General features: G+C 33.4%; 14 protein-coding genes, 1 long non-coding RNA gene and 1 pseudogene across 28 annotated transcripts; 10 read left to right on the top strand and 6 right to left on the bottom strand.

Annotated features, from left to right (window-relative positions):
* Nucleotides 1–427: 427 nt before the first annotated feature.
* LOC123209507 (ABC transporter G family member 3-like) lies at nt 428–8,669 on the bottom strand. 4 transcript variants are annotated; one of them, XM_044627588.1, is made up of 12 exons: nt 8,542–8,669; nt 7,050–7,721; nt 6,840–6,919; nt 5,178–5,467; nt 4,332–4,503; nt 3,991–4,104; nt 3,564–3,692; nt 3,221–3,412; nt 2,311–2,397; nt 1,373–1,645; nt 1,013–1,120; nt 428–816 (listed from the first exon to the last, which is right to left on the bottom strand). In XM_044627588.1, the coding sequence occupies exons 2-12, from the start codon at nt 7,516–7,518 to the stop codon at nt 559–561; spliced, it is 2,172 nt and encodes a 723-aa protein (XP_044483523.1). In that variant the 5' UTR covers nt 7,519–7,721; nt 8,542–8,669; the 3' UTR covers nt 428–558. The 4 variants fall into 4 exon arrangements, with proteins under 4 accessions (XP_044483523.1, XP_044483524.1, XP_044483521.1 ...); XM_044627589.1 differs by lacking the exon at nt 8,542–8,669 and adding an exon at nt 8,339–8,527; XM_044627586.1 differs by lacking the exon at nt 8,542–8,669 and adding an exon at nt 8,344–8,527.
* A 2,522-nt stretch (nt 8,670–11,191) lies between these two features.
* Nucleotides 11,192–15,656, top strand: LOC123209064 (cell division cycle protein 48 homolog). The gene is made up of 9 exons (XM_044626801.1): nt 11,192–11,350; nt 11,440–11,605; nt 11,912–12,140; nt 12,235–13,001; nt 13,251–13,472; nt 13,606–13,677; nt 14,117–14,398; nt 14,644–15,003; nt 15,109–15,656. Exons 1-9 carry the CDS (start codon nt 11,322–11,324, stop codon nt 15,403–15,405), a joined length of 2,424 nt encoding a protein of 807 aa, XP_044482736.1. The 5' UTR covers nt 11,192–11,321; the 3' UTR covers nt 15,406–15,656.
* Nucleotides 15,657–19,539: 3,883 nt separating this feature from the next.
* LOC123209063 lies at nt 19,540–23,025 on the top strand. The gene is made up of 4 exons (XM_044626800.1): nt 19,540–19,641; nt 21,695–21,906; nt 22,481–22,629; nt 22,710–23,025. The coding sequence occupies exons 1-4, from the start codon at nt 19,560–19,562 to the stop codon at nt 22,795–22,797; spliced, it is 531 nt and encodes a 176-aa protein (XP_044482735.1). The 5' UTR covers nt 19,540–19,559; the 3' UTR covers nt 22,798–23,025.
* Nucleotides 23,026–23,582: 557 nt separating this feature from the next.
* On the bottom strand, nt 23,583–25,483 carry LOC123209062 (high-affinity nitrate transporter 2.1-like). The gene is made up of 3 exons (XM_044626799.1): nt 24,674–25,483; nt 24,488–24,603; nt 23,583–24,395 (listed from the first exon to the last, which is right to left on the bottom strand). Exons 1-3 carry the CDS (start codon nt 25,481–25,483, stop codon nt 23,729–23,731), a joined length of 1,593 nt encoding a protein of 530 aa, XP_044482734.1. The 3' UTR covers nt 23,583–23,728.
* Nucleotides 25,484–26,617: 1,134 nt separating this feature from the next.
* Nucleotides 26,618–27,650, bottom strand: LOC123209061 (annotated as a pseudogene).
* Nucleotides 27,651–28,754: 1,104 nt separating this feature from the next.
* On the top strand, nt 28,755–35,393 carry LOC123209060 (ruBisCO large subunit-binding protein subunit alpha). 5 transcript variants are annotated; one of them, XM_044626798.1, is made up of 9 exons: nt 28,755–28,943; nt 29,022–29,187; nt 29,544–29,665; nt 29,750–29,957; nt 30,066–30,211; nt 30,329–30,635; nt 31,010–31,461; nt 31,614–31,928; nt 32,477–32,544. In XM_044626798.1, the coding sequence occupies exons 1-8, from the start codon at nt 28,890–28,892 to the stop codon at nt 31,899–31,901; spliced, it is 1,743 nt and encodes a 580-aa protein (XP_044482733.1). In that variant the 5' UTR covers nt 28,755–28,889; the 3' UTR covers nt 31,902–31,928; nt 32,477–32,544. The 5 variants fall into 5 exon arrangements, with proteins under 5 accessions (XP_044482733.1, XP_044482732.1, XP_044482731.1 ...); XM_044626797.1 differs by having other exon boundaries at nt 32,471–32,544; XM_044626796.1 differs by lacking the exon at nt 32,477–32,544 and having other exon boundaries at nt 28,756–28,943; nt 31,614–32,106.
* Nucleotides 35,394–41,162: 5,769 nt separating this feature from the next.
* On the top strand, nt 41,163–46,412 carry LOC123209605 (P-loop NTPase domain-containing protein LPA1 homolog 1). The gene is given in 9 exon segments (XM_044627718.1): nt 41,163–41,424; nt 41,516–41,671; nt 42,773–43,062; nt 43,588–43,669; nt 43,823–44,245; nt 44,321–45,058; nt 45,214–45,324; nt 45,694–46,011; nt 46,014–46,412. Coding segments are annotated over 8 exon segments (2,178 nt in total). The 5' UTR covers nt 41,163–41,424; nt 41,516–41,521; the 3' UTR covers nt 46,080–46,412.
* Nucleotides 46,413–47,713: 1,301 nt separating this feature from the next.
* LOC123206293 lies at nt 47,714–52,612 on the bottom strand. Its single transcript, XR_006499985.1, has 3 exons — nt 51,676–52,612; nt 51,382–51,562; nt 47,714–51,246 (listed from the first exon to the last, which is right to left on the bottom strand). It is a non-coding gene; the product is annotated as an uncharacterized LOC123206293 (long non-coding RNA).
* Nucleotides 52,613–62,106: 9,494 nt separating this feature from the next.
* On the top strand, nt 62,107–68,496 carry LOC123208869 (phosphatidylinositol N-acetylglucosaminyltransferase subunit A). Of its 3 annotated transcripts, XM_044626482.1 has the most exons (10): nt 62,114–62,399; nt 62,647–62,705; nt 64,739–64,873; nt 65,060–65,632; nt 66,608–66,762; nt 66,966–67,056; nt 67,181–67,297; nt 67,385–67,488; nt 68,072–68,162; nt 68,266–68,496. In XM_044626482.1, exons 3-10 carry the CDS (start codon nt 64,757–64,759, stop codon nt 68,350–68,352), a joined length of 1,335 nt encoding a protein of 444 aa, XP_044482417.1. In that variant the 5' UTR covers nt 62,114–62,399; nt 62,647–62,705; nt 64,739–64,756; the 3' UTR covers nt 68,353–68,496. The 3 variants fall into 3 exon arrangements, with proteins under 3 accessions (XP_044482416.1, XP_044482415.1, XP_044482417.1); XM_044626481.1 differs by having other exon boundaries at nt 62,107–62,399; nt 62,650–62,705; nt 67,181–67,488; XM_044626480.1 differs by having other exon boundaries at nt 62,107–62,399; nt 67,181–67,488.
* A 290-nt stretch (nt 68,497–68,786) lies between these two features.
* LOC123208871 (OVARIAN TUMOR DOMAIN-containing deubiquitinating enzyme 12-like) lies at nt 68,787–75,942 on the bottom strand. Of its 2 annotated transcripts, XM_044626483.1 has the most exons (12): nt 75,642–75,942; nt 74,150–74,636; nt 73,910–74,082; nt 73,404–73,477; nt 73,191–73,245; nt 73,018–73,095; nt 72,347–72,421; nt 72,147–72,220; nt 72,010–72,058; nt 70,839–70,923; nt 69,759–69,815; nt 68,787–69,120 (listed from the first exon to the last, which is right to left on the bottom strand). In XM_044626483.1, exons 2-12 carry the CDS (start codon nt 74,472–74,474, stop codon nt 69,095–69,097), a joined length of 1,071 nt encoding a protein of 356 aa, XP_044482418.1. In that variant the 5' UTR covers nt 74,475–74,636; nt 75,642–75,942; the 3' UTR covers nt 68,787–69,094. The 2 variants fall into 2 exon arrangements, with proteins under 2 accessions (XP_044482418.1, XP_044482419.1); XM_044626484.1 differs by lacking the exon at nt 73,018–73,095 and having other exon boundaries at nt 75,642–75,933.
* A 2,708-nt stretch (nt 75,943–78,650) lies between these two features.
* Nucleotides 78,651–85,457, top strand: LOC123207304 (ABC transporter G family member 28). The gene is given in 15 exon segments (XM_044624669.1): nt 78,651–79,072; nt 79,162–79,238; nt 79,469–79,753; nt 80,342–80,405; nt 80,494–80,640; nt 80,834–80,868; nt 81,082–81,155; nt 81,596–82,497; nt 82,876–83,172; nt 83,390–83,784; nt 83,787–83,874; nt 84,175–84,323; nt 84,575–84,864; nt 84,939–85,072; nt 85,158–85,457. Coding segments are annotated over 15 exon segments (3,312 nt in total). The 5' UTR covers nt 78,651–78,854; the 3' UTR covers nt 85,315–85,457.
* Nucleotides 85,458–86,946: 1,489 nt separating this feature from the next.
* LOC123206316 lies at nt 86,947–90,048 on the top strand. Of its 2 annotated transcripts, none has more exons than XM_044623487.1 (10): nt 86,947–87,194; nt 87,281–87,331; nt 87,614–87,727; nt 87,852–88,289; nt 88,381–88,823; nt 88,904–89,003; nt 89,096–89,155; nt 89,251–89,340; nt 89,431–89,550; nt 89,647–90,048. In XM_044623487.1, the coding sequence occupies exons 1-10, from the start codon at nt 87,147–87,149 to the stop codon at nt 89,956–89,958; spliced, it is 1,776 nt and encodes a 591-aa protein (XP_044479422.1). In that variant the 5' UTR covers nt 86,947–87,146; the 3' UTR covers nt 89,959–90,048. The 2 variants fall into 2 exon arrangements, with proteins under 2 accessions (XP_044479422.1, XP_044479427.1); XM_044623492.1 differs by having other exon boundaries at nt 87,602–87,727.
* Nucleotides 90,049–91,799: 1,751 nt separating this feature from the next.
* LOC123203832 (lysM domain receptor-like kinase 3) lies at nt 91,800–93,475 on the bottom strand. Its single transcript, XM_044620280.1, has one exon. The coding sequence runs from the start codon at nt 93,211–93,213 to the stop codon at nt 91,921–91,923; it is 1,293 nt and encodes a 430-aa protein (XP_044476215.1). The 5' UTR covers nt 93,214–93,475; the 3' UTR covers nt 91,800–91,920.
* Nucleotides 93,476–98,102: 4,627 nt separating this feature from the next.
* On the top strand, nt 98,103–98,885 carry LOC123209461 (kiwellin-like). The gene has a single exon (XM_044627532.1). The coding sequence runs from the start codon at nt 98,141–98,143 to the stop codon at nt 98,825–98,827; it is 687 nt and encodes a 228-aa protein (XP_044483467.1). The 5' UTR covers nt 98,103–98,140; the 3' UTR covers nt 98,828–98,885.
* A 4,420-nt stretch (nt 98,886–103,305) lies between these two features.
* Nucleotides 103,306–104,046, top strand: LOC123209748 (kiwellin-like). The gene has a single exon (XM_044627882.1). The coding sequence runs from the start codon at nt 103,318–103,320 to the stop codon at nt 103,996–103,998; it is 681 nt and encodes a 226-aa protein (XP_044483817.1). The 5' UTR covers nt 103,306–103,317; the 3' UTR covers nt 103,999–104,046.
* Nucleotides 104,047–112,554: 8,508 nt separating this feature from the next.
* Nucleotides 112,555–119,191, top strand: LOC123209326 (BEL1-like homeodomain protein 4). 3 transcript variants are annotated; one of them, XM_044627309.1, is made up of 5 exons: nt 112,555–112,728; nt 113,600–115,355; nt 117,422–117,825; nt 117,918–117,978; nt 118,374–119,191. In XM_044627309.1, exons 2-5 carry the CDS (start codon nt 113,730–113,732, stop codon nt 118,875–118,877), a joined length of 2,595 nt encoding a protein of 864 aa, XP_044483244.1. In that variant the 5' UTR covers nt 112,555–112,728; nt 113,600–113,729; the 3' UTR covers nt 118,878–119,191. The 3 variants fall into 3 exon arrangements, with proteins under 3 accessions (XP_044483244.1, XP_044483245.1, XP_044483246.1); XM_044627310.1 differs by lacking the exon at nt 112,555–112,728 and adding an exon at nt 113,008–113,326; XM_044627311.1 differs by lacking the exon at nt 112,555–112,728 and adding an exon at nt 113,364–113,480.
* The last annotated feature ends 2,705 nt before the right edge of the window (nt 119,192–121,896 follow it).

Raw genomic sequence — 121,896 nt, 5'->3', positions numbered from 1 at the left:
TGTCATCGAAGATCTGTCACGCAATGAATCATTTGAAAGTAACGTCTAACACCAACGATTTCCGACCAAAATTTATGGTTTGAAACCAGGAAAAAAAAAGTAAAAAAGGAGAGATAATGCAACCGAAGACGTTGAACTCTGTTATCTTTGATGATAGTTTCAAAACCCTAGAAGAAAAAAATGATTTTTCAAACTTTCACGAAAGAAAATCAGATTTATAAACTTAGGAGGAAATAAATTATTTTTTATTTGTTATGATATGACAATTTTACCCCTATCATAATAGTAAATAAGTGGGTATCTAAGTTTTTTAAAAATTAATGGGTAAAAATTTGTCCCTTTAATAAACCTTGGGTGGGAAATTGCCTTTGGCCCTTATTCATATATATATATATATACACACACACACACACAATGGAGGCTCATCTGGTCAAAAATGATGCAATCCTCTATTTGATTGCTGAGATATAGTAGTGTTGATATTAATTTGCAAGAGGGAACAAAACAAAAAAATTTTACAGTTAGATGAGCAAACAAAAACTGACACCAGCAGTATATTCATCTAGTGTTGTTCGTATCACGATCACACCAGAGCAGTTTCTGTATGAACGTATTTTTCTTTACACGAAAATATAGCAAAACGAACAAGATGATGCGATATGCAAGGGCCATAATAAACAACACCAGCAAATTCTCCCACTTAGAGTTACTGTTAACAGAGATGTCATATGCACTTCTGAGAGCCTGAAACCCAGATATGGTCCTCACCTGCCCAACAGCATATGTGGTCCCGAGATACTCGTTTTCCAATAGCCCCTATAAGGAATAGACATTAATGAAAACCTTTAAGATCCACTCTGCAGAAAATGCTAGAAAAACAAAAATGACTCTAAAAATGTTTTCACCAAAAAGGGGTTCTGAAGTTCTTATTGACATCGCATGGGAAGCAAATCCTAGCAGATATAGTTTGATGTATAAAGTAGGGTAACTTGATTAATCTAATAGTACATGCCTGTATAGAGTAAGAGTGGAAAGCGATATAGGATATAGGATAGGTCCACACAGGTCTAGGTAAAGCATTGCGGATTCGGAAATAGCCAGCTGATAACATCATTACCACCTGCAATACCATACATGTGGACCATTAGATTAGCAAAGGCTGGGTCATCAACTAAAATGAAAAAGATCTAACATCAATCACAAAGGTGAAACATGAATTTTAGCTAGTTTTCACATTAGTAATATACATCCTATCATCACCAAACATTGTAATTATACCATGCTAGTTATTACTATAGTTATGGCATATTTGGCTTGCATAAGATGCACCTGAATTGCTGCAAACCATTTGTTTCTAAGTTCTGTAACTTACATGTATGCACACAAGTGTCAAGATGCTCCAGAAAACATCTTGCCAAAGAGCAGCAATAATTAGCATAAGTCCTTCATTAACTAAGAGGCATGTGAAAAAGTTCAGTACAAAATACATCAACAAGCTGAATTCATCTCGCAGCCCAACAAGGAAATAGAAGACAAGACTTGATGATATGGAGATGAGAAATAAGAATGGGATGCTGGAGAGGAGTTGCCCAAGAATGAAGACAAATGTTCCTGAATGCCAGTTTGATTCCTCACTAGCATATATCTGCAAAATGAGATAGACATTTATAAGATTATAGGATAAAAAATTGCTAACTGGTCTCACTTTTCAGAAAAAAGGAGAAAATATGTAAACCATTTCAATTGATTGATATCTCCTAATTTCTTTTAGTCTAAAGATGATATTCCATGCATGACCAAAAGTCACAAAGCAACTTTCATATAGCTTCTAGCTTGAGTTCTGAAGATAAAACTATAAAGCATATCGAAGACTCATATATTTTATGTATCTTGCTTCTAGAAATAGTGGTTCCAACAGATCACTTCCACATGAAATCCCAAAACCAACATCCATTTCCGTACTGCATATAGAAATGTAAACTTGGATTTGATAGTGCAGTAGAATGTTAAATGCATTTCCAGAAGGACTTTAATACTACAAAGGGAGTCCCATTAGCCCATTTTTCCCCCTGTAGGACAATTACTGATACCATATATAACTTTTGCATATTGCGGTAACTGTCATCATCATCAATAAAAAAGTTCAAGCTGATGAAAGTTCTTTAAGATAGTTTCAAATGTTATGAGAGGAACTAAGTTACTATAGCCATTAGATTGTCAAGACTAACCACCAAAAAATATAAAAATTAATAAACTCTAATATTGATAATATAACTGCTTGGTCAGCATCAAAGGAGGTCATTAAATTACCTTGATTTCTTTCATAAGTGCAGGTACACCAGCAATGCTCAAAAGTGAAGTAAATGAAATAAAGACAAACACTGCTGCAACTCGTGTCTGCAATAGATAAGGCAGAGATAAGACACAACTAAGGCAGAGATAAGACAAGACTTGCATGTCATGAATACAACATATATTTTGGATGCATAAAAATGGGGAAAAAAAAGCAGCATTTTTGTTGAGTTTCATATTAAAATCCAATTGAAGCAAAGAACAAAGTTCATAAATAGAACTGCAACAAGATTATACTGGTTCCTAGGAACGGCATCTGAGAGATTTTCCCTGAAGCCACAATGCATACATATTGTTAGTTTTATTGTCAGAGAATATGGTTGAAGAAAATTTTTCAGAAGCCTTTAGTAATTCCACTAAATACATGACAGAGAAAAGAACAGCAGACTACTTCAAGACAGTCAAGACCAGTTTCATAAAGATGTTTTCATGTCAGTTAAGAAGTTAGATGTGAATGTAGGATCAAAATCAGAATTACAATATCAAATATTAATTTTCATTTTATATTGGCACAGTAGAACATCGATTCAGATATATTCTACCAAATGAAGAAACACTTATGATACATTTGAAATTAACAGATTACCATTTTCCCAACCTTTAGAATCATCAATACAAGGCCAAACTGTTTTTTTTACAAGAGACAAGGCATGTATCTCGACTCAAAATATATGAACAAACATAGCCAATATACCATAAGCCAAAAAATTAAGAATACGCTCCCTTCTGAAACCATTGAAGGCCAGCCGACTTACAGTCTTCCTCTAATGGACATGGAATACATGTATGAAAATTCTTGAAAATGTATTCATGTTTGATGATTATTGCTCTAACACTACCAGGAAAAAAATGGCCGTAAGAAACTCACCACAACTGAAGACAAGGAATGCCCTAAATTGGAAAAGACAGTTCCAATACAAAGCGGGAGAAGCATGCAAAGGATAAGACGAAGCCAGTAGTATTTCCATTCCCTTGACATAATCAACAGTGATCTCCAAGTGAGTACAGCAATTTGTGTAGCACTGCTAACCTTTCCCTTGCTTTTGAGAAGTGGACCTTCCTGTAGAATGTGAGGAATGATGACTATATAAACTTACGTACAACTACAATGGACCGAAAAACATGCATAACAATGAAAGCTCCATACATGCTTCACTCAAGAAGTTGTAATTAGCACAATCAAATACTAGTAATAATTAGAACAATTATACCTTCTCAGTGAGCCGTAGGATCATAGTTTCAACAGTAGCAGCATCAGCTGACGTTTTATAAGTTGCTTCAAGAGTGCGTATAGCAACAGCAGTATCCATATTCACCGATGAAAAATCGCCATGGTCATCCTGTTATAAGTGTTCTCAATCCATGTACAATAAATGTGTAAAGTAGTTGGAAAACGAAGTGTTCTGCTATAATTGACGGTAAACATTGCTTGCATCAGAGAGGCCAACATGTAAAATAAACTAAAAAAGATCATTAAAGAAATACTCCACATCATCATCACTGGACCTCTAACTTAGGCATAATAACAAAAAAATTGAACATGTAATTGTAATTCAAATTGTGTTGATTGTTAACTTTATAATTGCTCTCCAATTTAGGCCTTGGAAAAAGAGACAATGGCAATTTAGAGTTAAGTACCTGCCAATTTTTGCACATTGCTATGATCCTGTCAAAATCTGTATTTATTGCTCGTAGAAAATGATCAGAAGGACTTTGCATAATTGGGCAAGGAAAGCCGGCATTTGAGAAATGCTTCATCAAAATAGAATATAATTAGAAACAATGCAAAATGATCAATAATATTGCAAAAGTTTACAGAAGAATAGAAAGTAAATGCTTATAGTATCATTAAATGACATTTTAAATTATGTTACCAAACCGTAAACAAGTGTAATGATGAATTCATATGTGGAACTTCACTCATTTCAAATAATTCAATAATGTGATAAACAATGGTACAAAATTGCAGGATTATTTACCTGCAAACAAGCTAATGTTTCCCCAAAAAAAAGGGTGTTTCCATTTGAAAGCAGACAAATCCGGTCAAAAAGGCCAAATACCTCAGTGCTGCTTTGATAAATGGTAAAAATAAGAGTGCATCCCATACTTGCAAGTTTCTTCAATGTAACCATCATCAGAAGGGCAGAGACACTGAATGGAATAAGGTTTTTAAACATTAGCTCTAACATCACAGTGTAACAAATGTTTCCCACAAAAAGATGTAAATCAACATGCAGGGACTGCTGCAGCAAACATACATGAATCATAGAGGTGATCCCCAACATAAATAAAACAGTCAGATCAATAATAACATTGGATCACAAGGTGAAATGATATTAGTGAGTTGACTGCATGCTAAAAGAATATCTTACAGAGGCAAAACCACTGATTTTAATCAAACACCTAGAGAATGTTTCAGAACACAACTTACTGCCAACATATATTCTAAAATCTACTTTTATCACCTTTAAAATCTTTTGAAAGCCAATATAGACTTCTATTTTGATGGATCAATAATAAAAAAAAGACTTAGACTTTTTCTTGCCATGTCTCCATTCTTATCTTTTTGGTTAATTTCAACTTCATCTGATATTAGGAAAAAACAATTTTTCCAACTTATTAATCCATCAAATTCCCCATATGATTCTGTTGTAAATGTTCCACAGATAATACTTTTGAATTTACACTCTCGACACCTTAATGAGTTCTCCAAGTCAACACACAGGCATGGAAGACTATTATACAGAAATGCACCATAGGATATCTAGAACACAGATAAAAAAAATTCTTTACAAAACCATCAAAATCCAAGGGAATGAACAAACCTGTCAAGATGATAAAGAGGCTCATCTATAAATAAAATATGTGGTCTCATGACAAGCTCCCGGGCAATGCTAACTCGCCTTCTCTCACCTCTAGGAAGGCCCTTCATATAACAGTGGCCACCTATCAGTTTGTTAGCATAATCACTCAAGGACATGGCATGGATAGCATCCTCTACCACACCCTTCCTGTGACAGAAAAATCCAGGAAGTTGAAGCAGTGCTGAATAATAAAGGAACTCTCTGACAGTGAGTGAACCAATTAAAGCGGTTTCCCTCTCAACAAATCCCTGCTTTTCAAAACAAAATTCCTGGTCAAATCTCACAACCAAACAGAATGCAATTTTTTTTACTCATCGTCACAGCTTAGACTAACCTTACTTCAAAAGTATATTTACAATAATAAAAAAATTTATCAAGTTTGAAAGTGACGAGATAGTATAGAAGCACGATGCAAAGAGACGGCCCCACATTTAGGTTCACAAAATGAAGTTTGTAAAATTTCAATTCACATATCACAAATTTGAACCCCTAGATTGCACCAATGAAATCATCATATTATCATATGGAACTGCCACAACAAAGGGATCAATATTAAGGAGGGTATAAACATTATAACAGCATATCACTTAACTGGGGTCTTCCCAAGTCTTTTCAAATTTTATAGTCGTAATTGTACTAAAAATAACTCAATACCCATCATCTGAACTCTTTGGAGAATAACAAAAAAAGCCAGAGACAATATGCCAACTGCAAAACATCAATAGGGCTTAATTATAGTTTCACGATTAGTCTCACTGACATACAAATTCAGTCTTGCGTTGGTTAGGGGTTGTAAATTGATTCTAATTTTTAGAATCTGTTCAAGCTACAGTAATCTTTGTGTTGTGTTTCGTTCTTTCTGCAAAGGCTACACAGGTTAATAGTAGTCTAGTTAGACGGATTCTATATGTAGTAGTGGATACCTGATCCACTATCTAAGTGTTCTTTTTATGCAATGTTATACAACTCTATAATTCCTATCAAAAACCGAAAAAGAAATAAAGGATAACTAAATCCATCCCGACTTACACAAAACACATCAGTGCAGACTTCTGTTTTGACCAACGTACCAAAATAAAGAATGTATATTTATCACTATCTCACTTCATATTCAATCTAATTGATCGTGTAAGTGCCCTGACTATTGTTCTGAAGAACATAAACAATTTATTTGTTGATACAAACACATGATAAACAAATGAAGGTAGTGGTGAGAGGATTCCCTTAAGTAAAGAAAAAATATTATAACAACATTAACTACCACATGCATAGCAAGAAACAGAACCTGTTAACCTAGTACACGCAATACTATGAATATGTTCAGGGCAAAATTTATCACTGTTGAGCACAAAATATAAACATAAGCAATGTTAACACATATGCACATACATCAAGTAAATTCTTTAGATGCAACAGTAAACATTTATATTCATTCATTCACTATGATGAATGCAAAGTGAATAAGATATGCTAAAGAGAAAGCAGAAAATAAATTTTCTAATAGAAATACTGATAGAAAAGAGGTAATGGTAAGGCAAAACATTGACACAACAGTACAAGCAGCAATTTGCACAAACAATTAAGACCAAAATAACTGAACAAGTGATGTAACATGGAACTCACATACGACCCATAAGGCATGCGTGATTTTGCCCCATTGACAAATACTTCACCATACATTCTGGCTGAATGAGGTAATCTGCCTAAAAGTCAAGAGAAGCAGCATTTTAGTCTCCCAACTTACAAACATGCTAAAACGTAAAGTAAAAGACAAATATATAAATAAATACTCAAATGCTATAAAATTAATCACAATAAATATGCTAAAGAAACCTGAGATAGCCCTCAGTAGGGTGGATTTCCCTGATTTGGCAGGACCCATGATTACAGTCATTGTCCCTGGCAATGCATAGCCATTTGAACTCTTCACAACCTTATCAGAGTACTTCCTCTTCCCCTTAATGGTTACAGTCAAGTCTTTCCACACAATTGAAGCCCCTGCTATCTTCCTTGTAACAACTGCACCCTCTGGCAATGGTGGTGACAGTAAGGACCCACTATTGATCTTTGACAGAGAGGGAGAGACTAGTGTATTTGCAGCATTGATAGAGTCACCTCCTTCCACCCTAACTTCAGTATCTGTATCCTCCCACTCCGGCGAATCCTCAAATGAGATAGGTTGCCTAAGAGAACCTGGTTTCCGCAAGTAGAAAAAGTTACTTGAGGGAACTCTACTTGCAGGACTACTTGCCGAAGACGATGAAGACCTATAATTATCAGATTGACACTGTATTTCTTCCATTTACCACACTCTGATTTTCAGAACCTCAAATTTTAGAAAAATTCAATTCTACTGAGACCAGGATACTTGTCTTTTTTACTCCACTTAAATAAGTAAATTATCTGGTGAATCTGATAATTAAATAAATGCATATTCCCAATCACACAATGATATAAGTTGTAATCCCGCATTACAATACCACGTCATGCCTGAAATTGCCAGTCCTGCATCAATTTTTTTAAGAAGAGAAATTAACATATGTTTTACACATCAAACTGAGAATTTCATAAGACTAAATGTTATAGCAACTGTTTCCAACTGAAGAAAGGTAAATCACATTGGTGGAAGTTATCCAATGAGCTAAAAATAAGTTTGATGTGTGATTACTAATTATTGTTAAGACAATAGCCACAAAAAAAAAAAAAAAAAAGGAGTAACAATTTTCAAAATGAAGTCAGACAGAAACAGAAAAAATAACCAAAAACGAAAAACAATTGTAGATCAGAAATGCAAAACATATGATAAGAAGCATTCAGTTGATATAACTCCAACTCTAATTTTCATTAAAATCAAGAAAACATAAGGCAATATATAATATCTCAAGTTCAATAGTCATTTTGCTTTGACGTTTGAACCCATCAACCTTTTCCAGCTGTCTGCCAAACACATATAATCAATATCAAATTGATAACCAAAACATAAATCCATTAAGCCTCCGCCCTTAACACAAACATAGCCATATTACTCACTGTGACAATTCGAAACGACCACAAATTCTTTGGGCAACAAGATTCAAAAAATCTAAACGACAGCCAAAAGAGAAAAATAAATAAATAAAAACCTCACTCTCAATTGAACCAAATCCCCAACTTAGTTCACCAGACCAAACCCTTTTCCTAAAAACAGAAGAAACAAATACTAAGCTCAACACATAAAACTTCTCTTCTTAGTTATCTTTCCTGAGCAACCAAAGAGAAAACACAGGCTGAAAACGTAAGAGAACTGGCTTCAAGAAAAAGGTAAAGAGAAGAGACAAAGACAAACCTGGATCTGAGTTTTTGAGTCATGCTGTCTGAGAAAAAGATGTGAGTGTGACTGTCAAGCAAGTGAAGCCGAGTGAAGTGAATTGTAATAAGATTAGAGGAGGCGTAAACGTTAATAAACAAATCAATGAAAATTAATGAAAGCGGAAGATTTGACCCGAATTTACCGGGTTTTTGTATGTGATCGAATCACTGTTTCCCACCGGAACTTTGATGAATCACATTCTTTACCCTTTAAGTTTGAGAAGTCATTTTGCCCCCCTATCATCTATTTTCGTTAATGAAAATATTTGGTTCACAATTAACTTTGTCCTTTTGAATAGTTAATAAAACATTTATCTTTTTTATTAAAATTATAAAAATACTTTAAATCAATTTTTAGCTTTAATAATATAAATTTTATAATCTTTTATCTATATTAATATAAATATTTTTTTTTTGTTTCGCTCTCACCTACAGCACCAGACCACCTATGATTTGGTTGGATCTCCCTAAATTTATCAAGCTAAGATGATTTATCTTCTCATCGTGTGGGGATGTGCCGCCCCCCCCCCCCCCCCCCTTTGCCTATGTAAGAATTTTGTGAGGATAATGGTGATGCTTCTTTCATATATATATATATATTGTGCATAATAAAATAGAGTTTTATTTTTACTAGCTTAATTGAAGAATTTGTTAAATTAAGTCTTATTATCTTTGATAGAGTGTTTCATCTTATTCTTATTTGTGAAAGTCTCAATGATTAGAGCTACAACATTGACCTATAATGGCTCATGTTAAGAGATATTTAATTGTTCTTACCTTACAATTGAAAACACATTTCTTTATTTAGAAGTCCTTTTACTTCTTTTATAGAATATCATTTTTATTGCTTTTGTTGGTATTAGTAAATTTTTTGTCTTTGTTAATATATTTTTGATCTCTTTAATGCATTTCCTAAAGAATGATAATAAGTAGTAGTTACTCTCTTCACAATAGAAGTTTTTCTTAATTGTACTCAAGTAAAAAAGAAAATATGTTTTGCTATATATTAGTTCTCTTGTTCGGATAGAATTTCTCAATAAACAAATTTCATTATCTAGCTAAAATGTATTGAAAATTAAAAAAAGACAAAAAAAAAAATCTTTTTAACATTTTATTTAATAATTTTTATTATCAAAATGGATAAAGAAATGTATAAAAAAAAATTTCAAATTTAGGAGTGGAAAATAGATATTTCATCAAAGTTTGGAGGGGCAATAATAACTCGGACTTTATATATTTATGTAGTTATCACCATCTTTATCTTTTCTTAGATCTTTTCCTTTAGGACCTGTCTTATGATTCTGCTCTCTGCCCCTTTTTACGGTTAAGTACTTGATGCTTATAATTCATCTTTGTTTCTTGGATTAAAACTTGACACAAATTATGTGATTATTTGGATTTTATTGCATGTTGAATAAATTTAAAAAAAAAAAAAATCATATTCAGTTTTCAAACGTGAGGAACTTATTGGCAGTAAAAACTTTTATTTAAATATTTTATTTTATTATTAAGTTACAAGAATTTGATTTAATTAATCATATTATAAATATATTTTAAAAATTATACTCATATTATAATTATATTTTACATATTTATAGTATGAATTTAAAATATTGTATATAATTGTATATTTATATAATTATAATTATTTATAATATTTTTTATTTTTATTTGAATATTTTATTTTATTATCAAGTAGTAAAATTCTGACTTAGTTAGTTAGATTATTGACGTATCGTAAAAATCTTAGTATATGTATTTTTAGATAATTGGTTTAAAAAACAAAATGTTATAATGTGTATTTTATTAATAATAGATTGAGATAATTTGATGAAGAAATTAAAATGATAAAAACACTTTAGAGAATAAAAATAATAGGTAATTTTAAGACAATTCAAATAAAAAAATTAGATTAAAGTTAAAAAATTTGATACGATTTTAATTTAAATCAAATTAGAACTGATATAAAATTCAAATTGACACGATGACATGAAGTACCATAGTAGTCTTTTTCACATGTTTATATCTAAGTTGGGTAGTCTTTTTCACATGTTTATATCTAAGTTTTTGTTCCATTAGATGATGGAGTAAATATTCTTAAACTTGTCCACATGCCAAGTTAAATTTTCCGAAAAATTACTGTTGGGAAAGTTACCATGCCTGTCCCTATCTTAGTGAAAGGACATTTACTTCCAAATGTTTTAGAACTAATAATTACCTAAGTTTTGGAAGAGTAACAAAATATTTTTCATATTTATTTATTTTTCTAATAAAAAGAGAAAATTACATAACTATGATGAAATAACTAAATTCCATTCAATTACAATAAATGCCTTTTTGCAGGTCCCATTAGTTTTTAAGAACGCCTAATCCTCGCTTATGAGGGTTGATTTTATTAGATATTTAGATGTATAGGGCTTTTTCATAAATATAAATATTTTCACCTTAAAATTCAAATTAAATATTATAAAAATAAAATAAATTTTGAAGATAGATAATGCGAAAAGGTTAAGGAAGTCTAATCCTTACATAGTAACATAAACAAAAATCCGAAGGGAGTAGGTTTCCTATTCCCCAATTGGCATTAGAAATTGAGCGGACCAATCATAGTAAAGAAAATTGTTTTCTTGAGAAACAAGAAGACAATTAAAGACAGGTATAAAACCCCAACCTCAGCTCTATTGCTTTGCCTATTTGCTACTTGTTTTTTTCTAAAGCACCTCGCCCGATCTAGCCTCTCACATTCTCTCAACAGCCATGACTCATCCGGCCGAATCCTCCAACGCGTGAGTCCACTCTCCTTCTCACTACTCTTTATGTTTCGTTTTGGCGTGAATCTAATTGATTTATTGATTTTTCTGATGGATTGGTTCAGGAGTTCGGGGAAGAAGGACTTCTCCACGGCGATTTTGGAGAGGAAAAAATCGCCTAATCGGCTGATCGTTGACGAGGCGGTTAACGATGATAACTCCGTCGTCGCTTTGCACCCTGATACCATGGAAAAGCTCCAGCTTTTCCGCGGGGACACCATTCTCATCAAAGTACGATCTCTCTCCACATTTTTTTTTTTTGTGTATTTATTAGGCTAGGATTCGCTTTTTTGTTTAGATGTAGGTTTTAATTAGGTTGTTTTTTTTTTTTGTTGTTTAGTGGAATCGTTAATACTAATTTTTATGATTAGGTTTTTTTTTATTATGTATTTTGTTTAAAATTTGTAAGTTTATGTTAGAATGACTAGCTGACTTGGCTCTCATGCTAAGTGTTATGACAGGAACTTAAGGGCTTTGTCTTGCATTGTATTTGATTTTGTTGATTACTTTATTTACATTCTGTGATTTCGCTTTTAGGGAAAGAAACGAAAAGATACAATCTGCATTGCTCTTGCTGACGATACATGTGAGCAGCCAAAAATCAGGATGAACAAGGTTGTTAGATCAAATCTTAGGGTTCGACTTGGGGATGTTGTCTCCGTGCACCAGTGCCCAGATGTTAAGTATGGCAAGCGTGTTCACATTCTTCCTATTGATGATACCATCGAAGGTGTTACTGGGAATCTGTTTGATGCATACTTGAAACGTAAGTTTCTACTCTCTATTGTAGTTAAGTTTTACATTCATTTGATTAAAAAGTAAAGAATCTGGTTAATCTTGTTTTTTATGGCTTTTTGCAGCTTACTTCTTGGAGTCTTATCGCCCTGTGAGGAAAGGAGATTTGTTCCTTGTAAGAGGAGGAATGAGGAGTGTTGAGTTCAAGGTCATTGAAACTGATCCTGGGGAATACTGTGTTGTTGCTCCAGACACTGAAATTTTCTGTGAGGGTGAGCCTGTGAAGAGGGAAGATGAGGATAGGTTGGATGAAGTTGGTTATGATGATGTTGGTGGCGTTCGTAAGCAGATGGCTCAAATTCGGGAGTTAGTGGAGCTGCCATTAAGGCATCCACAGCTCTTTAAATCAATTGGTGTGAAGCCACCAAAGGGGATCTTACTTTACGGACCCCCAGGTTCAGGAAAGACTTTGATAGCTAGAGCTGTTGCAAATGAAACTGGTGCTTTCTTTTTTTGTATTAATGGGCCAGAAATTATGTCCAAGTTGGCTGGAGAAAGTGAAAGTAATCTGAGGAAGGCATTTGAAGAAGCTGAGAAGAATGCTCCATCTATAATCTTTATTGATGAGATTGATTCCATTGCCCCCAAGCGTGAGAAGACAAATGGTGAAGTTGAAAGACGTATTGTTTCTCAGCTTTTAACTCTTATGGATGGGCTTAAATCACGTGCCCATGTTATTGTTATTGGGGCTACTAATCGCCCAAACAGTATTGACCCTGCTTTGAGGAGGTTTGGTAGATTTGATAGGGAGATAGACATTGGTGTTCCAGATGAAGTTGGGCGCCTTGAAGTTCTCCGCATCCATACCAAGAACATGAAGCTTTCTGATGAAGTAAGTTGCATTTGTTCTCTTTTAGAAATTAAGCCGTATGCAGTTTCTCTAAACTAGTAAGCCAGTGAACTATATGAAGAACTGATTGGTTATGTGGTGATTCCAAATACTGTTTGGACACAGTAATGGTGTAAAACTGAGTAGCAGTTGTTAAGTCATTATATGAACTCAGCACTGTCTTTTTGTCAGTCAAAGTTTCATCACATTATCTAGTTCTTTCTTTCTGAAACTGGGTTCTTCCGTTTACAGGTTGATCTTGAAAGGATTTCTAAAGATACTCATGGGTATGTTGGTGCTGACCTTGCTGCTTTGTGTACTGAAGCTGCATTGCAATGCATCAGAGAGAAAATGGACGTGATTGATTTGGAGGATGAAACTATTGATGCAGAGATACTTAATTCTATGGCTGTTACAAATGAGCACTTCCAAACTGCACTTGGAACTAGCAATCCCTCTGCTTTGCGTGAAACTGTGAGTGACTTTCTTGGGAAGCTTCTCATGATTTGGCTTAGTATTGTTTCTTTGTTGATGTAAACAAGTTCTGATATTTGTCTTGTGAAAAATATTTGCCACAGTGATTTAATTTTTTGTTTTTGGTTGACAGGTTGTTGAAGTTCCCAATGTCAGCTGGGAGGATATTGGAGGTCTTGAAAATGTTAAGCGTGAGCTTCAAGAGGTAATAATTATTACTCAGTGGTGGATTAAGACATGTTTGAGGACTTTTTAGTTTTCTATGCTCCAGAATATGTTTTCAAGCATGAGATGCAATATAAATTTTTCATACTTTTCTTAAAATCACTACAAGTACAGATTTTGAGGTTGTATTATAGCTGGTGAATACTGAGATCATGGTTTTTAGCTTAATTCAAGCAATTGAGATTTTCTCAAGCCTTAGAAATCTTGTGATTTTATATGATTTTTCTAAAATTTTTAATTTATAGCGATATATAAAATACAAATTGTTTTTTTAAAATAAAATTATATCGGGTACTCTGTCCTTAAGAATTCTTGAGTCATAAAACTATAATAGAAAAAATAATTTTGAATTTTAGCTTTGCTTGTGAGAGATTTTTCCCAACTTGTAGCTAAGAGTTTAATTATTAATTGCTTTGCAGACTGTTCAATATCCTGTGGAGCATCCAGAGAAGTTTGAGAAATTTGGCATGTCACCCTCCAAAGGGGTCCTTTTCTATGGTCCCCCAGGATGTGGGAAAACTCTACTTGCAAAGGCAATTGCAAACGAATGCCAAGCAAATTTCATCAGCATTAAAGGCCCTGAACTGCTCACTATGTGGTTTGGCGAGAGTGAGGCTAATGTTCGGGAAATATTTGACAAGGCTAGACAATCTGCACCTTGTGTTCTTTTCTTTGATGAGCTTGATTCTATTGCAACTCAGGTGAAATCTTTGTTTCATCATTATTTTACTTTTCAGTTTTAGATGTGTGTCTATTTTAATAATTTTGAAATTTATAGTTTAGATCTATATAGTTGGAAGAAATCACAACCAGCAAAGTATTTTTTTGTTTAGCAAAATACTTGGATTAATTTGAATGAACTGTTGGAATGCAGTAACCCTAATTTGCATGTCTTCCCATTTTTTTTTTTCAATTTTGATTAAAATTTATCTTTCAATGTTTCCAGAGGGGAAGCAGTGTTGGGGATGCTGGTGGTGCCGCTGATCGAGTTTTGAATCAACTCCTTACTGAAATGGATGGCATGTCAGCTAAGAAGACAGTTTTCATTATTGGGGCCACAAATAGACCTGACATCATTGACCCAGCACTTCTGCGTCCAGGTCGCCTTGACCAGTTAATTTATATTCCTCTACCAGATGAGGATTCACGCCATCAGATTTTCAAAGCCTGTTTGAGAAAGTCACCAGTCTCGAAAGATGTAGATGTTAGAGCATTAGCAAAGTATACACAAGGCTTCAGTGGGGCAGATATTACCGAGATATGTCAGCGAGCTTGCAAGTATGCCATTAGAGAGAACATAGAGAAGGTATGCATGTGCACTTGTTTTCTTTATAAAAAAGTTATGGAACATGGTGTGTAGGTTTAATATTTCATTGCAAAATGATTTACAAAATATTTAATTTTTTTAAAGGATATTGAGAAGGAGAGAAGAAGAAGGGACAATCCTGAAGCTATGGATGAGGATGTTGAGGATGAAGTGTCGGAGATTAAGGCTGCTCATTTTGAAGAGTCCATGAAGTTTGCTCGCAGGAGTGTAAGCGATGCTGACATCCGCAAATATCAGGCATTTGCTCAAACCTTGCAGCAGTCAAGGGGTTTTGGAAGTGAATTTCGGTTTCCTGAGTCCGGAACTGGGGCTACAACTGGATCCGATCCATTTTCAACTTCTGTTGGTGGTGCAGATGATGATGATGATTTGTATAATTAGGTTTTATTCTCTCTTTCCAAGTGTCCTTCCAAAAAATTTTCCTTATTTATGTTGCATTTGTCTTAAACCCTTTTATTTACCACAAGATATGGAACTTGTAGGTCCATTCAATGTGGGACTAGGTTTACCGGTTAGTGTTTATTTCATTTGCTACATTTAAGATTCAGTTTCCAGTTATCAATTGTTGTTTGTTTTTATTTATGGATTAAACTGACAATGAAAATTAGTTCTTAACGCTTTCCCTTCGGCCATCTGTATGAGCCCCCGTTTTAGCTGTTGATTTCTTGTCCCTTCAGCTATTCTCAAGATCCAAGGCTTTGACACTAAAATAATGCAGCCTGCGAAAATATTTTTAAGAAGCAAATCAGAAGAATTTTAGCGAAGGAAAGTGGACAATTCCACCCGAGAGAAGAAATTCATTCGGTTAACATGCATGTATTACAAGAGGGTGGACCTTCCAATTACATCCAACTATTTCACTCTATTTTCTACACCTGGCAATCTCTCCAATAGCCAACACTATAAACAACTGTTTCTAGTTTCTATAACATTCCCCTACGGCGACGTGGTCTGAGTCTACTCTGAAAGTTAATTGAAACTAATAGTTGTCAAACGTTCGTCCTCACCTTGAAACTAATAGCATTTGAGTTTTCAATAGCTATGAGATACCAATTTAACAGTACAATGAACTTTAGGTGGGAATAAATAAGACTTTCGGCACAAAATTAAACTTAATCTAATTACTCAACTCTTAATTGACTTGTTACTCCACCTTGTTTTTTGCCCAATTTTGAGCCACTAGAACAAGATTTTTGGATCACAGTTAATCAAAAGGCGCAAAATTAAACTTAATCTTAATTATTAAAATGAATTTACCTAGGGGTAGAAAATCCTTTAAATATGAATTTTCCAACAGCCGTGAGACGGGAAATTGGGTTTGTGCTTAATTTTATGGAATAATCTCTTTGCTCCTGACATAAGCGGTAGGTTTATGAAGTTCAAAATGATGATTTCAATTTTAACCAAGTTACTCTGTTTTCTTCATTAACTGAATCGCAATTGAATTGGGTGAAATTGTAAGCAATGAGGCCACTATCAGTTTAGTTCACATGCTTTTCATGACCGAGAGGGCCTATTTATGAGACTTCTTGTCAGAGGACATCACCTCTGAGTTTGGGGTTTTTATAATTTTCAAAAAGTATAAGTTTTTTTTTTTAATTTAATGTGATCTCAATAATTTTAAAAAAATGTTCATTACCCCTAAAGATGTGAATAGAGATGTAAGTGTTGCTTATTTTCAAAATATACAGGATGATTATGATAACATTTTCTTGTAATTAAAAAAAAAAAAAAGACATTTACACTCTCACCTTATCATATAGATATTATTATAATATTTTAAATCTTGAAACAAAATGATAGTAGTGACATAGATACTTTTTTACTGTTAAAAGTAATGATTGATATTAACAAATGACAGGAAAAATGGTTTTTTCAAACTTAAAAGGGGTTTATGGTATTTTATCAAACCTTGGGTGGAACATTTTGGCCCTTATATGATTAAGAACTAGCTCTCTCGGCATACAATAATATTTGTTTGGCTGCCTCACATAATTCATATCAAGTGTACAACTAATGACTTAACTCCTAACAAAATCTGATTAATTTGTTCTTCACTCAAAAAAACATAACAGGCTGTTATAATATATATATAATAGAACCCTAAGAGAAATTTTAATTTCCATCATCAACTTGGAAACCATATACAAAATTTTAGCTTAAAATTTTGCCTTCAATGTTTCCTGGAGCTTGATTCGTTAGGACATCCACCAAAAACTCGAGAATTGACATAGCGGCTTGGAGCAGATGCATGCCTAAACCCTTTTGGCAGGCAATCTTTCACTTCTTTCCCATTAAAAACCCGGTGCTTGGTCGTTGACAGAGGCTTCATCTTCACGTAATCTTCTGACAAAGGCCTCATCGTGCTTGGAACACTCGACGGAATGCTACGTCCAGCCATGGTCACTTGCCAGGAACTCAATAATAAAAGGACATAGAATACTATCATAACGTAAAAGCTGCTTCTGATCGACATATTTTTTGGAAGCTGTAATATGTTTTTGAGTTTGAGTTTGAGAAGGGACTGGCGGGGGTTTTATGGGAGAGTTTGAGCTGAGGAGAATTCAAAAGGGGACTTAAATAAGCTCGTGAGTAGCTGAACAGAATTGCAGATATGAATCTGACAACAGCTCACAGCAAAAGAGCATTATATCTTTGCAGGTGTGGTGGTGACCGGTGAGTTGGTGAGGTGGGTGCTCTTTTCTGAGTACTACGAAACAAGTGACGATGCCCGTGAGTTGCACTAAATCTCTTCCATTTATGCTTCAAGTTTCTGCCTATTAATATCTGTTGCTTGTTATATATTTTTACCTATTGATTTTGTTCATGTCTTTGTCAGAAGTTGGTCATATTCATCTTCCAGTTGCCCCTCTTTATAGCAGTTGGCTCGAAATTGCCTTCAAATTGAAAGTGAATCCGCTCACCAAAAGCCATTTAAGGGCTAGCATAGATAATTTCCCCATTAATGTGAGTTAAGATGGTAGAGACATATGTTGCTAATAGCTTAAAACCATTAATATTCCATTAATAGAATTATAATGAATAAGCTACCGTTTACCAGCATTGCAATGAAGATAATTAAAAGCTTGCCAACAAATTTTTGTTGAAGTATACATTATAAAATTGAGCAAGTTTGAGGTGGAGAGAGGGCATATTTATATCAATTAAACTATACATACCCACTTTTAGTGCACAAACCATCTATAAAAACTTACCCAGTGTGCCTTATTCATTCATTAATTATACATATTTCTCATTTTCTGAAAGTAATAAATTTCTTCTGTTCCACCTATATATCCATCATTTTAGTTCTTCTGCCTTAATTTTCATAAAATAATTTGCAAAAAGTAACATTATTAGTGTATTATAGCATTTTAATTTGCATGTGGAAACTTATAGAAGTGGTGCAATATTCTATTCCATACTGATATTTCAAGTGCAGTAGAAAAGATGACTGTGGAGGCGGCATGGCCTTAAATGAATTTAGAGGCTTGGTATAATATTATTGTTATTGTAGCATTTATTTTTACATCAAAACCTCATGCAACACCTTACCTACGGACTTCATTTAATAAACAAAAACTAGATTCATATCAGATTGAAGAGGGAGAAGTAGGGCTGGATTCGAGCCAACATTTACGAGCTTGAGCTCGCTCGTCAAATTTGTGGATTAAAAATTTTAATACAAAACGATAACGTTTTAATAACGAGTTAGTTAAAAGCTCAAATTCAAAATGAGCAGAGTTGAATTCGAGTTTAGTTGTAATGAGTTTGATGAACTCGAACTTTATTATATGCAAACCGAGTTCAGTTCGAGTTTGACTAGATTCGAATCCAATCTTGGAGAGGAGTGAAGAGTAAAAGGTATTGCCGACTGATTTCACCAATAATTTCCAACTTAATCGTGTTAAACTGTTTTGCAGGAACAGAACTCTATAATGAGCCTCAACAAATTGCATAACTTCGGCTAGGTATGAGAATAAAGAGTGCAAAAAGAACATAACAGAGGCAGGCCCCAAAATGACAATGTCTAAGTGTAAAATAAATTGAGCAGCCTAAGATTTTGATTGTCAATAATGAAAATAAATGAGGAAGAGGTTTTCATAAAGGCTACAAGCACATGAATATTGCAGCTTGTCATCTTGTAGGTTGAATCGGCTGGTGAAAACTTATGTCAACACTATTAATTTTGCCATGTCAACATTGATTGCGCCCCAATAGTTTTTTCATTTATTGTATTGTATACACGGATGTTGCCTGTAAATTGAGCAGATCTCAACGTGTGCTTCTGGGCTATATCATAAATTTGGCATATCTCAGAAAAAGAAAGCAACAAAATCTTGTTAAATTTTGTATTCTTCATGTAATAATTTTAAGTTATAATAAAGTAAAATTAAATACAAAAGTGACCATCAATTTTAACTGCATGAGCTTGGTGGCAATTTTGAAATTGGTTACACCAATGAGGGCTAATTTGGGAATTTAGGAGAACCAAAGATAAGAGAACTTGGATGTCGTGCTGGAGCTCAGTGTACATGTTTCTAAAAGCCGGGAGAAAGAATCCTCGAATGGAACTCTTATTGCTGCAATCTCTTTCTTCTGCTTCCTTCTCTAATTGTAAGCTAGCAAGACTCTAACAGCAATTTTTTTTATAAATAGCTTTTAAGGAAATTTAAATTTCTGAATATCTTAATTATGAATGTAATTATTTGTATTGGGAGGGCAGTTGATGCAAGTGTAATAAAGTTATGAAAAAATTGGGCATTAATGGAAAAAGGCTGATTAAAGGTCGGGGCAGTTGGACTTTATGGGTTGGGGTGGTGGTTTATATGAGTATGTGTATTTTCCAGGGTCATTTAGAGATGGGGTTTTAGTGTTTTGGTTAAACTACCATACACCATTCATTATAATCTTTATGATGAAAGGTCTGTGCTATTATGGTGCTGTTAATTAAGATGAAGATGGTTTCTTGTTTTTTTTGGTTTTGTGAAACTAATTAGGGTGGTTGTGGGTGGTGAGGAAACAATTGAATTAGTGTTAATTGAAGACGAGTGCTTCATTGAGCTTTTAATAATTTTTATGAGTTACATAAATGCTTTGATTATTATTTTTTTATATGTTTAACTGGGAAGACAATGGTTTTCTTGAAATCAATGAAGTGTTTTGATTCACAGCTTATACAAGTTTGTAGTTTTCTTCTTAGGCCTCTGTTTTTATTTACTATTGTTCAGGAAAATGAATAGAAAGATCCTTTATTACGTGTGGTAAAATTATAAATTTCACCCATTTTTCGCTGAATGTCTTAATTGGATTTGTAACTGGCAATATGTAAGCAGTTACGCATATTAGTTTAAAGGATGACCTTAAGTATTGGGGGTTTGTGTTGGAGTCGGAGAAAGTATACATATCTGGAACGAGGATTCCCTCATTGAAAAAATTATGATTGTGCTTGTGTATGCCTTTGTTCCTATTTCAAGCTATATCGTTTTACCCAGTGTTGGAATTCCTAAGCTTTGCGTAATTTTGGGCCAAACATGTTCTTGATGTTCTAACTGGCCTCAAAGGTGCATTGCTGTCAACTGATTTTATACCAATTATAACTGAAGCCTATATAAATTATAACAGTTACCTTGAAGTATGAACGAGTAATAAAATATGATTATTGAAAGCAAACCTGAATTATATCAGATAAATCTTTAATGATTGCTCTTGTTGTTCACATTTTTTTCGTTCAATTTTTTTCTTATGTTTCTTCGCCTTGTTTATGGATGTAATGCTTACCTTCTTTATATGAGCTGCTGGGCTAATAGGTATCCAGTCTTTGTGTCTGCTTACTGAGCTTTAATTCCTTCTGCTTGTAGTTGTCACTACACCTTCACCATCCCCTATATATTTTGGTGCTCTATTGGCTAATAACCTTTTGCCTTAACATTTTCAATCCTGGAGCTTACTAGCAGTAGCATGTTGAGGAGTCATAAGCATTGCTGGGTTTTCTAACCTGACCCCAGCTTTCAGTCCCCAGTTGTAACACACAATTCAACTTTGATGCATAAAATTCTTATGCATGCTCTACCAGTTTGGACACACAGTTTAACCCAAAAGACATGCAAATATTTAATATTTGGTGTATTTGGATTTAGTGAGCTTTGTGCAAAAGACATTTCTTTGTTATATATGAAGGGCTTCCACAGACAAAGGTTAATTGGTAAACCATGGGTTAATTGTTTATTCATATACTTTATTGAGAAAATTTAATATGATATCATGTATGATTATGGTTTTTATTATATCTTTCTTATTTAATTTATCTTAATTCATACAAGGTGGTTTTCTTTCCATTTTCTTCTTGTGTTTTCACTCTTATAGTTGTTTGCTATATTTGTCTTAAAAGTCCTTCCAAAGTTAAAAGTTCTGACTATAACCTGCTTCATCTTCCAAGAACCAATAATGACATTTCATTTTTGGCTTGATGCCTATTTTATGATGGACTATATTTTGCCAATTGGTTGATTTCAACTCGAGCTCCTTATCTGGACATATTTTTGTCCTAAAATCAGTTGGGACCTGGGACATGCGGTTTTAATTAAATGGATTAAACTGCCTGTAAGATTTTCCAATAGAAGATAACTGATGGGAGCTATAACTGACCTTTTCTTTTGGGTTGTTGCAGTTGCTAGGGATGTGAAGCTGAAAGTTGATAGAGGTTTGCATAGTAAATCCTTTTATTTAACTGATACTAAACCTCAAGAACAAGGAAGAAAGATATCTACAGTGTTTTCTGCTCTACCAGAAACAGCTGCTTCTGTGGCAATTGCTGCCACAGTAGTCGGTGCTGCAGCTACTCTTCTTGTGAGAAAAACAAAAGGCTCTGAGGCAACTGAGGTGTGTCATTCATTTATGCATGTTCTAATCTACAATGTGCCTTTGGATAGGTAATATCACTTGTTACATGCATCAGTTTCAATTCTCTATGATTAGTGATTCTCTTTATTTTTAATCATCTTTGAAAAATTAGCCTAATTGTTGAAGAAAGTCTTTGATTTCACTTGCTGCAAAATGATAAAGAATGTTGTGGTACTCTATCAAAAACATAAGTACTGTTTGCTCTTTCATTAATGCTTATTTTAACACGATCTTGTTCACCACTCCACAATCACACATGTAAGCCATGTTACAAACCTCAATGAAGTTTTTGGTTTACTATTTTCAAAATAGGAAGCGAACTAACACTACTTTCTTAACTATTAACTTGCTTTATTAGTGAGAATAAGGAAGACCGGAAAGGATTGTCCAGATGGGCTAGTTTTATTGTTTTTGGTTGACCTGTAGAAAATCATTTCTGAATAATACACGCACTGAGAAGAATATTTAAGTTGATTATCAAAAAATTTGATTCTAAACTGTTTCATCTAAAAAGAATTTGCATCAATTAGGTATTTTTTCCTGCAAAATGCAGATTCCTGTGAAAACATGTGAAGATTGTGGTGGCTCAGGTATATGTCCTCAATGCAATGGTGAAGGATTTGTCCTCAAGAAATTATCTGATGAAAGTGCTGAGCGGGCGAGAATGATGGCAAAGAATGCTGCCACTCGATACACAGCAGGGTACATTTTTCTGCTAATTTCTCTTATTTTCTAGTCCCATAGTCTTAATTTTCAGCTGATGATGATATGAATCATCTCAGGCTCCCCAAGAAATGGAGTTACTGTACAAAATGTTCTTCTTCAAGATCATGTACTACCTGCAACGGCCGGGGGAAGTTAAGCTTCTAGTTTTTCTTATTTCTGTGCTTTCAATGGAGATTGGTGCTTCTTTATCCGTCATTGTCCTAATATATAGAAGACCATAATCCGGTTTCAATGAAGAAAGTAAAAAGCAAGTAGATTTTCTTTAAACACCCCAAAAATTATGTGATGTATATATATTTGTTGTAAAAGTCGCATTCAATTAATATTTTCTTATTCATGTCATTGCCTTTTGAGCGGGCTTTATTTCTTTCACCCTTTGAGAAATAGTTAAATCTTAAATTGTTTGAAAGTTTTACGGTATTTTGTATGATCTTTGAATAAACTCATTTTTTTGTGAAAATTACTGAATGTGTTTAAGACTTAATTATCATCACTACAAGACCGAATTAAATTAAATGAAGCACAGGAGCCTCAAACTTAGAGCAATGACTATTTTTTATATGTTGTTTCGGGTTTTTAACCTCCATCTTGTAAAAACAAAATTTAGGATATAATTAATTATTTTTTTATTTTTTAAATTTAAAATTTACAATAACATTTTTACCTAATTGAATTATAAATAAGTAATATTATTTATTTAAATAATATATAAAATTTTATATATAAATAATAATATATTATTATATGATTGAATGATTTTAAATTAAAAATAAATAATATTAATTCATATGATGATATATTATTATTTGTATATAAAATTATTTATATTATTTATCTTATAATTTTATCAAAATAATATTAGAGTGTGAATATTATATTTTAAAAACATATCAGGATAAAATATCATATGAAAATTTACAGAGGAATTCATTACAATTTACTTATGTATTACCATAAATGGCAAATTTATTTCATGGAATGAAAGGACAACACGAGCAGAAGCATGAGTAAGGCTACATGTCTGGTTTTTCTACTTGAACCATATATTATTTTGATCTCGCTTGTGCATGGTGAACTAATCACGGGCAGGGGTTGTGTTTGGGGGCGTTGGTGCGGAGGCAACACGTCTGCCACGCTCGGAGCGGCTGTTCTCGGCGAACCTGAGACTACCTTGATGCAAACCATTCTGTTTTTCTTCCTCGTTCCACTCGGAGGCATAATAATGTTCTTCTGTAGATTTCACCACATCTTTTGAGGGCGGCAAGAACATGCTTCCCCACTGGGGGAAATGTACAAGTGCAACAGGAAGAGTGCAAGCAACAGTCATAACTCCCATCCATGTTAGACCTTCAGCAGTGGTGAATCTCGTAGTAGAGAAGAACATCAACTGAGTCAACCCGGATCCAAAGTTGCCACCTGCACCTGTTAATCCTGATATAATTCCTAGAGAACGTCGAGAAATGAAGGGGATGATGCCGAAGGTTGCACCACAAGCGGCTTGAGCTCCAATTGAGAAGAGGATCATTGCCAAAACAGCTATGGGAAGTGTATTGGCTCGGCCAAGCCAAATACAGAAGGCCCCTCCCATGGTTTGAAGGATCCAAAGCACCCAGAGTCTACCCCTCATGCCAAAGTAAACCGCAGCTTTGTCTGAAGCAAATCCACCAAAGGGACGAGAAACGAGATTCGACATTCCGAAGCTAGCGGCAATGATTCCAGCTGTGTGAAGTTTAAGGTTAAACCTGCCACATATTTAATGAATGTTGTGATCATTCCTAATTAAGATTTATGAGGCTGGTAAATTTTTAGGAGCTAGGATATGCAATTTCATTACCTATCGAAAAAGTATTCTGCGATGACGTTGTCAATAGACAATTCAACACCCATGGAATAGCCATAGAGGAGGACAAAGATCCATGTTCTATAGTTAATGATGGCATAAAACACCACCTGCCGGCAAAATAGAACAAGAGTTAAGATTAAAGTGAACTTTCAGAGGTAAGTTAAACAAAAGAATCACCTTTGAGAATTTATCTTTTGCAACGTCACCCTTCTTATGCAAGCTGCTTAGATTCCCATCAGGCAAGTCTTGGCCGAGGGTTAAGACCAAAATTCCCATTATCACATTAAGCCACCCGGGGATGAAGAAGGCTATTCTCCATGCTGTGAAAGGAGTTGCTCCAGCGCGTCGAATGATATCATAAACGATAGGCATCAATAGTTGAGTTGCCCCTCCTCCCATGTTACCCCATCCAGCCGCAGTTCCATTGGCGAGCCCAATAATCTTACTGTTAAACATAGTGCTCATCCAGTATTGGCACGACACAAAGGTTGCTAAAGAAAACCCAATCATAAAACGAACTGCAATATACCCTCCAGCAGATGAGATAAATGACATACAGAATACTGTAGGAGCTGAAAGCATGATTAAAAATGCACAGCCATATCTAGGCCCCAAAAGGTCACAGACTGCACCCATTACAAGCCTGGAGAATATACTCCCAGAAACAGAAGCAACCCCAGCATTACCAATATCTACCTTCGTTAAATTAAGGTTATCACGAATGATAGGAATGAGTGGAGCTGCAGCGAAAGTGGAGACAAAGCAAGTGAAGAAGGAAATCCAGGATAAGTGAAATGTTCTCATGTGGGGTGCAGCGAAGGAGAAAAGTTTTAACACTTTGGCCTTGTGTTCAGAATCAACAGGTAAAGCAAATTTTGCAGAGGTATCAGTTGGAACGACGGTTGAAGTAACAGCGAAAGCAAAGGCTGGTTCTCTTCCTGTGACTCCATGCATGGAGCTTCCGGGGAATCCCTCAATATCTGCCATAACTCTCACTCTGACTCCGTCTTTCACAAATTATGACTTTTTAAGGAATGAAAATGTGTGTTGGCCGAAGAGGGTTCAGAATAATGGATATTTATAAAAGATTTGGAGGTTGACATTTGTAAAAGCTTGCAAGGAGCCAGAGTTATTCCAATTCATTTGATATTTAATTAATTAAAGGAACTCCAAAAAAACACATCACCGCATATTTGGAATGACGCCGGGGAGCCTCGTCGTATATCCCAAAAGATCACTTTGCCCCTTGAGCGAGGTCCATTTGTGAATAAATTATTGAAATCAACCTTATTAGTGCTACTTAATTATTAATTTATTTCTTAATGCAACTGAGTTTTGAAACGTTGTTGCAGGTAGGTGATGGGAAAGGTTATGTTGACTACCGTTCCGCACTCCGCTAAAGCCAGGATTCTATTACGAGTAATCACATAGTTGATCAAATTGCAGAACTCCATGATAATCATGATTAATTAAGAGACACTTTGATTTTATATTCGTGAAAGCCGACTTACTTTTAATCTAATTGGAAATAACACTGTTCGTAAACAAAAGGCTAGCATTGAAAAAATGGCCCAGTCACTAGTGACAAGACAACTGTCCCACCCAAGTTTAATTCCATTTCCAGACACCACTCACCAGGTTTTAAAAATTCCAATGCCTATTTATTATCTAATTTTTATTAAATTTTATAGTTAATTATAAAAATAAAAGTATAATTTTATCTTAAATATTAAAATAAATAAAATTACTTTTCATTTTTTCTTTTTAATTTAAAAAATTAACAATTTTTCTTACTAAAGATTTAAAAACTTATATTTTTCCTTTTAAGATTTGATTTTTTCAAATTCAACAATCATTACAGGAAGACTATTAGCCAACTTTTCCGTCAACTTCCTCCCCCGTGGTTTTCTAATATGAAAACCATTGAAAATCAGATTAAAAAAGTTAGATGATATTACATAGATCTGTATGTACCAACAATAAGAATGGACAAATATGTATCTATACCAAAAATCTACTATCACATAATGGGTGTTTTAAGTTGGTAAAATAAATCTTCCGTGAAATAATAAATCTTCTGTGAAATAATATGTTTTAAGTTAGTAAGATCAAAAGCTACAGTGAAATAATAAATATTCTTTGCAACTAATTCGTATTTGGTTTATCTTTTACTGATTTCATTGTGGAGGGGCAAAACAAACCTAATAAGGATATTTTTCATTTTTCTATATCCATTTAGGTGCTGTTACTCCCCCGTCTTGGAACCAGTTTGTATAGAATAACAGTAACAAATTTGGATCGGAATCGATGAGTAAACCCAAGGACCACTGTAGATCTTGGGGACTCTCGATTCTGAATGTAAAGATGTTTAAATTCACAATTTCAGGCAAAGGGAGAATTTCATAAGTGTCCTGACTAGGTGCATGGCTACGCAAGGTATGTCGCAGGTGTGGAGGGACAAGCGGTGGATCACGAGCCTCGTCTTCAATTCCAGGGTGCAAGTTATTGTAACTAGAATCAGGTGAGTTTGGAACTTCAAATCCAGCCACAGTTACTTCATCCTGCACAAGGATTGTCCAAATTATCACAAAATTGCATTGCTTACATGATCTTGACCATATTGTTTGTTCATGTTGGAGAGGAACCCTTAATGATGCAAAATCATCAACAAAAGAAGATTGCAACACAAATGACCCTGAAAAGATTCAGCAATATTTTGTCAGCAAATGTAACAGCAATGATATGTGACATGAACATTGCACTGTATAATAAAAACCAGTATTTAAGAGTCAATCTAATGAATTCTCATCTCAAATTCAATATAGCAGTACGTCCCAGAAAAAAAGGAAAGTGGTAATATTAAAAACTTAATTCACAGCGTCAACTCAACAAGACAGAATCAGCTACCGAGACACTGTGTGCCCCCTGGCATCTGTGCTCATAACAGCTCATAATAGGTTTTACGTTGATAATCTGCCCGAAAAACTTCTTTGGGCTACTGCAAAACTCTAGCTCTTAATGGCATGAACATAATGGCAGTGCATTCCACTAAGACACTACTGGGCAGTCAAGGGTATAGCCCTCTCATCTCCAGATTATTTGGTGTAAAGTATTGTGTATTGTCACCACAGAAGCTCTATTCTAAATTATTATTCATAACAAAATATATACACGAGTGAGTACTTCTATAGATCTATGACAATTTAATTTATTCATACATATAATCAATTCATACTCAGTTAACCAACACAGCTGAAATTTGATTACAACTTGAGTGAATCAAAATTAAACACAAGTTTGGTAGCACTTACCAAGGTGGCATTTATGTGTTCAAGGTCAGGTTGATATAAAGTCCACTTGGGTTTAAGACAAGCATGATTCACCCACATAAATTTGTTTTTGCCTTATCAAGCAACCATTCTTTACCCAAAACACAACTACTTCACTGAAAAGACTCAAAGCTTTTAAATAACACTTATAGACTTGATCACCTGACAATGCGGTTTAAGACATGCATTCTCAAGAAATTCAAGCACTCCAAACCATTAAGTTACAAGCACATTTTGATCAATAATAACAATCTGCTCCCATGCAAAATGATATTCTAACTCAAGCAAGTTGTGTTTTTGCATACAACCCAAAAATCTCTAATACATTTCAAAATTGAAATTGATAGTTAAAATATGAGTTTTTAAAATTATATTTTTTTTAATATTATTAATAAAATAACAATTTTGTCTTCAATTCAAATAAAAAATTTTAATTATAATTGATTTATAGATAGATATATAAAATTTTAAAATCTTACCTAATGTGTTTGTCTTTATATGAAAACTTGGGAGGTAAATCATCCTTTGGCCTTTTAATTAAATGAAGAAGTAGCCGTGACAAAGAAACCTAACCCAGGTCTTGTTAGCTTCGATGAATCTTACCGTTAATTAAAAGGTTCTAGACGGACTGCTCCATCTCCAACGGGAATTGCTGTAGGTTGCAAAAGCCGTTATTCGAAACACAGGTCGACAAGAGATAGAATCAGCCCAGCGAGACACTGAGCTACACAAGTAATTTTAAATTCCGTCGGGCTTCCGATAGTTTCTCAAGGTGCTGAGCCACACAAGCAATTTTAATTCTGTTGGGTTCCGATAGTTTCTCCAGGTGTCAATTCCGCGGTAATAAAATAAACGAAAATACATAAATTTCAACCGTACCTTTACCCAAAACAAAAAACAAATACCTTAAAGCAAAATTTGGTTGGGCCGGGTGCGGGAAAGGTTCCACCGCTTGAAAGAATCTTCTGGAACCTCCGTACTCTTACGATAAAAATCAAGCAAACTAAGCCCTCACCAAAACTCCTACTGGCTTTCTTGTAGTTTCCTCAGCCACACAAAAGAAAATGGCTTCCGCTAATGCTCTTTCGTCGGCTTCTATTTTCTGTTCTCCCAGAAAGGTGTTAGTCGGGACATTATTTTCATTATTTGATATTCATTTCAATTTTATTTAAAGAAATGTAATGTTTTTTTTGCAGGGGAGTTTGAGAAGTCGGCAGAGTAATAACCAGAGAGTAAATATTAAAGGGTTTTCTGTTCGAGCTGCTGCAAAAGAGATTTTCTTTGATCAGAACTCAAGAACTGCACTGCAGACCGGGATTGATAAGCTTTCAGATGCTGTGGGTTTGACTCTCGGTCCCAGAGGTATTAAATTCCTTTCAAATACCAGTTTCAGTGAAACCTTGGGGCAGGTTGTTCTCATGGAGTTTTTAGAATTTTGTAATAAGTGAGGGTTCTGTTTATTTTTTTAAGCTTAATGTTATGCATTTGAATGGTTCAACAGGAAATTACTGAAATATAACCGTTTAAATGGTTTAGCGATTTCCATGTGATATTCAACTGCAAACTGTCTTCCAAACGAGGAATGTGTTTTCTTTATTGTCCTTTTAGCTCAATTTTCATGAGTTTATTTTTGTCGTTTATTATACCGGTGGATTGCAATACGTGGATGGAATGAACTGCAAATGTGCTCATTTCGGCATATGTTGTGTATTTTGAAGGAAGGAATGTTGTTCTGGATGAGTTTGGGAGTCCTAAGGTAGTTAATGATGGAGTAACAATTGCCCGAGCAATTGAGTTAGCCGATCCCATGGAAAATGCTGGAGCTGCTCTTATCAGGGAGGTTGGTTTCAATCTTTGAAGTATTTTCCCATATAGATATCCGCCCGTTATTACGCGAGAGATGACATGTTGCTCTGTGTTTAAGGTTGCAAGTAAAACAAATGATTCTGCTGGTGATGGGACAACAACTGCCGCAGTACTTGCACGAGAAATTATTAAACTGGGACTTTTAAGTGTCACATCTGGTGCAAATCCAGTGTCAGTGAAGAGAGGCATTGATAAAACAGTACAAGGGTTGGTTGAAGAGCTTGAGAGGAAGGCTAGGCCTGTAAAAGGTCGTGAAGATGTTAAAGGTATTTTGCTGGCATTTGTCTTGGTTTCATTGTTAATTTAGGCTTATATCTCTAAACATTACTTTTATTTCAGTATTGACAGCATTTGCTTGTTATTCTTCTTTATAGCTGTTGCTTCCATTTCTGCTGGGAATGATGACTTCATTGGGACAATGATTGCTGATGCAATTGACAAGGTTGGGCCTGACGGTGTCTTGTCTATCGAATCATCATCCTCATTTGAGACTACTGTGGAAGTTGAGGAAGGAATGGAGGTTTGTTGCTTCCTTTCTTTTTAGATTTTGGAGATCAGGGTGGTGTTATTTTATTTCTGGTCTTGATTCTAATATATGTGCTCCTCACTTGTTCCTCCTATTTCTCTTGATATGCAGATTGACAGAGGTTACATTTCCCCCCAGTTTGTCACCAACCCAGAGAAATTAATTGTTGAATTTGAAAATGCTAGAGTGTTGGTCACGGATCAAAAAATTTCTGCTATAAAGGATATTATTCCCTTGTTAGAGAAGACCACACAAATAAGAGCTCCTTTGCTCATAATTGCTGAGGACGTCACTGGTGAGGCCTTGGCCACACTAGTTGTGAACAAGCTACGAGGTATTCTTAATGTTGCTGCCATTAAAGCTCCAGGTTTCGGTGAGCGAAGAAAAGCTCTTCTTCAAGATATTGCCATTTTGACTGGTAAGCAGATTTACACAAGTGAAAGATAATCCTTTTTTTCCCTTGAAGCTCTGTCTCTCTCCTTCTGGTTTCCTACATGAGGTCAGAGCTCATCTGTGTTGTTTAGTAGATCTGGTTCGATTGCAATTTTCTGATTACAAAAATCATGCATAACTGGATAACAGTAACTTGGTCATTGACAGTTAAAAATGGAACTTATTTTGCGGATGCCGGTGTGATGTTATGTGATGAGTTGTAAAGCGATGCTTGCTAGGTCAACAGTTCATGTATTGGGTTGATGGAATTTTTCCTATAACAAGTCTCTTTCTGTTTTATGTTATGTAATGCCAGAGACTTACATGATCAACTAATTCTGCATTTCTCTGTATGTTTAGGAGCTGAATTTCAAGCTAGTGATTTGGGCTTGCTAATTGAAAACACCTCAGTTGAGCAGCTAGGTCTAGCTAGAAAGGTGACCATTACTAAAGACTCAACCACCATTATGGCTGATGCTGCATCAAAGGATGAGTTACAAGCCAGAATTTCTCAGCTGAAGAAAGAGTTGGCTGAGACAGATTCTGTATATGACTCAGAGAAACTAGCTGAGAGAATTGCCAAATTGTCTGGTGGAGTTGCTGTTGTTAAAGTGGGAGCTGCAACAGAAACTGAGCTTGAGGACCGTAAGCTCCGTATTGAAGATGCTAAGAATGCAACTTTTGCTGCTATAGAGGAAGGGATCATGCCTGGTGGTGGTGCTGCACTGGTTCACCTCTCTTCTCATGTTCCTGCAATTAAGGATAAGCTTGAGGATGCTGATGAGCGGTTAGGAGCTGACATTGTGCAGAAGGTAAACATTGTTACTATTTGACATATAACAGATGTGGCTTTCTAAACTTATGTTATTCCTTATCGAGCAATTGAACCTGTTCACATATTGATGAGCAAGCATTCTGAGATTTTGGCCTATAGTTTTGCTGATGCAATATGTTTGTATGTTAGGCACTGGTAGCACCTGCATCATTGATAGCACAGAATGCCGGAGTTGAGGGTGAGGTTGTAGTGGAGAAGTTGAAAAGCAGAGAATGGGAGATTGGCTACAATGCCATGACAGACAAGTATGAGAACCTGCTTGAAGCTGGAATTATTGACCCGGCAAAGGTGACAAGATGTGCCTTACAGAATGCAGCCTCGGTGGCAGGAATGGTCCTCACTACCCAGGCTATTGTTGTGGAAAAGCCAAAGCCCAAAGCTCCAGCGGCAGCTCCCCCACAAGGCCTTGCCATATGATCTCATCGCCAGGACCACCAGCCGGAGGTAGGGTTTTATACATAAAGAGTTGTTTTTGTTGTGGTCATTGAGTGTTTTCCTTATTGATATGAAGACACCCCTTTTTGTACACTATAATGAGATTGCTCTTGCAAATTTAGTCTCCATTACTTCTTGTGGCATCATAAATTTACCTTATCCGTGTCAATTCACTGGATTTTCGCAATCTTGAATCTTAAGTTTCATTAACTTTTTACCTGAAAATCTATAAGCTCTAACATTTATAGAGGGGTAATGCCTTTCCTATCCAAAGTTTGTTATCAAGACTGATAGTGAATTGTTATGCAACTTATTCTTGGACAGCCAGTACCTTGAACTAACGAAGGCTTCAAATCCTTTCACAAAAACCTAATAATAAAATAGGAAGTAGTTGGACTATGAGAGGTAGAAATGGAGGAAAGATTTCTTATTTCCAAAAATAGTAGGCAAAAATATATATTTATACACTGTAACTACAGCAACAGTTTAACTGCAAAGACAACGGATAGCCCTCAATTTGTATTAACAAACTTTGTAAACTTATCTTCAAGGTATAGATGTACACCAATGTATATATACATGCTCTCAATGGAAGCATAATCAATTAAGCAGCCAGAGAAAGGAAGAGAGGAAGAGGAAGAGCAAAATGAAGCCAAAAACTGTAGCCGAAAGTTTTACCATGGGAAAATACAACATTACAAACCACTCGGAATTGGAAATAAATGTTTGCTTTATGAGAAATGTTACCAGTGACTCCTTTTGGCAAATCAGCAATCCATTCAATCTATATCTGCCCGCCATAGCCATTCAAATAAGTCTGATGATATTGACCACCTGCATTCTCATGTTCATCCTCAAACCCCTTCGCCAGCCGCGTTTCGTTGCCGAAATGATTGTAAGTAGTTCATAAATAACTATGATTATCTTATCAGTCTTAATATTAACATACGTCCATTTATATCGTAAACAGGCTGGAATTATAATCGGTTCACCGATAACGGGTAACTTACAACTCTCCCAGATTTTCACTTTTGAAGACAACTACGTAGCCGAGCATTTCTGCGGTTTGGGATTGACTTATTACATGTTCTTAATGGGGTTAGAGATGGATGTATCGGCGTTAAGACAGATCAGAAAGAGGACATTAAGTATTTCGGTTGTCGGAATTTTGGTTCCACTTATTGTCGGAGGTGGCTTATATTTTGTACCCTTACGTGGTGTCGGAGACGGAGCCGGAAAATTGATTCCTATGGGTGCCATGTTTTCGGCTATATCATTGAGCAACTCGAGCTTCCCTGATCTAGCAAGAATCCTATCAAATGTGAAGCTTTTACATACAGATCTTGGGAGACTGGCTTTAACTTGTGCCTTTATCAGTGACATCAGTGCGTGGGTTTTTCTTGTGATGACTATAAACTTCTATGATCTCCGTCGGTTCTACATGGCAGCAATACCAACGAGTATTTTTCTGTTGGGATGCTGGTTCTTGTTACGTCCAGGGATCAGATGGATGATAAATGAGAACAAAAAGAAAGGGAGAAAATGTTTGAATGAAACACAAAAAAGTTTCATCCTAGCGGCGGTGGCTGTATGTGGGTGCATTGCAGATGCCTGTGGGTCGCATTCCATGATAGGCGGCTTTATGTTGGGATTTCTCATCCCACAGGGAGAGATTGCCATTGATATTACAGAAAGCATTCAAGGATTTGTGAACCAAATCATGTTGCCCATGTATTTTTTGCTTAATGGCCGTCGAACAAATTTGCTTACTTTAACATACAGCACTAGATGGGTCAATGTGTTAGTCGTTATAATTGTGGCTTCTTCCTCCAAAGTTGTCAGCACTCTGCTCGTCTGTTTATTCCATGGCATGTCACTGAGGGAAGCCTTGGCTTTAGGAGGCCTTCTCAACACCAAAGGTGTTTTGTCTCTCATTGTTCTTAATGAAGGCCGGGCCATGAAAGTAAGCTTTCAATTCCTTCTATTTCACTGATGAATTTAGTTCATTTCATAAACATCGATCATCGTTGACAAAAATATTGCAGGCTATGGATAATACAACATTCGTTGTAATGGGGATTACAACATTGGTAATGTCTTCTACGGTGGCACCAATATTCTTCTTAGTCGAAAAATCAACGAAACGTTTCAGCAACTACAAGCAGAGGACCATAGAAACAAGTAATCCAAACGCAGAACTTCGAATTCTCACATGCATTCATTCAATCCGAAACGTCTCGGGCATCATCAATCTTCTCCAACTTTCTAACGCCACCAGGAGATCCCCTCTGTTTGTCTTCGCCGTGCACCTCGTGCAGCTCACTGGTACCGGCCGTGCCTCCGCCATGCTTATTGTTCAAGACTCGAGAAAAACTAGTCCTTTAATTGGTAACGCAAAAGACACCGACGACGTCACCCCTCAAAGGGCAGAGTCGGATCAAATCATCAACGCCTTTGGAAACTTTGAGCGGACAAACCAAACGGCGGTGACAGTGCATTCGCTGACGGCTGTGTCGCCTTACACCACCATGCACGAGGACATCTCCCACCTTGCACAGGACAAGCATGTTGCCTTCATTTTGGTGCCATATCACAAGCTACCAAGAACCGACGGTCGGTTACATGGGTATAATATTTCTATATGCGAATTTAACCAAAAATTACTCAATAATGCACCATGTTCAGTCGGCATTCTAGTTGACCGTGGAGTGGGAACTTCCGTACAATGTAATTCAACAGATTTCGATAAATCGGAATTCCATATCGCCATGCTCTTCATCGGCGGACCTGACGATCATGAGGCATTAAGTTATGCAACTAGAATGGCTGAAAAACCAGGTGTCACTTTAACCGTGGTGCGATTTCTTCAAGCTAAAGAGGAAAATACAAAAAACGAGAGTAATCTGGAAGAGATGACGGAGAGTGATGAAGGGAAGGAGATGGATGACGACTTCATAAACGAGTTCAGGTTCAAGATAATGTTCGAAGAACACGTAAGTTATCAAGAGAAAACGGTGAATAACGGGGATGAATTAATGGAATGTGTAAGTTCAAATTACAGTGACTCTGATTTGTATATAGTTGGACGTAGAGATGGAGTAAAATCAAAATTAACAAGGGAGCTTTCAGAATGGAGCGATAGTCCAGAGCTGGGAGCCATTGGCGAGACATTGATAACAACTCAAGCTACAGAACATGCGTCAGTTCTGGTGGTGCAACAACCTGCCATCGGTCAATTAGGAAGTGGGCCGCGGCGTCGAAAGGCCAACTATGGAAAAAAGACATGGGCTTCACCGGTTCTAAATCCTGATTATGAAGCCTATGCACGCAGATACAATTCGTGAAGAACGTGTAAAATGGAGCATTTTTGGCAACATTTTACATTATAAAACTTAAAAAAATAGCTGTGCTGTCTTCCAATGGTTGGTAGAATATGTAAAAAATAATAATATATATTTATTTTAGATATACAAAGACATAATTATATATGCCATTAGATAATTGAAAGCAAAATAAGTGGATGTACATATAAGGTTGTGCCCTTTGGACCTCCAAGAGTCTAATTAGAAAATTGGGCTACCAAGATTGAATGAGAAAAATGAACAAGTATAAACTTTCCTTAGTATATGATATACTTGCGTATAAATTCATCCATCATTTGATTAAGGGAGAAAAATAATTTCACAATAAATTAATATATTTTTATTAAATGAAAAAAATAGATTAATTGAAGCAGAAAATGAATTGGAGTCCACCTGGGATGTGACATAAAATAATATGAAATCTGATGATGAAAAACGGAACATATATTTTATTGAAGTTGCGAATTGAAACTTCCGTAGATATGAAAACAAAGAATTTTTTTTATCAAGTCGATATCAGAAAAGATTTCACATCGTTGAATAAAATTGTGATTACGATAATGATGTAGTGATAATTACCCAATTGAAGGCGTATGATAGCAGTCGTGGTTGATCATGCAGACGATCTTTTAATTCAACGCCCAATTTCCCAGCTTTCCACCGTTCACACGTTCAAAAATTTCCTTAACTCTCGCCAAGGTCAAAGTTGACTGTTTCCACCATGTTTTCTATTCAAATTACGCTTCTGCCGTCACTCTTGATATTCTTTCTTTTAATATTTCATACAAATGAAAACCTTTAAGTTTATTTCTTTTAAAATCAACTTAGATTAAAAAGTTGAACATGATTTTTGCCTCCCTATTCAAAAGCAACACGATTATTTAATTATAATGGTTATAAACTCATACAATAAATTATATATATATTTATTTTAGATATATAAATATATACATATTTATATATATTATCATATAATTAAGTGATTTTAAATTAAAATAAAATAATATTTAATTGTATAATAATATATATAATATTATTCTAATTTATAATTAATATAAAAAAGTTATATAGTTTAAAGTTTAAACCCTTTTTCACACTAATTATAATTTGAATACCGCGTATAATTTTTTTAATATTTAATATTGGCTAAAACACATACCCTTTTAATATTTAATACTTGGCTAAAACACATAACCCTTTTATTTAATTAAAGATCTTCCTCCTCTTTTCTTCCCATCTTCTTATACCTTTACCTTTTTCACTTACCCACAAACTATTCTTATGGAAGCAAGTTATAAAGAAGTAACATTGGATTCTAATCTTTAAAAAAAAAAACAGGAACAAAAACATTGGACTCTGAAAATATATATAAAGAAAATGGGTATATTTTTTATTTTTAATGTCTTAATAATTAAGAGTACATACTAAGGGAACCCAAAGAAAAAATTTATATTGAGTATGAAAAATATATGAGTAATGTTATATATATTTAGTTTTGTATATTCAATTGAGTATCTAAATGATATGTGATTGAATATTATTTTACATGTAATTCAAAATAACCTAATTATATAGTAATATATTATCTAATTAATTAAAATTGGATATATATAATTTTATTGAAAATATAAATATCAAAGTTGATTGGTAAGGTGAGGAAGAATACTAGTGTAAATATATCCAAATCAATTTGGAAAATTTTCATACTAGAGTCCAAAAAAGTTGTTAGTTTTCAATTCAATTAGCCTTAACCAGATTGTTTGAGCATTCCCCTGCTTATTATAAAATCGTTATATTTATAAGTTCATATAAAAGATATCTTTTTCTATGTATATATTAGGCCAAAAGCCTTACTCCCGCCCAAGGTATAGTGTAATCTCTAATTGATATCTACTAATTTTTAGAAACTCAAAATCTCACTCAAAAGTCAATTTCTGTTAAACTTTTCAATTAGGGTTGGAGGTAAAATTATTATTTTAAGAATAATATTAAAAATATATATAAATCATTAATTTTCATCACTAAGTTTTAAAAACTAACAATTTCACTTCTGGTTAAATTTTTTAGTTTTGAAAAATCGCATCCCCCCCCGCCAAAAAAAAAACTTAGGCTTTTCTTTTTTTTCCTCTTCAGTAACATCTCCGACCATCAGTGACCTCCACAAAACTCTCTAACCCATCTTCGGGCACCACCTTTGTCTAGATTTATCTAGAGTTGGCTAGAAAATCTTCATCTAGCCAATGTTTTGTCTAAACAATGTCTTTATCATCTAGACCATATGGATTTGTATAATCCAGTTGAATTCCAACAAAGGTGGTGGCTGAAGATGGGTTAGAGAGTTTTATAGAGGTTTTCGATGGTTAGAGATATCATCAGAGATGAGTGAAAAGAAAACCCTAGATTTTGAAATAGGAAAATATGATTTTTTAAAACTAAAAAACTTTAATCAAAGATAAAATTGTTATTTTTTAACACTTAGAGGTAAAAAATAATGAATTATATTTTTTTAATATTATTCTCAAAATGATGATTTTATCTGTAGTCTTAATTAAAAAGTTTAAGAGAAATTGATTTATAGATGAGATTTTAAATTTTAAAAAATTAATAGTTATCAATTTGAGATTACACTATACTATAGGTGGGAATTACTTGTTTGACCTAGATATTTTATAATTCCTTTGATCCAAAGGAGAGTACCGACCAACCAGCCATTGATGTGACCAATAAAAGGATATTATATTATGACCACTCCTTAATGGCAACACGCTTATTAATTATTATATTTATTTAATAAACTAAATTTTAAAAATAATTTTAGATTAAAAATAAAATAATATTTAATTATATAATAATATATATAAATATATATATTTATATATTTAAAATAGGTATATAAAAAATTTTTTTTTAAAATATTGAATTTTCTTTTCTTAATATTTTTTAACGATAAAAAGCCAATTTGTTGACTGGATATCTTATCATAAAAATCTAATGGCACGGCAACCTTAGCAAAATCAAGTTCCACTCAACGCTTCCTATTTCAACAACCAATGGATGTTTAAAAAATTATTATTGTTGTGTGTTGCAATAACAATAATTATCCAAGTTCATCCACAATTTGTTTTAATCCAGTAATATACCTTCAAAATTAAAAATAATAATATTATATGTATAATTTTACACATAAATAATAATATTTTATTATATAATTATGTATTATTTTATCTTTAATTTTTAATTCTTTAATAATATAATAATATATTATTATTTGTATATAAAATTAAGTATATATAACTACTCAATTAAAAATATCTAGTATCTTTTACTCGGTCATGGGCTGAAAAAATTCAAAATTTGACCTAAATGGCATATCTATAAAATTAAAACGACTTGTTTGAAAATACTACCAAAATAATACTTTATTATCATCATTTATATTTTTTGTTATCAAGTTTAGTTTGATTTAGATTGCAACAGTGATTTAATAATTTTGAAAAACATTCAAGCACTATTATAACATTATAATAAATAAATTATATAATTATTTTTGTCATTACATATCAATCACATGATGAATCAATATAAGATGATGGATGATCTCAATGTATTTAATTTATCCGACATGGGTTGTAGTGCAAGTGTTGTGGTTGTTGATTTTGTTCACTAATTATTCAAGTCATTTAACAATGCTTTTGCCATTGTCATTAGCTTGAAATCCCTTGTTCCAAACTGGCATTACAACAAAACAAAATCAGTGATGCTCTCCAACAATCTATTCCACTCAGAGGGTTGCTCTATAGAGTTAATAATTGATATACAACAATATAGCGAAGCACTTTAATGATATGTTTAATGTGAAAATTTGGGTGGTTGGAATGACTGTGGGTGAACTATTTTCCCCAGCTTATGTCATTTTTATTTTAATTTTTTTAATGACATGATATGACATTTTTCGTTATTTTTCTTAATTTTCACTTAATAATTGGTTATATTTTCAATGATTAGGATTCTTCAAACCAAGGTGGTTGGGGTGTCTGGTAGCTGAAAATTTCAAAGTCTAAAACATAGTATTAAATTGGATAGGTCCCAAGTTTGAACTAAAGGAATGGACCCATTCCGATGGGATACTTCGTGTGTACAATCCAAAAACCCTTGTATTATTATCATTAGGTCAATCAACCAGTTTCAAATTCACACTAGTGGTATAAACTCTTAGCTTAAGACTTTAAATGATCAGATTGCGGTCAACTTATTATTAAAGAGTGATGTGGATTTTAATTCTGTTAATTACCTTATATTATAAATAGAATAATTTTCTAATCAAGATATAATTATGTTATGACTATATTTGAACTCACTTATTAGATTTAAACAATATTATAAAATTCCATAATAATTAAAACTATATATAATATAATAAAAATTATTTAACAATATGAAATTGATTTCCAAATCGGATATTAAGAGGAAAAGACTATTTTTTATCCAAGTTTTAGTTAAAATTTAAAATTATATTCGTGATAGTTGAAAAACTTAAACTCTCACCTATGATCCAACTTATATTAACTTTTTCTATTAAAAATAAAGGTAAAATGATTATTTTACTGTTTATATTAAAAAAATATAAAAATTGTTACTTTCCCCTTAAGTTTTAGAAATTAACATTTCATCTTTATTTAAAGTTTTCAAATTTTAAAAAGTAACATTTTCACCCCTAAACCTAGGATTTCCATATTTTTCAAACTCAGCGTCCCCCAGAACTTTCAAAAACAATAGTTTTACTCCCATTCTTTACTTTCAACGTTTGACATCCCCTCCGACATTATCTTTGATGTCGTCTCCAATTTTCTCTTTCTCTTAATGCGACGACAGGTGGTTTAAGGTAAAGATCTTTGTCTCTTCGTCATATAGAAGAGATGTTTCACAACGTACAACGAAGAGACAAAGATTTCTACCCTAAATCACCTACTGTCACACCAGGAGAAGAAGAAGATCAGAGACGAAGTTAAAAGCTGAAGGGAAAGAGTGAACGTAAAACTGCTATTTTTGAAAGTTTTAGGGGTGGCTAAGTTTAAAAAATATGAAAACCCTAAGTTTAGGGTAAAAATATTATTTTTTAAAGTTTAAAATTTTTAGGTAAGGATGAAATGTTAGTTTCTAAAACTTGGAGGGAGTAACAAATTTTATATATTTTTTAATATAAATTATAAAAATGGTCATTTTACCTTACTTTTAGCTTAAAAAGTAAATAAAAATTGAGTCATTGGTGAAAATTTGGATTTTTCAACTGTGACGAGTGTAGGGTTGGATTCGAATCGAATTAAACTCGGCTCGACTTAATAATAATATAGCTTGAGCTCGGGCTCGTCGAACTCGTTATGCTTGAGTTCGAACTTGACTCGAGTAGACTTGGCTCGTTTCAAATTTGAATATTTGTTATTAAAACTACACCGTTTTAATTATATTAGTCAAAACGATATCATTTTGTATCAAAAATTTTAATTTATAAACTTTGATAATTAAGCTCAAGTTTGGTTTGAGCTTGAAAACATTGACTCAAACTCGAACTAACTTAAAACTGACTCATTTTGAGTTTATTCAAACTGAGCTTGGATAGGCTCAGTTCGAATTCAGTCGTAGACGAGTGTTTCATTTAAAACTTTGGTAGAAATGGCCCCTTTCCCCCGATACTAATAAGCTCCGTAATTTTACCCTAAGTTATCCAAGTAATTACCTTCTCTACCCTTCCTCGACCACGGTCCTTGGACCCCACACACACTCTCTTTAAAAATATGCTTCTCGCACACGGCAATTCAGACTCAAAGGCAGGGCGAAATCAGTAATTTCAGCACATTGAGAGAGAAATCAAATCAGTTACTCATTGTTTGCCTTTTGGGTAGACCGAAAAACTGTATAAGAGCGAGACTCGTGGAAGCTTCTGTTGTGTTGGTGCTACGCTTTGATGACAGGCGACAACAATGGCGAGATCGTGTCCTTTTTCTTCTCCCGCGTTTTTTAGGGGGCCGATCTTCTCGTCGTCTTATAAACGAACTCACCTTGCCTCACTTATATTCGTTACTTTTACTTTAAGTCGCTGATACCTTGGACCTAATCTCGTTTTTTCTTCTCTTTCACTTTACAAGGTACGATTTATTAACATTTCTCTCACATTGTAATCATTCTCAGCATTTTCCTGAAATTTAATCGATTCATTCATTTATATAAATGTTTTAGGGGAATATGGCGGAGGTGGTGAAAGTCTTGTACATAGTGGTGGTGGATGATGAGGAAAAGGGAGACGAAGGTAAGACGGTGTCGTTTCGATATACGCGTCCCGTTTTGCAGAGCACTCTTCAGCTCATGGGCTGCAAACCGCGACATGCTTTTAAGGTATAAATTTTGTGTCAATTCAGCTCAAATTTTGGGTTTAGATCTCTGAAGTTTGGAATATGTGGTGTGATTTTGGTTTTTTGTTTGATTTTGTGATCCAATTTTCCAGTGTTGGATCTGACCTACATTTAATAAATTCATAAAATTTTATTTTGTATCCCTATAATTATTTACTTTACCGAGTCAACAGAAATATTGTATGATTTTTGTTGATTTTTTTTTTTATCGTAATTCATATGGTGTTGATACCGGTCGGTTTATGCCAAAGGATGTCTGTTTATTTTTGGTCTCAATGGCCAGAAATCTTGCTAAATCATTGAGCCTAATGTCGTTTTCACATTATTGGTCATATTTTTATATATTTTTAAATCTTTTTAATGTTAAGTAGCTTGTTTTTCCAACTTTGATTTGGTTGGTTGTTAATTTTTTATTTGAGTTTCAAACTTTGTTTGGTCAAAACACAGTTTGTCAGCCTATATCTTTTATGGGTTTGGACATTTAGGTTTTGAACACATATGCTTGGGTCTTTGGCTCTTTGCTGCGTAAGAATAAGATGCTTAATTGTGGATGTAGTTGGCATGTCCTACGTGTGTGCGCACGTTGTGATTTGCAGTTCTATTGATTCTATGAATGTGAATACCTAAAAGTTACTGGACATATAATTTAATCTCTCTTTAGGGTTTTTCCCTTTATTTCATATAAAGTTGAAAGTGATTTATTCAACTAAATTTATGAAACAACGAAGGAATTTTTGAAGGCAGATTACATTTAACATTGCTTCATCATTCTGCTTTTCAACTATGGTTTACGGTTGTTTTTCTTCCACACTGTCTCTCTATACTAACAGAGCAGACATCTGTCACTAGTGTTTATTTAACCAGTTTTGGAAATTTCATTTTCACTCTAAAGTAATTATTTGAGAGCAACCCCTATATTAAAAATTCATGGTTAAGTTAATTTCTTAGATTTAAAAGGATTGTGGTGTCTTTTGACATTATTTACTCTTCATTTTAGCAGTTGGTGCCAAAATATTATTACGTTCTTTGTGTTATTGGAGAACATCAAAGCTGTTGCTGATTAATTAAATTTCACTTTCGTCAGATTAGTCGAAGGGTTTTTGAATTGATAAGAAGTGGAAACCCTAGTTGCACTCTACTCGAAGCAGAAGAAATATCAGGATTAAATCCTTTGGAAAGAAAACATGAAGTGGAAGATGCAGGGTTTGTTTCAAAGACAGAAGATAGAAGTAAGAGTGTGCCATTTGAATTATACAAAAGGCGCACTACAGTCGTTGTTAGAAGAGAAACATTCTTAGATATTGTCTGTGGTGCTCTGACTGAATATAAGTATGTGGGTCATAATCAGAGGGCAGACTTGGTTTTAGCATGCAGGTATTGTTTAACATATATAAATCTGTGTTAATTTAAAGGATATCTTGAACATAAGTACTGTTAATTCTTTTAAATGTGGATAGAATCTTGTTTTCTTTTATCGTGTTCCTTCATGTTAAATTTGAGGGTTTAGGTTTACTCTAGTCTAAACATCCAGCTCAATATTGCTATGTTGATTGAAGTTTAAAAGAAGTTTGGGAGGTTCTAGAGAAGCGTCCTTTCTAAAGTTCTGGAACTGCTAACAACATTAGAGCCTGAGCTTTCTGTGTTCTGTTTTTCTTCACGTGATGCAGATGTGGTGCCATGCGTATCGTTAACTTGTCTTGTTGCATTTGTACCATTGATTCAGCTATCATTTTTTCAAGCTGAATTTAGATAAATGCTTTTTTATCTATGGAACAATGATTAAATCTCAGTGCTTGTCATGCCATAAGAAATTCATTCCCTGTAATTTTTTTTTTTTTTTTAAATATTGTTGCATCTTCTCTATTTTTATATTGGTGTCATATTATCTTCTTGTTGCAGGATCCGAGAAAGAAAGGAATCTGTAACTGTGCTGATGTGTGGCACTAGTGGCTGTGGCAAATCTACTTTGTCTGCATTGCTGGTATTTGTTTGTTGTGTACCCTATTTAGTTTATCATTTCTATTTGTAGAACTTATTTTTATTTGTAAGTGGTAATGCGGATAATTCATGTTTATGGATTGAATAGAATATCTATTACCCAGGTAATATCTTAGTCTCTCCACTTATCATGCAGGCTGGCAGGTTGGGAATTACAACTGTTATATCCACTGATTCTATTCGACACATGATGAGGAGTTTTGTTGATGAGAAACAAAACCCTTTACTTTGGGCTTCAACCTACCATGCAGGTGAGTTCTTGGACCCTGTGGCGGTTGCAGAAGCAAAGGCTAGAAAGAAGGCCAAAAAATTGGCTGGAGGTTTGCTTTCACTTCCAAAGGATGAAGTGTCCAATAATTCTACGACTGGGAAATCTGATTCTCGTCTAGAGGTTGGTTCCAGTGTGCCAGAATTGATCAGTCCAAAACAGATGGCTATCGAAGGGTTCAAGGCCCAAAGTGAGATGGTGATTGATAGTCTTGATCGGCTGATTACTGCATGGGAAGAAAGGAAAGAATCAGTTGTTGTTGAGGGTGTTCACCTGAGTCTTAATTTTGTGGTATGTAGTAGTTTGGTTTATGTTCCATTGGATAGTTTCTAGTTATTTCTTTCTCAATTTTAATCTATTCTGCAGATGGGGCTTATGAAGAAACACCCTTCAATTATACCATTTATGATATACATTACAAACGAAGACAAACACTTGGAACGGTTTGCTGTACGTGCAAAGTACATGGCCCTAGATCCAGCCAAAAATAAATATGTGAAGTTTATAAGAAACATTAGAACTATTCAAGAATATCTCTGCCAAAGGGCTGACAAGCATTTAGTCCCCAAAATAAACAACACAAATGTTGACAAGAGTGTGGCAGCTATCCATGCGACAGTCTTCAGCTGCCTTCGCAGGCGTGAGGCAGGAGAGCAGCTTTATGATCCGACCATGAACACAGTTTCAGTGATTGAAGAGGAGTATCGGAACCAGTGTGCTGCTCATTCCTTGAACTCGAAGGGGATGTTTCAGCTGATCCAGAGGAAAGGTTCTTCTAGGCACCTGATGGCTCTTCTTAACACTGATGGATCTGTGGCTAAGGCTTGGCCTGTTAGTTCAGTAGATGGTAATGGGAAGCCTATATTGGTCCCTGGTACTGACAATGGAATGAGAAACCCAATGTATGGACCTTTGAAAATTGGAAAAGCTGAACCAGTAAATCTTCAATTTGGTCACTTTGGGATCAGTGCTTGGCTCAGTGATGGTGGCACAAGTCATGCTGGAAGTGTGGATGAGTCAAGAGATGAATGGACTGATACTGGTAGTAGAAACCAGTCTTCCTGCTGTAGCTCACCGAGGGCATCTGATAGACATTACAAGGAGGTATATTCTATAGCTGAATTTTGTATTTTTTTCCTGAAAAGTATAATAGTCTGTTGGTGTATGTGGTTATAGACTCTAGGAATCTGGTTGAGCTGTTGCAATTGCCTTTGATGGGATAAATAGTCTGGCTACTGATGTTTTTATTGTCCTTTCAGCTCAAGGAGGAACATTCGGTACATGGTAGTGATGAAGATGTTGATGATCCACTTGAGGCCGATAGTGATGAGGATCTCAGTGATAATACTGTTGAGCAGGTCCTAGAAGAGGTATTTGGCTGAATATATATTCTGGCTTTATTTCTGTTCCTTACCATAACGTTAGGGATAAGTTAAAAAAGAAAACCTGTATGATTAGTCCTATTCTTAATCCAGTAAACCTCCCAGAGTGTTAAAATTACATATAAAAAAAAAAAAACTGCTGTTTAAGAACAATTCAGGCAGTTGGTTGTAAAAAATCAGAGGGTTTATAGTGCACTATAGGGGTAGTATTAAAAAATGCAAGGGATTTATTGAATTTCGGCTAAGCATGGTTTAATGTAGTTAATAGTTATACTGGAATCTAACTAGAATTATTTGCAATATTCCAAACCTCAGCACTAATAATCTGGAATCGGCTTTGATGTTTTTGTTGAACAGATAGGATCAGTTGATGAGGAGTTCACGAAATCAGATGAAGAGTATGATGATCTGACTATGCAGGAGAATGGCTATTTGAGTGATGGCGAGGAGTTGAAGAATGAAATAATTTCAGTCCCTGGTGTCCAATCGACTCACATGAGAGGGGACAAATATCGCCGGAATCTAGACCACTTCCTTAAAAGTCGAAGTGAGCAGTCGCCTGAGCCATTGCGCTCCTACTCTTCTCTACTTACCGAGAAAAATGAAAAGAGATCACCAACTTCTGGAAATTTCAGAATGAGAAAACGCTCTCTTAGTATTTCAGCCTTCCCAGTCTTTCAGCTTTGAGCAAGCAAGGCTCTATAGCCACTGATCCCATTCTTTCTAGTGCTCCTCGGAGGTAGCGGTACAATTTTGCCCCACTTCTTTTTTTCTTTTTTTTTTTTTTTTTTGGTATTATCTTGAATTTTATGTTTTAACATTTCTCCCGCTTTCCTTCCCGCCTAACCTTTCCCATTTTCCTCTTTTAGATAAGGAGAATATAGTTGAGTGCCAAGCTGGTTTTTGACGAAATCTTTTGTATATAACAATGCCTAGTACCTAAGATTTGAAATGGTGTTTCTCTTGTGTTTTTCAATTCCCACTGTACCATTTAGGCAAATAAAATTAACGAAATCTTGTGTATATGACAATGCTTAGTACCTAACATTTGAAATGGTGTTATTTTTGTTTTTCAATTCCCTAAGAACTCATTTAGGTTAATAAAATTATAAATTTTTTAATATAATAATATATCACATAATCAATTAGGCCTCACGGGGCATTCGTATTTTGCGGTCAATAAGAGTGTCAACTTCCTTGGTTAATGTATATATAGTGCCAACGTTGGGTTAACTCAGAAAGAGTATACAGATTATAATATCAATAAAATTATGTCTTTATTTTAGATACATAAATATATACATATTTATATATATTATTATATGATTGAATAATTTTAAATTTTAAATAATATATATATAAAATTATATAACTAAAATAAGTAGGTATGATAACCTAAGGTAGTTGCAGATATTATTTAATCTACCCAAATTTTGATTAAGCGATAATTTGAACTTTTCTTATCCGCTCATTAAATTTCTTAATTGGAAGGGTTATTTTACTTATAATTGTCTAAAAGAATATAATGGTAATTTAACTTTATTTGAGAATTTTCTTTATTTCCCTCTTCATTCATTATCTTCGGTTTTATATATGAGTAATGTTATATATACTTATTTTTGATACACAATTTATATATACAATGATGTATCATCATGTAATTAGATGATTTTAAAATATGTATCATCATATGATAAAGAAACATCCAATTACATGATAACATCTCATCTATGTACATAAATTATGTATAAAAAATAAATACACATAATTTTATTGTTTATATATACGGGTTAGACTTAGTTATGAAAAGGTAACCTGCCGTAGCTAGGCAATTTGTTTTTGAGATAGATCGACTTACAAGTCAAACAAAAAACCTGGTGATTATCACATCATGTACATATGACACTAAAAGAAATTAATTTCATGCATCCCACAAATTAAAAGATTTGCGCCAACTTTCCCAATCCCTTTTGGCCTCAAATAAACAACAAACCTAATAGAAAACAGGTATTATCGTTTTGATAGAAAAGTAAAGATAAATAAAGAAGAAGAAGATAGAAAAACTACCGGTCAGTTTTTTCAAATTCATACCCAAAATAGTGTCATTTTATGTGATTTCACGAGATGCAAAAGGAAAAAAAAAAGAAGACGAAGAAGAGGGTAGGTGGTTAATATTAATAAAGACAGAAGTGCACAGAGTGTGGCAGAAAGAGTAGGGTGATGGAAGAATACGAAATGGTCCTCTCACTTGCATGTCGACCACGTGAATCCGCTCCTTATGGGCACATGGGGACCAATGACCATTCCTTTTCCTTTTTAACTATTTTTGCTACCTTTTCTTTCTCTTTAACACTTCATCTTTCCTCCCACACAAGGAAATATAAGACTTGCTTTATTATTAACAAAAAATTGATTAATCCAACTACATTTTCTTTGAATAAACGTTTCAAAAATTGAATTAGGACTTTAATTCCAACGACCAGACTCAGCAGCATCAAAATCGGAATGAGTTCATTATAGTTTCGAAGAAATTTCCTGGAATCTACGATGAAAACATTCTGAGTTTATTGGTACCTACCATTAAACATCCATACACAAAGACGGAATGAAAAGAGATAAGAAAATTGCTGAAATCAGTATCTTCTATAGTATTTGCAGTTACCCCTCCTCAATCCTCAGCAGCTGAATGATTCACGCTCAAATTTTTTGTGATTACAGGAAAAGGAAATGCAAACATATATAAGCAAGAGATGCAGCTAATTTTTCATAAGTCCAGTTCTGCAAATTTAGGATACCCGTTTGCTCCACTGCTGTAATTATGAGCGTATGAATCACCATACAAAACGAGATGAAGAAATAATATAATTGTTAAAGAAAAATAGTACTATATATGTGTGTATGTATATGCATGTATGGCAAACAAAAAACTATACGGAGGACTAAATAAATTTTGTAAAACAGCCATCAAACCATATTCAGAAGCCAGTTGTAGATCCTCGTCATGCATTCATACAAGTAATTTATATATGGATTTAGAGTAAGAAGAGAAGTCATACCTGCATTAGTGGTTCATTCTCTTTAACAATGTGGAAAACAAGTTCAAACTCGCTTATGTTTGTATAGGATAACACTTCAGTATCCACAAGTTTTGAGGCAACAACAAACGCTCTTTGTGGTTGGGATATTGGGTGAATGGATGTGAGCAGGGGAAATTGGTCAAAAACTTCTAAAAGGTTGAAAATCATCTATTTATATAGGAGACAATACATGACCATTCATCTTGATATACTTTCATGCACCTGATCTTTATTATATCTCACACAATCCCTAATTATCCAGATAACTAATACTGTAATAAGATCTATGGACAAGATGCATAACTATGCATGACCATGCACAAATGTGCATGAGACCTAACAATTATCCATTTTCAACTTTATCTTTATCTGATTTGGATAAAGTTAACTGCATGTTATTTCATTCACATGCTTTCACTCTTAGACTATCTCATTTTGGTCCTCAAAGCATAATAGCTTATACTTGAGTCCAATCACTATATAAGACTCGAAACAGATTATCTGGATTCCAAACCTGATTTATCTCAAATAATTTAATACCTTTAAAGTTTGATCAACTTCTATTTTGTGTAATCCATAGGCTCTTTATCAAGTTAATAGTTTATAGAATCATATTAAATCAACAATTCAATAACCATCTATACACATATCAATATTAGTCTCTAACAAGACATTATAAGTACACAATTGGGGAAGTGTTAAAGATTGACTTTCAACTATTAACAATACAATTATTGTACAATTCAATCACTTCATCATACAATATATCTTCAAGACTGAAACATAAAATGAATGTTTACCTCAAGGGACTTTTGATATGCATAGACGAACGTTCATATCAATGATCAAATGATATAAGACTAAGAAATAACTCAATCCTATTGTAACCACATATTTAAGTGGTTATTGATATTCACCAGAAAGTCTATTAGAAATATCAACTCCTATATTTGAGAGAGATAAATCCTTTATTGGTTCACTATAGTTTTTGTACATTTCTCAATATAATCAATCATTACTATTTTGCCAACCCTTTGTCAAAAAATATATTAGACTAGTGTCAAATCATATTAATCTTTAAATAAAATAATTCAATAACCTCAAGTCAAATGATTACATATATCACTATTTATTAAAATTATGTTTCATAGACACTAAAACACTCATCCATATAAAATCCTCTTAATGGGTTGGTCTGATAGACACGTTTATATAATATGCACTCATATGTTATAGTAAGTTGTCTTTAAACAACTTTAACACGTGAAATCTGTTACTATCTTTTAGTAAAGTTGTTTAACACATATTACCTATGCGAATAATACCGAGACTACAAACATTTCTAGAATAACTATCTAATGTAAATATAGAGTTCTCATGGTCAATCGGCATACACTAATGCCTTTGCTCCGATTCTATTATTCTAAGAATATTAATCTATTTATAAGAATTGATAAAGAAATAATGTAACTTTTTAATTTAAAATATGATTACAATGGATTACATAACTGTGACGAGTAACTTAAGAATATTTACTCTAAATAAAATTCAATAGCTTTGTTGTGGAGGTGTAAAACAATATAAGATGCCGAAATTGGTCAAGAATCACAAAAAACAGACGTCTTAAACCTAAAGACAATGGTGCTATAATTATTTGTCGATGCTTATCTAACGAAATAGAGATTATGGAAGACATATATAGATGTATAAATTAGCCACAAACTAAAGTCGATGAATAGATGAAACTTTAACACAAAAACTATTACAACTTTAAAATTAATTACTACAATAATGAAAGAATTAATAGAGAAATTTGATGAACAAAAGTTCGATAAGCCACCAAAAAGGAAAAAAAAAAAAAAAACTGTATAGATGCATGCAACTATATTTAAATCCTACACGTCTCAGGTTTATTCTTGATCAAAACATATAAAAGTAATTGTTTATTCTCACAATAGTCAAAGAAGAAATTGATTCTGGCATTAGCTTTGCTTCTTTAATTCAAGATGAATTGGGTCAACATATCAATGCGATTATAGAAGAGTTCAATATAGCGACAATACTTGTAAAATCTTTAAGTTCTTAAGAGAGACTCAAGAATTCCAAATAAATAAAAGACCTACTTGCATGTTGCCACAATATATGCCTGCCTAATCAAACAAACTAAAATGACTTCATCGAGAACTGTTTTGGCATTGAGGAGAACAGTGGATAGTGATAGGGGGCACATAGATCTCCATAGTCTTAAAATGGGTAGTGAATGAGCTGTCTGGTGAATGCATAAGAAGTTATTTTGGGAAAGCGTTGGGGCTTCTATTATAGTTGTGGTGAAAAATATGTGCACAGAAAATTTTCCTGCAAGAGAGAGAAGAGCAACAGAGAGAGTACATATAAGGGGTCCAAGCTACAAGAGGGTGACTGGAGGCTCGGTCCACAGAGGATAGTTGATTAATGGTAAAGCCAACATTAATGGCTGTGACAATGACATGCTTCCCCCACAATCTTTGCATATAGTCTTAAAGTTCTCAGAGCAGTTTCAACTTTCAAATATCTACTCTATTTACAGACGAAGAATGTCCATAAAATAATCAATTTTTATTTTGGATCATTTCTGCTGAAGACAAAGGTGGTGGGAACCCAAACACCAATGAGTTTTCAAAACCAGTTTCTAGCTGATATCATCAAACCCCATAAAGAAAAACCAAAAACCTGAAACACAAAACAGAAAAAGAAAAATTGATTAACCGTTTATCTCACCTCTTGTTATGAATTTCTTCTGCACTTCAGAGAATCTTGTAATCAGAAAATTGTCCTTCTAACCTTTTAGGCACTCCTGAGAGAGCATTGAAAACCGAAAAAAAAATCACCAATAATTAATAATAATAATCAAAATCGAAGATCCGTACGGTTTGAGATGGATCTGAAATTAGCATCCATTGAACAAATTTGAGGGATGAAATTAACTCACCTTTTGAATATGCTTTAATATGCAGCTTCCTCAAGTATCTTTTATCTCTCTGGTTGTTAATAAAGTCCCTTCTATTTCCACGAGTTTAGTGTGTTCAGAAGAAAATGATAGATCTGCAACGTCAACTCATGAAGGAGTTGGCTGTATATCTTCGATAGCCCTTGCAAGATCTTATAGTTCCCTGCAAAGTGGAAAAGGAGCTTATATATAAAAAAATATACTGGAAACCCATATAATGGATAAGCCTATTAATGGGAAGGTAAAGGAAATAGAAATAGGAGATAAGCCGCCCACCTGAAAGCAACAGAAAAGAAAGTAGATGGAATCATCTTGATGAATACAGAAGTGCAAAGTGGCACAGTGAATTAATACTGTTTAACAGTCCTTTATATTTTGTAAAGTCGTTTATTGCCGATGCAGCATCATCAAGATTCTCACTTTCAAAGAACTTTGGCGGAGATTATTACATCACTACCCTCTGCATTTGCATGTGAATCTTGATGATGCTACATCCGCAAACAACGACTGTCAATCTATCCATGCACTAAACCTTTACATTGAAAACCAAATGAAGAAGAAATATCATCTCATCAAAAACAAAAACAAGAAAAGATATATATATATATATATATATATCATTCAATATATATATATATATATATATACAAAACTTTGTGCATAGCTTAGCAACAAGAGCTCGAGCAGGAGATGACGTGGCCGGTTTCTAGTGGTTTAAACATAAAGTGATAATTGTGTAACGGCATCAAAGAAAGAATCTACCAAGTTAGAACTCCGGAACCAATCAAATGAAAACCAAAACCCTATTTTTATTTTTTTAAGAGGAAAATTTAAAAACAAAGAAAATAGAATCAAAAGATAAAAAGTAGCATCAAAATCTATAGTTTCTGGCATCTGGGTAAGATTTCTCGGATTAGATTCTGGCAAGAATACACTTTGCAGCAATACCCTTGTCAGATTCCGGCAAAAATCACCCTTGAGAGGAAGAATTAATTATCAAACAAATTTTCAGATAAAAAGAACATAGACAAACTAATCAAAAGAAATGATAAATTCGAGGAGTAAATGAGTGAGGAGACATTAGATAGATCTACAAAAGAGAGAGCATTAAAGACGGTCATTTTGAGACTGAGAAGAATGATAGCAGTAGTATTGTATAAGGAAGGAAGTCTGAACTCTAAAGGATATATATACATAGATGGCTGGTAATATTATTGGCTTCAAATGTATTGGCTGCTATCCATTGGTGCTTGTTCCTCTTTCTAATTTTCTCATTGGCTCATGCTTAGCTGTACAGTGAAGAAAGCTTTATTGCATACTAGATTGTTCTTAATCAAGATTTAAGCAATTATTTCTGCATTTATTGGATAGGCTGCAAATAGAAGTCAGAAGTCAATGTTATTTTTATAGCCATTTATCATCAACTGCTTTGAATTTAAGAAATGGTACCAAAACTTTCTAGACGTTAGTCATCCATGGTAACTTCTCTACAGCTCAAAAACTAATAATAATGATAAGAAAATGACATCAGTTTTTATAGCCAATATTTGACAGAATATTTATGAGTCCATAAGAAGGTGGTGAGGATGGCCGTTTGAGAGTATTTCCCTAATTCAAACTCAGTGCCTCTCTTTGCTCTGCTGCTTAAAATTTAACTTTCTCTTTTTATGAGCCCTCGAGGTTGGTGGCTGCCTACCACTTGCCCACCTGCCATTCACGTCTCTCCTTTTTTTTTTTTTTTGTTTTAACCTTTTATTTATTTTTTCTTTCTTTCTTTATTTTAGCTCTTCTTATATTTTACTAGGTTAACGGAAAACTTAAGAATTTTCCACAAAATAAGTTGCAATTGATATTATCTTTAAGTAGTTAGTATACATAATTTGTTCTTCAGATAAATTTTTTAGATCAAATTTGGCACCTTAGAAAGCCAGTTTTTGTAGCTTTTGACTTTAATATTTACAAGTATATTTAAAATTATTTAATTAAATACTTAATACACAGGCATTCACGGCCATAATAATTATCTTAAATTTACAATTATGAGTAAATGATTTAGTGGAAGAGAAATGTTACGAAAAATATTTTTAAAATCAAATCAGTAATTAAATTAGTTATTTTACTAGTTTATGATTCGATTAATTCAATCAGATAACCAATCAATTTAATCTAGTGTCAAATTGTTATGTATTTCTAAATAGTATTGTATTTTTTAAATATAAAACATATAAAATATAATTTCAAATATACCTTTTAAAATAATAAGACACAAATAATTTACAATTAGAACCTACTAGATCAAATGCAGGTTCTAATCCATCAATAGTAAAATCGATGAAGTCATCCTCAGAAATATTCTACCGACTAGAAACTAAGGCATCATAAATCTTCTCATAAGTCCTCATATTATATATTCATGTATACTTAGTGTTCCCTTTTTCAATGTTTGCAAAATATTGCTCAGCTTCTTAATTCTAACCTTAAGTAATTTTGTAACACACTCCTTATCTCATTAGAATTTTCACAATTTGAGATATGGCTAAACATGGACTCAAAGACTGAGTCTAACAACCAACTCATTTGTAGTTTATCATAACATTTCCAATTTTGATAACAAGGTTTTGACTGTTTCGCATTTCCCAAATTACTCTTATCTAAGGTAAAAGGAGATGGACAAGTAATTAACCTAGCCTGTGAGCTGGTCTCCCAATTCTTGAGTCCTCTAATATCTATAGTTATCCTTTGTAAGCTTTAGATTGATAGTTTGTATTGTTAAGACATTCTTGGAAATGATAATCTTTTATTATTTGTAAAACCAAATGAATCATTCTTGCTAGGAGTATCAAGAAAACTTAGCTAAAGATCGATGAAAATCTAAAAACTTATACTAGTTATAATGAGTTTATATTATAATAAAAAGAGCAATATTATATATATCTATTTTTTGATACATAAATTATATGAATAAATATTTTATTATTATTAATTTAAAATTAATTAATCATATAATGATATATTTATATATATATATAATCTCTACATATAAATTTCTTTATAATAAAAATATAACCCACCAAGAAAACCAGAACAAACACGAAGTAAAAACATATTAGAACAGAAAATAAAGAAACTTCTGGTATCTTTTATACGAAAAGAGGATCCAATCCAAGTCGATCTCTAGTTTTGTGAAATATCTTATCGCCATCACTTGATATATAAATATATATAATATTTAAACTGTATAATTTATGTACTATTCGTCTCTTTATAATTATTTGTTTTATGGAAATGCGAGCACCTTTTGCTTTTTAAGGCCACACCACACGACTGTTGTGAATATGTGATGGTTGACCGACTTAATCAAAAAAATTAAAATAAAAATAAAAATTATAAAAAAAGCAAAACACAGATATGATGTTTTACAAATGAGTTGTTAGATTCTTTCCATCAGTGCCTGCTTGCTTCCCTTACTTCACCTCAACGTGGACCCTTATCCGTACAATAAATGACTTGGCTGGTGCAGATTTTGAGATTTTCTTTTTATTGTTCCGAAATATCTGGTCAAACACATCATTTTTTATTTAGAAAATATGAACGAAGAAATAGATATAGACTACCATAGTTAGTATTAAAGCGATTCAGCAATACAACTATGTAATTTTAATTTCACTAAAATAAATAAAAGATAATTATAAAATTAGAGATCTCTTGTTATCATTCTATTTAAATATATATATATCCATAACCTCGGGTTGGTTAGGCTATAGAAGGTCCCAAATAAATCATATAATTCTAATAGTTAGGCCTTTAGTAGGAGAAAGGACAAAGGGCTATTTTCTACCCACGTTTTGATATATTTTGAAAATTATATTTATAAAATTTAAAAATATAAAATTATACCTATAGATCAATTGTTATTAAATTTTTTTATTAGAGATATGAGTAAAATTATTATTTTATTAATAATATTAAAAAATATAAATTTATTATATTTTTTATCCTAAATTTACGTGAAAAAAATTCCTACTAAAATATATTCATGTTCCATTAAGAAATCTGTGATTGGTTAATAAAAATGAAAGACCGAATATTGTACACGTTGCATATAATAATGAAAGACATAAAATCAACAGACAATAGGTTAAATGCTTTCTACATATATGGTACCAATTCTGGCCAAGAATGGGGATCCCACACTCAAAAAATCAATTGGCGTGCACGGCAAATTAATTTTACAAATTTATATCTTGAAAACGAAATGCCCATAATATGTATCATTGCTTGGTTGTGGTGGGTGGAAATTCATTTCAAATGTGTTGAGATAGATTTGGTTTTCCTGATGAAAGATGCTTTCCCACTTGAGTTTAGTCATGACGTTTATGTAAATTAACAAGCACAAGCCTCCGATTAATGGTGAAGTTGCCTTTGAATTTAATGTAGTTTAGCCGACACAGAGGTCTTTTCTGCGGATATTAGAGATATTTTTTTTCATAATTAATTAGAAAGATGACTAATGAAGAGAGTTGGCGTTGTCGTTATGAAAAAATCAAAGCAAGTAGAAAGTGACATTGATGGAAACATGAGTTTAAGTTATAAAAAGTATAATATATGTATGTTATAAATCTTCTATTTGTGACCACAGAACCCAATATATACGAGTGAAATGATAGCTTGTAGGTGCAATATTTATGTAAGAGGTTAGAGGGGGATGGTGCGTCACGTGGGAAGAAGGGTGTTTTGGTTGAAAGATGTGAGCAAGATGGAAGGGAAGTGTACGGAAGGGGCCACCAAGCCACGTGACTACTGTCGTGTACAAGTATATCTACTGCATTTTCACGAGACAGCAGAGCCAGAAATATAGAAATGTAAACGTTTTGGCAAATACAGACGGTATTTGTGATTCTGATTTAGGAGTTGTTGTGATGAAGCTCCAATTGGGGTCCTCTAATAAATTTTAAGTTAATTTCGCTACACCAAGCTGAGCCCTGGTGGGGATCGATTTTGACAACGCACGCCAGCTAGCTATCTTCAACTCGCTCTCAGCCTCTCCATCACAAATAGAAGTTACGTAAGAATGACTTTTTTTTTTTTTTTCTGCATGCATAAACAGATTCAACTATTTTTAAACATGTATTTCTTATTTTCAAAACTAAAATTCTAAATTATTTTTTCTTCTGTTTCTGTTTTTATTTTATTGTCACCCATTGTCGTCTAGTCGAAACATCATATCTTTTGTGCTTACGGATGACGAATCAATACTCAAAAATACTATTTTTGTATAGTATCATTGAAAAATATTATGTAATTTTATTTCATCATAATATTCACCTTTCACATCGTCTTCGTTCAATTTAATTCAAATTGCACTATCATGGAAAAATATTAACCATGATTCAAATTTTTCCTTTTAGGAGAGAAATATTTAATATTTGAGTATTCAATATGGACAACCATACTGGTTTAGGTTTTTGGAGAGCTCAATAACAAAACTACTATTTAATTTTAGTTCCCCTCATATCATGTTTAAAATAAAATTTGTTATAATTGTTGATTTTCATATATAATCAATATCTATATTATATTGATTTAGTATATAAATTTTATAACATATTAATCTTATATTATACGGGTGGTAACTCTATTATCAAAGTAATCTTATTTTTGTAACATTTTTATTGTTATTATTTTTTAGATTAAATTTACCTTTATATTTAATTAAAATAAAAAGTGATAGTAATTTAAAAATATATATATTTACAATAAGATAAAACTTAAAAAAATAATTTCATTAATTGATTTCATAACTTGACAATATAGAAATAACATAATATATTACAATGATGGAAAATATTTTAGAAAATATATAAAATAAATATTTAATATAAGATTATGTTTATTTAAATAATCACAATATTAATATATATCTAATAATCTTTCAAGGTTATTTAAGTAAAATAATATGATAATATTCTTTTAATAATACTAATTAAATACAATAATTATTTATACATATCAAAATTTATCAAATATAATAATAATAATAATAATAATAATTTATACTTAATAATCTTACAAGTAAATTATCTTTGTGAAATATTTAATTTTTTTGTAATTAGAGATTACTCAAACCAAATATACTCTAAGTAAATAGAAATAATTCTTATATTATATTTAATGCAATTTTGAAACTTAACACCTTTGTTTGCTTAATTTATAAAATATTTATTAATTGACATAACAAAAAAAGTCTAAGAATATATCTTTTAATTATATATATTATTTAAAAATATTTTCTTTATTTTAACATTCTGAAAGATTGACTCCGCAGGAAAAAAAAAAAAAGCTCCCTGCGCTTAACCTAATCTTTACCAAAAATGGGGCAGAGGGTACCTCCTTAGTCAGTCCAAATTAGGTGACACAATGGGATGAAGGCTTATCTAGACCGGTTGATTAATTTTTTATTTTTCTTTTTCTCTTGCCAACTTGCTATGGCCGTCCAAACAGTTTCTTAAAGAGTCGGTCCAGTCCAGATCCTGAGCTAAATTAATTAATGGGGATACACATATGACAATACTGAAAAGCAGTCTCACATGGCCAACAAATGCCATGTTCCTTTTCACTGGAGCTATCACCTTTTCTTCATGCCCAAAAATAAACCTAGTACTGCATCTTAGTGTCTCCATAATCATCCACCATATATTAAACACCATATATTATCTGAAGATTCATGTCCTTATGCATATAATTATATATTAAATTTATACCTTGGTGTCTTGAGAATATATTCTTTTTATTAGTATATATATTGCTTCTTGATTAACTGGTCACCACCTTCACCAGTTTTGCTTGCCACCGACAATTTCCATTAAATCATATAATATTATGTACTTCATTGAACAACCACTTAAAAAATATATATATATTGTCTTAAATTAGTCTAATAGTTAGTCAATAAAATTATATGTATTTATTTTGAATATAGAAATATATACATATTTTATATGTATTATCATGGGGCCAAAGACTATTTTCCACCCAAGTTTACATGTTATCTCAAAGTTACACCTATGAGATTTGAAAAACCCGATGTCTTACCCATGACGTAATTTTCGTTAAAATTTTCTGTTAAAGTTAGGAATAAAATCGTTATTTTACTAATAATATTAAAAATGAAAAATGACTATTTCCCATCAATTTTTTAGGCCAATCTCAAACCTATACCCATGAGAGATCAAAAACTCTTTTTTCCACTCATGACCAAACTGTCGTCCAATTTTTCAGTTAGGGACAGGGGCAAAATCAGTATTTTATTGTTTTAAACCTTAAAACTTTAAAATTTCACCATTTTCCCCGCTAGGTTTTAAAAACTAACAATAACACATCCTCAAAGTTTGAAAAGTTTATATTTCACCCCTAGGGTTTGCTTCCTTCTTTGGCCACCACTGACAGTCGACGCATTCGATTGATCTCTCATCTCCGATTACAAAGGATGACGAAGGACGACCCTTCTTTACCCAGATCTAGACGACGGAGAATTGTCCAGATCTGGAAGAAACGATGAAACATCCATCTCTTCGTCGCACAGTGCGATAAGAAGATGAGGATCTCTTCACCGCACCACCGTCATCACACCAGGAGAAGGAGGAGGTTGATGATGACGTCAAAAGATGAAGTTGAAGAATTGGAGTGAAACTGCTAGTTTTGAAAGTTATGGGGGGCGGTCGCATTTTGAAAAATATGGAAACCCTAGGTTTGGGGGTGAAAATGTTAGTTTTCAAAGTTTAAAAACTTTAGGTAAAGGTAAAATGTTAGTTTCTAAAACCTAAAGGGGGTGAAAAGTAATAAACTTTATAACTTTTTAATATAAACAGTAAAATAACGATTTTGCCTTTGTCCCAAACTGAAAAATTGAATGACAGTTTGGTCATGGGTGGGAAAAAAGTTTTTTGATCTCTCGTAGGTATAGATTTAAGAATGGTCTAAAAAATGGGTGGGAAATAGTCATTTTTCCTTTTAAAAAATTATAACATTAATTATATTTTATTCCCTAACTTTTAAAAACTAACAATTCACTAATATTAGTGTCCACATTAGTCACTAAAATATAATTTTTTTAAGCGCACTCCAAATTAGTTTTATAAATTAAATATAAAAATTAATTTAACCCAACAAATACATTAATTAATTGTGTTTTATTTATAAAAATTAAAAAAATGAGATATATTGAGCGATTTTAAATTTAAAAATAAAAAGTTGGTTACAAAAATATAAACGGATTCTCGAATTGACAGAGTCCATTCTTTTCCCCATCGTGTGTGAATTTTTTGGGCCAAGCTAACGTGTTGTCTTCGTCGGCCCAATGCATAATCCAAATCCATTTTTCATGGGCCACAATGATGATTATATTCTACTTAGTATAATCGATACGCAACAACCAAACCTTTTGAACTGTTTTAGATTTATTTATTAATCTAATAAAATTATATATATAAATAATAAATAATTTTAAAATAATAATTTTATTATTTATATATCTTTTTTTTTTTAATTAGTAAGTGCATTATAAATAAAATAAATAAAAATCTCAAACAAAGCGATATCACAAGGAGACAAACTCAACCCATTAAGTACAAACACTTAAACATGTCTTCTCCTAAAAGTCTCTACCTAAATTATTACAGAGACTGAATTCAAGAAAAGAATACAACAAACTGTCCAAAATCCAACCCCCAAAAGACAACCTTGAGAGCTTTTGAAAAATAGCAAGTGGATACCAGGTTGCACTAATCAAAATAAAACCAAACTAAGCACAAAAAAGCCAATTATTCTAACTTAAAGGCTCATCGAAGAGAAGGTGGCAGACTGCCTATATCATATACGGAAGCATGAAAAACACTTTTGGACTGTCCAAACAGAGTGCACGTCTTGTTCTTCTTTATTCTAGCCACAATTTATGCTCTCTTCAAAAAGACAATAACCATGAAGGATGAACACCACCTGGAGGAAGGCTTCTCGGCAAGCAGAGGAAGAAATAGATTACATTTCTTCATCTTTGTTCCAGCCACACTATTTCCTTTTTTCATAAAGACAAAACCCATGGAGGATGAACAACACCTGGAGGAAGGCTTCTCGGCAAGTAAAAGAGGAATCAGAGTATGGTTCTTCTTCTTTGTTCCAGCCAGCATTTTTGCTCTCATCATAAAGTCAAGAACCCTGAAGGACAAGCACCGCCTGGAGGAAGGCTTCTTGACAAGCAGAACAGGAAGAAGGTAGCAGCACCAGAAAGTAACATGCAGTCCATCCCAAAAATCAGCGCCTCCAGCATTTTTTCTGTCACTCTTGATCAGAACGTCTTCAATGAACTTCTTGGGAATCCAGCGAATTTTTATCCAGCACAGGAAATGCACTAACTCAAGGAAAGGACACCGGCCATTAACCTTTAGGGCAGGATTGAAAAGACCTGCAAAACCGAAAGCCATGTTAGGAGATAAACTCCAGCCGAGCACCAAGCAACCTCCCTCAGCTTCTATCAAAAATGCATTGCGGCAGCCCCCAATTTTGGACAACAGTATCATCTCCATTGATTTGTTGAATTTTTTTGAATTCTCCAGCTGTCTCCCTTACATAATATTAATCTTGTAAACGAGGTCAAACGGGGTAACTGTGTCTTTATGAAGAAACTAGGGCCTATATGTGATAAAAGATTGTTGTGGACTCCAAAGTATAGTTCAAACCTCAGGGACTACAAGGTTATTTTCCCGAGTCGGCATGTATCTCCGTATCTTGCCCTTGCTCCTTTAAAGGCCTCCTCGCCTGCAATTTTGCTCCTTCTCGGCTGCTGCTCTGGTCTGCTTATTAATGTTTTCTCTTTGAATAACGCCAAATCTTACCTAAACTATGTTGAATTATCAAAGTTTTTTAATTAATTATGAAAATACTATTTACCCATCCATAAACAATTAAAATTAATGATAGTGAAAGTAAAATCGTTATTTTATATTTAATATTAAAAATAAACTTAAATATGATTTCATATCCCCCTCTAAATTTAAAAAAACTAACTTTTCTCCTTTAAATCAAGTTTGAAAAGATCACATTTCCCTCCTAGGTTTAGTTTTCAAACCCTTTCATTTTTTTCGATGTCATCACTGATCGTCTCTCCCTCCCAACAGTTTCTCTTCCACTTACGACCCTCCTCAACTCCACCCCAACCCATCCAGAGTAAAGAGACGTCGTCTGAGAAAAGAAATTATCTTTCCAAACAAAGACAAAACCACTCGTCATCTTCTGGGAAGACGAGATCGATCGATCTCGTTTTCTAGATGATGAAGACGAGATCAATCGATCTCGTTTTTGTCATCTATGAAGACGATTTCTCTTCCCAGATGACGTCTCTTTGCTCCGGATGGGTTGGGATGGAGTTGAGGAGGGCTATCGGTGGAAGAAAAACCATCAGGAGGAAGAGACGGCAGGCGATGGCACTGGAGAAAGTGAAGAGGTTTAGAAACTAAACCTTAAGGGGGTATAATCTTTTCAAATTTGGCTTAGGGGAGAAAAGTTAGTTTTTAAACTTTTAAGGGGGCAAAAAGATTAAATTTTTAGGAGTTAGGGTTTTATTAAATTTAACTGACCATGGATGGATAAATGAACCATAATTAAATACGGAAAACTTTGAGATTTCAGCATAGTTTGGGGAAGAAATGTCGTTTGGCCTTTAAATAATTTCTGCTATAAATAACAGAAAATTGCAGGAAGCGGGATCTTCAAGACTAAATGATCTTATTATTTTTATTCTCTTCTTATGGTCAAAGGTTTCAGAAATTAAAATTTTCTAAATTTATCTTTTTCGAAACTTCTATACTCCTTCATCCTTTAATAACAGTCTTTATGTTCGATTGTCTAGGCCGGTTTTCCTTAAAAAAAAAAAAAAAGTCTCTGTTGTGATCTTTTTGCGACCGTCTTTCTTATTTTTTCTACTTGAAATATTTATGTCTGTTTATCAGGTGAGGGTTTTTCTTGCTGGATTGCATCTTGGTTTATAAATATTAAAAAACTTGTTATTGGGATATTAGTGCAATGCCAGTTTTTTTAATTGAAATTGGTACTTAATCGATGGGTAGTTTTGTTTTGGTAATTTGTCTGATGGGTTGCATTTGGTTTCATCTGGGCTTCGCTTATTTTTGCTGATAAGCGTGGAAATTAATTTCTTTTACTTAATTGTTGTTTTGACTGGGTTATGTTGATCTCCAGAAGATTGCGGCACTGAGATTGTGTCTCTGATTGAACAAATTTCATCTTAGCACACTCAGGTAAGTTATAATCTTATGTTAAGTTCACTTTTTTTTTTTTCCTTCTAAAGTTAAATTTCTGTGTAAGCGTGTTAGGTGTAGTTTAAACTGTTTGGATTTTAGGCTAGCAAATTTGATCATATGTTCTTTTTGAGGAGATTTAAGTACCGTTTGATTTACTTTTGCATTTTCATACTGAATTATTTTATTTTTCTAAATGTATATTGACAGATTTGATTCTACAGATTAGTGTTTGCTAGTGCATTTTTTTGCTTTTGAATTATTGCTTGTCCGTAGCTGAAGAGACCCAATTATTGTTGTCAATTTTTAAGTTGGAGAAATTATTAATTCAAGTTATGGTCACAGAATAGGGTGTAGTTTGACATTCTTGCTTGGTACTTTAGGTTGGTGGTTCTTCTGAAGTGAGTCTGGATTTTTTTTCAGTGAACTATCTTCCATATAAGCTGTAGTCCTCAAGTTCTGTGTTGGAGTTGATCACTGCAGTTGCACGTATTATAGATGGATACACATAATGTTGGAATCAAGTGGAGGGATGCCAATTTTTAGGTGTAAGGAAGGAGTGAGATGCAGAACAGAAAGGATTGAGTGCAATTCCATTTGTTTTTCTAGGCATTGAATGGATGTTTTGCATTGTCTTGGAGATGGAATTAGTGCATACACGTGGGAATTAGATTTTAAAACACTGTTGTGTTAATTTTGAGTCATAAGGAGAATTAAGTGTTCAAGCTATCTGGATAAAAAAGAATTGTTATGTACCTTAATCCCCAAGCTTATCTCTGGCACCATCTGCCTCACTCATTGGAAAATAGATCATTATGCTTTTCAGACCTTGTTAGACCCTTGAATAATTTTGGAACATTGTAATTAAATAAGGATTTCGGTAATTAGGAATATTAGGATTGAATTTCAGTCATTTAGGAGTATTAGAATTTAAAAAGTAATTTGTGTTACATCCCTAACATAATAATTGTGTTGTTAAAGTTACATCTATTAACTCGACTTTAGTTTGAGGCTAATTTATAAATTGATATATTTCTTCAATAAAATGGTCCAATTCCATAGTTGATTTATCTCTATTTCTTTTGATAAGCATCGACAAACAATTATAACACCGTTTTCGTTAGGTTTAAAGCGTTCTTTTTTTCATTATCACTATTCACTACTATTTTCATGTAATTTTTTACAAATTCTGGGCATCTTATATTGCTTTACATCTGCACAAATAAATTATTGAATTTTATGGGTTAATTTCTTTGGTTAATGTTACATATATAAGTGAATTTGCATAAAAAAATTGTCAATGAAGTATTATCCTAAGCATTGAGATTATCTGTAGGATTTTCCTTTTTTATCTATAATTTTTCTTCATCTTGTTTTGTATGGGGATTAATTTGCTCACAATTGCATCAGTGGAACATACCACACACACATATTTATATATTCTAGTTATGTGGGTGTCCTAAATTTGTAGAATTAAGCTCATGAAAATTTGCTGCATCTTTTGCCTATTTATGTTTGCATTTTCCTTTTCCTGTAATCCCAAAAAAATTGGAATGTGAATTCTCAGTTGATGAGGATTAAGGGGTAGCTGCGAATATTAGAAGATACTGATTTCAACGGTTTTTTATTTTTATTTTTTTGTTCGACTTTTTGTATGGATGTTTTATGGTAGGTACCAATAAAATAGATTTAAAAATCAGAACGTTTTCGTTATAGATTCCAGAAAATTACATGGAAACTAAAATGAAATCATTCTGATTTTTGAAGATTTATATTGTTTTAATTTAATTTGGTATACAGAAATGGGAAGTATAACTCATCAATCTATAGATACAGTGGTGAATATGTTATTATTATTCATTTAAGAGCAATGCTATGTATACCTAAAAATGAGTTCCAAATTGGGTACCAAGATAATATGTCATCATATGATTGGGTGTTACGTTTTCAAAATCACCTAATTACATAATGCCCCTTCCATTGTGTATTTATATTTCCATAATTTTGGTAATCAGCTAAATGATGGATTGCAGGCGAGAAATCGGACTTCAATGGCCAATGAGAAGCATAGGATACTGATGGTCTCTGATTTTTTCTACCCCAACTTTGGCGGTGTGGAGAATCACATTTATTATCTTTCACAATGTTTACTCAAGCTTGGCCATAAGGTCAGACTATACCCACTGTTTCTGTCTGTATCTGTAGCTATAACATCTTTGATGCTATTCCAGATAAAATCTCCCTTGAGCGCTTTTAGTAATTAGCTTCCTGCAAATCAATGGGTTGTTTATATGTTCTACATTCTTGATTGTTATTTATTAGATAAGTTATTTATTATTTATATGACAATTTAGGTGGTGGTTATGACTCATGCTTATGGAAACCGCTCTGGTGTGAGGTACATGACGGGTGGCTTGAAAGTTTACTATGTACCATGGAGACCATTTGTTATGCAAAATACGTTACCAACCTTTTATGGGACACTTCCAATTATTAGGACAATCCTTATTCGAGAAAAAATATCTCTGGTGCATGGACATCAAGCCTTCTCAACCCTTTGTCATGAAGCTTTGATGCATGCACGCACTATGGGATACAAAGTTATTTTTACTGACCATTCACTGTATGGTTTTGCTGATGTGGGAAGCATTCACATGAACAAAGTTTTGCAGTTTACTTTAGCGGATGTAAGCCAGGCCATTTGCGTTTCTCACACAAGCAAGGAAAATACAGTGCTAAGATCTGGTCTGCCACCAGAAAAGGTTTTTGTAATTCCAAATGCTGTGGACACTGCTATGTTCAAGCCTGCTCCTGTGCGACCTGGCAATAATGAAATTATTATTGTTGTGATTAGTAGATTGGTTTATCGTAAGGGTGCGGATTTGCTTGTTGAAGTCATTCCAGAAGTCTGCCGCCGTTATCCCAACGTGAGTAATTTGGACCGTGATGTTGCTTTTGGGTGTTTTTTTATGATCTTATGCCTTTCTATCACATGGATTTGTTCGCTTGACATGGGATCAGTGTGAATTAAGCATTGTTTCCACTTGCTCTTTGCATATTGGGACCTTGCTTTTATACCAGTGAATTGGCAAAATTAAGCCACTAACGAGTAGGCATTACTTGGCAGTAAATTGTCCCTGTGGTCAAATATCTTATTTCCATTTTTTATTGTCTATTCATTGTATCCTCTTATGCATAATTTAGTTTTCCACTTGATTCTAAATAAGATGAAGATTCTTCTCATCTTGTTTGCATATCAACAGATGCACTTGTGGCTAGATGTTTTGGTAAATAATTTGTGTTTCTTTGACATACTGAATGATTTGTTAGAAATTTTCTTCAGCACCTCAGTATATCAACAGATACAATTTTTCTTTTTTGGAATTGCAAAAGGTGCTTTATGTTTGTTTCTTTTCAAAAGAATGATTGATTGTTGTCCTGTTAGCGTTGACTATTAATTCACGAATACTATGTGTGTCAGCATTTATGTTTCATGGAGTCTTTTATAATGGAAAGGGATGTAGATCATGCTAATGGTAATAAGTTGATGTAACTGGTGTTTTCTGCTACTCTCATTTGTTTTCTTAAGTTATAGGCTATAATCAAAAGTCATATGGTAAATTGGACTTTATATATGGACCATTGGATAAATTATTTTTTTCCAAACGGGTGGACAATATTATGCTAGAGTTCATGTATCATAATCTCCTCCATTTGTCCTGTTTAAGTATATTTTGTTTTTTTGTTCTGAGACACATCAGTTCAATGAATATTAACTAATTGTTTTTCTTTTTAGTTCAAACATATTAAACAGGAAAGTGATATGTTTGGCTGAACTTAATGTTTTGGCATACTAAGTTATTATTCACTCTTCAATCCCCTTTTTGGAAACACACTTCAAGGTTCGTTTCATTGTTGGAGGAGATGGACCAAAACGTGTGCGGTTGGAAGAGATGAGGGAGAAGCATTCTCTTCAAGATCGAGTTGAAATGCTGGGTGCTGTACCACATGCTCATGTACGGTCTGTTCTGATTTCTGGCCACATATTCTTAAACAGGTGAAATTCCTATGGATGATATATCTTTGTTATTATTTTTTATTTTTGAGCTGCTTAACCAACTTTTGTGAACTTATGATTATATATATCATCTATTAGTTAAATATGAAGATGAAGGAATTAATTAGTCTGGATTAAGAGATCTTAATTTTATTTTTTCTTGTTGATTGTCTTTTCTGATTGTTCACCTTCCTTTATGACAGTTCTTTAACTGAAGCCTTTTGCATAGCTATCTTAGAGGCAGCTAGTTGCGGATTATTAACTGTCAGTACACGTGTGGGAGGTGTTCCAGAGGCATGTATCATGAGATGTCCTCTGTACCTAGTCAATTTTGTTTGTAATATCTTAACAATTATGCTAGAATAATTAAAAGTTTCTGGAAATCTTAAGCTGTTAACTAATTATCCCTGTGATGTAGGTTTTACCAGATGACATGATTGTACTTGCTGAACCAGACCCTGTTGATATGGTACTAGCGATTAGGAAGGCGATATCTATACTTCCTAAGATTGATCCACAAGTTATGCATGAACGTGTGAGTAACTTTTATGTAGAAGAATTTATTAATTTTGAGAATTTGACTTATTGTGTAATGACCAAAGGATTGTTTGACTTTTTCCAGATGAAGAAATTGTATCATTGGCATGATGTTGCCAAAAGGACTGAGATTGTGTATGACCGTGCATTAAAATGCTCCAACCAAAATCTTCTGGAGCGTCTCTCACGGTAATGCTGTTAAAAAGTTTCATTTGAATAGATGATGATCATACAAAAGTTTTGTGCTGCAAGTCTATTTTGTGAATTTAGTGTGGATACGATGTAAATCATCATGATGACTACCTGTTTAATCATTACTTGAAAAGTTTGATATAAATGCCTCATAAACAATGGACATAATTGTATTTTTGGTTCTCTTGTACTGGGAATTCAGTAGGAAAACTTCAACCATATTTATCATCTTCACCTTACGGTACCCAGCAAAATGTTTGGTCACCAAATGAAGTCATTTCTTTTGGATCTTATCTAAAGTGCAGAACTTACTTTTGTATAAGCTCATCTCAATGTGTAAATTTTTGGTTAAATAACTTAGAGTAACACTTTACATACTTATTTTAAGTACACAAATTGGTATACACTTATATGATATTATGCGATTAAGTGTTATTTTATCATGAATTCAAAATCACTCAATCACATAATAAAACATATCTACTGTGTATCTATTTATGTATTCAAAATAGATATACATAGTTTTATTGAATAACTTAATATTATTTCTATATGCTGCTTAGAATACAATGTTTGTCAGGTACCTCTCCTGTGGTGCTTGGGCAGGAAAGCTTTTTTGCTTGGTCATGATCATCGATTATTTGCTTTGGCGTCTTTTGGAATTATGGAAGGTAGTTTTATCTCTTCCTTGGTTTTTTGTGGTCTTGATTGGCAATCCACATGATGATGTTTTGCATTTGCTTCTCATTTGTTTTCCTTGGCATATCATATCAGCCTGCTGAGGATATTGAGGAGGTACCAGATATTGTTCTACCCTATCATCAAGATGGAGAAAAGTTGCAGAATTTCAATGAAGACTAATGCCGGAGATGATTATTTTAGTATGTCTTAACGGACATGGAAATACTAATTTAGTTTAGCCAAAACCAACCAGATTCTTTCCGAAGGTGTTTCTCTGAATCTACTTTTTCTTTTTCTTGCCTAATACAGTCCTACTTTGAGTTATGTTCAACTCTTCGAATTTTCAATTAACAGAATATTAACAATTTTATTAAAAAAAAAAAAAAATTGATTTATCAAATTTAAAAGGCTAAATGACTATGTATCAGCCCAGGTTTGATGAAATGGTAGTTTTCATCCTTTAAGTTTCAAAAAGTTAAATTATCACCTGTTGAGTGAGTGAGTGACATAAATGAATGCAGTCGAGTTTCAGCTATCTGAAGAAAGTTTACAATGGTTTGCTAATTTCAAATGATATTGGTTCACACCTCATCAAAAAAATTGCGATCAAATAATGAAATGTCATGGGAAAGAAATTTTGGAAATGCAACAGAGATTGTCTGTCTACATTAAAAGGACATATACAGATGAGGAAACTGGTTCACAAAGAATTGAACTGCTTGTTTGTAATTTCATCCGTCCTTAAAATCAGAATAGAATTGAATCTGGTTCAGAAAGAGTAATGAGGAAACTGCATCTTCTAGTAAAAGCAACAAACAAACATTTCCAGCCCAAACACTAGAGAGAATGAAACCCATCATTACCACCAGCAGTACTCATTCTGTTACATCAACTGCTTGTTTGTAAACAATCGCCACCGCTTCTACTTGGTTTCATATTCAGGCTCCTCTGGAGAAGCAATGGCAAATATGAAGCATTGTTAATCTTTGAAAACACAAAAGGTACATGAAAATGGTTAGATAATTCCGATAGACAGAGACATTTAACATGGTTTCAAGGGGCTGATCACACCTTGAAATGGTTAGATTATTCATTTAACGTGGTCTCATGAATAATGATATGGAATGCAAAGAAGCAAAGAACCAAGCCTGGCTGTCATCGCTCATCCTATGTTACCAAATAACTAGGCAATATATCAGCAAAATTGGTTATCTGGATGGTCCTATTCAGTCTCATTTTGTTGAGAATCAGTTTGAAAGATTAAATTCAATAACTTGTTTGACAGAGCTCTGATTACAAAACAATGGTAATTCGGTTTTTCAGATTTTAGAAAATCTGTAACATAAGACTGCAAAAAGAGCACATAGTTTGTCAGAATCTTACAGCCTCTGTGTGACAGACAAAAATTTCTAGGTCAAACATATAAGAAATTGCACAATTATCTGTTTTCAACACCTCAACTACTTCTAGAAACGCAAATAACAATCTTAGAACTTCTCATCTCAAGTCCAGAGAAACTCATTTCCTTCATGCGAGTAAAAGAACAAACACTGGACATGGTCAGAAGTACAAGAGTGGATATTTACCTCCTGGTGGGCAAATAGAGTTGTAGTGCACCTCTGCCCAAAAGCTCAGATATATTACTGCCCAGGACACATAACACGAAGCTATCGTCAATTTCCCATTGGAAAACACAATGGTAAAATAGTGTAATAAAGAAACAAGAAAATTTCCTTACATTCCTTTTAAAACATGTTTCACCCCATCAATCTTGTAAACAGCCACATTAAAGAGTACTAAACATGAAAATGAGAAGGACAAAAAAAATAAAAGAGAGAGAGAGAGAATAATGGCTGGCTGTGGAGAAAATTGAGGCTCAGAGCAAGTGACTGGCTGAAAAAGCAGATATCCATAACTGAAGTTCTAGCTAAATATGTAAGTTTTTACAGAGAAACATGATATGCTTACAATTACAGTGATGCATTTACTTCTGATACTGAACATCCCACTCATTTTCTCAAGGGAAATTCCCCTCCAACACAGTTAGAAAAAAAAAGGATTAGCCTTTGCAATTTCATAAAACAAGTTTTCTTAACCATCATATGAATCTGAAATGAAATCCATTTTATGAAGCCGCAATTAGAGTCCAATAAATAAATTAATCCCAATCAAGCACTTACATCCAATAATTTAGATGGTGCCTTACCTTCATCTATGCAATATGGGTCCAGTAATTGTCAATATAGGTCAAGGGAATAAAAAGGGCCAGTTGTGACACAGCAGCAGGATTAAATTAAAAAATCAACATCAACCTTATCTATCGAACGAGAACACAGGGCATATAATGAATTTTCCAGGGGTGCACAGCCATTGGCCCTTTCAGGATTTAATATCAAGAGCAGAGAGTACCCTATAGTTTACAATTTAACAGTAAAATTTTTTATGAGGCTTTAGTCTCAGTTTATCATTTTATTCATTTCATTCTGGATAAAACAGTAATCTCAATTATTATGAAGTAATTAAAATTCATAGCATAAAACAAAATCTTGATTAACAATGCGATATAATACATAAAACATTGGAGATATCATTTGCAATATAAAAACCAACCAAAACAAGTTTAGCAAACTAATCAAACATTTAAAGCAATAAGCCCACAAATGTACCTCGATTTGACCTCTCAACATCAGGGAGAATCTCAATATAGCAAGTGTCCTTAAAAGATGTTATTACAAATATTTTCACACCATACTGCAGCAAATCATTAACGTGTATTAGACAACACAATGTGTATTTAACAAACACCAACAAAGTAGACAAGTTGTTCATTCTTGCGATGTTTATCATGCACATCAGGTTTAACTGTGCTCAACTTCATAAATCATGCATGCAAGAATTGATAGCTTTTAGAAATAATATTTACAATACAATTCATCCAACTCACAAGCACTTGCAATACTATGGAACTAGGGTAGTAGACACACACAGGTAAAGAATGCCCCATTTACCGCAGGCATGAAAGCTGAATTATTATTCACAACATGACACATGAGTTCAAGATTTTTAGATTGGCCCACATGGACTGCATCATCAAGTAGGAGAGAATATCCTGATATGCAACTTTCAATAACATCCAGAACCACCAATTAACCCCATAGGATAAGAGCAATACTGATATCCCACTTGTGTAAGTTTTATTTACTCAACAAAAGCCAAACACTCTCTTTAATAATTGTTCAGTCTCAGAAAAACAATAAGTTTCCTACAATAAAACCCCTCCCCAGACTCTTGGAAGGAGGAAAAATGGTTCAACCAGCAACAAATGTCTTAAATGTTGTGTTATACTTATTCCTCAAAAATTTCCAGATATCACCCCTTTTGTTTGGAGCAGATACCTTGTATTCTGGTTCGAGTGATATCCAAGTAACACCAATCAAGGGTAAAGCAAATATTATCAAATGCCATGATGTTAATAGAGGATCTCAAATCTTTCTTTTGTTATGGTTCCACATAATTCACTATATAATTACTATGAGCTAAGTCATATGTTCTGAAAATTCAAGTCCCAAACCTTTCATAAGGTTGTAGTGCCTGCCAATAGAAGCATAGTAGTAGCATGCAAAATTCTACTGAAACCATTTTCATACAATTGGCATGAGCAAATCAGACCAAAATTTATTTTTTAATGTCGCTAGTCTAGAAACTATTTCAACAAACAACTTTCAAGAATTAACCAGATATAGTGATTCACACAGAAAATTGATACACAGAATTATGAAACTCATGGTAATAAACTGGTGCAAAAACAAAAGGCTAAAATAAAATCATTAAGCATACCAAATCTGCAGCAGCCTGCAAAGTGACATGATCACCCCATTCACCACTCCTACATTTGTCCACAAGATAGCAAAGAAAGGTCAACTCTTACCCAAATGCAAGAAAGTTCAAGTCAATTAAAAGGTGCAGGGAAATACTTGGACATCTTCTCCAAATAATCACCATAGGCCATGGGAACATATCCCTCATATATCTCCAGATAAGACTTAAGCTGATAAATCACGATACAGTGAAACAAAAAAATTACCAATTTATGTAAACCCTTATGCCCATAAATACTTTGAACTCAAGCTTCTATCACTGTTGCCAAAATTTAATGTAATAAGCAAAAGCCAACCTGATTTACAACTTGATGCCTGACAAATTCATGGTGCTCAGGAGTTCGATAAATTTGGTCTGATAAAGCGCGAAACTGGTTACATAAGAAATTAATGAGAAGTCATGTGTAAATGACCTTAAGCACCATATAAACACAGTTCATCCTGATACAAATAGAATTATACCATTTCTTAGGAGAGTGTCAAGGAAAAGCACCACGTCAAATATTTGTGAGCTCTAATGATAAGTTAAAAGCATTACATTCTAAGAAACATTCTTGGCTTTTAAAGACAATTGGTAAAGCATTAAGGTCTCTTAATAACAACAGTTGCACAGACAGCATCAGACATGCATGTTAAATAAGACCTAATTTGAAAAAAATAAAATAAAATAAAACCAAAAGATTCAAAGGCATCCACAGTTAAGATACAGAATCAGGTCTTCACTAATGCCATGCTAACTTAGAATCATGTAGAACTGTTGTTGAGAAACCACTGATCCAAAAAGTTTATACAACTCAACAATTAAACTGGGGACTCGAAAACAAGATCTCTTCATCAACTTGACTCCACAAATGATAAGAAGGAAAATAATTGAAAGTATTTTGATTATAGCAGGTGAAGCAGTCAAAAACATGAAAAAACATAAATGAGGGCCCAGCTTACACAACCGAGTGAGATAAAACCATACTGTGGAAGAAAACATATGGCAAGGAGAACATAGTTTGCAACACAAACTCGATCTTCTTTCGCTGAAGAATCTGCTGATCTTCCATTTTACCAAATAACTAGAAAAATTAAACATTACAGCTTTACGGAACCTAAGGCGCACCAAGACATACATGCTGAACTTGGAAAGCTAACCTGGCAATTCCCATCTCCTTGAACTTTGCGTTCAACCAAATCATATACCTGCAATCTATAGAAGAAAAAACATTTGCTTACAAAAAAAATAAATTATCCTATGACACCCTAATACCTAGCTAGAAGGAAGATCTTATGATAAAAGGGAGGATAAGAAGAAAAAGTAAAAGTATCTGCAAAAATGTAAATGGGTAGAAAAACAAGATATGATACCTCTCCAGTAGCCTCTGGTGATCCAAAGTTGCTTCATCAATAGATGGTATTTCTCTGTTAATTCTAGGAACATGCTGCACAAACGACAAAACAAATAAGAAAAGTCAAAACATAGAGAAAAAGCCAATTCAGGATGCAATAGTGATGCTAAAGTGTGTAACAAAAATAGCCCAAGCTAACCAACATGCCTGCAATGCAGGTATCAATCTTGTTGACCATTTCCCTTGTAAGGATACTGAAGATTATTTATATATATATGATTACTCACAACGAAATTACCTTTCTGAAATTTCCAGACAAAAAAAACGAAATACTATACTATACAATAAGATTAAACTTAGCAAACATGCTTTAGGTAAATTTTCGATACAATAGCAATCAGAAGTTATGGACCAGCAGGAGTATGTTATCTCAATTCTAAGCATGCATAAAGATGGAAGTCCTCCAAAAGTTTATCAGGGAAAAAATGTGAAAGCATTACAGCAGTTCTTAGATGCTAAACTTACAGGAACAGGAACCATTCGATTCAACCTTTTCCCTACTTCAGTATCAGCTGCATACTGTTCTATCAGCTCTAGTGGATATGACCACTCCTCTCCATAGTATGACTCTTCTTCAGGGCTAGAACATAAACTGGAAGGCTGACTATCATCTGCCTCTTCCTGGCCACTCTCCACACCTACAAATTATGAACAACATAAGCACAGTTTACAAGAGTGATTTTCACTTTCATATTTGACATTTACCAGAACAATAGTTTGCTGCAGACTGGCAAAGCCAGTCTTCTTGAAAATCAGGTACTTGCAAGTTCTCTTCATCTCCACATGGAGACTGAGGTACTTCAACAACTGCAAGTTGTGATAGTTCTTCTTGAAGTGCATGAGCAATAAGCTCATCATACTCTACATTGCAACATTCAGCTTCATAATGATCTTCCCCAAAATGTTGTCCATAATTGTCCACATCATCTGGTGAAATAGTATCACCATACCCAGAACTATAGTATGGATCACTTTCAAACAGTTGGAGACCCCACCAAAGAACATCTGGATCTTGCTCATACATAATCATTTGCAGTGTAGACAAATTCTTCAACTTAAAACAAATTTGCTGCAATGGAACAAACTCTACTCCCAAAATCAATATTGGTGGTAAGATACCAGGGCGTTGTTTTCACTTATTCAAAGACAATATATGGTCTTCCAACAAGTAAAAACTGGTTCAAAATTTGACCTGAAAATCAAGTAGTTTTACTTAACTATTTCAAACCTAAAGTAAAATATCCATAATTGTCTACAATAAATCATTCAAAACCTAACGATTAACTATCAAAAGTCACCTTCTAATACCATGAAGCCTATCTAAAGAATGATTGTCTAAAGTAGTAACTTGTTTGAAATAATATAAAATTCTGCGCTGACAATGGCCAATGTAAAAGATTAAAAAACTCTTCATTAAATAATAATTTGATCTTGGTTCTAAAATATAGAGTTGACAACCATAGAATGTACAATCTTGTATTCTTGTCTACTGTAGAATATACTTATAATGAAAAACTAATTTAATTTTGTTAAAATTTATTTGTAATTATCAATTATATTTTTTTTTCCTTTTTTCCTTGATAAAGAAATAAAAACTTGCAAGCATTAACATGATACAAATCGATTAATTTTGTCAAGCTACCTGACCGAAAATAATACTATAGACACGTTTTACTTGATAAAAAACTGCCACTGAAATTCAACATACAAGCAGAAAAGAAGTTAAAGAAATCGTAATTGTCCCATCAGGTTACAGCACCAAACTAAATGAAATTATGCAAGGCATGAAATACACAAGAATCACATTGTCATCGTGCTAATGAATATTAATATAAGCACGTGCATTAAAGCGATGATGTCAAAATTTAAACTAAATGTAGAAACCAATAAAGCGATCGACAAAGCTTCACCGAATAACGACAATGGAAAAATCAGATCAATACGCAACGCATGAAAGAAAATTGCTTTTTTTTCCTACCTACCTAAGGGTCTTATACTCTGCTTCTGTGGACGAGAGTGCCACTAAGTTTAACACTGAGCCTTTAACCTCTCAAACCAGGCTCTAGGAGCCTGTTTAAGTCTTTTGAAACATAAAACATGAATATTCGAAGCTAAAATTAAACTAATTAAACTAATTCCGAAACTCAAACGACGGCATTACAGATAATTCGATCCAAACACAGATTAAGCGACGTACCTCAAAATATGGGATTATATTTCGAATTCAAGTAATTTAGTTGCATTTACATTATACATTTGATGAACAGAGACCGCTGAGGTAGAAAGCGCCATCGAGACGCCACGGAATGAGAGAAGAAGCGAAAGATTACAATTAAAAAGGGCCAAAACTGAGAGAAAATGAAAAGACAAACAAAAATCGAAAATGTAATGGTGAGTGATAGTGACGGACGTCACGAGGTTACTGATGAGCGGTTTCCGACAGTGAGTAGACACTAATCGAGAAAGTGAGCGACAGTGAAAGCGTTACTTGACGGCCAAAGCATCTTCCTTCAATTTCATTTGCCCATCTCTGCTGACTCACTCTGTCTTGTTACGTCCATTTGTCGCGCCAGTGTATTACAGTTTTCTGTTTCTTTTTTTTTTTTTTTTTACTTTTAAGAGTTAAAAAAAAGAATTCAAATCAAATATTTTACAACGAAAAATTAATTAATATATTTTATATTGTAAAAAGGGAGTTTTTAGGTTTTATTTTATTTGTGATTTAAATATATAATATAAAATAAGTTAATATTTAAATATAACAGAAATATAAAATGTAATGATGACTTTGTAGACCACTTAAGTATTTTTTAAAATTTATATTAAATAATATTATTAGAAGGTTTAAATTGAAGATTTGTAAAAAGTAATAGTTTTTAATTCGTTACTCAAAATAGTAATATTAGATATAGTTTTTCTCTTTATTTTTTCAAAAAATCCTTTCAAATAAAATAAATTTTATATTCTCCAAAGATTATGTGGGGATATGTGAATAGATTCAAATGGAAATGAAATGACACTGCACGTGCCAATGTGGGCACAGAGTGGGCCTCGTTAATTCTGTAAATGTGGGGGATTTGGACCGCTAAAAGAATTTGGTCAGGCCGAATAATAGAGAAATAAAGAGTATTATTGGCCGCTCAGCTAATTAAACTTTCGGTACGAGGTTTTATGGTTGGGTGAAGGCCAAAAGATATAAAGTATGTTATTTTCTCAAAAAAATTTTTATTAACTTCAAAAGTTTTATTTACTTATCTATAGTTATATAAATATGTTAATTTTAAAGATAAAAATATTATTTAATATTTAATATTAAAAATAAATTTATATTTTATTTTAATTTTTTCTAAACCCTAAAATCTAATAATTTTTTTTAAACTCAAGTTTTCAAAAATCGTATTTTTCTCCTAAAGTTTTCAAACTTTCAAATCCAATTTTTTCTAAGACAATCAACGATCTCCAAGCATTGTTTCTTCCTCTCCAATGTATCTCCCTTCTAACGTCATGAACGTCATCGTCAACGAAGACAACTTATCTTTGTTAAAGACAACACCTCACGACGTCGAAATGAGCATAGTCGAAAGAAGTACATGCTAGAGGGGAAGAAGCAATGTCTGGAGATCACCAATCATAGCTAAAAAAATTGGATCTAAAAATTTGGAAATCATAGGAGAAAAATATATTTTTTAAAACTTGGGTTAAGAAAAATTGTTAGTTTTTAGGGTTTGAGAAAGGGGGATGATATACCTAATGAATTCAATTAATTTTAACTGTTCATGGATGAGTAAATAAAATTTTTAAAGCTAACAAAAAAAAACTTGGAAAATCAGTATACTTTGGGGGGAACAAGTCCTTTGGCCTTGGGTGAAAAGTGAGTAGTAAATTCTTTTATTGTTAATTAGTATTATATGTATAATTTTATACATAAATAATAATTTATAATTATGTAATTAAATAATTAAAAATTAAAGATAAAATAATACTTAATCATATAATATCATTATTTATATACAAAATTATACATATACCTATATTGTTTACAGTAAATGCTCCTCAACAAATACACGTTTTTTTAATAATTATTTTCTATCAATTATTTGTTATAATATATTCTAAAATATATACTTTACTCATGTAAATTATTATTGATATGTATTGATTATTTTGATTTATTTATTTAAATAGGATTTATCATATATAAAATCATGTATTATATAAATATTTATACATATTTATTTTTAATAATATTAAAAAATATATCGATGAAGCCCTACATCTACAAATACTACCCCTATGATAAGCCATGTGGTGATTCTTTTTCTCTTCTATCTTTTTCCTCGCTTCTCCCTCTTGAAAAGTCATTTGACACTCATTTGATTATTGATTGAATTGGAAGATGATGAGATCAAGCTATTTTCAGTGAAACCCAGAATTTGGATTTTATCCACTAGAAAATATTAGAAAATAAAACGAGACACAAAAAATATTATAATTTGGTAAAATTATTATAATATTTTAATTTCAATATTTGTTACCTAAAATAGTAAATAAAAACATAAAACCTGTTGTGACCTGAAGTCCCACATCGCTCCCGTACAGTCCACTGAGCGTGTATATAGGTAGGAGCCAGAAGCCCTTAACTCAGTTGAGGTCTTTTCCCAAAGTGAAGAAACAAAATCGTGCGGCCTGAAGCCCAAAGCGGATAATATCGACTGGGTTGTTTATAACACGTTATCAGCACGATTCGCGATGGGAGAGTGTGTCGTGACTTGAAGTCTCACATCGCTTTCGTATAGTCCATTGAACGTATATATAGGTAGGGCCCAGAAGCCCTTAACTCAGTTGAGGCCTTTTCCCAAAGTGAAGAAACAAAACCGTGTGGGCCTGAAGCCTAAAGCGGACAATATCGACTGAACTGTTTATAACAAAACCAACCATTTATATCCCTTACATTATAGGCTAAAGTAGACATTTAAATAATTAAAAGAACAATTCACATTTCCCGGAATACTAACGTCTAACTTTTAAGGCAATTTTGTCTCGAAATGAATCATAAGGGTAAAAGAGTAATTGTATACCAGCTCACCTCTCCTGGTTTTAAACAACATTTGAAAATATTGGTGGCGGAAAATCTCCCATTCTCTCAGGGAGGTAAGGTAAGTAGTAAAATCCTCCAACCATGGACGTCCACGTCATCATTTCTGTTCGTCTCCTTCATTTCCGCCAAATCATTCTCCCCGCCATTTCTTTCTCAGAAAAAACTAAAAATTACCTGCCAGGCAGAACCCTAGCTCGTGGCCTTTAATTCTCCATTTTCATTCTTAGTTCATGAAAAGCACTCTGTTGAATCAAAAAGCAGCGTAGATTTCTTTTCTGCTGCTGTTTACCGTTTTTTCCGAAGGTAGATATCATGAACAGAGAGAAGGTTCATCATGCGTGTACAGCTCTCTCTGCATCCGTAGTCTCTGTGTTTTTGCTTTGTTTATTACGCCCAGTAGCTTGCCAAAATACAGGCAATCCAAAATACAATCAAGTTTACTCGGGTCTTGTCGAGCAGAGCATAGCTAGCGTCACCACCACCTTAAAAAGCGACGTCACTAAACATCTCGGATTCTGCATTCTTGACAAGTCAGTATTTTCTTTCATTTTTAAGAATGTGGTTCAGATTACGATCCAGTGTCACAAATTTAGCTTCTTTGTCTTTTGAATCAATGCAGAGACAATGATTGGGATGAGGCATTCAATTTTTCAAAAAATCCAGAATTCTTGGCCTCTTGTGCCCAGAAAAGCAGAGGTAAAAATCTCATAATTCCATTTTCTTAATAAAAATTACATTGATTTGTATAAACAGGTAAACTTAATTCAATGGCACTTTTTTTAGGGTAATAATTTCTTTAAAGAGTTAGCTGAAAGAAATATGATTAACTTAGTTGAATGAATTCATTAGCCATTAAATTTAGAAAGTCTTTGCACTGTTAACAGTCTTATTTCGATTTTTGTGTTTTTGATTGTTTGGATCATTAGGGGACTTGCAACAACGGTTGTGTACAGCGGCAGAAACGAGGTTTTACCTTAGTAATTTTTACACCAAAGAGCAGGGTTCATCATCAATGACATCCCATTATTTAAAGCCTAACAAGAACTGTAATTTGACCTCATGGGTTTCTGGATGCGAGCCAGGATGGGCTTGTAGTGCTGGGGAAGAAAAGACGGACATGAAAAATTCGAATGACATGCCTATCAGAACTGAAGATTGTCAACCTTGTTGCGAGGGATTCTTCTGCCCTACGGGTTTAACTTGCATGATACGTAAGTTTGGGGGAATCATCAATCCTTTGAATTTCTCTGAGCTTTGCGAAAGCTGTTTTCTCCATGTTTATGTCACTGCAAGTTATCTCTCATAGTATTGTTTACTTAGAAACTACGCGGTAAAATATCATTTTTAGGGACATTTCTATTGGAAGTTTTGTAACATCAAAACTGGACGTCATGTATGTTACAACTTAGATTAAAAGAATCTAGTACGTTCTTTGAATAAAAGAAATTCTTAACACTTGTCTGTCCGAGCATGGCTCATATAGACTATCAGGGAGCCAGACTTTATATCAAAAATTTAGAGGAAGAGGATTTGGTATTCACTAATAAAGTTCCATGAAACTAGAACTAAAATTTGTGCACTTCAATATAACTTGATTCATTACTGAACTTGAAGTCAATTATGCGAAATGCAGAGATCTTATTGATTGCAAAAAAAAAAAAGCTTTCTTCTAGGAAGTCTTCTTGATTCAGATTTTGAATGATGTTACACGTTTTTTTTAAGAATTCTTAGTCGTTTGTTCTTGATGACATTGATTGTTGCTAACTTTTCTTCGTTGTATTCTGCCCTTTTGGCTGAAGCTTGTCCGTTGGGATCTTACTGCCCTCTTGCAAAACTCAATCAAACTACTGGTTTATGCGACCCGTAAGTTCGTTCTTGTTTACATCTATTTCATCTTGTTTTTGTTCTACACTGGCATACATTAATATTTATTAGCAGAAACAATTTGCAGTTACAATTACCAATTACCTCATGGCCAACCTAATCACACCTGTGGAGGAGCACATGTTTGGGCCGACATCGGGAGTAGTACTGAGGTATTCTGTTCAGCAGGATCATATTGCCCGACTACGACCGAAAAAATTCCTTGCAGTAAAGGGTAAGTGTTATCCCAAACTTCTAAAACTTAACCTTATAATCACTAGTTCAAAACATGTTTCTTCGTTGCTCCATGGCTTTGACTTCTGCCACAATTTCTTGGTGCTTTTTTCTTTCTCATTTTGGAGACCTCAAAATGGCCATCAATTGCCCGCTGTATTACTAAACTTATTAATTTATATATTTTATTTCAGGCATTATTGTAGGCTGGGTTCAACTTCTCAACAAGGTAAGCTTTTCCTTGACCAGTACTACATTGCAAATTGAAAATCATATTTGGTATCATCGCTTCAAGATTCTTATGCTTGAAAGAATTGATGTGGCTTTAATTGGTACTGGGTATATCTGTCAATAAAGGAATATTTTTTTGGACTTTACGTTTATTTACTTCGTTAAGTTTGTTTACTCAGAGAGCTTATCACCTTTTCAACTGGTTTTGCAGAGTGTTTTCGGTTGGCAACTTGTCATCCCAATTCAACAACACAAAATATCACTGCATATGGCATATTATTGTTTGTGAGTGACTACTTCACCATTCAATTCATTATCACTGATGATAATGGTGATCTTCAGAGACTTTAAATCTGCAGAATAAGCTATTATGTCACATTGAATTATGACGTTAATTCATGATAGAAATTGCTGCCTCAGATTCACTCATTGCAAAGCAAATTAGCAGCCCATGGAGGATTAATTTATGTGAAACCAGAGGCATGCTAAATCTTTTCAAAAGCTTAAGAGAGAAACATAACACGCTGTATTTTTCACATTACTTGTTTTCATCTTTGAAACTGCAAAATGAAAGTATTCAACAGTCTTAGATAGAAGAGCCATTTATTTGTTTATATATGCTTTTCCTGAATCATCAAACAACCATAGGCCTTCAATCTCTGCTTAGTTTGTTTTTCTAATTTATTTTGTGACGTTTAAGTCTAACCCTTCTTTTTTCAATGTAGGCTGGAATAAGTCTTGTGCTTCTTATGATATATAGCTGCTCTGACCAAGTGATAGGAACTCGGGAGAAAAGGCAAGCACAATCCAGGGAAAAAGCAGTTCAAAGTGTAAGAGAATCAGCACAACATGAAAAATGGAAATCAGCGAAAGAAATTGCTAAGAAGCACGCAGCTGGTCTACAATCACAGCTATCTCGAACATTTTCTCGAAGAAAATCTTCAAAGCTTGAGTCTCTGAAAAGTGTAAGTCATGCTAAACCAGGAACAGATGCTGCCCTACCACCCATGCCAACCGCTGCTCCGCCTCTTCGTGTATCAAAAGATAATAAAAAGGAAAAAAGTAAACTCACACAGATGTTAAATGAAATTGAGGACAATCCTGAGAATCAAGGTGGCTTCAATCTGGAGATTGGAGACAAAAATATTAAAAAGCATGCACCAAGGGGTAAGTTGCAGACTCAAAGCCAAATGTTCAGGTATGCGTATGGTCAAATTGAGAAAGAAAAGGCTATGCAGGAGCAGAACAAAAACTTGACATACTCTGGGGTAATCTCAATGGCCAATGACATTGACATCAGGAAGAGGCCTCCTATTGAGGTCGCATTCAAAGATTTGACAATTACTTTGAAAGGGAAAAACAAACATCTGATGAGGTGTGTGACTGGAAAATTATCCCCCGGCCGAGTTTCAGCTGTGATGGGCCCATCTGGGGCTGGAAAAACAACATTTCTCTCTGCTTTAAGAGGAAAAGTACCAGGGTGCATCATGACTGGCGAGATTCTTATTAATGGAAAGGCTGATTCAATTCAATCATACACGAAGATTATTGGTTTTGTGCCACAAGATGATATCGTGCACGGAAACTTGACTGTGGAAGAAAATCTATGGTTCAGTGCAAGCTGCAGGTACATGAAATTTAATCCATCATCCAGTCACATACATTTCGAACAGGTGCATCTTTTAAACTATATTGATTGCGTATACTCATGCAACAAATCCTTGAAGGGTGGAAGTTGTGCATATGGATTCCCAATGTGAATTTTGAAAGCACCGCTACGACCCTACTTCAGCGTATGATCAAGTTTAAATTTTAAAGAAAGAAGCGTTGTTTGATAACCTATTAAAATTTCATACAATATTTTGTATTATAATCAACTAATTGAACCTTCAATTCTAAGATTTGAAGATGATATCAGAAACTTTCATTCACAATTAAACCCTATATACTTTATTTGCAATAGTACCCTTTTCTTTTTAATTAACTATGTCGCTAATTATTGTAGACTCGCCGCTGATCTTCCAAAACCAGAAAAGGTGCTTGTTGTAGAAAGAGTAATCGAGTCCTTGGGGCTTCAGCATATAAGGGATTCTCTAGTTGGGACAGTGGAGAAGCGAGGGATCTCTGGAGGTCAAAGGAAACGAGTGAATGTTGGACTGGAAATGGTTATGGAACCTTCACTTCTAATATTAGATGAACCGACATCTGGTCTGGATAGCTCATCTTCTCAGTTACTTCTTAAAGCCCTTCGACGCGAAGCTCTTGAAGGAGTGAACATCTGCATGGTGCTTCACCAACCAAGGTAAAGCTTACACTTTACAGTTAAAATAAAGTACATTCCAAGGATGCAGTATTTGTCAAGTTTTCCTCTCTTATTGTGTTTGTTCTGTTATTAAATGGTTGTAGTAAGATGAATTTAGTTTATCTTGCCATAGGTTGTATTATTTTTTACCCGGTAAATGTTTTACATGGCTAAAAGCATTTCTTTTTTCTTTTTTTTTGTTCTTTCCCGGCTTCAGCTACACCTTGTACAGGATGTTTGATGATTTAATTCTTCTTGCTAAGGGAGGTCTTACAGTATATCATGGACCAGTGAAGAAAGCTGAAGAGTACTTTTCTAGCCTTGGAATTAATGTTCCTGACCGTGTCAATCCTCCAGATTATTTTATCGACATTTTGGAAGGCATAATAAAACCAAATACTAGTTCAGGGGTTACTGACAAACAACAACTTCCAGTAAGATGGATGCTTCATAATGGATATTCAGTTCCCGTGGATATGCTAAAGCTTATAGAAGGAACGGAAGCATCTGCAGAGAACATTGTTAGTGATAATGTGCCTGATGGATCAGAAGTTCATTCTTTTTTTGGAGACTTTTGGGAGGATGTAAAATGTAGTATTCAGGTTAAGAAGGACAGATTCGAACGAATTTCTTGAATTCGGGGGACTTATCTCAGAGGATAACCCCTAACGCTTTCCAACAGTATAGATACTTTCTGGGCAGGTACATGCTAAATCTTAGTTTCATGTTAACCGCATTCCAGCCCCCTGTTTGTCTTGAATCTTGACCTGTCAATTTTGTCATCTTTCTTTTACCAAGACATGTTTATTGAATCTTCTTTTAGAGCTCACAAAATATGAATTTTCTATTTGAGCATAACATAGTGTTTGGGTAATCGGGGTAAATGTAATCATCAGGAATTTTAAGAATTTCTGTTGGAAATTTTTTATATTTTAAGAGTAGGGCCATCAACTTTGTCTTTCTTCTAGTGACTCATCCTTTATAAAACTGGCTCCTTTTCAGGGTTGGTAAGCAGCGGCTACGAGAGGCTAGAACTCAGGCGGTAGATTGTCTGATCTTATTACTTGCTGGAATCTGCCTAGGAACACTGGCTAAAGTCAGTGATGAAACTTTTGGCTCAACGGGGTATATATACACTGTGATTGCAGTTTGTAAGTTCAAATCTTTTGGTTTCTTGGACCTGCAATAGTCTTAAGATTCGTTTAATTCAAATTGCAATTTGCCTATTGACTTCTTTAGAAATGTTGCAATCGCTGCACTGCATTGAATGCACTTCCTTGAAATTTTGGACTTAATTCATTTAATATTGGAATATTTCATAACTCAAGTCGTCTAGCCTGCAAAGCTTATTAATTGGGTCCCTTTTATAGTTATTTCTGAGCGAAGTTTGATACAATTGCAGCTCTCCTGTGCAAGATTGCGGCGTTGAGATCTTTTTCTCTAGATAAGCTTCACTACTGGAGAGAAAGTGCTTCTGGCATGAGCAGCCTGGCTTACTTTCTTGCCAAGGATACAGTCGACCATTTCAATACAATCATCAAGCCTCTGGTGTATCTTTCCATGTTCTACTTCTTCAACAACCCACGATCATCTGTGATCGATAATTATCTTGTTTTAGTCTGCTTGGTGTATTGTGTGACTGGTATAGCATATATTTTGGCCATCTGTTTTGACCCAGGACCAGCTCAACTGGTAAGCATATTGGTTTTCACACGCATCTATGTCGCCTATTCTTCCTCTCATAAGCCCAATTTTGTTTACTGCAGTGGTCAGTGCTTCTTCCAGTTGTTTTGACTCTAGTAGCAAACCAAAATGACGCTGAGGCAGTTGTAATGAAACTCTCCAAGATATGCTACACTAAATGGGCCATGGAAGCCTTTGTGATAGCAAATGCTAAAAGGTTTGACATGACTATCTTCCCGATCAGTATGCATATAAACTTTTGAACAAATTCATGATTGTTGATTTTAATGTGCTTTTTTCAGGTATCCTGGAGTCTGGCTAATAACAAGATGTGGTACACTTTTGGCCAAAGGGTTTGATATTACAGATTTTTTTCCAAACCTAATATACCTTCTTATTACCGGTGTTCTTAGCCGTGTATTTGCTCTCTTTTGTATGTTTTCCTTCCAAAAGAAATAGTTTCAGATTCTTTTTGTTTTCAATCCACCCTTCCTGTACAAAAAACAGGATTCTTGAGGAGTTGTTGCGCCTCTGGGAATCCATATGTAGCATATCTAAATATGCTGGTTTTATCCTGTATACACAAATGTATTTCTTACTGTTAATAGATGGCTTAATCTTGTATTAGGTGCAGACGTTTCTACTTTAGTAGGCTTAAGAAATATGCTTGTGGTTGATCAATTTTATGATTGTTGAACAAGTTTTGAGGGAATCAGGATCTAGAGTGATTGCACTTTGAAAAGAACCATGTATTCATTTCGTTGACCTTTATGGACATTTGGTAAATGTCTTCCCAGCATCAAATGATGATAATAGTAAGAATTTGGATCAACCAAGTATGAATAAAGGTAAATTTGAAAAGTGTCAGTTTGAAATCAGTTCAGATGGACAAACTAATTTTTTTTTAAATTTAAACTCAGTTTAATTTATAAAATTAAAGCTAAAAATAACTTGAACGTAATTTGTTTTTGGATTTGTTTCAAATAGAGTTCGAATATTTAAAACAATTCAAACCGAAATTGGTTATCAACAAGTTTAATTTTTGACTCAAGTTTAAACTGAACATGACCTATTTAAATATAACTCGTGCAATATAAACTGTGAATCGAGCTTAAACCAATTCATATTACATCCCAACCTATTAACTCATAAATATCTATCTTAAAACATGAACAAATAATAATAATAACAACAAAAATAAAACAACATTTCAGATTTTGTGCATCATTTAAATCCACCAAACTCAAGTTTACATATTAATCATTCTAACATCATATACATGGAAAATCATAGAAATAAAGCAATTGACAACGTTTTCATAGCGTTGATGAGAAAATGTTTCAACCAAAAAATCTATCAACTAGAAAAGAAGAGATTGTTTTAGTGTTTCATGTCACGGATTTATAGGTTTGGCACAACAAAGTTGTTTGTGCAACAAAGTTATAACATACGGTAATCATTACAATACAATTTAAAGTTATATATATTTATTTAGAGGTGTATTCTTCAACCTTATACGGAGGAAAAAAAAAAAAAAAAGACATTGAAAGTTAGGTGGCATGGAGATAATATGATAAGCTTTGGGTTTTCAATAAATAGACCAATTAACAATCTTATGCTGTATTTAAAGTCAAAATACACCATTATTAATTTCTTATTAATATTTGGTATAATGATATTAATAGTTTATTTTTATTTTTTACATAATTTATATATAAAATAATATATTATTATATGATTAGATATTATTTTATTTTTAATTTAAAATTATTAAATCATATCATGATATATAATTTATGTATATAAATTGTATAAAAAAATATGTATGTATAATTTTATTGTATTCGACATCAAATTCTATGCAAATGAATGTATTTAAGAAGAAGAGACTTCCTTTTGTAATGTAAATAAGAATGGTGAAACTATGCCTACCAACTAAATATACGACCTTTAAGCTAAGTTATAATTTAAGTAATAATAGGATAAGTAAACCAGAATTATATTGCAAGCTACGCTAACCCAACAACACAACTGCCTGTTCTTTTGGCGTATTTCTTCGCATGATGTCCCACTCACAATTCGGACGGCTAGCCATGAACCAAACTCAGTTTCTATTTGATAGCTCCTCTTCATCTTCTCAATTACCAACCCGTTGCTCTTCCTTTACCTCTAAGTCTGACTCCTGTTACTCTACTCATCATCATCATCGTCATCATCATAAGCTCTTCTCTTCTTCTCATTGTTTGTTTAAATGTTTTATCTGGTTGAGGCACTCCCTTGAATAATCCTTCATGGCAACTCAGCAGGGACGTGTCTCATTTAGCATCCCATTGGAGACTGTAAGTAATTGGTTAATTTAACTTTGGTTTTTGGTAGTGTCAGTTTTCTGTGTTTCTGATAGATGGGTTGACAATTTGTAATGCAGAGAAGAAAGAAGGTTAGTCGGCAGCAAAAGAAAGAGGCCCTTGAAAGGGAGGTATGACTCTGGTTTATCAAATATCCTCTTTTGTATAGTATAAGAACAGTCCATGAAATATTATGTCTATGGTTAATGTTACTTTAATTTTTACGCAAAAGAGAGTCCATGAAATAATATGTCTATGGTTGACATGATTTTCACATAATTTAAAGCAAATCTATCATTGAAAGAGATATATATGCAATTATTAATCAATACCCTTTTTGCTTAGAGGCAAAAAGATCATATGGTGAAGATTATTATTCAGGTTGATTGATAAGTGAGTAGTTGATGTTGTAGGTTTCCATGCTTCAAAAAATGCTGAAACAAGAAGAAAAAATGCATGAGATTTTGGAGGGCATACATCAGGGTCATGTTGCTGCCGTTCCCATCCCAAATTTTCTTCCTCCTAAGGTAACTTCTATCAGTTCAATTCAGCTTTGTTTTCATCATATAACATGCTAAAAAATGGATAAAAGGATGATAGAAGAGAATAATTATATTAGTCTGAGTTTTTATTCCGATGTATACTGTTCAGGTGAAGGAGCTTTTAACTGAATTGGCTATGGTAGAGAGCGAGATCAGTCGATTAGAGGGCCAGATTACCCAACTTCGGCTTGGTTTGAAACACGAACAAGAAATGACCAAGGAAGCAAAATCAAAGCAATGGCAATTGGGAAATCTAAACAACCTTCAGCCCTACTCAACAAACAATTTATCATCAAGCCCTATGAACAAAGATGGTAATGATCAGAAGATGGCATTTGAGACCAAGGCGTTGCATTTCATTAGTAAAGCTATAAAAGGTGACTACAATCTTAGTGACTTCAGAACAACTGAGAAAATGGGAAACTTAACATTCTTCTCTGACCAGAAAGAAAATCATTTCCATGAGGAGTCTAAATTTCCCAGAAAAAGTGGAATGCTGAAACCTGCAGCTTCGCCATTGCGAGATCCTAGACATCCGACCCCAAAGGTAAGCCTCAACTTCATTTTTCTAGTTCATCAATCCAATTTTTGTCATAGTTATCAAACATTCTATTGGTAATATACATACTTTGATTCAGCCAAGGGAACGTATAAATACAGAGCTCTCCATTGACCTCCCTCCGAAATCTTTGTCAAGTTCGATTCTGTTAGAAGAGAATATTCAGAATTGGCAACCCAACAAGCTCTCTGAGAATATCATGAAGTGCTTGAACTTTATATATGTAAGGCTACTGAGAACCTCGAGGGCAATCGAATTAGAGAAATCAGGCCAAGTTTCCAGGTCTGTGCATGCTTCTTTAAGCTCAAGAAGCTTCAGGGCTGAGACCATCTCCAACTCAAAGTCGAGCATTATGTCACAGAAAGATTCAAGGCAACAAGATCCTTATGGTATTTTTGATGTCGAAGAGTCGATTCCTAGAGACATTGGCCATTACAAAAACCTGGTTATTTTCTCATCCAATTCCATGGATCCCAAATGCATTTCAAGCTCCAGCTCTGTGCCTCTAATTAAAAAATTAAGGTATATTGCAAAACCATTTTCCTGGAATGCCCATCAATTTTCATCCATTTGATTTCGCCTTTTGTCTTGTTGGACTTCAGGATCTTGATGAACAATCTTCAGACGGTAGATTTAAAAGTGTTGACGTACCAGCAGAAATTAGCATTCTGGATCAACATGTTCAACGCTTGTATCATGCATGTATGTTATGGACCGAATCATTTCTTCATATTTTGATCTCTTGCTCTTTTGATAAAACCCTCATTTTGTATCTGTTTCCATCACAATTTCAGGGATTTCTCCAATATGGAGTGCCTAGTACTCCAGAGAAATTGATCGCATTAATGAACAAAGTATATCTCAACCTAACCTGAGAAATCCAGTGACTTTAAAGTTTTCATCGATTGTTTGGCAATACTGATTTAATTTTAAAATGTTTCAATTTCAGGCAACTCTGAACATTGCAGGCAACACCATAAATGCTCAAGCAATAGAGCACTATATTTTAAGGAGGCCAACATCTTCCAAAAAGAAAGAAGTAAACATGACTGATGAGAATGTTTGTTGTATTTTTATAAAACTAACTCATCGTTTTTGCTTGATTGGTTTATAATTTTTCTCTTTGCAGGTTGATCAAAAGGGTGAAAAGGATGATAAAGAAGCCATTGTTCGTAACCTTTATGGACTAGAGTCCACGGATCCTAATGTCACATTTGCTCTCTGCTATGGAACTCGTTCATCCCCGGCGGTAACTTACACAAAACAAATATATATATATTTATATATCCATGGTCTTTTTCCAAGCATTCTGATTCAATTGAAAATTAAAATTGTCTATGTGCAGGTGAGAATATACACAGCTGAAGGGGTTGTGGGGGAGTTGGAGAAATCGAAGCTAGAGTATCTGCAAGCTTCAATTGTGGTGACTAGCACAAGAAAGATTGCAATTCCTGAACTTGTGATTCGAAACATGAATGATTTTGCAAGGGACATCGATACACTGGTGGAATGGGTTTGCCATCAGTTGCCTACATCTGGGTCACTGAGAAAATCAATGGTGGATTGCTTCAGGCAGGGCCATCACAGTGGCAAAATTTCTCCTTCAGTTGAGAAGATCCCATATGACTTTGAGTTCCAGTATCTATTAGCAATATAAACTTTAAAGGATATCAAGCCTCTGGTTGTTGTATTTTGTAAATGGGTGTAAGAAACATTTATGAATATATAATTTCTAAAATCTTCCTCAGTTTGACCTTGTTGAGGCTGACTGTTACCAGCCCATTAACCACTCTTGTAGCTATTGGTTGATAGCTTCTGACAATTTCAATTTATTTTTGTTTTTTATTTTGGGTTGGCTTGGCACTGACCCAACCAAATATTATTATTTTTTTATTGATAAACTTTACTCAATTAAATTATTATATTAAGATAAAATCAATCATATTAAATAAGATAAATTCTAAATTTAATAATTAATCTTATAATTATAAAATTAAATAAATTAAAATTTTAATCTTAATAAATCATCAAAAAATATTTAATCTTATACATAAATTTTTTTTATGATTTAAATTATATTTTAAAATAGATATTTATTTTTATTTTTATTTTAAAGTTATTCAATCAATTTTGTATCAAATGAACCGTAGTCTCAATGTTTTAAATAACACATTTAGCTAATTTTACAAAACTCAACCCAAAAAAAAAAAATCCGGTCAAATTTATTAGATTTTTTAAATTATACAGAATAAAAAAAGGGAAATTAAAATTTTTAGCCTTTTTTTTATTGTGTATACATATATACCACTAATTCTAACGCTTAAACAAATATACCACAACAGTAATCTACTTTTCTAAAATACCTCTCTTGAAATGACCTATACAAAGATTCTCTCTTTTTCTCTACAATTTTTTTTCTTTTCTTCATCTGTTGAGGAAGGAATCTCTGCAGCATAAAAAAGATAAAATGAAATATTAATGGAAGAAGATACGTGATTGAACAATAAAACCTGTGAGAAAACCATTATAAAAGATTCAATATGAACACAAGGAGGGAGAGACGAAAATTTAATTTTATTATGATTTCATGTTGTTAGATTGTTTAATATTATTATTTCATGTTGTTTCTATTATTTAAAGTTGTTATAATATTGTTTAATGTTGTAGTGATGGATATAAAATACTAAAATACAGGTTAGAAAAAATTCCAGAAGAAGCCCTTAGCGTTAATGCCAACCCCCGGACCCCAGTAAATTTATCCAACCTTTAGCGTTAACGCCAACCCTCAGGCCCTAGTAAATTTTTTTATTTTTTTCTGGTTTTTTTATTACACTCAATTCTTTTATTTTTTATGCATGCGTATTTCAATTTGGTGCTCATATGTGTATTTTTTTTTTTCTTAACAGATAGTTACATAAAAAATTATAAAATTACCATTGTTATTTTCTTCTATTTTTTATTATATTAATTTAAATTTAGATCAAATTTCAAATTAATCTAATTAAATTAAATTAATGTAAATTTGGATTAAATTAAATTTTAATTTAAAAAATTTTAAAAAGGGTGGGCGTTCAGACTTTAAAAAAAAAAAAATTTTTTAAAAAAAAAAAGGGTTGGCGTCTTTTTAAAATGGGGAAGGTTTGGCGTCCCCAATCCTTGTTTTTTTGCAGTAGGGTCGGTGCTTTTTCTAGTTTTTTTTTTCAGTGATGTCAACCCAAAAAATTAGTTTTTTTTTTTCAATTAAACATCAATTCTTCGTTTCTTTCAGTTAAAAACTTATTAAATAATCTTCTTTAATTATATTATAAGAAAAAAAAATCACCCTGTAGAGGTTTTTACTTGAAAATTGAAGAAAAAAAAAGAAAAAATTATAAAAAAAATCTCTGTATAAATCGTTTCGTTTTAAGAGAAATATTTTAAAAAGATAAATTATTATTAAAATATATTTATTTAAATTTTAAAATAAATAATATATATATATATGTACACGCATTAAAATAAAGTTAAAAATTCCAATATCTTATAAAGAAACATACTTACACCATAATCATATCAAATCCACCCACTATAAAAATAAATCTTAAGTCGCCCTCAACGCCACCTCATAACTCCAATCAATCTATCGGGGGCCCAGAGAACAGGATATATCGGTTTTAAAGTGATCCGCCCAAACCCGAGACTCTAAATACAACTTCGAAATCTTCCGCGACACGCGTCCCATATCTGGCCGTTTAGCGGGATCATCATCAACGCACTCCAATGCGACACGTATCAACTTCTCTGCCACATCTATCGGAAAAGAGTCCTTCAGTCTCCTGTCAATCCACTTCCTTATGTTCCCCTCCCTTCCACAGCCATCATCACCTCCGTCCATGGTCAATCTAGCGGTCTCTGTCACCGAAGTCCTCACCAATTCGCCACGCGTGTTATCAAACTTGTATTTAAAAGGCTCTTCACCTGATAAAAGCTCTAATATCACCACGCCTAAACTGTAAACGTCCGACTTCTGTGTCGGAATTCCGGTCACCCGAAATTCAGGCGAAATGTAACCTCTCACTCCTTCGAATTGCATCTTACTGCTTCTCGATCTCGTTAAAAATGCAACAGGTTCTTCCTCTATTATTTCCTGTATTTCGGTCACTTTATCTCTTCTCACATATTCTTCCTCCGATTCTCCGCACAACTGAGCCGTGCCGAAATGACAAATCTTAGCGTTAAACGATGGCTCCATCACTATAATGCTACTACTCTTAATATGATTATGAACAAGCGTCAAGTTCAAACCGGTGTTATTATGAATGTAATCAAGGCCGTGTGCTAGATCTGTGGCGATCTGCATTCTCGACATCCACGTGGAAAGTACAGTAAAATCGGGATTCTTTGAATTTCTCAAACAATCAGACAAATTTAGGCCATTGATGAATTCATAAACAAGAGAAATATAATCATCAGATATAGCAGCGCCACGTAGCTTTATGATGCTATTGTGATGGCTCCGACAAATCACGGATAATCTCTCTTTCAAATGTTGAATCTGCAGTTTCAGGCGAAACTTGCGTTGGAAAATGATGACGTCACGACCTCGCAAGTTGCAGCGCCAACCGTTGGAGGAAGACGAAGAGTGTTTCTTCAACAGGAAATTATTAGTGGCGGCCCGAATTTCGGAAAAGCTGTAGATGTGAGTGCTTTCAGAGATGGATTCCCGGAGACTGGATAAAGAAGTACGACTTGAAAAGGATAAACCAGAAGAAGAAGCTTTGTGTTGAAACGAAGAAGAGCTGGTTGAAGAAGTAGAGGCATAGGAGAAGTTGGGTGGAGCACGAGGGGACTGAGTTCCGCAAGTTTGAGGGAGGTGAGTGGGGCGAGTTGCGGTGGGATCGATGGCGCTGGTTGCCTTTTTGGATTTGCACATAGAATTAGGGAGAATATAATGTAAAAATGTTAGTATGTTTGAATGACAAAATTGAAGAAGTGTTTTTATTTTATGGACAGGGTTGACGGTTGGAACTGGTGTAACGTGAGGGAAGGGGAGAAAGGAGGAAACAAAGTCGATAGCGGAATAAAAGAGAGTCCATGAAGTGAAGGATTTGGGACTTAGGTTACCTGTGAAATAAAACTTGATAATAGGAGACGTTTTTGTTATGTTAATGGAGACCCGGAGTGAAGGGGAAATGGATATGGGAGCAGATATATGTTATTTAAAAGTTGAAAAGTGACAAAAATAAGATATGGCTGCTGGAAACAGAAATCAAAAAAAGAGAAGCAACCTTCATCTATTGGTTTAATAGCCCTATCATTTAATAAACTCGGCCGAACAAGGCTTGTTAAAATTCCCAATTGACATATGCGAAATTAAAAATTCAAACACACATTGGATTATTATAATTAACAGAATTAATTAGATTTACGAATAAAATTATTATTTAATTATAATATTTTAAAAATAATAAAATTTTATCTTTTTTTTTAATTTAAAAAAGGCCAAAGGGCTATTTTCCACCCAAAGTATGTGTATTTTTTAAGTTTTTCTCAATTAATTATGAAAATCCTATTTATCCACTCATGGGCTGTTAAAATTAATTGAGTCAGTTAGTTACATCATTTTTCCCCCATAAACTCTAAAAACTAAATTTCACCCCAACCCAAGTTTTAAAAAATAGCATTTTCCCCCCTAGGGTTTCCAGTTTTTAGAGTGCGTTTTCCCAGTGGCGTTTCTTCCTCTTCGGTGACCTCCAGGCGACGGCTCTTTCTCTCCGACATGGTCTTCTTCCAACAGCTTTCCTGGGAGCGATGATCGACGAAGACGAGTCCTCTTCGTCTCATCTTCGTCTCGACGAAAATGAGTCAACGAAGACCTCGTCTTCATCGAGATGAAGACAACTTGTTTTCATCAATCACCTCTCCTAGGAGAGCCACTAGAAGAAGACCGTGCCGAAGAGGAAGAGCAGTGGCCTAGAGGTCGCCGGAGAGGAAGAAACGCCACCAGAAAAATGCACTCTGAAAACTGGAAACCCTAGGGGGGAAAATGCTATTTTTTAAAACTTGGGTTGGGGTAAAATTATTAGTTTTTAGGGTTTAGGGGGGAAACAAATCAAATTTAAGTTTATTTTTTATAATACAGACAAAATAACGATTTTACCCTTGAAACCGTTAGTTTCAACAGTGCATGGGTGGGTAAATGGGATTTTCAAAGTTAACGGGGGGAAACTTGAGAAATGCGCATACCTTGGGTGGGAAATAGTCCTTTGGCCTTTAAAAAATTAATAATTTTCTTATAATTAAATTTAGAAAAGTTATTTTTGTCTATTAGGATTTTATTTTTAATTCATCTTCTCAAACGGTGAGAATCCAATCATGATTTCTTCTTCTTTATCATAGACGTTACATTTCCCCCCTTCGATCCGATTAGAGACTAAGATAAACATTGGATTGGAAGGGGGGGAATGTAATGTCAGTGGTAGAGAAAAAAAAGTCACAATCAGATTCTGACTATTAGAGAAGATGAGTTAAAAATAAAATTTTATGAAAAAAATATAATTTTTCAAAGTTTAATCTTAAAAAAAATTATTGGTTTTCTAAACTAAAAAAAAATAAAATAAATTTTTATTACTTTTAATATATTATAGTTAAATAATAATTTTATTTATAGAGCTAATTAATTCTGTTAATTTAACTATATATAAATTTAAATTTAAATTTTTAATATTTAACGAATATAAGTTTAAAATATTAATAAACCTTAAGTCTTTTGGCTTTTTAACTTTGCAAGTGACATCATTTGCTTACGCCACTTGTCACCTTTGCTTCAATAGCTTGTGAAATATATCACAAATTCAATTTTGAATTTTATATGAAAATTTTAAACTTCAAATATAAATTTTCAATCAAAGAATTAAAATTTTTTGAAGCATATTTTCTCTATGACAGCTTTAATCTAATATTGTCAAATATTTTTAAAAAAAAATTAAAGTCAACAACAGCAACAAAGTGAAAATAATGTTGATTAATTTATTTATAAATGCCAATTAATTATATAAACTATTTATTAGCGTATGACTTTGGCTTAATGTTCTATTACCAGCACGTTGAACTATAGAATTTCTTCACATCCTGACTTTTTTAGTGATGTAATGTAAATTAACTTCTTCTACTAAAATAATAATGATAGTAATTAAATTTAACATGCATTGCTCCTATGGCAATTACATTAATTAATTTATTTTATTTTAGGATTAATTTGATAATTAGGTGTCTAAAAGTTTTTGAAAAGCCTTATGTACATTGTAATTTTGATAATATTATGGGGGTTTTCAAAGGATTTTATCATATGGTTGGATTAATTTAACCTCTAACTATATATTTAGGTTAATTAATTACTTGATAATGACATAAGTTGGAACATTATGGCGGAAAAAATAAAAAAATATAAAAAAAAGTAGCATATATTATAAATAAAAAAAAGGCACCTAATAAAAATAATAAACAGAAGCATGCGAAATCTTGGAATGAATATTTTGAGTTTGATTGGAGGCGTTTGTTTACTTCTGTAGCTGCTATTGATGGAAGTCAAAAGTGCTTATCATCCTTCAATGATATTTATAAATATTTTGAGTAAAATTACTTTTTTCTCCTTATATGATGTATTTAATTTTCGTATTATAGAATCACAATTTTTTACTGTCATTAGTGAGGTAAATCAAGAAATTGTTAAAAATATTGACCTTATTTTGAATAATTAAAAATGGGCATTTCCATCTTCATCTGCCATGAAGATAAAACACTGAATCATTCTTAATACAGTCATCAACCTTGAGCCATAAACCTAAAAAACAAGATGCAAAATCCAGAATTGTCTCTATGACAATAAGAGAGAATATGATTCCTGAGAAGGCCATTGCACAATCATCCATCAGATACTAAAATTACTCATCCTATAAACTAGGGTTGAATTCGAGCCGAGTTCGATCGAGCTGGAGTTCGAGCTCGAACTACTCGTTAGATTTTCTAATTAAAATTTTTGATATAAAACGACGTCGTTTTGATCAATATATATTAAAAACGATATCATTTTGATAACGAAAAACGAGTCAAACTGAATTTGAATTCGAAATGAACTAGTCTTAGCCGAGCTCGAGCTCGAGCTCGAGCTCGAACTTGAGCCGACTATATATGAACCGAACCGAACTCAAACTCAAGTGAGCTTGAGCTTGGCTCGGATCGAACCCAACCCTACTATAAACCTTCTCGTTTCCAAATCCAATCAACATATTTCATACACACAAAACATACATACATACATACATACATTTTTTATTGAATCATTGAGATCCGATAAGAACTAGTCGATCTGGTGACGTGATTGAACACTAATTTTGCGTGACGTGCAAGGATGAGGATTGTTGAATATTGAGACTAAAGATCAAAGTTGTGGGTATCGGAAGTGGTCCTCAATCTAATATTGGCGGTGGGATAGGGCAAGCTAAGCCCTTTAGCACTTAGGAGGGGTGAAAAAATAGAACCTGAACGTCATTCATTTTATCTATTTTTTCTAAATAGATATAATATATGTCTATCATATTCTTCAAATTATGATACTCAGATTATTAGACTGAACTGACTTATAACATATGCTTCTTAAACTGACTATCAAACAAAACATCAATTTAATATTACTTGAATTCTAATAATATTAGGCTGAGATAGGGTAACAATGTGAATCTAAATCTGATTTTTATTTCACTGTATTGACATAAACAATTTCATTTATTTTATATTTTAGTTTAAGTAATTTAATGAGAAATATTCCTATTAGTGTTAGATATTAGCTCAATAAAGATAGACTTATTAGATATTAGTTTAATAGCCATAGACTTGTTAATTTATAGTGGGAAATTTTAAGAGCATATAAGCAATTTCTGACTAAAATTATGAAAATATTATTGTCAGGATTGTCTTTTTTTTTTTTATGTTTACTTCAAAATTTTGATTATTCATTTTGACACTGTTTATAATTATTTGTATAAATGTATAAAATATTATTTATGAAAATAGTGTTATTTAGCTTAAATTTTTTTTTTTTTTTATCTTTCTAATAATTTTATAAAAATTTGATAGATTTTTTTAACAAATTTATCAAACGAGTAATAAAATAATTTTTTAAAACTTAAATTATAAAAATCTATTATTTAATTGACGCTTGGCGGTATTTTGATTAAAATGCAGTCTTATCCCATATCCTTGTCCAATCCAACCCTACCTTCCCGGTCCTAGAAGCCACCTAATTGAACATGTTTTCACGAATTTCTGGGCACCACAAAATGAAAACTAAATACTGAACACGGCGATGAACTGGGCTAAAACATTTTTGTCTATAATGTTAATATTTATACATATGTTCTACAGTTGCAAGGTCTCTTATATGTCAACGCCATAGCGCATCCTTCTGGAAATGTAACTATAGATGTGAGGTAAAAGAGTCAGAGATTTCGTCAAGGAAAACGTTTTAACTCTGTTTGTTCCATCACTCAAATATATGCAACTAATAAAACCATGCGTAAACAAACATTTAACGTGCTGGCGGCTGAATGGATTTGCCTCGCGAAATGCAGTGACGGCAAATCATGTATTCCTTGAAAACTATAGCAAGCTTTCAGAAACACTAGAGAGAGCAGCTGTTGATTGACTGAGATTACCAATTCCAAGTTTTCTTTCTCCTCCTCCAACTGTCGTCTTCTTATCCGAATATAGCCGACATATCGGCTAGCTAGCGCAGCTGGCAGCAACACCTTATATAAGTTCACTGAACTTCTCTACCTCTCGAAACCATCAGACATTAAAACATGAGTAAAATGGCAAATACATTCTTCTTCTTAGTTTCTCTTCCACTTGTATTCAACATTATGATCTTCATCATCTCCTTTCCTTCCCTTTCCAATGCCCTCTCCTCATGCAATGGCCCATGCAAAACGCTAAACGATTGCTCCGGCCAGCTCATTTGCATCAACGGAAAGTGCGACGACGACCCCGATGTTGGAACTAACATATGCAGCGGAGGAGGAGGTGGTGGTGCCTCCACACCCTCTCCAACTCCAAGCACTTGCGAGTCCTCAGGCACGCTTAAATGCGATGGAAAATCCTACCCCAGATACAGTTGTTCCCCACTTGTTTCATCCTCAACGAAAGCCAAATTAACAAACAATGATTTTAGTGAAGGCGGTGATGGAGGTGGCCCATCAGAGTGTGACGATAAGTACCATTCAAATTCTGAGGCAGTTGTGGCTTTATCAACTGGGTGGTATAATGGAGGATCAAGGTGCGGGAAGATGATAAAGATAACAGCTACTAATGGAAAGACTGTGAAAGCGAAGGTGGTTGATGAATGTGACTCCATGAATGGATGTGATGAAGAGCATGCATATCAGCCCCCATGTAAAAACAACATTGTTGATGCTTCAAATGCTGTGTGGAATGCGTTGGGGCTCGACATCGACGATGGTGTTGTAGATATTACTTGGTCCATGGCCTAGATACGACGTCACTTTAATTTAGTATTATTCCTGAATAAAAAGAGGTTTGGTTTCTTAATTACATTCTTAATTATGTTATTCGGCTTTATAAAGTCATTTGGTAATGGAAAATTCTAATTACCAAGAATCGACATAAGCTTATATCTAATAAAACTGTGCCTTGTATCAAATTCAGTTGAATATGCATTAATGAAATCATATATTTATGCTGACAATAAAATATAATGACTACCAAATTGGGTGTCGTTAGTTGTGTAAAATTACACTAACAAAAAATGCACTAAATTAATGAAATCTAAAGGTAAGAATGCAAACTTGTTACAAAAAGATGATATAAGTGATTTTTACATGGTTCGATTAAAGAATTTAATGAGAGTCTACTCCTATAGCATTAATATTGAAATTTGAAAAATGTATTGTAAGATAATAATAAGGGCTAATTTGTTTTTTTCATAATTTTGTCATAGTCTATCATAATTTCTTACTTAAGATTTATACTTATCATAAGAGGATCATGTTTGAGTAAATATAATAATTGTGGGTAATAACATAGTTGTGATATTTGAGAACATTAGAAAGTGTAAATTTAATTTATTGGTTATTTTTAAATTTCACGAGGTTGGTTCTATAACAATTATCTTAATATGAGGTTTTTTAAAAATGGATAGTCTTCCTCAAGTTTTGACCTTTGGATATATCATTTGAAGTTGCTCTTCACTAATAATTATCCACTAGAGTGGTCTTTGAAAGTTGATCTTGGATAGAATTTTTTACTGCATAACAAATACCAATGATAATATATTATCATATAATTTAATTATTTTGAATTATAAATAAAATACTATCCAAACACATTGTGATATATTATTGATATTCATATTATACTCATTATAAGTGTATATAATGGTAAACAAGTTTGAGTCGAAGACTATTAAGTTAACTTTCTAATTATTAGTTAGTTAAAGACTATTGAAAAAATAATATTAAACAAGAGTTAAATTCAATTTCTCATTAAAATATATGTTAGGATTGTGTCTTAAATCTTATCACTATTTTAAAAAAAATTTAAGGTTGGTGTCTCAAATGATTTGTTTAGAAAATTTATGACCCTTATAAGTAAGTGGCTTTGTTTTTAGATAAGATAATCCTAAATGATGAGAAACATTGACAAAATAATAATAGGCTATTGAATGGTGTAATGGGCCTTTATGGGATTCAATAATTGAATTTAGTTGTGATTTTTTAATTGTTGAAAGGAGTTTTGTGGTTTTTGTCATCCACAATTCACATGGTTGGTTGAGTTTTGGATAGGTTACTTTCAATTGGGTTGAACTAGATATTTGTGTTTTGGACTTGATCTTTATTATTTATGGGTTTGGATATTGCATGGTTTTTTTTAATCCTAACAAGTGGCAGCCCAACACAACAAATTAAGTTCATGACTTGGGAAGAGACTAACTTGATTTAAGGAATCAAGTCAAGAGAGAAATCTGATGCTAATTTGTATGGATGATTAAAGATAGGAAGAAGAGCTTGAATCTAGGGAGGAGTTTTGAGTTGCAAATGTTGTTGAAGGAGATCTAAGTCAAGGGAGGGAGGATTTGTTGGGTTATGTCTTGAATAAGTTTTTTATACCACATTATTTATTTTATTGGAAAGATTTTTAAAGAGTTTTTCTTTTATAGATATGTTGTTTCGTTTTAAATAAGGTAATCTCAAATTGTGAGAGACGTTAATAGAATAACAAAAGTAAATATTAAAATGTGCAATGAGATTTAGATAGTTGAATTGAGTTTTTGTAATTTTTCTTATTCGAAAAGTCACTCAGTTGTGAAGAATTTTATGCGTTTTCACTTCTAAAAATTGACTGTCTTCGGAGCAATTTTAGTTGGTGGGAATCAAATATTTGGGTGTTTTTATTTTGGTTTAGTCTGTTGTAAATATGGCAAGTAACTCAGAATTGAAAAAGAAAGATGAAAAGTAAAAACGAAGGACAATACAATGACGGTTGTGCGTTGACTCCGTGCTTTCTATTAAAATGAGAAAAAGGGTGTGTTCAACAAATTACGATGGAGGTGGGCTTATATCAACATTCCACCACTCCATAGCCAATGAAATTAGCTTGCCGCCCAAGCTTCTCTGTCCAACAAATGCCACCGCCCACACCTTCTTTTCTTTGTAGGGTGGAAAACCAACCTTTATCACATGCTCGATCTTATAAGTGGGTTTAGATGCTGCCGCGTTTTTTTGCCCTTTAAGGTGAAAAGACTTATTCTTACCCATAGTTAGTGCACTATTTTCAAACACTCATTTAAGAACCCAAATAGCTATTTATTATTTAATTTTTGTTATTTTTTTAATTAACAGTAATGATAAAATTATTATTTTATTATTAATATTTAAATAAATAAAATTATATTTTATTTTTTACCTTTAGTTAAAAAATAATAATAATTTTCTCTATAAAAAATTTTAAAAAATTTTATTTTCTTTCTATTAGAATTTACTTTTTTTTTTTTCCTTTCTTCTTCGGTGACTGAACTTTGATGGAGATAGTATTTATCTCATCCTTCTCCCTTTGCCACCAATGACAGGTAAAAAAGCTTTGATTGACAACAAATCAAAGACAAAAAAGCCAAATTGACAAAGATTCTCCAGATTTATTAGTTCGAAGAATCGACTCTAGATTAAGCTTCCATCATGCAATTCATCTTCGTCTGAAGTTGAATTAACAAAAAACGAAGCCAATTCTCGTCATTTGTAGCCGATTTAACAAAGACTCTTCGTCTTTTATTTGTTAGGCTTCATCGCATCGAAGCCTTTTCATCTATAATTGAATGTCATCGACGACAACAAAGGGAGATGAATAGGAAGAAAACGGTCTCAACCGGAGTTTGATAGCTGGAGAAAGAAGAAAATGAAAGTAAACCTCAGTAGGGAAAAAATAAAATTTTTTAAATTTTTAAGTAAAGATAAATTGTTAGTTTTTTTAAACTAAGAAAAATAAATGAAATATAATTTTATTCATTTTAATATTAATAATAAAAAAAAAACAGTTTTACTCTTATAATTAACAAAAAAATTAAACAAAAATTAAATGATGAATAGATATTTAGATTTTTGAAATCTCACAAAATAAGTGTTTAGAAACAAACCAATCCTTAGTCTCTTGGCTTTTTTTTTTTTTTTAAATTAATATCCAACAGCGGACATTTCCATACATTTTCCTAAATGTATGCCACTCCCTGCAAGTACAATTTGTAAATACCCAGTTAAATAAGATGAAATTCAATTTAAATAAGGCCAAATGACTATATCCCACCAAAGTTTGATGTAAATCTAATTTTTTATTTACTAATTATTAAAAATTTAAATACCCACTTATCTATTAATTTTATTGTTACTGTCAGGAGTAAAATTATTATTTATCAAAATATTTTAAAAAACTAAAAATTATCATATTTTTTTCCTCTACGTTTAAAATTTAACAAATTTCTCTCTACTCAAAGTTTAGAAAACCAACATTTTCACCTAAGGTTTTTATTCTCTTCTCTAAGACAACTCTGTCAACTGATAGTCGAGTTTTTCACCTATTCTTTTCTTCACCCGATAGTCAATAAATAAATTGTATCTTTTGTGTGTGTAAATTTATCATAAAACACAAGTATTTATACTAGTATATAATAAGATACAAAAAGAACAAAAATTTAAAAATTAATTTTTTGAATGTTTAATCTTTGTAATTGATTGATTTTTTAATTTATAAAATTGATTGATAATTGATTATTGACTTAATTGGTGAGATGACTTGCTCTTTGAGATTGATTGATAATTTTGATTTTTGATTTATTGTCTCTTGATAAATTGGATATCTTCAACATTGATTAATTAAAAACCATAATTATTTCATTGGCTTATATATGGCTAATAATTACTTAAAATTCATTAGAAAATTTGAAAGTCGGTATATGACTTGGTAGATTGTGAGGGAGTAGCAAGATTTGTACATGACAAATGGAGTTTTTGGATTCGCATGCGTGTTTCTTCCAAAATTAATTCTATAATAACTATATCTAGTTTATAAATAATGACGATGTAATAATAAAACACAAATTGATTCAAAATTTGTATGAAGAGCTATAAAAAACTGATTTAATAATTATTTATCATAATATTGAATAAGAGCTCAGTATCATCATCATATATCTATTTAAGCTCAAATAAAATTAATTGGTATTATAAAATAGATATTTTAGAATAGAGTCAATTCAATGTTTCAAATCATGATATTTGACTAAAACTTGATATATATGAGTAAGATCATACAAGAGATGACTTAAAGAGTCAAGAATCAATAGCTTACCCAAACCCAAGGGCAACTTAGCTTAATGACAAACTAATCAGTTTGTTTGGAGCAGGCAGCGACACCTTATATAAGTTTACTGAACTTCTCTACCTCTCGAAACCATCAGACGTTAAACTTGAGTAAAATGGCAAACACATTCTTCTTCTTAGTTTCTTTTCCACTTCTATTCAATATTATGATCTTCATCATCTCCTTTCCTTCCCTTTCCAATGCCCTCTCCTCATGCAATGGCCCATGTAAAACGCTAAACGATTGCTCCGGCCAGCTCATTTGCATCAACGGCAAGTGCAACGACGACCCCGATGTTGGAACCAACATATGCAGCGGAGGAGGAGGTGGAGGTGGCTCCACGCCCTCTCCAACTCCAAGCACTTGCCAGTCCTCAGGCACACTTACATGCCATGGAAAATCCCACCCCAGATACAAGTGTTCCCCTCCTGTTTCATCCTCAACGAAAGCTAAATTAACGAACAATGATTTCAGCGAAGGCGGTGATGGAGGTGGCCCATCAAAGTGTGACGATAAGTACCATTCAAATTCTGAGGCTATCGTGGCTTTATCAACTGGGTGGTTTAATGGAGGATCAAGGTGCGGGAAGATGATAAAGATAACAGCTAGTAATGGAAAGACTGTGGAGGCGAAGGTGGTTGATGAATGTGACTCCATGAATGGATGTGATAAAGAGCACGCATATCAGCCCCCATGCGAAAACAATATTGTTGATGCTTCAAATGCTGTGTGGAATGCTTTGGGGCTCGACATCAACGATGGTGCTGTGCATATTACTTGGTCCATGTATGTTTGAATAAAAAGAGGTTTGACTCTTTAATTACATTCTTAATTAAGTACCTTATTCGGCTTTACGGTGTCGTTTGTTAATAAAAAATTTTAATAACCAAGAATCGACATAGGCTTATAACTAATAAAATTGTGTCCTGTGGATATTACTTGGTCCATGGCCTAGACATGACATCACTTTAATTTAGTATTATACTTGAATAAAAAAGAGGTTTGGCTTGTTAATTACATTCTTGATTAGGTACCTTATTTGGCTTTATGATATCGTTTGGTAATGGAAAATTTTAATTACCTAGAATCAACATGGGCATGTACATAATAAATTATGTCTGTATCAACTTCATGTGTATTAATGAATCCTAATAATAACACGATATGCAATTATATAATGGCTACCAAACTGGGTGGTATTGGTGTGTAAAATTGCACAACGAGGAAAACACTAAATTAGTAAACTAAGTGCAAAAATATGAATTAGCCACCAAGTGACAATATATGTGATTTTTATGTGATTCAACAAAAAACTTTATGATTTTCTATATCTATAGTATTGTTGTTGAGACGTAAAAAATGTATTATAATTAGAGTTAAATTCGAGTTTGTCGAACTCCCCTTAAAACTGTTTGACTCAGTTCAAAATTATAGATGAACTCAAATTTGACTCCTTCTCATTAAACAAACTTTAGTATTGTAATCAAATAAAAAATAACTAAAACAATATTATTTTAATATGTATTGATCAAAATAATATTATTTTAATCAACTGATACTGAATTCTCTAACCTCAAATGCTTAATGAACAAAACACCTCTCGATCTTGAGAAAATATATGATAACTCATACAAGAGATGACTTGGGGCCTCAAACTCGACATTCAAAAGCTTTTAATGCATGGTGAATTTGATTGGTAGAATGCATTTATAGGAAGTTATATACATGTATGACAACGATCGGACAAGAGATGACTCAAGGAGTCAAGAATCAAAAGCTTACCCAAACCCTAATGGCAAGTTAACTTGGAGAAGATATATATTTTTTTTTTTCGTACCCTTTTTTCCAACTCTCCAAACAATCAGAATAGAAAAGCTTGCAAAAATTAGAAAAGATATTTGAACATGAGAAAAGTCCTAGTTTCTTGGAGAATGGAAGCAGGAATAGTCATAACCGGGTTGCAATGACTTTCTCTATGTGTATAAGTTTACTCGAATTCATTAACCCTCAAAGCAAGTCATTGAACATTGAAATTTTAGTGACATGGCAAACATATTCTTCATCCTGGTTTCTCTTCTCCTTCTTTTGAATATTATTATCATGGTGTCTCCTCATACAATGACCAACGTCAAGCCCAAGAATTTGATGAAGTTGTTGGGCCAAGCGTCTATTATGCTCACTTCTCATTTTTCCAATCCAAATGGGTTTAGATTTTTTTTTCAAATGGATAATAAATAATTCTTTTGTTTCACTTTATGAAGCTTAATTGCATTGACAAATTACCAGTTTATAAAGATATTTGGCATATTTTAATAATCAAACATCAGTAAGAATTTAGTATACTTATCTTAATAATTCTCACATATTCAAATCTAAATCATTAATCTTCCTTCAACATTTCTACCCAAAAAGTCTATCCCTTCTTCACTTTCAACACGTCAATTCATTAACTTGATTCATCAATCATAATAATTTTGAACACAGCTTTAAAATTATCATTTTCCGTCTCCCTATTCATTTTCACGCACGCATATCAGCCCACAATTGACCTTCTACTTGGTACATTTCTATCATTACCTCCCTATAATTACACAGTTGGGGCCATAATTTGTATTTCTTCTTTATTTTCATATTCCACTTTTCAATTCATTGCATGGAATCATAATAATCTTAATTATAAAAGCCTTTATCAAAATTTTTGTCACCATATCCCAGTGTACGCATGCTAGCCCAGACCACAATCAGAGTTTAAATTCACATGCCCCACAAATACTGCCAACCAATAATTTTGCCATTACCAGGGGGACCAAAAGTGGGGTTGCAAAGTCACATATCCATTTATTTGAAGCCTGCATACATTGCTTAATAGGGCAAATTGACAAATTTGAAAGGCCGAACGAATATTTCCCACCCAAGGTATGCTGTAATGACAAGTTTCCACTCTTTAAATATGGAAACATTAAACACCCACTCATGGCTGGTTAGATTTAATCAAACTCTAACGGTAGTAAATTTAATCTCATTTTTCCCCCTAAAAGTTTAAAAACTAACATTTTTTTCTTAAGCTAAGTTTGAAAAGATTACATTTCCCCCCCTAGGGTTTATTTCCAAACCCTTCCAATTTCTAAACCCTTCTCCGTCGCTTTCTCCGGCGCCATCACCGGCCGTCTTCCCCTCCCGACGGATTCTCTTCCACCGACGGCCCCTCTCAACTTGACCTCAACGCATCGGACACAAGGAGAAGCCGTCTGGGAAGAGAAATAGTCTTCCCAGATGAAGACGACTCGTCTTCCCAGAGGACGACGAGTCATCTCGTCTTCGTCTGGGAAGATGTCGTCTTCCCAGACGACGACGACGATGATTGGGAAGACGAAGAACTTCGTCTTCTTTGTCTTCCACAGCTTCTCCGACTCCGATTGGAAGTCCAAATGGGAGGAAAGAGATCTCCGGAAGGTGATGATGCTTCAGCAGGGAGAGACCATCGGCAATGCTTCGGGAGGGTGAAACTACGATTTTTTAAAACTTAGGTTGGGGGGGAATTTTAGTTTTTAAAGTTTAGGGGGGCAAAATATATTCTATTTTAGTTTATTTTTAATATTCTAGAGAAAATGACAATTTTACCCTCACCACCGTTAGGGTTTGGTTAAATCTAAATGGTCATGGGTGGGTGTTTGGTGTTTCCATAGTTAAAGGGTGGAAACTTGTCATTACAGCATACCTTGGGTGGGAAATAGTCGTTTGGCCAATTTGAAAACGTGGGTATGTTTCTTATTTAATTCATAATCACATGACCCCCCCACCACCCAGTCTTCTCCCTGCAACAATCTGATGAAGGGTTTTGTTGATGTGATCCATTTTGGTTACTACCATCTTAATTTTTTATTGTGTGGTTCTTCTTCTGCTTGGCTTTATTTGAGAAATTAGAGAATGTAAAAATGTTCCATAAATGAAAAGGGCCCAGTTGTTTTAGGGCTTTCATTTCATATCAGTATCATCATCATGCACATGAATGGTCAGTGGAGAAGTAGAACATCACCCATTTATAGAATAAGCTTTTGATTGAATCTTTGAAGTTATGTAAAACCTCTCTTTTGCCTTCAAAGTACACTATGCCACACCACCACCCCACCCCCCCCCCCCCCCCCCCCCCCCCCAATTTAACCCTAGCTACCTACAAATGAAAACAAGAATTAAATACAACCTATATGGGATTAGATTTTATGAGAAATAAGCTACAATTTATAAAGTCAATAAGGCTAGGTTCGATTAGATTTAACAAGAAGTGGAAAAGACCAGGCCTTTGATCTTCATCAAGAAAGTACTGTCGGTAAGGATACAATCTAAACCAAGAGTCACTTATACAAAGGTTGAATAACCATTTCCTACCCAAACTTTGATGAATCAATTTGTCCTTTAATTTGAAAAGTTCATTTGTCCACCCCCTCTGTTAAATTTGTTGATAAAAGCTGCCAATTTTTTTACAACTTCGGTGAAAAAAAAAAAAAAAGCGTTTATCTTTATTGAAACTAACAAACATTTTGCCCTAAAATTTTAACTACCCTTAATTGATAATTATAAAAAAAATAAAAATCTATTTTTTAATAATTAGACTAGGCCTTGACTATAGCAAGGCTTTGATTCGGGTCAATTCTTAATTATATCAATTAGACCGGTAGTTAGATTGAATTCAAATTCTAGCCATTATAAAGTTAGGCAGTTGAATGAGATATGACAAGTGAAAACTATAACAAATTAATTGTTTAGGTGAAGCAAAAAGTCTAATAACTCTTGCTAGTGTCTTTGACAATCAACTCGTATGCAATAGTGGTTAAGTTCAACTCCCTCTCTAGGCAAATATCGCTGAGAAGCGTCTAAAAATAGTCGACGTAACAACTTTCAAATATAAGGATGTGGGTCGTAGCTTAGGTAGGTAGATAAGGTGACTGTATGTTTAAGTTCTGAAATTCACACAGTTGGGAGCAAGACTCTAACATTTTTTTATATGATATGATATATAATATAAAAAATTAAATTTTTAATATACAATTAAAGTATTATATTTATACTAGTTAAGAGGCAACAAAATTATGCTGATTATCAAAATTAATGGTGTATTTATTCCTTTAAATCCTTAAAATGAATTATTTTAATTAATCACGCCCCCGTCCATGAAAAACTGATAGCTGGACATTCTCGCCATTATTGATCGGAGGGTAGTGGCAGAGAGTCCTCAGACGTAGAGGGTAGTTTAGTCAAACTAAAAAAGGTAATGGCAGTTACGTAAATTACTTCAAAAATTAAGGGTAAAAAATGCGAAGAAGCGACCTGCATTAATGAACTATCCAAAACCAAAAAAAAGCCTAGAAACCCTATTCAACTAGACTCTCTGTACTGACGTTTTAAGATGACATCACGGACTTTGCCCCTTCTTCACCCTGCAATTGTTCCGTTCTGCAGTGCTTTCTTTCTTCAACATTATTCCCATTCATCTTTTTATTATTATAATTTTATATCATTCGAATGTAAATAAATTTATATTTTCAAAAGAAATATGAAGCTCGAAACGGAAAGAGGCTTTCATATTCATAATATTAATTTGCCTAACCCTAACCCAACTGCAAATTCTGCAGAGACAAAATTCACAGTAGACTAGACGTATAATAAATTGCCAGTCAAATCTACTAATTTCCTGTCTCATCAGACGTTTTTCCATTTTCCAGTCTAAATATAAGGGTTTAATGCTGTGAAATAGAGAATTTTTGAAATAAAATAAGTGCCACGTGGAGATCATATATTGCTACTCTGCTGATATTCTCTCATTGCAGATTTATAGAATCCATGGCCCACGGGGGGTCACCGAGCTACATCTGAAATAATCAGTCCCAAAAATGTCTCTCCCTACTGTTATTTTATCTCTCTACTGCAACTGGCACCATTATTCTTACCTTTTGTCTTTCCTTTGGTAAAGAAAACAGACGTTGGACTGAACTTGGTAGTGAAATCCAACGGTGAGAGATTGATGTAATAATAACCCTAACAGAAATAAGACTAGAGTGAGAGGGTTTTTTTAAAGAGACGAAGGGAGGTACATTGCAAGATCAGAGAGTGACCGGCTTTTCATCGGTAATCGGTGACAGATCTAAGTCTGCAAGCAAAAGATCTGACGGTCGACATTCAAAGCTGAGCAGTGACGGGACCTTCAAGGGACAACTCGCAGGTGACGTAATCTCCAGTAGCCAATACAGTGAGCTCTGTCCAATCAGTTGGGTCGCACTTAAAGAAGGAATCTGCAATCATAAATATTATTTAACGAGGAGATCGTTGAGATGTAACTTTTCCCATACATTCACAAAGTTTGTTTTAACGAAGGATTGATGGTTAATTTTGATGTATTTAATTTATTTTTATGATCCAAAGCATGTGGTAAAATTGAGGACTGTTGCTTCCCGGTAATTTAAACAAGGTCACAATGCTCTTTTTAACGTGTGCCTTGAGTAAGAAAAATGCAGAACATTTTTGTTTGGTCCCACTGACATGTTTTAAAATTGTTGACATTCAGCACCATTTTCTTTGGATTTTGCCTGGTTTAAATAAAATTAAAAATTATTATTATTATTTAAAAATTATTATATTTAATAAAATTTAATAAAATAAATAATTATTATATTCAAATAAAAATAATAAAAAATACTAATAAACTAATTTATTTAAATACTTTTGATATAATTATTTTAAAATGATTTTTATATTATTTAATATATTAATTAAAAATAAAATTAGTTTTATTTTAAAAAATTAATAAATAAAAATATATTTATAATAAAATCATAATTATTTTAATAATTTTTTAATATCATAATAATTAAAATATTATTTATATTATTTGTCATATCATTATTAATAATAATAAATTATTATAATTTTTTATTATTAATAAATTAAATATAATAATATAAATAATAAATTATTAAAATTTTATAAATGATGGATTATTAAAATCAACCGCCCGTACGTTCTTACCGGTAGAGTCACAACTTCTGCTTCATCATTTCAATGCTAGATGTAGATTATACAGTTCCTACAAGGCCACATGACTAATTCCCACCAAGACCTTTATGGAATTAATCTCTCACCCTTTGAATTTGAAACTCTATTTTCACCCATTTGTCATTGTGTATAATATAATAAAATTAATCTCATTTATATTTTTAATAATATAAATAAATTATATTTTTATTTTAATACTTTAAATTTTGTTTTTTTTTCCTTCTCATCTTTCTTTTCTCTATCTTCATTTATATTTGTGGAGCAACATATTTGTGCGAGATCTAATGAATTCAAATTGAGTATGTGGTACATAAAAGTGACAATGTCGAAAAATTGTGCATAAAGAAGAAATGCAACAATAATAAAGGGGCTCGATCACCCAATTTTAAAAAGAAATGCTAGTTGGTGCTCATCTAAGGGTGATAACACTGAGAGATGAATAGTCCCTTAACAATATTTTTTTAAAAATAATTTTACTCTTCTAGTTAATATCAAAAGTGTATAAAAGTTTAATTTAGCTTCAATAACTTATAATATTTTTGTCTTTTATTAATTTTATAAATATTTGAACTTAAAAAATTGAGAAAATCTACATTTCACCTAACTTAAAGGGGAAAAATATTAGTCAACCTTTATAACAATATTTTAATAGTTGTTATTATTATTATTATTTTTTTATGATAAGAACCCCAACAAAATATTATATTAAATAAGTTAAAGATAATTATCATAGCATATCACTAATCAACCTCAAACTATTCATGTTTTGACATTATACATATGAGAAATCATGTTATTTAAACTTTAATCTTTAACAAGAGAAGTTTTTCCCTTGGCCAAAAGACTATTTCCCACCCAAGGTTTGGTGCAAACTCACTTTTTCATTCGATAACTTTCGAAAATTTAAATACTCACAATTCTGTTAAATTTTATTATTATTATAAGGGTAAAATTTTTATTTAATCAAAATATTTTAAAAAACTATAAATACATCACATTTTACCTAACCAAGATCAAAAATAACAAATTTACCCCACCTTTCCTCACCCAAAGTTTGAAAAATTAAAATTTTCCCCTAGGGTTTTTGTAATAGCCACCCACGACAATGACAATCTCCCTCCCTTTCGGCTTCTCTCTCAACCACCATCTATTTTCAACCATTATCGATCGTCACCAATTAACACATTTCATTATGCGACGAAGGGATCTTGATCTCTTCGTGCATTGGCCAGTGAAGATCGATGATGATCGAAAATGAACGGTGGCTAAGAAAGAAGATGAGAGGGAGGGAAACTGTCATCTTCACTATCGTCTCTAATCATTGATAGTTATTGCAAAAACCATATAAAAAAAATGTTGATTTTTCAAATTTTGGGTGGGAAAAAATGGGGTAAATTTATTAGTTTTTAAATCTAGTAGGATAATATAATGAATTTATAGTTTTAAAAATATTTTTATTAAATAACAATTTTATCCATAATAATAACAGTAAATTTTAACAAAAATATATATATTTAAATTTTGGAAAGTTATCAAGTGAAAAAGTGAGTTTGCACCAAACCTTGGGTGGAAAAAATGGTTTGGCCTTTTATTTTGACTAATTAAGCCAATTTTTGAGGTCTATTTTAATAGTTATTAATGGACAAAATACAATAGATTACGTATTTAGCATAGCTAAGACGATGAAAATGTTTAAATTGAGATAAGCATGTGATAACAGTATCTAAAATTTAGGTAACTTTCTATCATTTTTTAAATAGTGGAATAAAATTTTATAGTTAGTATATGATCCCGTAAAAACTATCTGTTGAGTTAAAATTGATATTGATATCATTACAAACTTGTATTGAGAGAGAAAAATTATATAATAAAAGTAATATTATATCAATAAATAATATATATAATTTGTATATAAATAATAATATATTATTATATGATTAAATAATATTAAATTAAAAAATAAAATAATATTTAATAATATAATAATATGTTATTATATATGTATGAAATTATATATATAATTTGTATAAATAAATTTATTAATATAATAATTATTTCAAAAAATTGAGGGGAAATCCAACTCATTAACAGTGGTGCTTGTGTAATTAGTCGCTTCAACGAAGGGTGTTACTTTTCATATTTAACCAATGAAATAAAGCAACAGAAATTTCGGTCCAAAGGAGCAAAGGACCCTACGGGGGGACAGATAATTCAATCTTGGAGATTCACGAGTGCGGACAACTTTTCCCCGTTAAACCTAACGCCGTAACGTCATAGAATTGCTTAAAAACTCTAAGCGCGCTTGGACGTTAAAGCAAACGGCTGATTATTGCTTTTTCAATTATTGTCCTCACTCTTGTTTTTCTCTACACCCTCACTCTCTGATAGTCGCCGGAATTTAACCGATGATAATCCTAACGACCGCTCTAATGGGTTAGTCTCAGAATTAAGATCTAAGCAGAAACAAACTTTTTTGCAGGTGATTTTTTTTATACTTTTTGTCAGTGAAAACATGGAATTTCTGTGTGTTTATTGTTCAAGATGAATAAATATATGCAGATCCACTGGGAGTTCAATTCATGTAGCGTTAGCCTTTTCTTGTTATTTGTTTACTGTATCTTTGGCTTTCGTAGAATAATGGAACTTATGACGCTGATATTCAATTTAATATTCACTTATATTGTATTATATTGTTGCCTTTTTTGTTTTCTGGTTTTTGGCCTTTTGCCCTTCGTGTACAATACTACTGGTTTATAGTAAATCCTTTCGTGGATTCTTTCATGGCTGGAAATGGAACTTGTTCTCGAGTCTCCATAATCAGCTAGATCTATGTGGTTAACTTTTCATCTTTATAACTTTTGTTCACGGGAGGAAGTGAAAAAGGCTGTAGAATTAGGGTTTCGGTGGTTGACGTGAAGTGTTTTGTAAACTGGACGTATTTATTTTCATGTGTGGAGTTGCTCAGTATCTTTTCTTCCTTCTCTGATGTTTTGTTGCTTCTCTTTTTCGTTTGGATTTTAGATCCAGTAGCTATAGTGAAACAGTTCACAAGTGTTAGCGAAGTCCACGAAAGATTTGTATGGCTCTTCTCACTCTATAGTAGCTCCTACTTCCCGTCTCTCTCTGTTTCTTTTCATTTTAAATTTTCTATCCATTTTATGTACTATTTGTCGTTGATATCACTGCCCACCTTCTGTCTCTATTCATTTATCCATGAACGACAAAGATAGGGTAATTTGAGTTGAGTTTGTGTACTAAATGGATAGGTGCATCAGTAGTTATCTTTTATAGTAGTTGAAAGTTAAATTGATTTCATGAAAGTCTGAGATGATTTTTTTTTTTTTTTGCAGGAAAGTGTTTTGAAATGGAACTACAAAACTCGACGGCACTACAATATATACGCGGTTCTTTATTGTTCACTAGCCTGTAGTTGACTGAGTTTGTTTAAGCACTACAAAGAGAAGAGTTTAGAGTTGTTGGATGGATATGAGCAACTTTAGGTCTGGATCACATGTTGCACAGCAAAGCCGTCGCGATAAGTTGAGGATTCAACAATGTTCATCTTCAGGTCAGCACCTAGAGGACTTCGCTCACAGCATGGAACAGTCATCAGTTAACCCAGATCTCATTCATGTTCGTAATGTGAGAAGTGCGAATTTGCTGTTTGACCCCACTCTTATTTCGTCTGGGATGATCAATTTTGCTACAACTTCCAACGTTTTGTCTGGTCAAAGAGATGCAATGATTCACCAAGAGTTGAGTGAAGCTCAACCCAGCAATAGGCCTATAATGGCAGCCGGGGATGATTTTTTCCACAGTTTGCCTCTCACGAACTCATCCCAGTATGATGCATCAACGAGAGCCGCTGTTGATAGTGGTGATTTTCAAGGATGTAGTAGTAGCAATTGGAAAAGTCTTATTTCACAGACAAACTCAGATTGGCTGGTAAATTATGCTAGTGGGTCGGCAGGTAAGGATATCAATCAAAATGAAATGCAGCTTGTTAGGGAAGTCTTGTCAAATAATGTGAAAGTGGGTGATGTTCCTACGACTAGAAAATATTTAAAGACTAATATTTTCAATGAGTATCAAATTGTTCAATCTACGGTGACCAATACATCAAGCGAAATTTCTTGTCAAGATAGAGAAAAACAGCAATATGGGGACATGCATTATGCTACTCCCCTATTTCAAAACAGTATTCAGGATGTTGTTACTTTGGCTTCAATCGGAACTCAAGAGGGGTTAGCCGTGGCGTCTGTTGTTCAACATGATGCTAGAGAAACTGGCCATGCCAATTGGATTGATTCGGATTCTGGTAATGAACTTGTGCTTCTTCCGAATTTTGGGAATCAGTCGAGTGCTTTTCGTTATACTAATGCCAATACATGGAGCAGTAGACCAATAGAGAGTTGTCATCCATGGAATAACGAATCTGGCTTCATTGAAAGGAAAAGTGACATAGAATTGAACAACACTGCAAGTGAAACTACTACGCAGGGTCTCTGTCTATCTCTTTCATCCAATCCACCATCAAAATTGCATATAAATCATTTTGGAGATGGATATCGGTCTCAAGGCTTACACACAAGGACAGATGTTTTCAAGGAACCTGAGGTGTTTAAGGCTGACAAGATAGATTATTTGACCTCAATGGCAAACCCATCTAATACTATCAAAGGTGTTGGAAAATCTTTTTCGGAATTTGTGGGGACATCTAACTCCCATGTTCAACGAGGTACCGGTCCTCTTGGACCATTTACTGGATATGCAACTATTTTGAAAGGTTCAAGATTCCTAAAGCCCGCACAAGAGCTACTGGATGAATTTTGTAGTTTAACTGGGTCAAAAGTTGCCAAGACATGTTATGTGGCTGAGAAAGTCTCTTGTGATCATGTCAACTCTTCAATTTCTGTGGACGTTGATGCTGTAGATGTTACCGATAAAGAGGTTGGAGCTAAGGGCAATAATTCTTGTTTATCGTCATCGACATTTTACAGTTCAAATCAAATGAGTTGTATTGGTGGTGTTGGCAGCAGTTCATGTGAATCTTACAGGCCCGAATACCAACAAAAGAAGGCAAGACTCATATCCCTGCAGGAAGAGGTTCGCTCTATTTTTCCTTATTTATGATTGATTAATATCCCATATGCATCTGTGATTACCTAATACACAATTTTGGAAATAATCTGATCATTATATAATAAATAGAAAATGAAGTGTAGTATGAATAAATTGATGATTTTTGGAATGAATATATATGATAACATGAATTTATTGATTTATTGTGACTTTTACCAAAGACTCTCAAAAAAATTAGTGCTAAATAAACTAAGCACATGACATAATTGTTATTTGGAATTTGAAACAGTTAGTTTCTTGTTCTTAGTGGTGTATGATCTGTCATGCATGTCCGAATCCATTTTTTTCATATTTAGTCCTGACCTGTATGGGCTAAATTGATATAATAAGCACAATGATTTGAGGTGTGGTGGTAGATGATGTTTGATCAGAGTCACCTGCACTCTAATTAGTTTTGATGAACACGACAGATTTCTTATGCCTTAGGATTGACAGTCGCTCTTTTCAAATTTATTAAGAATAAAATTCAGTGGAAGGATTGGAGTGAAGGTTATGGGGTCTTCAGACCATGATTATAAAAAGGACTGTACAAATATAATCTGTTGTTGATAGATATCAGGATGAAGTATTTAAAAATATATGGAGTTAAATTCCTATAGATTCTCTTCCCAAGAGTTCAAGGGCCCTAGAAACATCCATGCTTACTACTTATCTAGTTCAACTTTAAAAGTAGGCTATGACAAGGTCCTCAACGCAACGAGATGATTACTAACATTAGATGTGCTGTAAAATATTTTATCTCAACAAATATATTTTTTTTTAAATCAAAACTTGGTCTCAAATCGGGATTCCATTGGTTAGTCAAGGTGCCAGACAACACCAATCATTGGTTTGAGTTTTACATACTAGATGAATATGATACCAAGAATCGCAAACATTATGTTCCTGAATTTCATTTATTGTTTTTCTGAAAAAGAGCTTGTTCCTGCTTACCTCTGGACTGTGGGTTAGAAAATCTGCAAACAAGAACCATAAATATATGAATTTGGTAGTATACTACTGTACTGACTGATCTATAACAATGAATTTCTTGTAGAAAATTTCTTCAAGTCATTTTATTTCATGGAGGTTCATTATGATGAATGACTCAGTAAATTACAGATCCATTAACAATGTGAAGTTTTGACCATATGGCATTTCTAGTATGTCTCCTATTTTTTTCAAATTTGTTGTGCTATTGAAGTTTCTCAACGCTAAAAACTGATTTGTGGTTAATTTGAGGATTTTAGTTCTTCTACCTGTTATATCTTATTGTGTATATGAGTTACACAGTAATACTTTCTGTAAACTTGGCGTGCACTAATTTGCATGGGTGAAATTGTGATACTGATTAGAATTTCTGTGTGGCTTATTGATAAATTTGTGAGAATTCAATTAAGCTTTGAATAATTTTAAGACAAATCATAAGTGGAACTTTATTCATGACAGAGAAGGGTACATGATTATTAATCTAAACTTCAATGATTTAAGTGATTTGAAAAGTGAAATAAATTATTGATTGAATTTGAAGTTGAAATTTAGTGTAAGACAGGACATCCAAACAGGGTTCTGGTGGCCCTACTGCTGTCATCTGGTTTTCACATAAAGTTGGAAAGGTATTCTATCAATAAAAATAGTTTGGCTAAGAGTTGCTTCCTCTGTATGATTGTGTTTGATGATTGATTTTGATTAACAGTGCACACCACTTCTTTCAAATTCACTTTTTTGAATTTTAATATCCAATAATTTGTCTTCTTACAATGGATGAAGGGCCCATTATTGATTGGTGGAAAGAACCGCCTGTATATCTGCCGACATAATTCCTATTTTGCTATCTAAATCACTGTTAGTTTTTCCAAATTTGGTGCTTTATAATGATCAGTGTTGCTTTTTGCCACACCAACCTCCTTTGGTAAATTTTGCTATGATGATTTCTATTTAGAAATTGTTAAAAGCTTGATATTTAGAGTACGAATGAATTTTTAAGTTGGGTTTATATGTTCATTTACTTAACCAATTTGGTAACTCTTTGTATCTGTGCCAATTGAAAGGTATGCAAAAGGTACAAGTTGTACCACCAGCAGATGGAAATGGTGGTTTCATCTTTCGAATCAGTTGCCGGACTTAGCACTGCTACACCTTATGTTTCCTTGGCTCTCAAATCAATTTCAAAGAACTTTCGGTGCCTAAAAACTGTCATCGCTAATCAGCTCAAACATGTAACAAAAGTTTTAGGGGAGGACTTGCTGTCTTCAGCTTCCTTTACTAGTACTAGTAAAGGTGATACAAACACATCAAGACTAATGTACATGGAACAAGGTTCTCAAAAGCATAAACTGGGTGGGAGCAACATGGGCTTCCTTGAATCTCAACATGTCTGGAGGCCCCAGAGAGGCCTCCCAGAACGTTCAGTGGCAATTCTCAGAGCTTGGTTGTTCGAGCATTTTCTCCATCCGTGAGTCTCTTCTCTCTCACACCCACTTTCTTTATGGAAACTTTGTGGTTTGGTATAATATTTTCTGCCGTGCCAACTCTTTTTCTTTCTAGGTACCCAACAGACACAGATAAGCACATGTTAGCCACTCGGACTGGCCTATCTCGCAACCAGGTACCTCTTAGTATGTTACTGAATTATTATGTCTAAGCTACAGAAATGAACACTTTGAGTGATTTAATTAGCATTTTGCAAAGTTTCATTGGTGGCGATGCATGTGGGGCAGTGATTCTATTCTGTTTTCCATCTATCGTATGTTGATTCATTTGTTAAGTTTTCTGATGTTAAAGAAAATATTGTCTTCCATTCTGGAGGTCTCTTTATGTTGAACGTAAAGACTTGGTTTTCTGATGTTAAAGAAAATTTTGCCTTCCATTCTAGAGGTCTCTTTATGTTGAATGTAAAAGACTTGGATAGTGTCATTTCATTATTGAAAGTTTGGCTATAACATGGTCTTGTGAGGTATAGACCGGAGTGTGGTCATGCTGCAATGTTTGATTTTTTTGCAGGTTTCAAACTGGTTTATAAACGCCAGAGTACGAGTTTGGAAGCCAATGGTTGAAGAAATACACACACTTGAAACAAAAGGCTTGGCAGAAACCGGTCTAAATTCCAAGAAAAGTGGACAATCCGTCAGTGATGGTACTGCCAGGTCTAATAACGGTGATGAACCAATGAACAAGGTAGGGATAACTGCAATGTGTGATGAACAATTGGATTTCTCAGGCATTGGTTCCTTGGTAGGCAATGAAGATGGAATCACTGCAGAGCAGTGGAACCAGGACAAGCGATCAAGAGTTGATTGTCATGTTCATGTTACTACGGGCATGGACAGGTCGTTAATGAGTTTTATACCATACAACAGAAGTGGGATGGAGGTGGGGGGACTTGGCGCGGTGTCGCTCACACTCGGTCTCAGGCATGGCGTTGAGAGCTCGCATCAACAGCAACAACAGGAAGATCAACTTAGGCAGCAAATAGGAGGTCAGATAATTCATGATTTTGTGGGTTGATGAATTGAAGCGGAGCAAATAAGAGGGAGAAGAATTGCTTCCTCCATTTTATGTCATTATGTCACATGCATTGGCAACAAAGCATTGAAGGGATAATTAATCAGTAGAATCGTGTCTACTAAATTAATCCATGGTAGCAAGTCACCTGACATCATATTAAAATTCATTGTGCTGAATGATGAATGAAGGATTTGTTTCCATTAACTAATACTTGCTTTCTTTCTCTTCTTTTTCCACTGTAAGAAGAAATTTGTATAAGGAAGAGAAACAGTAATGACATGAAATGGAAATCTGGTTGCGTTTTAATTTATGAATATGAGCTAAAGACGAAGTGACGTCCAAATTCATTAGTCTATATAAAGGTGATTAAGAAGGGATGATGATATATTTAATCAACGATAATATTGTAATAATAAATAAATGATGCAACGAGAATGAGAACGGGGCTAACCAGGGTTGATAGTGAGCCCAAACCTCTTCCAAGCCCTCATATCATATCGAATCAGCTTCAAGATCCGAAGATAAATAACTCGCTTATTAATTCTGTTTAACCAGGTACTTAATTTCTCTTGCAATAAAACTAGATTTCACAAATAACAAGAACAATCTTATACATAAGTAATAATATATTATTATATAATTAAATAATTTTAAATTAAAAATATAATAATATATAATTATATAATAATATATCGTTGTTTGTGTACAAAATTGTGCTCAGTGTTTGTGCTTCTTTTTTTTTTTTTTTTTTTTCGAAGAGACAGCAGCATGCATGATTTATACATAGCATACATGATTTCAAGGATCCAAGATAAAACTATAGATTTTATCCTAAATTTAGTAGCGGCAAATGGCATTAGTTCTTAATTACATTCATATTTCTGCTATCATGCAGCCAAGCACATTAGTTCCTGCGTGCCCAGAGAGTCATTGGAAGTTACCTTTAAAACATTACAAAAGATTAAATTATTAAATAAGGCTATCTAAGATTATTTGACAATATGGTACGCACAGATGATACATATATATAGGGTCTTGATTCTACATCCAGAAACACTTAATAAACATAGTCAATCCTCACCAATATATATATATAAAACTATATTATGACATAACTTTTACAAGTTTTAGTCACCGTCTCTTGATCCAACTCCAGTGCCACTATCATCACTTTGATTAAAATCCGACCGAGGGATGTAGTGGTGGTTATCTAGATCACTAGGCGGATACTCGACTTTCACATTATTTTCATCCTCTATCAATCCTCGGTCACACCGTATTGCTTGTCGATCACCGACATCCAATAAAACCCTTCTATTTACAGCCAAGCAAGAGCTCAATGTCATCAGGATTAGAGCAACCACTAGCACCCTCATTCTTGCACTGATTTGATTATCTTTTCACACTGCTATTTCAAGAACACACCAAATTCAAGTTAGAGACTATAGAATACATTTACTTTAAACAATGTATTTAATTACTTACCCAGATGGAGATTAGAGTTTTTGTAAAATTCGTGGGAGAGGATGGAGAAGAGTGTGGAATTTATATGGGAATGCTCTAGCTAGCTAGGGTTAATGTGATTATTGGGTGTTAGAATCACATATATCCATTAATTTTGGTGATGGGTTGTCCACCAAATGAGGCAACATGAAGTGGGGGGAACCTATAATTCAATTATATTTGTTTTTAAAACAACTAAAATGATTGAGTTGAGGAATAACTTTTTACCCATATTAGCACTATAATTAAATAGGAGATCTCCACATTAGCTGGTGAACCGGAAGTCAAATGAAGCACAAAATTTATCTACTAATTAACTTCTGAACAACGCAACACTTTTTGAAAGCCGCAAATACACTGCCGTCAATCTTTCATAGTCCCAAAATCAATAGCCTCTTTTCTTACAAATATAAATAAATATTTGTTGCTGTTTTACAATACTTAATTAATTATCTTTCTGTGTTTGCGTTGATTTGAGGCCAATTGTCCCAGTATTTGAAACAGGAAACCTAGGCAAAAAGATAGGCTCCATTTGTATAAGTAGGTCGTTGGGTTTATGAATGCATCCCAACTAATGTCTAAATCACTTATCAGTATGGCTCAAGAATTCGCCTGAGTAATTATGAATATCCATTGTTTTTTGGCCTTAATCTCAATTATTATGATGCACCCACCAATAGAAAATGCAGTAAATGGTTTACATGACATGATAGGCATTTAGTCCTAGTCTATGAATTGATCGATTTGATGCCGATTAAATGCTTAGTTTCTCTGTACACATGTTTCTCACTTCCGCTTATGATTGCATCGCCGAATCATAGCGAAAGCATTACATCCTTTCTGCCGTGTAGGGATTAGGCTTTTGTGGTCCTTGTGGACTGCCTTGGTCTTATTTATTTCTAATTAACGCCATTGAGGATCAGAAGACATGCTACTTAAAAGTATATTTAGATGAATAATTAGTATCGTTTCACTTGTAATTTTAGAACTCTTGATGCGATATTTCATACAACAGGTTAAAGTAGCATGTTTTCTATCCTTGGTTTAATTAAATCTGTCCTGTAATTTTAGAACTCTTGATGCGATATTTCATACAACAGGTTAAAGTATGCAATATTGAGCTTTATACAAGAAAGATTTCATAATAAAGATTGAGATTATAGAATAATTAAATTAGTTACCTACTGTATTAATTGTCAACATTGGTAAATGAGATTAAGATAAATAAATGAGACATAAAATGATTATTTAATGTGGTTTGACCCATAACTTAAAAAATAGTATTATGTATATAAATAATAATATAAATAAAATAATATTTAATTATATAGTGTCTAGCTTGTATCTAGCTAGGATATATTTATTAAGATTTCTGTGAATTACAATTTTTTTTTTTCTTGTATAAATAGAATATTAATTAAAAAAGTGTATAACATGATAAATATTTTTGTTCAAAAATTGTATTTAACACATACATCACAATATATTAATAATAAGTTGTTAGATTATAGATCTA

Source organism: Mangifera indica, chromosome 2, assembly GCF_011075055.1.
Source record: "Mangifera indica cultivar Alphonso chromosome 2, CATAS_Mindica_2.1, whole genome shotgun sequence".
Lineage (NCBI taxonomy): Eukaryota > Viridiplantae > Streptophyta > Magnoliopsida > Sapindales > Anacardiaceae > Mangifera > Mangifera indica.
The sequence above is the reverse complement of the archived record's forward strand: the minus strand, read 5'-3'. Positions and strand labels throughout refer to the sequence as shown.

What these genes read in the sequence shown, in the direction of transcription:
- LOC123209507 (XM_044627588.1), bottom strand. Translation starts at nt 7,518, where the DNA reads ATGGAAGAAATACAGTGTCAATCTGATAATTATAGGTCTTCATCGTCT. An exon ending in CCTACTGAGGGCTATCTCAG is followed by an intron (nt 6,920 to 7,049) that starts GTTTCTTTAGCA and finishes CTTGACTTTTAG; the next exon opens with GCAGATTACCTCATTCAGCC. An exon ending in TCCTACGGCTCACTGAGAAG is followed by an intron (nt 3,413 to 3,563) that starts GTATAATTGTTC and finishes CACATTCTACAG; the next exon opens with GAAGGTCCACTTCTCAAAAG.
- LOC123209064 (XM_044626801.1), top strand. Translation starts at nt 11,322, where the DNA reads ATGACTCATCCGGCCGAATCCTCCAACGC. An exon ending in CCTCTGCTTTGCGTGAAACT is followed by an intron (nt 13,473 to 13,605) that starts GTGAGTGACTTT and finishes TTTGGTTGACAG; the next exon opens with GTTGTTGAAGTTCCCAATGT. An exon ending in TTAAGCGTGAGCTTCAAGAG is followed by an intron (nt 13,678 to 14,116) that starts GTAATAATTATT and finishes ATTGCTTTGCAG; the next exon opens with ACTGTTCAATATCCTGTGGA.
- LOC123209063 (XM_044626800.1), top strand. Translation starts at nt 19,560, where the DNA reads ATGTTTCTAAAAGCCGGGAGAAAGAATCCTCGAATGGAACTCTTATTG. An exon ending in AAGGCTCTGAGGCAACTGAG is followed by an intron (nt 21,907 to 22,480) that starts GTGTGTCATTCA and finishes TGCAAAATGCAG; the next exon opens with ATTCCTGTGAAAACATGTGA. An exon ending in GCCACTCGATACACAGCAGG is followed by an intron (nt 22,630 to 22,709) that starts GTACATTTTTCT and finishes GAATCATCTCAG; the next exon opens with GCTCCCCAAGAAATGGAGTT.
- LOC123209062 (XM_044626799.1), bottom strand. Translation starts at nt 25,483, where the DNA reads ATGGCAGATATTGAGGGATTCCCCGGAAGCTCCATGCATGGAGTCACA. An exon ending in CAAAAGATAAATTCTCAAAG is followed by an intron (nt 24,604 to 24,673) that starts GTGATTCTTTTG and finishes TTTTGCCGGCAG; the next exon opens with GTGGTGTTTTATGCCATCAT. An exon ending in GCAGAATACTTTTTCGATAG is followed by an intron (nt 24,396 to 24,487) that starts GTAATGAAATTG and finishes AATATGTGGCAG; the next exon opens with GTTTAACCTTAAACTTCACA.
- LOC123209060 (XM_044626794.1), top strand. Translation starts at nt 31,781, where the DNA reads ATGTGCCTTACAGAATGCAGCCTCGGTGGCAGGAATGGTCCTCACTAC. An exon ending in GTTTCGTTGCCGAAATGATT is followed by an intron (nt 32,815 to 32,889) that starts GTAAGTAGTTCA and finishes TATCGTAAACAG; the next exon opens with GCTGGAATTATAATCGGTTC. An exon ending in ATGAAGGCCGGGCCATGAAA is followed by an intron (nt 33,883 to 33,964) that starts GTAAGCTTTCAA and finishes AAAATATTGCAG; the next exon opens with GCTATGGATAATACAACATT.
- LOC123208869 (XM_044626481.1), top strand. Translation starts at nt 64,757, where the DNA reads ATGGCCAATGAGAAGCATAGGATACTGATGGTCTCTGATTTTTTCTAC. An exon ending in TACTCAAGCTTGGCCATAAG is followed by an intron (nt 64,874 to 65,059) that starts GTCAGACTATAC and finishes ATGACAATTTAG; the next exon opens with GTGGTGGTTATGACTCATGC. An exon ending in CTTCTGGAGCGTCTCTCACG is followed by an intron (nt 67,489 to 68,071) that starts GTAATGCTGTTA and finishes AATGTTTGTCAG; the next exon opens with GTACCTCTCCTGTGGTGCTT.
- LOC123208871 (XM_044626483.1), bottom strand. Translation starts at nt 74,474, where the DNA reads ATGATTATGTATGAGCAAGATCCAGATGTTCTTTGGTGGGGTCTCCAA. An exon ending in TGCAGCAAACTATTGTTCTG is followed by an intron (nt 74,083 to 74,149) that starts GTAAATGTCAAA and finishes CATAATTTGTAG; the next exon opens with GTGTGGAGAGTGGCCAGGAA. An exon ending in GGCATCAAGTTGTAAATCAG is followed by an intron (nt 72,221 to 72,346) that starts GTTGGCTTTTGC and finishes GTGATTTATCAG; the next exon opens with CTTAAGTCTTATCTGGAGAT.
- LOC123206316 (XM_044623487.1), top strand. Translation starts at nt 87,147, where the DNA reads ATGGCAACTCAGCAGGGACGTGTCTCATTTAGCATCCCATTGGAGACT. An exon ending in TCAACGCTTGTATCATGCAT is followed by an intron (nt 89,004 to 89,095) that starts GTATGTTATGGA and finishes TCACAATTTCAG; the next exon opens with GGATTTCTCCAATATGGAGT. An exon ending in GAACTCGTTCATCCCCGGCG is followed by an intron (nt 89,551 to 89,646) that starts GTAACTTACACA and finishes GTCTATGTGCAG; the next exon opens with GTGAGAATATACACAGCTGA.
- LOC123203832 (XM_044620280.1), bottom strand. Translation starts at nt 93,213, where the DNA reads ATGTGCAAATCCAAAAAGGCAACCAGCGCCATCGATCCCACCGCAACT.
- LOC123209461 (XM_044627532.1), top strand. Translation starts at nt 98,141, where the DNA reads ATGAGTAAAATGGCAAATACATTCTTCTTCTTAGTTTCTCTTCCACTT.
- LOC123209748 (XM_044627882.1), top strand. Translation starts at nt 103,318, where the DNA reads ATGGCAAACACATTCTTCTTCTTAGTTTCTTTTCCACTTCTATTCAAT.
- LOC123209326 (XM_044627309.1), top strand. Translation starts at nt 113,730, where the DNA reads ATGGATATGAGCAACTTTAGGTCTGGATCACATGTTGCACAGCAAAGC. An exon ending in TCATATCCCTGCAGGAAGAG is followed by an intron (nt 115,356 to 117,421) that starts GTTCGCTCTATT and finishes GCCAATTGAAAG; the next exon opens with GTATGCAAAAGGTACAAGTT. An exon ending in CTGGCCTATCTCGCAACCAG is followed by an intron (nt 117,979 to 118,373) that starts GTACCTCTTAGT and finishes ATTTTTTTGCAG; the next exon opens with GTTTCAAACTGGTTTATAAA.